Genomic DNA, 129,074 nt, shown 5'->3' with positions numbered 1-129,074 from the left:
GCGAGGCTGACTCTCACTTGGCTGGTTTTGTTAGATCTACTTTTAATCCGTAATAATATTTTCATAACACAGTTTCTATGATTATTACCGGCTTAACCTAAAATAACAAGTATCTTCCTTGTTTGATAATTTGTTTTCACCTGACTGCCCAGTGAGGGTAATGTTTTTATGCACATCTGTATATATCTGTACCTATATTTTTTATTTCTTCCTAAAACGACTTCCGAAATGTAAGCGTTCTTAGAATTAACGTGGTTGTTACCGTAATAATAATTAAAAAAAAAAAATATATATATATATATATTTTTTTATCGAGTTTAAAATATTGTTACTAATGTATTGACATTTCTAAGCAGACTTGTATTATATGATACGAAATAACAAGTAAATCTTATTAAAAATGGAATAAGCAATTGTCGTTATATTTTTTTAACAGGAGATTACATCCTTAAAAAAATAATTTTAAATATAATTCATTAATTGACATATATTCGATTGTAATAAATTTCCTTTAATACTTATATCATACTACTTGACTCACTGTACACACGAAGCAAGCACGCCACGGTGAATGCTTTTAAAGTTTTAATATTCGAGCGGCGCTCACGTCGATGTCGATGTTATTTCATTCACGATAGTGTTGTAACGTAGTGTTGTTTAATTGTTTTAGTAATGCCTCTAAACTTAACGTTTCATTTCGCTCATGTTTTTTTTACATATTCATGTCTTATGAAGTTATTGTCATACTTATTGTATACGTCGGCTCTTATCCTAAAAAACGGATTATTAACTTTGTCTACCTTCCTAAGATTCAGACTATATGTATATGTTGTATGTTAAATATATTTATTATTTATAATTCACCGTATTATGAAAAATATTTTTACATCTTATAAAATTTGTAAATCGTATAATTCCAAATTTCTCTCATCTTTTACATTTGTCATAAAATAAAAATTCTTTCAATAATATTATTCTAAGTTTTATGCGTTCTTTAGTTGTGGTATTAAACTTGCATATATGATTTTATACCATTATTTTTGCCGTCTATCTTACTCAATCCATCCTTTTTTGCATTAACCAGTGACAAATTTTTCGTTTTGTAATAGAGTAATTATAAGCTAACAGTGTTTGAAATAGTATTGAATAACATATAAATGATTAAACAACGTGATTCGAATGTCGCCTCACTAATCAAGGCAGCGGGAGCGCAAGCGCATTCTGTCACGATCTGCGCCGACTAACGCTACCATTAAAAACTATATCTACGAAATTTCATTGACAACGATGTACATTGTTCATTTTGTATCAAACATACTTATTCTAAAGTTGTTAAAAGTAGCGATGGTTGTGTATTTTTAATAAAATATCACAAGAGATGTATAGAGGTACGTGGTGAATTAATGTAAAATAGAGAATAAAAATGGAATAGTTTATTGTGGTCTTTGTTTGACAAAATTACTTATTGCAAAAGTATATAATGGGGGACAAAACGACTTCTTTGTAATGTAATGACTTTTTCGAGTCAAGTATTTTGAAATTCACATGACCTAGTGAGCATTGTTGTACATAATTGGTTACATGTATTACAATGAAATTGATATCATTAACAAAAGAATCATTTATATGAAATACGCATGTGTATTACATATGTTCGTGCCTGTTTTTGTATTTTTTATATATTTTTTTTATTCTGATGCACACTTACAATTGCCTTTTCTTGTACATGTATATTTTTGTTTACATGTCATTTGGCACAAATTATTAAGAAAAAAAACAAAAATCATATCAAAAATAAAATATTTAAAGAAAAAAAAAAAGAATAATTAATTTAAAATTTATATTTACTGTTGGTATTAATATTGTATTATACTAATACTATGTGCAAATGCCACTATTTAGGTAATTTTACAACTGAGGTAGGGCACAGGTGGGAAATATCCTGCTGAAAATCTGGAGCAGCCCGACTGGGGACGTACCTCGACCATACAGAAGATCACAGCTAAATAATACTGTTTTTAAGCAGCGTTGTGTTCCTGTGCCGAGTAAGGTCGCAAGAGCTTCTAAGGGAAATTGGGGGTAGGGCCAGCAACGCGTTGCTATCTAAGATCTGTAATAATTAAATCAATAATAAAAAAATAAAATGATTTTTTGTTTAATATTGGAATACTACACTTTTTCAGAGGTAACATCAACTACTAAGCGTTACACTAAGACAACTATTCACGTAATTTATATTGTTATAATAGAAGGTTGTACAGTGACATTGAGGGAAGAGCAGAGCAAAGTACAGTAATAATACTCCGTTGTTTGTCGATGAATTAGCGTTCTCCTGAAGTGGAGCAATCAGCAAGGCGTGGGTTTGAACTACTGAGGGCACGAATGAATCTTAATGAGTGAATGACTGACCGAGTCCTTGTTTGTTTAGTTCAATAACTTTTTATTCAAATATATCTCAATTATGTATGTATGTTAAGTTAACAAATGAAACATGAAATAAATGTGTCAGCTCATACTCGTATAAATTTTACAGTAATTAAAACTATACAATCTGACACAATGACTGGTCAGATTTATGAGAATTTATTTATGTTAGGTTATATATTTCGTTGGATATTTAAATAATAATTAATGTTTTATACAATTCGACCGTATTTTTTTACTTTTTCTTTACTTTATTTTGTACACATAACAATAGAGAAAAAGTTAAAAGGTGCGAATTTTTTGCGTACGTGTTACAGATATAAATTAAATACTTAGATTTAATGATAAAAAAATACACTAATATATAACTCAAAACAAGTACATATATACATAATGCAATATACATACTTGCGAGTATTATGGAATATTTCTATACCTTTGATTACTAATAAACCTAAACGGCTTGTTATTAAACGTATCTGCCATTTAAAATTGAGTATTGGGGTCGAGTAATTTGCGTGTAGTGCTCTCGGTCTAACAGGTTTGAAAGTTTATATCAGTGTTCAGCTTAAAGCTTCGTAGAGCTTTTAAGCGCAACTTTACGGTACTTATAGCTAGTTTGTGTTAACAGCTTTAATAGAGATTGCACTGACAGAGATTACAGAGTGGAGTTTGTTATTAGTTTGGTATTGAAAGCGCTTTCAGATGTAACAGCTGCAATTACTGAGAGCACGTTTTTACTTGTAAAAATAATAATAAAGCTACTCCATTCTAATCTCTCTTCGCCCACCCTACTCCACGTTATGCCTGCAACTTGTATGTCATTTTTATTCCATATATTTTTTTTATACCTCTCTTCCTTTTACTTTCTCTTGTGTACCCTTGTAAAAACTATTTTGCCCCATTTGTTGTTTCCTCTGATTACGTGTCACGACCACTTTGATTTTGAGTCTTTTTATTTTTAGGACTATGACCTGTATCTTATTTTTTTCTAATGTCGATGTTTCTATTTCTTTCTGTCCTTCTTACATATCACACTTCTTATATCATACTTCTCTCCTTTGCGTTGACAAATGGCAATTCTATTCGTTGTGTTTTTTTTATGATCCATGTTTGGCTATACATTAAAATTGGTAATATAAGACATTGAATACCTTGCTTTTTGTTGTTTTGTGAAGATTTTTATTATTACTTCTTTTAGACCCCAGTACCTTTTCCAACTCTTTGCTATCCTTCTTTCGATTTCTTTGTTTATATTATCCTTAGGTGATATTAGCTTAGCTTTTTATTTGTAAAGATCATTAATATATGGTTACATGTATCACGAAGATAAATTAAAACTCGGAGGTATATCCAGTTTAGAAATAGAGCATTCAAAATATGTTAATAGGTACAGTAGTGACAGCAAATTAATAGAGGTTCATTCTCGCTTACGACAAATATTTGTATAGCCCTCACAAAAGTTTGATCTGGGAGTACGTAATTGATCTTGTTTTTTTTTTCCACACAATATAGATATTATTAGCTTAAGCTTATTATTTGTTGCAGAACTACATAGATAATAAAGATGTGTTGACTTAGTGACGCTGTATTTTATGCAAAATATTCGCTTCAGCCTGTAATATCCCACTACTGGGCATAGGCCTCTTTCCCCATGTAGGAGAAGGATCAGAGCTTAATCCACCACGCTGCTCCAATGCCGGTTGGCGGATATATTCCCTACTATGAGTAACGATCGCTATCAGGTGTATATGATAACAACCGGGACCGACGGCTTAACGTGCTCTCCGAGGCACGGTGGGGAGACCCACAAGGACTGCACAAACACCCAGACCACGGCAAACACCTGTATGGCCAAAACAAATGTTTGTCGCAACAGGTACAGTCCATGGCTGTGACCGTTGCGCCAACGCGGCGTCAATATTACTAATTTGTATTAAAACATAGTTTATATACATTTTTTAAAAGAGTAACTGTGGAGATTCTTGCCGATTCTTCTCTGCAGTATCTACATTCCGAATCGAAGGTAGCTTCACTTTTAAAAATAGTTAAAATTAAAATTGTAAAATAACGATTCGAAAGTGCTTTTGAAGCCTATTTGAATAAAGCTATTTTTATTTTTGATTTTAGTTGCGTGTGATGATTCTCATTTGTAATTTTAGTATTTTTTTTTGACATTTCAATATAATGTATTTAAATATTAGTTATAGGAGATTAAAATAAAAAGAAAAATTAAAATTTATTTTAAAAATTTAATTATATTTTTTTAACGTATCAAAGATTTTATTGACTCATTTTCTCAGTCGATTCGTGATAAAATTCACTAAAAAGCGTTCAAAACGGAAGCAATAACAACTACCGGGTTTTAAAATACTTTAAATACGGAAATTGACCCGTTACACATATTTTATGACATCGAATATTTATATACATTTTTTTGTTTGTTATATTTTTGACATTATTAAAGTTTAAAGTTTTAGAATTTATATTTCTTTTTTACGATGCGCGCGCACACCATCACAAAAAACCAACAGCCCGAAGTTAGCTGGTCAACGAAGAAGAAGTTAGCAACGTGAAGTTAGCTAAGCAATGAAGTATAACTTCTTACGTGCGTACATAAGTACACACACACCTTTTTTTAATCTCTTACGATTATTTTCTTTTACTTATATATATACGAGTACTTGTACATAACTTGCCACAATTATCATTATGAAACTTCCTGTATTTCGGCGACATTGCAGATGATTTCGAACAACTAACAATATCGCGAGATATCGGAAGTTTCAAAATGGCAATCGTGGTAAATTCCATATAAATAAAAGTGTTGACTTAATTTATAAACCTAAAGATGACCTCGATCGTCCCAGTGACCTCAAGTTCGGAAGTTATTAGAACGAAACTATAACTCGTCAGGTGGTAATGATGACAGTCATTACCCGCGTCAGCATTATGGTGGTCACACTTCTGATTACGATAATAATCATTCGTATAAAACTTGGACACTTAGGAACAAATATTAAGGGCTATTTTGCGATTAGGTATATAGTACACAGTAATTTTAAATGTATTAAGCATAGATCTATATTCACGATATTTCAAGTTATGACCTCTAATTTTTTATTTATTACAAATCCTACTAATACTATGAATGATAAAGTTATTGAGGATAGATTTTCGATGGTTAGAATTGATTGTAATAAATCTTGGTACCTACGCCGGTACTTGGTACCTATAGCTGGAGATCTAAAATAACATATAATCTAATTTTTAGCGTGACATTAGCATTGGATCGAAAATTCTGAGGGAAACCGTGATACGCAACAAGTTATATAATACAAACAGGTCGAGGTAAATTTAAAGAATATATCCAATTGGTTAAAGACTATCTAATATATAAAATTCTCGTGTCGCGGTGTTTGAAGTTAAACTCCTCCCAAACGGCTTGAGCGATTCTCATGAAATTTTGTGTGCATATTGGGTAGGGCTGAGAATCGAACAAAATCTATTTTTCATCCCCCTAAATGTTAAGGGTAGTCGACCACAAAATTTTTATTTAATTTATAGATAAATTATTTATTTTTTATTTTATTATGATTTGGAGTTGAAAAATACACACAACCCTAAATTTTCGACCGTCTACCTCCAACCCCTATTTTTAAATAGCGTTTAGCGGCAAGACAACGTTTGCCGAGTCAGCTAGTATTTATATAATAATAAACAAATATATATGCGTGTGCGTCAAATACATGTCAGTGTGTGTGTAATGTTTTTTTTATTGATTTAATGTATTTTTATGCATAAAATTAATCGTTATTCACAAGTGTTTTACTTACTTTTATCAAAAGTGCCTCTCGTGTTTTTAATATGAGGATTGTGTTTTAAATGATGAAATTTATATTATTGTCAAATTCGAACCTGATAGGAAAGTCATTAAAAGTAACATTAATATATACTCAAAAATTCGATAACATTAAGGTTTAGATTATCATATCAGCCCTTAGTATCCTCTGGCCTATTTCTATACTAAGTTTTAGGCCTGTAGTTTTAGAATAAATACATCATAAACATACTCGTAGAATGTTCAAGAGCTCTAAGAACTATAAGATGAACTTGTAGATCATCAATTTCAAATTAATATTTTACAATATAATCTTTTATAATATATGCTGGGCGGCTACCTAGGATAGGTATATTTATACAAATAGGTCGGCAAACAAGCGTACGACTCACCTGAGAAACGATTACCATAGTTTATAGACGCTTGCAACACCAGAAGCATAGCATTGCCGACCCTACCCTCAATCCTCCCCAGGAGCTCTGCTCACCTCACTTACTAACAGGAACATAACACTGTTTGAAAGCAGTATTGTTTAGTTGTGATTTTCTGTAAGGTCGAGGTTATTCATTTTAAAAATTCAGTAAGCCACGACTCATGTTGTACCTTAGATATTCTAATTAAATATTCCATTTGATACATAATAATCAATGGGTCAATATAAATAGGTCAATAACAAACACCTGTGTATATATAACTTATTAACGTTTTCTAGTCACTATTAACACTTTTATTTAAAAGAAACTTACCGCGATTAGTCAGGTTAAAATGTTTCTAAGAGTGATATTATGTAAATAAATCTTTTCCATATAATTTCCCTATTCATATTTATGTTGATTAATAACGATAAAGCTATTTTTTTTTCTATCTGAATATTTTTAGGGTTTCGTATCAAATATCAATCAATTTCGTATAATATTAGTATGTGACCTATTTTTTTTCTTTTTCGTGGGGTAATCGTGGTAGATACCCTCTACATCGTGGAAGATGGAGAGTTATGTAGAACTCTTACCGGTTAAAACCTTACAGTTTTCCGATTTTCCGCTTTTAGCGAAGTATAGTTTTGTAATTCTGCTAAACAGCTTGTTTCACTAATTGTTTACAAGGCACTCTTTTTAGTATCTAAAAAAACTTGAACATTAAGAATAAGTAATGCTTATTATGCATTATTTGTAACGTAATTTATTTTTCTATTTCAGAGTGATCTACAATCGTAAAATGGGTGGATGTTAAGAACACAGCTACAAGGCAAAATGCTATAATTATGGAATCACCAGTCAGAATATGTATAGGTTTGTATACGCTTCAGCCTGTAATATCCCACTACTGGGCATAGGCCTCTTTCCCCATGTAGGAGAAGGATCAGAGCTTAATCCACCACGCTGCTCCAATGCGGGTTGGCGGATATATTCCCTACTATGAGTAATGATCGCTATCAGGTGTACATGATAACAACCGGGACCGACGGCTTAACGTGCCTTCCGAGGCACGGTGGGGAGACCCACAAGGACTGCACAAACACCAAAACCACGGCAAACACCTGTATGGCCAATACAAATATTTTTCATGTGCGGGGATCGAACCCGCAACCGCCAGCGCAAAGGTACAACCTATGACTGTAGCCGTTGCGCCAACGCGGCGTCATAGCTTTGTATATGTACAATCTAATAATTAATTATATAATTAAAATTGCAATACATATAATATGGTATATATTTTCATTGCATAATGTTCATGTGCTGCTCAAAATAGTAATGTGTTTAAATAATGTTTTTTTGCACTTCCTTATGATAGTCTGTTAAGTTCCAAGTATATTAAAATATACAAATATTGTTAGAAATTTTGTTTCGTACCAAATCTGGTGAATTAATTAAAATTGTCGTAATACTGTTCATAGCTCAGAAAATATATTACGTTATGGTGTCAGATAGTCAATAATATACGTTTTTCAATTGCAGGTGCAACATTGGTAGTAAACTTACTACTGATAACGAGCACGCTAGTAACAGCAAATACTTTGCCGATCGAATCGAATTCTAGTTTAATTAAGAGCGACAGAAATCCCAGATATGGTAGAGTTAATATCACTGGATGGGTGGGAAGAAACAAATCCAAATCACTTGACATAGCATTAAATGAATTGAATCCTAAAGATTCGACAAGTGAGGAACACACAGAGAAGAATGCTAAATATAAGGATAGGGGAAGAGTTAAATTTAATTTACAATCAAAATCTACGACACAGGGCCCTATAAAAAGAACTGTGACTGCCTCGCAAGCACCTGATGTTATTATTGTTACACCGACCCCTGAAGTAAAGAAACCAGCACAGATTATAAGTAGTATGCAAACTTACAAGAAAACGAAGATGCCGGCCGTTACAGTTGTAAAAAATAGCGAGCCAGGTTCAGCTAAGTTAGAGACACAAAGCGAGGAAAGATTTAACGAAGAAGACGAGGATGAAGATAAAGAATCTTTTGAAAAATATACATCAACTAAGTTTGATGATAATAGCTACTTTACTATACCAAGTTTTGATGATGAAGATGGTGACGATTTTAGTACTAAGAAATATAAACATGCATCTAGTAAAAAGTCAAATCATAACTACAATACGCCTACATTCGATTCCTACTTTCCTAAGAATGTATATACAACTAACGAGGAATCATATAAATCATCAGATTCATTCTATAATTTTGATTCTGATCTCACTACTCCTAAGAATGATTTCTTCGACAAAAAGTATCAAGAAATATCATCCAGTATTTTAAATACTTTAGACACTATTAAAGCTAAATCCCCGCCGCCGAATATGACAAACGTTCATAAAATAGTTAAAGAAAATGTAGGTTTTGAGAAGTTAAGTAATAATACTCCTACTAATAAATCTACAGTATTTATAAAAAATACCAAAGAAATTCGATTCCTAGATAATGATGAAGCAGATACTAACAATAAAGGTTTATCAGATGTACAAGGTACGAGTATCTATTATGAAATGACCGTATTATCCACTGAGACTTATAATATAAAGGAAATTAATGATGACGACTGTGACGGTGATAATCAATCTCCTTCACCAACATTAAGTACACCAATTAAAGATGAGTTAGCGTCTATTAAAGCAAAATATCCTGATTTTGTGGAGACTTCGACAAGGCGAAGTTTCTCAGATTCTGATCCAAGTGCTGTATCATTATCTCCGGTTACAATGAGTCCAATGCCTAGTAGCACATATCATTCAATTTTCAGTTCATTAGGACCCGTTCCGGTTTCAACACAAAATGTTGTATTTTCCACTGACACGTCTAGACTATTTTCGAGTAATTATAATAGAAACAGAAATTATTCGAAACGACTCAATTTGTCTGGCACTAAAGATTCTCCAAACAGTGTGTTATCTACTTTACAAACCGAACAAGCGTCTTCGAACCAAGCTTATAAACCGCAGACAAGAAGATTTCATTACACAACACCAAAAACAAAACCAATATGGATGGCTCCAAGAAAGAATGTTACTAAATCAAATTATCCCAGACTTCCTACTACTATATATTCTGAACATTTCGATATTAAAGATAAGATATCGAGTACACATAAACCAAAATTATCGACAAGAACAATTTTAACAACTCAGTCTTCAGACATAGATCCAGTGTTACAAACTGAGGTTAGTGGTGTTAAAAAAATCGTTCAAACTCAGTCTATATCCGATAATACCATTCCATCCTTGTGGAAGAGGGGTTCAACAAAGTTTTCATCTTCGACTTCAACATCTGCACACGAGACACGCGGTGGGATAAATGATATGGAGATACCGCCTACTTTAACTGCGTGGGCCTTGGCTAGCATGCGAAGTCCTCCGTCGTTGTCCAGTAACGTGGTGAATGTTACTGGATCGACACAAAAGAGTGTTGACGAAAATGAACTGCAGAAAGTCGGCGAAATTATAGGTGAGAAAAAAAAAAAAAAAACACATGTTTACAATTATTTCAAATTATCAATTTATTTTTATATTAAGTAGATTTTTAGGTTCACTGTCAAAAAGGAACTCTTATAATATCACTCTATCTCTATTTATATCTTGCACTCTCTATCTATAATTGTACGATGAAATAAATTTTTATGATTATTTTTTCGCTTAATGCTTTGTATCGATCGACCGATCGATTCAGCCTGCTACATTCCACTGCTGGACATAGGTCTCTTTCTCCACATAGGAGAAGAAAGGAGAATACTTTCTATACGTTAGTCTTTTTGCCTTGTCTGATCATCACACCGAAGACGCAGCTGCCTGTCTTCGGCCTGTGTATTTCAAAGCCAGCAGTTAGATGTTTATCCCGCCATCGGTCGGCTTTTTAAATTTCAAGGTGGTAGTGGAACTGTGTTATCCCTTAGTCGCCTCTTACGATACCCGTGGAAAGAGAGGGGGTGGCTATATGCTGCCTTGTCTAAATATTTCTTTTTTGTATAATATTTTTATTACAAACTATATACTAAACTATTATCGAAAATTAATATCATAATATTTTGACAATTCCAGACAAGAAAGAGACAACCACGAGCTCGACAACGACGAGCACTCCTACGACGACTAGCAATGAATTCTTATCAAAAAATATAACAGAAATCTATCAAAATAAGTTACCCTTGAAACCAGTACTACCTACAAAGGTAAATTCTATAGATGACACGAGTGGGAATGCAGCTGAATCAATATCAGAAAGGGTACCAGCTGAAAGTAATATATCCGTTCAAAGTAGTCCAGAGCCTTCTAGTACAGAAACGGTTAAAAAAGACATTTCCAAAACAAATTCAGTAGTAACCACTAACAGTTTTAGGAACAAAGATCCTGAAACTTCGTGGATCCCAATTACTAGTGGTGATCAGACGATAAATGACGAAACGAATTTAGAAGAATTGTCAAAAACAGAAAAAATTCCACCAGTTGACGCAACTAAGTCAACTGGTTTTGAATCTATTACAAAATTACCTGCAGGTGTAACGACCCCTAAAGACGAAACAGCGGCTTCTTCAGAAGTGAAGAACAAAACGCAAGAGTCAAATAACATACCTGTTAGAACGGATTACGAAATAACTACAATAAGGTTTTCTTATGTTCCTACAGAGGAACTGACTGAAACTACTGAATCTGCTGATAACACAGATTGGATACCTGCCTTCCCAACTAGAACGCAAGTTACACCTAAAGAGGAAAGTCCTATAACAACTTACAGACCAAAGTATGTTACAATGATTGACCATCTTGATGAAACAACTACTATTACTATTGATAGTACCCCTATGATAGAAATATCATCACAAATTCTTGAAAGCTCCACCAAAGAGGAAACACCGACTACAACGGAGGTTATTGAAGATGTAACACAAATAACTACTCAGCCAACTCCTGCTGTAGTAACGACAACTGGAAGTACTATGCAGAATTATGAACAAACTACAATAGAAAACGAAACTACTTCACCAGTAGAAACTACTACGATCGTAGTTAGTGTCGCAACAGAGATAAATTCTGAAAGAGTTCCCGTTACTGTTTACTCGCCCTCTGATAAAACTGAAACTGTTTCTGTAATGGAGACTGATAGCACAACACAAGAAAATATTAAACGCAATGAAGTTGTTACAACAGAAAACCAACCAAAAACGGTGACCTTACCGGTAACAACTACTGAAGCAGTTACAACTACCACTGAACCAACACCGATCACAACTGAGGCAGTAACAACAAAGATAATAACAACCACAGAAATAAAAAAAACAACGCAACACGATGCTCATCTTGTTGAAACTACGCCAGCAACAACAGAGCAATACACAACAGATGCAACAACTAAGTCGGTGAATGATTTAGAAGATTTGACGAGTTATTCTGGTGATGTGACAACTGAGTCGTCTTCAAGAGTTCTGGAAGAGGAGGCGGGGTCGGGTGCCGCGATAGCTATAGCAGTCAGCACGATTGGTGTCATTGCTCTGGTGCTGTTAGTTGGATTGCTGGTAAGTTTTTTCGAAGTAAACCTTCTTTACGCGCGCTTGACTTGGGGAGTAAGCTGGTGAATACGCGAAGAGAGCGTTATAAAAAGTGTGATCCCGCGAGGCGAACGTAGCATGAGAGCACACATTTTCTTTTTCGCTTTCCCTTAAGCTAGTTACGTTTTGTATATCTAAGACACAGTGCAAGTCTTATTGCTAACTAAGTATTACTTCAGTAGTATGGTCTAAAGCCCACTCGTTTTAGGATTTCGTACTTCAAAAGGAAGAAACGGAGCTCTTATAGGATCACTTTGTTGTCCGTCTATCTGTCAACATCCTTTTTCTTAGGAACGCGTAGAGGTATCAATCTGAAATTTATAGCAAATACTCAAGTCTACTGTCCCTTAGAGTTGTGAAAAAATCAAACTTCTAAGCCAACGCAAAAAAAGATACAGCCGTTTATGCTACAAATTTGCGACACTCGCAAAAAGAATAAATTTCTAATTACATCATATAGTAAAAATATTCTTAATAATTTTGTTATTACGGAAGCCTAGGTGCGCGAGTCCGACAATCACGCGGCCGTTTTTTTTTTCAAAACTGTCTTACTAAATATTAATAAATATTTTTTTTTAAATATACATATATTATTATTTATTATTTTATAATTTTAACACGGTATATGTTTATACGAATATATATTCGGTTCAATAATTATTTTTAAAAATTAGTTTCATACTGAACACGTTTATTCAATTAAAATTCAGACAAATTTAAATATCGCGTTTAAATTACCTATGATAAATATATGTAATATTTTCTACATACATAAAACATGCATCAAAAACACGATTACACATCGGTCGTGCATACATAAATATATTAATTAACCCAGTTTTATTTTGGTGATTCTTTGATTATTTGCAGTTTTTTCGATCTTTTAATTCTTGTCTTATATATATGTAGTCTTCCTTGTTGCGTTATCAGTCAACATATCCAAAGTAATGAGCATAATATCAGTTGACTCTCACGATAAATTACGTTCACTACTTTGGTGAATGAAGCTGATTTCATTCTTTTCACATCTTATGAAGCTCTGGAATGACACACACATAGAAGTTAAACAATCAATTAGGTATTTGTTCAAATGAAAATTATCCATTGAGTGACATAAAAACCTCAAACGTTTTGATATCCCTATCGTCTAAGTATCTATAAAAAGAAAAATATTCTTTGAGTTTAGAATTAAAAGTATTCGACAATCATTTATATACAATTAATTAAATATAATTTAAAAAAAAACATCACAACACTTACATCGGTCCTTTTATTGTTCTGTTGTTCGACGGCATGCTTGGTCACCTTTGATACTTCTGAAAAAAATACCAAAATGTGTATTATAATATTGATAACGAAAAATAGTTGTATTTATGTACACCACAAAAGTCAAAGAAAAAAGTTTTTAAATTAATATTTCAAGAACAAAAAGTTTTAATTCGGTCTACATTAAATTTATCATAAGTTACACACATAATCTATCTTTAACCAAGCGATACTAACGTAAAACTTTTACAAACACAAGATACAAATATACTTTATTAAACAACCTGAAACAATACATATTACTTAGAAACACGACCACAATTAAAGTTGTTTCGAAACTCGTAGACCAAGAGTTACTTCGAAAAAAAAATAGAAAATAAACACAAAATAGTAGATTACATAAATCGAGCGCATGCAATATTATGTACATACTAGCTTTCACCCTCGGCTTCGCTCGCATTAATTTTTTTAAAATAAAAGTATCCTATGTTACTTCTAATCTCTTCGAGAATATGTGTACAAAGTTTCATGATGATCGACTAAGTAGTATTCGCGTGAAAGCGTAACAAACAAACTTACATTAACATTTATAATATTAGTAGGGACATATTCACAAAAATACTGATTGTTTTGATATCAATCGTAATCGCAGTATAAACACGAGAAGGAATAACAAAATAATTGTAACTCCAAGTTTCCGACTGTGCAAAGTAAACGTTTCCTTTCTGGGTAATAAAATTAAATAAATTAAGTAATACAATTCGACAAACGATTTTATAATTGTTTTTAAATAAATTTAAACTTTGTAATAAAAATATATTAATAACTAAGCTTATTATTCGGTGCAAGATTACACGAGTGATAGAGAGGAATGGACTAAGTGGCGTTGTATTTTATGCAAGATGATGCCGAAAAAAAGAGTAACTTCGGATTTTTTGCCGATTTTTCTCTGCAGAATCTGCACTCTGAATCAGTAGCTTCACTTTTAAAAATAGTGGAAATTTTAAATTGGATTTAATTCGATGGTGCTTTTGAAGCCTTTTTGAATAAAATTACATAATTAGATTTTGATTGTAACAATCACGAGCATTAAAAGGTTCCTTAGACTATTAATAGCTTTTTCGACTTTCCAATTGTTTTTCTTCTAATCATCGAGTCTTCCTTGTTGCGTCATCAGTCAACATATCCAGAGTAATGAGCATAATATCAGTTGACTCTCACGATAAATTACGTTCACTACTTTGGAGTATGTAGCTGATTTCATTCTTTTGATATCTGTTGAAGTCTGGAATGACACACATTTAAATTCAAAATAAAACTGTAGAACAAACAATTGAAAGTTTGATTTAGTTATCTTGTAATTATAAAAAATTGTCACATCTCAATATTAGGTGTAATAATAAAAAAATATTTTTTTACAATATTGGCATCTTAATTTTGTAAGTAAAATACATTAAAATAAATTTTATTTTATTAAAATAGATTTAGAGATTGGATTTTTTGTTCACTCAGATAACAAAACAATTCTGAATTCCGATTTCAAAAATCATTAATTTTTGTCAATTTTTTTTTAATTAAAAGAAATATTGTACATATTATTAAATTAATGATATGATTTTCAAAATACTTACTTGAGTACTTTTGATCGGATTTGAGTGTTCTGTTGATCAACAGTTTACCTGGTAAAGCTTTGGTCCTGAAAAATTAACAAAAATATATCTAATATTGATAGTGAATAATGATCGATGAACATCGTAAAACTAAATTAAAAGTAACAAAATTGAAGCTTTAAAAACGAAAGTCTTTAGATTAAGTCTACAATAATCGACATTACAAAATACTTAATAATAATCCTACTAAAGAACGACCGTACAAGTGTAGTGATGTGTGTGCCGTGTCGCATAAACACCGTAGGGAATATATCTGCCAACCCGCATTGAAGCTGCGTGGTGGTTGATCCTTCTCCTACATGGGGAAAGAGGCCTATGCCCAGCAGTGGTATATTACAGGCTCAAGCGTATCCCACGAAAAATAAATTTATATAAAATGTTGCTAAGATGAGAACATAAGGCTTGTAATGTCAAAAAGATATCAGCTTCCAACTCTACACGACTTATACCCCTACGCTATATTCACAAAAACCGTTTTGCTACCGTCACATGGGCGTGAGGTAAAGAATTAATTCACTGATCTAAAAAACGGTAATAATATTCTGACTTAAGTTTAAATTACATAAGTAATCATATAATAAAAAAAAAGAAAGATTTGAGAAATAAGTAAGTTAGTATTTATTTCTTGAGTTGTGAATTATAAATCTGTATATTGTATAATTTCAAAATAAATTTATTATTCATTCTACAAATATAAAAAGACACGATAGTAATCAATAAAATTTTGAAACGCGTAGATAAGTAGAAACGCGTGGAAAGTCTACACTGAAATTATAAGGCTGAAGAGTTTGTTTGTTTGTTTGTTTGTTTGAACGCGCTAATTTCAGGATCTGGTCCGAATTAAAAAAATATTTTCCCATTGGATGGTCCACGCACCGCGGAAGGCTATAGTCTAAATAATATACGTACGTTCTTTTCTCAAATTAACGAGTTCGAACCCGCAAGGCACAGATAATTTCTAGAACAAACCATCGAAACTCCAAAATATACAAATGAAAAGTCGGTTAAATAATCGAGCGGATGTTTACAATAATAATCGCGCTTAAGGGTCCGTGGCCCATTAATTGTGACCGAGTATGAATTCCCGCAAACACGATAAGAGGTGTCAGGTGACGGTGACTTCGTGTTACTAGTGAGGAATTTTTATGACCGATATGAAAACTGGTGTCCAGCTTTAACTCTTAAAATTGAATACGAAACTCCAATTTGATTTATGACTTAATTAAACGAACTTTGCATCGCGTTGAGCATCGCGTCGATATGTGTTTAAACGCTGAAATTACGGATTGGTTGAAAATTGAAATCGTAAATTATTATATTCTCAATATTTTTTTTTTCATTTGTTGGTATTAGTTTTTTTTTCACAACCACCTTGGAACTTAAGAAGCCGACCGATGGCGGTATAGCCATCCAACTGCTGGCTTTGAAATACACAGGCCGAAGACGGGCAGCAGCGTCTTCGGTGCGACAAAGCCAGTACTGCGGTCACCAACCCGCCTGCCCAGCGTGGTGACTATGGGCAAAACACATGAGTTCACGTTATTTTTGGCGTAAACTTGTGGAGGCCTATGTCCAGCAGTGGACTGTATAGGCTGTAATGATGAGTTTTTTTTTGGGTCATTTGGATTGTTTGATAGTGATATTTGTTATATGATTGCCGATAGTTTTCTTTTTTGAGAAACTGCCAATCTAATTTTTTTAGCGTCGATTCATACAATTTAAAATGTAGGAAATTGTCATCTTTAAAATGTCTAATTTGGTAATTTTTATGAAAGACACGTTTAGTTTTGTTTATTACACTCCCAGCATCCTCGGTACATTATTTTGATTTGAGAATAATTCATTTATCATTACTTTAGTTTCAATCTTTACTATATGGTACATAAAACAAGCGTTGCATACAGGTGGTCTGAACCTAATCAAAATGATTCAGCGTACAAAATGATTGTTTACTAATTCCTATAACAATTGTGTATGAAATGGAGTTTCTTATACATTAACTAGCTGACCCCGCAAACGTTGTTTTGTCACATATGCTATTAACCCTTAATCCCCCCCCCCGCATAACTTAGCGGTATGAAAAATAGATTTGGCCGATTCTCAGACCTACCCGATATGCAAACAAAATTTCATAAAAATCGATCCAGCCGTTTTGGAGGAGTATGCTAACATTGTGACACGAGAATTGTATATATAATATAAACACAATTTTGTACTAAATCATAATTAACTTTATCCTACGTACGGCATTTAGCTAACTCAGTCAGTCAATTCAACCTATTGCAGTCCTCTGCTGGACATAGGCCTCCCCAAGTTCCCGCCAGACATCTCTGTTTTCCGCAACCCTCATCCAGCCTACACCGGTAATCTTACGGAGATCAACTTATCTTTAGTTTACTATCAACGTTGAAATCTAGATGAAAATAAGTTGCTGAGAAAATTTGTTCTGTTCGTAAATTACTTACAATATTAATACGAGTAATTTATTAAAACACTGCATACATAAATGGTAGGTAGGTTCCCAAAGAGTTAAATATTTATTTTTAAATAATAACTGTTATAAAGTAATTAAAATATGAAAAATTAACAAAAACCTAGAAATAGTATATTCAATGACGGATTACTATTTAACTTTTGTTAATCTGTTAATTTTATTTTAAACTAACTATGCCTTGCGCGCGTCGCTAAGCTTTTTTTATTTTTTATTTTTTGGGCGTACCAACTCTGAAACCTTGGCTCATGCACAACACTTTGATGAAGATCATGATATGATCAAACGCATAGCTTACGATTCTATAAAGGACATACAGATAAATATTCACTTATGTATATATAGATATTAAAATTCTCAAACTATTTAAGGAAATACATAGAAACGTTCTTAATAAAAATATTTGTTAAGTAAAATGAAATTAAAACAAATATATTATAACAAAAAAAAAAAAAACTCACCTATCGAGTCAAAATCATTTCACAAAAAAAAAACTTAAAATATCAAATGACGTTTCGAATTCGAATAATTTTTATTCACATAAATAAGTGCAAATAATTTATAATGAATGAAAATATAGTGTGGTCACCCCGGTGAGGTGCGCGTGAGCAACCCACACGCCGTTCACGGGATTTGTGATCGAGATTGTTTTCCGCAGGGCGCTCGACGCGGTTTAGGGCAGCATTTTGTTTTCATTCCGGTGAAGCTAGTCGAAAGTTTTTAAGATTAAATAAAACAATTTATTTTTTCCTATACAAGTACCTATTACATGGCTTAGATATGTTACTTGGATATTTTAATTATTTTACATTATTTAAGAATATACAGAAGACAAATTTAGAAAAAAATTAAAGCAGAAGATAAGTCCGTATACCGTCAGTGTTTACATTTCCGAAAATAAGGCATATTTTTGTTTTCACTGTTTTTATTTTTGACTATTTAATCAAACAGTGTATAATTTTTTCGCTAAAATACTAATGAAATGGGAATAATGTGCGTTGATTTATTTTTAATATATAAATTTACAATATCAGTTTTAGAAGAGTTATTATAAATGATGGCGGTAGCTTAATTTAAAGTAAATACTTTGTAAATTATTTTTTAAAAAAGGCTCAGACAAAGCTCGCTGAAATTTAGTGTAGAAATTCTACTGGAAAGAATTGAAAACGCAATACATCATTTAGTAGTATCATTAATAAAATCCAGCATAGCTACTAACTACCCCAACATTGGCCAGAACTTATGGGGAGAGTTAAGGTTTAGGATAGGTATTCCAGGAGTCCATAAGCCAGACCTTAAGTTTATTCTTAACCATCTTTGTAGTGTTAAAAATATAAAATATTTTTTAGAACGAAAAATGAATGACAATTGTATAATATTTTTTAAGCGACTTCAAAAAATGAGAAGGTTACTCAATACGACCGTATACTCGTATATATTTTTAAATGTATGTTCGGGGATAACTTCGTCATTTATGAACCGATTTTGAAAATTCTTTTTTTGGATATCATGATAAAGAAACCAGGATCTGATGATGAAATCCTAAAGAAATCGAGAGGAATCCTCGAAAGTCGTAGTGAAGACCAGTGCGTTTGTTATTTTCTATTATTCGTCTACTTACGTTGTATTACTTGTCGATATAATTGAATTGGGTTTTTTTCGTTTGCTACCAAACACAATTATTGGTTATAATTTTTTTTTAACAATGATACGTAATTACAATGAGAAAACTTTCTAGTAGTTTCGCAATTACTCACAAATGCCCTTACTAAGCGAACCTGTATCACGAAGGATGTTATTACAATTCAAAATGCTAACGCTTGTTGATGACAGACCTCAGGATACGTGTCCATTGCATTGTAAGATTATTTAAATATCTTTGATTTTAACCAACTTTAAGAAAGGAATTTGTTTTGCTTTGCTTTTAATATATTTTTTATTAAGTGGCTCTAATTTATATTATCTAATAGTAGATACAGTCATAAAAAAAACGAACGATTTTTAAGGATTAAAAACAATACCGTAAAATGGGGTGAATAGAAATCGCGGGGTGAATAGAAACAAAACTGGAAGTTTCATTATTTTATCTCTAGATTATATATAGCTTATTATTGAAGGTTTATTTCTTCTATTAATTACACAGCAATATTTTTCCTTTATGCTGACAACACACAAATTTACGTAAAGTTTAATGGTTTAAAGAAAAAAGGAGTTAAAGTGAACGTGTGTGAATAGTGATTTTAGACCTTGCGAGAAGTTTTGCTCAATATTGAGTTCTTTGAAGATTTCACCTAGCGAATTGATTTATTTGGAAAGATACATTTCTAATCTTTTAGGAATACAAAGGTAAGTTGTTAATATTCAATTATTTCTTTCTTATTTCTTGTGAAATCAGGATGCAGGCATTTTTCTGCAATTTCGAGGTGAATAGATACGAGAAAGGGGTAAATAGAAACGCCTTTAGGGTCAATAGACACGAAGAAAGAGGTGAATAGATACGAGTGAGAGGTTAATAGAAACGAGAAAGGGGTTAATAGAAACACGTTTTTTAGGGTTGTCTATCGTAGACTAGTTCATTATACTTAGCTACCTACGTGCTTTAAAAATATTATAAGTATCAATTAATTATTAGAAAACCATTTTAAGTAGTTATCTGTTTTTTTTTTAATAAAAATTCAAACATTAAAATAAATTAAATAATTATCTGTATTTGCTGTTCAGTAAATAATAATGATATCAGTCTAAATAATTGATATTTATTTCAAACAGGTACACTACATCGTATTGCGTTCGCCATGTCAAGGATTTATAAACCAGATCCTCGTGGCGAGAAGTATAAAAGGTATTCTAAAGAATTGTTCTTCTGAGCGATGCAGAATTAAAGAAAACATTGTCAAATACACTTGTTGAGACAGCATCAACGAAAACCAATTCTAGGCGGCCCACTTATTATAGGTGTGATGATGATATATTAAATGCTCTGATGGATTCAGATTAAATAGGTAGTATAACAAGTTACCAATTTAATTTCCAAAACTAAACCCCAAAAGTGAATTATATTGCTACTATAATCACAATGTTCCCAATTTTATTTTCAATTGTGATTTTTGATCTCATTTTATAGAAAACCTTAGATTATTTACCAAATATAGTTTTTTTTAGAATTTTATAGTTTATGTTAGAATTAAACATTGTTATATTTTTGTTATTTTTTTAAGCTTGTTTGCTTGTAAAATATACTGCCCATTTTTATATTCCTAAATTATTTAATTGAATGTTCCTGAAAATACTTAATACTTATATATATACTGATTTATAAAATATATACATACATTTATGTTGTCTTTGTTCTTACTTATTATTTCAATAAATAAATTAAAGTTGAATTTGACAGCCCTAGTGTTTTTTCTCTATTCACCCCTTCCCTCGTGTCTTTTGACCCCAGTTGCCGGGTAAATAGAAACCACCTACTTTTTTTCAATTTACAAATAATAGACATGATTTCGCTAATTTTTGGGATTCATATTTGGTATATTACAACACGACTCACGATTTCACAATGTTTTATTAATCAGCTTCTATACAAAATATGTAAGAAAATCAGTTTTGAAGTTGAAAGTTGTGTCTATTCACCCCATTTTACGGTACTCAATCTCACCAGGTAGTTACCAACTTTCATCGTTTTGTTCATTAAAATTATTTTTAAATATTTAATTAAATTGGTAAATATAATACATATAACAATAGTTTGTTTATATCTTTATACTTACATGTTAAAAATATGGAGCAAAAGTGATTTATAATACAACTTAAAAGAAAAAAAGTTACAGAAAAATATATTTAAATCATATTTTTGATTAAAAAAGAGTTCTGTTAAGTACATAGCTCAAAGTCGAGTCGAAAGTTGATAGTCGTCAGTTCGTCATACAATGGACAAGCGCATTTATTACATCGTTAATATTAATCTTGAGTAGTTCTGTCCGCCTAAAATCATCGTCACCTTCTTACCTAGAAGTGCTTTCAGCAAAGTGCTAATTTGACACACTAATTTTTTGTCAGTTAAATATTTTAGTAATTTAAATGTATGACAGCGGTTTTAAATGTAGCGGTCGCTAGAATATAATCAGTATTAAACAACAATAATAATCCAAAAGTGATTGTTATGCTTAAAATTAGTTTTTTTAAATTTATTTTCTTGTTTAAAATGTTACAGTTTTTTGAATCTAATTCTAAACGAGTTTTTCTTAATTAGTTTTTTATAATTTGTTACTGTAACAATTGGACCAATGGACCGACGATCTACGTAAGATTTAGGCTTAGGCTGGACGAGGATTGCGGAAAACCTGATCCTGGCGAACTTGGGGAGGTCTATGTCCACTATAATGCGATAGGCTGAACTGACTGGCTGTCTGAAGTGTAACGGATCTGGTTGAAATTTGCCACAAATATGCCACCTTCTTGAAGTGGTTTCAGTGAAGTGCTAATTTGACACACGAATTTTTTGTCAGTTAAATGTTTTAGTAACTTAAATATATGACTTAAAATAAATAAATGAAGCGTAACACAACTAGTAGAAATTTGATACAAATATTGCTCAGCGTGTGGAATAGCATAGGGATACTTTAATAAGATTGAAAAAAAAATTAAATTACCACGCTTCCAAGGTCACGGCCAGTATATAATTATTTTTATGAAAATTACTCATTAGTCTATTAGCATGTTAAAAAAATAATCTTAAATATTTGCAGACCGTTGTAAACGATATTTGATAGTCCCTTATTCGAGTTTTACAATTCCCACGTTACGATCGCTAAATTGAATTTGTTTATGTGTACTATTTAAATACTTCATGACTCATAGATTCGTTTGTTAAGTATGTTTTGAAATTAAACAACAACAAAAAAAACTAATTTTATAACTAACTTGTTAGTATTATTCTTATTTGTTTTAGATATAAAAATAAGTCCTCTTACACATATTATGTACATGTCACAGTTATTTTTCACACCAAGTCAGTAAGTACTTCACGCTTAACGGTCTTCACCAGGATTTGAATCCCGAGTCCGTGCCCGGAAATAATATACAACAAGGAATCAGTCAGAATACGAAAATTATTTTATATTTTGGTAGTGATTAGAGTTTGGACAAGTTTTAATTAAAAAAAAAAAAAAAAAACAGTTTGTGTGTTTTCCAATGACTAAAAGCTGAGTTTTCTTCTTTTTCAACATGGAATTAAAAGTTTTCTTTAATTACTACTTGTACAAAAAATATACAATTATTAATTGCTCCTCCGTGTTAATTATACCTCTAGGCCACAGAGAGGTATTAGGCATTTATTTGAAATTTGGTAATAAAAATTATGACATATTCTGGCTTTTAAAGTATATGTATCTAACCAATTTTATTTTAAATTCTTTAGTAGTTATAAATTTAAAATATGTCGCTGTGCCCTAGTGGTGCCTGTACGCTGTAGGCGCCTAAATATTGGCGGTTACGGGTTCGATTCCCGCTTGGGATGGATATTTGTATTACTACAATTATTTGTTTAACGTCTGGATGTGTGTCCTTGAGTTTCTTCCCACGCTGCCTTGGTGAGCACGTGAAGTTGTCAGTCTCAGTAGTTGTCACTGTTGTTGTTGTTGACAACTGGTATCATACTCATGTTATGTTCGTTACTCGTAGTAAATGATATATCGCCAAACCGCAGTGGGGCTTTTCGTTGCATTAAGCCCCGAACATTCTCCAACATTGACAAAGAAGTCTATGACTATCTAAGTCTATGGCAGTGGGCTAATAAAGGTTCAATCAAAATAAAATGGTATTATATTTTTCAGTTGATAGTACGTCGCCGAGGTCGCCGTGGCGTGTACGCTCAGCGCTGCACCCCAGTATCTTTGGACGCATATAGTCTTGATAGCGTCAGCGTGGGACACAGGAAGGGCAACCACCGACTACGCGCCAGCAAGCGGAGCTATGGGAACCCTGCTTATGATGACGAGGTATGGACATTATTTGTAATAAAGTAATCCATGCTGTTTTATAAGTGGTCATGGCTCCCGATATTTATCGAGTGGTGTTTTTGAACATATAATTTGTCGGGTTAAAAAAATTTTGCTAAAATAATTTTGAATTGAAACTTCTTTAGGCGCATAAGGGTAAACTTTTTAGGGGTGAAACGCAATAATAATAATATTAACGTCACGAAGATATGCTATTTTTTTTCGAACAACAGAGCCACCTAGCGTGTACTATAGAAACTACAAAGGTTACATTAATATCGATTAATATTACATTGTAAACTAACTAGATGGCGCTTGAACGGAAATCTAAAGCTTAATATAAACGAGACTTAAAAATTAGTTTGCCCAAGAAGTTTAACTTCTGACATGTGTACTTTGCACCGACGCACTTTTGTATACCAGAGATTGAGATAAGTACATTAAAAAATTAACTAAATTTTACATAACATTTGCCTTTTAATTATAATAAAATAGATAGAAAATAGACAACGTGACGACGCGTTGGCGCAATGGTCACAGCACTGGTGTGTGGCTGTTGCGCTGGCGGTTGCGGGTTCGATCCCCGCACATGGCAAACATTTGTATTGGCCATACAGATGTTTGTCGTGGTCTGGATGTTTGTGCAGTCCTTGTGGGTCTCCCCACCGTGCCTCGGAGAGCAAGTTAAACCGTCGGTCCTGATTGTTATCATGTACGCCTGATAGCGACCGTTACTTATAGTAGGGATCGTTACTCATATATCCGCCAACTCCTTCTCCTACATGGAGAAAGAGGGCTATACCCAGAAGTGGGATATTAAAGACTGAAGCGAAAGATGTCGAATTCTCGTGAAATGAAAACTGATAGTTTTTATGCAATTTTTTTTTTATTGAATTTTATGCAGACTTACCTTAAAAATCACCTAATCGACGTGAGAAATATCTCATAGCATTAAAATTTATTAGGATCAATTAAATGAATTCCCAAATTGAACACTGCATAAGTTTATAAAATCTCCGATTTGATAATACGTTCTATTTTGTTGGAGGCTGATATTTTAATTGTTAAAAAAATTCGTCAAGGTATCATTGAACAAATTTTCTATTAATGGATTGTTTCCTTTATTTATGTACAAGGACTGTTTCTTATAGCTTTTTTGTAATTTATTTCATTGTATTATAATCTAAACGTGTCATTATAGGTGACGTCACACCCTATGCAGTACGCAGCACTTGCCAATTTCGCGATGGATATAGACTCTATTATAGCCGAGTTTACAGAAATCCCATCAGTAACTGTTCGGCCAGATGAAGTACCGCCAGGGTGTGAAGACAAAAATCGGTACTCCAATGTACTGCCACTGCCAGAGACTAGAGTACCGTTGAAGAGGATCGGTAATGATCCGACTACAGAGTACATCAACGCTAACTACATAATGGTGAGTGAGATAATTTTCATATTTCGAAAAATTAAGAAGATAATTTTTGTTCATAATAACTTTCTTGGTTGCTAACTTTATGATTAATTTGGTAATATGGGCCACCATGCACATCTGACTGTGATGCCTGCAATAGTAATGAAATATCGCGAACTTACAATAAAACAGCGAAACAATAAAAATGGTACAAATCCCGTTTTACTTATAAATATCAATGTATATAAAAATAAAATAAAGATATAATATAATAAAGTACATGAATATAAATAAAAACGAATCGCTGAAATGTATGAACGATGGCTCGGAACGACTGCACAAAATAGGATAAATCTTTTTTTGTGTTTGTTATTATGAAGACAATCTTAAAATCTATATATTCACTAAAAAAAGCGGTCTTCGAACCCAGGCTAGCTAATTTTAGTTATTTACCAACTTCTTAAAAAAAAAGAAGTAAATTCAAGGGGTTTTCGTCCCTAGCTATACTAACTGTAGACTTCTTCTTTTGGAGTTGGATAGAATTAACACTTTTTGCTGTTCGGATCGGAATGTGTTTATTTCAAAAACTTACGACTATAGATACAAAAATCTTAAAACCACATTAACCAATAAATAACTAATAAAACATCTTACCTTAATATATCACAATATTTAAAATTTAACTGTCTAATGAGATTGCTTACTTTTCCACCAATGATGCACATAGCAAAATCGGCTGATTTTGCAAGAGCGAGACGGGGGAGCGACATATACGCTTGCCCGCTCGCACACTATAAATATGCAGCACAGAATTTTAAATCTTTTAGTTAGCGCACGTCTTCAGGCATCGCCAGTCGTATGTTATTATATTATGTAGTATGTGTAATGTAGGTAATCCCCACAAATATAATTTTTTGAGTTTGAATTTATTTTTTTATTTTTAGGGTCCTGGAAATATACGTAACTACTATATCGCGTGTCAGGCTCCACTAGCCAACACTGTGATAGATTTCTGGAGGATGATATGGGAACAGAACTCTCGTCTCATCGTGATGCTTACCGAGTACATGGAAAATGGAGTTGTGAGTTGCTTTCCATTTATTTATTCTGACTTTGATATTTTAAATCGATTTTTTAAAATAATATCTTTACAATACTTTATCGTTACCTAAGATTTACTTGAGTATTCAAAAAAATGTTGATTGTTTAATCGATAACAGCATTGATTAGGAGTGTTTAAGAATTTCGATTTCTTACAAATAAATAAATATTTTATAACATACACACACGGTTGTCTGTTCCTATAGTAAGGAACTTGATGCTTCTAATTTTATAAATATAATATAATATTGTACTTGTATATGTATAATTTATTACAGGAAAAATGCTATGAATATTTACCACCATCAGAAATATCAGACAACAAGAGGACTTTTGGGGATTTCCAAATTATCCTCAAAAAGAGAGAGCAAAGGGACAAATACGCCATATCCAGTGTTCAGCTTATAAACATGGCGACCAGGACTTGGAGGGAGGTCACTCATTTGTGGTACTTCTGGCCAGCTAAGGGCGTCCCCGATGATTACGACTCCGTGATAGACTTCTTATCGGAAATGCGAAGTTATATGAAAATTACGCAAACTGCTAAGGAGTATGATGAAGATGGTAAAGTCACAAAATGTTGATCATTGATAGCTCTTAACAATTAATATGATATTTATGTGTTAGTTTAAGATAGTTCTATGAAGATAGGCTGTAGAGGGTTGCGGAAAACCGGCATATCTATATCTCTAACTTGGGGAGGCCTATGTCTAACAGTGGACATCAATAGCCTGGACTGACTGACTGACTGACTGACTGACTGAGACTGACTGACTGACTGAGACTGACTGACTGACTGACTGACTGACTGACTGACTGACTGACTGACTGACTGACTGACTGACTGACTGACTGACTGACTGACTGACTGACTGACTGAGCGACTCTAAATGCTTGACGTGAAAACGCGACAATATGGGAAAGTTTAGAAAGATAGCGACTAGTAAATAGTATCACGTCGTTTGTCTTCAGCATAGAATTAACTGGTTACAGAAAGCTGGTAAGAATTATAGTCGTACGACTTGAAAGTCTGGTTCAATGACTAGATTTCTGCAGCTCTAGAGCCTGACTCTTTTATTTTATCATTTTGATAAAATATTGCTATCCCTAAATTCCCAAAATAGCGTGTCAAACATTTTGCACAAAAAGTACTATTATTCCAAATACCAAAAACCATCTGGTTATGGTACACGCGTGAGAATATTTTGTTTTCAAACTCTTGTTTTCAAATATTAATATCTAAAACTATAATCAGGTGTCGAAGTAATTTATCAAGACCAAAGCAGATCGTCATATCACAATCTTTCGAAACTCCGTGAGGAAAATGGCTCCAGCAATGGAGTCAACGTGTACTCTCCCGCTAAGGCCGAGGAGATGATGATGAGAAGAGGAAATGCCACTAATGGTACTTTGGGCAAAATGAAAGCTGCTTCGGAGGTTGAAAGTGAGTAAAGTTTTAGTACTCAAATTTATTTCTTTTGTCCGTTTGTTGATGTCAATAATTGTTTATCGTCGTTGTTTTTCTCTTTCTCTTCCTCCCTCTCTCTTGTTTCTCTTTTTCTTTCTTTTGATATTTGTACACACGGATGATCATGTTGTTACACTTAGCTTAAAGGCTGCTTGCCTTTACCGGCTAAGCTTTAGACTAGGAAAAACCGAATTATGGGGTTTTTGGGGGTGGAGGGTGTAGGGGAAGCTACACAAGGTAACACTGCCACACTTCGAAACCCCATGGTTATGGAGATATCCATGGTTAAAGTTTGGAGATTAGAGAAAGAATTTAAAGCTATAACAATACCTTTGAGCTCCACGTCTGACTTCACCTTAGCTCCGGCGCTGCGGGCAGTGCAATCCATGCGCCGTTTCGCAACTTTATAAGTTATTTTTGAACAGAAGTACGTAAAAACGATCTCGACTCCAAGATCAACAAACGATACAACTTGCAGTAACCATGCTTAGTTCCGTAGCTTTCACATGTTATATTCACATTTCAGACGTTAAGTTATTGTTTTCACACGGTTTTTTAACAAACCATACAACTGATGTTTAATAATAAATAATAATAATAATAATAAGCGTTTATTTCAGACGTGAACATCCATAGTGTATTAGTGTGTTAGTAACAATTTTTACTTATAATCTATGTTAGTTATTGTTAGTAAGATGATGAATTAAAAATAAATAAATAATAATAATCATTTTAGTTGGCCCGTCATTGTTTCTATCCAGTACTTTTGAATAGAACAATCAGGGCGAGCCGTGATTGTCCTCAGAATGCTGTTGTTGCTGGCCCTCATGCGGCGCAGCAGAGACGATGCTTTTTTACGCATAATCGCGTGAAATCCATCGACCCGAGCATCCGCGAACATTCCTGAGGCGCTGCAAAACCGCGGTAGCCGCAACAGCACTCTGAAGGCATTATTATATTGAATACGTAGTGCGCTGTAGGCTCGACGCGTGTAGCTCACCCACAGACCACCCGAGTAAAAGGATTGACAAAAAGCCCGGAATAGAGTAATTTTGACAGCCGCAGTACCACGTGCGAACCTGCGTGCGAGCATATTGCTTCTCACCGCCAGCGCCCTACGCTCTCTCTCAATATCGTCATCATCATTCAAATCAGCATTGATTATATGGCCTAAATATTTAAATTGGTTGACTCTGCTTAATGCTGCCCCGTTTAAGGTAATTGTCGGTACATGACCTGGCAACCGCTTACCAGCCTTAAACACGAGAATCTTACTTTTCCTAGCGTTGTACACTAAGCCATGGGCCCTCGCATACGACTCGCAAATCTCTAATAATTTTCTTAACCCTCCGATTGATGGACTCAGCAGCACCATGTCGTCAGCGTAGCTTAAATTATTGACGCATTGTCCGTCGATATAACATCCTACATGAGCGCTGCTGAGACCCTCAATCAGCTGATTAATGTAGAGATTAAAAAGGGTGGGGGAACTAAGTCCACCCTGTCTCACACCACACGTAAGGGTATACTCATCCGACACGGCACCCGCCCACCTAACCTGATTTTTTTGGTGCTTATACCAAAAATTTAAGAGCTCGGTACATTCCGCCGGCATACCCGTGCCTCTCAGCTTCTCCCACAGGAGCTCATAATTTACCAGATCGAAAGCTTTGGATAGGTCTAAAAAGCAAGCATACACAGGCGTTTTCCTCTGAGTATAATACTTGACAGTATGCTTAAGACTGAAAATAGCACTTTCTGTAGAAACACCTGGCCTGAACCCGAATTGAGCATCGTCAAGTTCCACATACCTACCGAGGTAGCCGTTAAGCAGACTGTCAAGTATTTTTGCAGCTGTAGTTGCAAGAGATATAGGCCGGTAGTTGCTCGTGTCAGACGTGTCACCCGTCTTATTTTTAACAACAGGTACTACAATTGTACGCATTAACGCTTCTGGTAAATAGGTATGTCCCAGACTACAGTTAAAAAGCATCGCAAGTATACGAGGCAGATGCTCGCCGGCATATTTAAAATGTTCTATACTTAGGCCATCGTGCCCAGGAGACCTTCCTCTCGTCATTTTAGTAATAATTTTAAACACATCTTTTGCTAAAAACTGAACAGTTATTCCAGACACAGTGTCTCTATTGCTACCCGGTACAGAGTCCAAGAGTGATGTCACCGTGAAATGTTCTTTAAAAATATTCGCAATATCTTTCAAATTATGTTTACCCCCTACGCTTACGGGGATACTGGGCCTAATATTTAATTTATTTGTATCCCTCCAAAATTTTCCAAAATTCTTTGCCGATAGATCTGATGCTAAGACATCCATTTTTATTTGTTCTTGTTTGCCTTGACACCACTTTAATTTGCTTTTAAAATGTTTCCTACTTTCTAACATTTCTTCATAAATTTTTCCGACGCGCGGTTTTCCCTGATCCACCCAAATTCTAAATTTAAGCCGTGCCACTCTGTGTGAGTCTGCGACATACCTATTCCACCCGGCTATATAACCATTCCTTCTGGGACACCTGCTGCGATACGTCGCTGCGGCAGCATCAGACAGAATGTTGATTACAGTGTCATATATTTTGTCAATAATAGCCCTATGCTCAGAATTATTACAGTATCTATCATAACATTTAGTCATTTCTTCCGGAAAGTTAATTTCTCTAAGTTTAGAGTTACAAATCTGACTATACTTTTGTATTTGAGAAATATTCCTTTCCCCCCACAATACTTTAGCCCTGTCGCCATTAGGCCGACAATTAGGTAACATTATTTTAGGTTTTACACAAAATAAATCACAGTCTAGCACAAGTGGAAAGTGGTCCGACCAGTAGACATCATATTTAACATATATATTATTTATTGTCTTACTAGCTGATTCTGTGACTATACAATGATCCAACCACCTTACACTGCCATGCACATCGCTTATAAAGGTATAAGAATTCGAGTCTATTCCTAGATTTTTAACATCCGCACATAACCACTTTTGCTCAGCACAGAAATTAATCATCTCATTAAAAAACAACTCGTTAGGGTGAGCATTAAAGTCTCCTAAAATATAAAAAGATTCAACACCCGAGTTCTCCTCTGTTTCCATTATAGATCTTATTGCACTTAAACACTCCGTAAAAATCGGTAAATTTTCCTGAGAACAGGTCGGCATATAGACACTAAAAACAACTATAGATCGAGTACTTACAGTTAATTTAACGGCGGCAATCCTAACGTTATCACAATCCAATACAGATACCTTTTCAAACGCACTTTTACGCCACAAGATCGCCACACCGCCGTGAGGACGGCCGCTGAGCAGTCCGGTCGATGCGTCCACCGCCGACGTTCCGGTGCACCCAAAGTTCACGTCCACCGTATTGAGTAAGGGCAGGTCATGGGGCAACAACCACGTCTCTTGCAGGGTTATGATGTCACACGACTGGCAAAGCGATCTTATGCCTTCAATAGACCTCTTAAAACATTTGCAATTAAAACTAATTATTTCATGTACCGGTTTACTTTGTATTATCTTTTGGTTGTTTTCCGTCATTATTTGATTTATTTAATACCCGTTTTATATGCCCGAAGTTGATGAATTGCCGATACGATACTCCAATCGGCCAAAATTCATCACTCAAAAACAAATCTAATTTGTGTTTAGGTACAAAAATTTTGTAGGAATCATATTCCTTTCTCGTTTTCATATTCATTTTTTCTATAGTAACATGAACATTCGATTTCTTTTCAATGTACTCTTTGATGTGACACACGGCCACCTCCTTTGAAACATTGTAAATATAAATTGGTACACTAATTTCTGCCGCTTTGAATTTTTCATTTATTTCGGTTTCAGCTTTTCCAGTTTTCCCTATAAATCGATTCCGCAATTTCTTTTTTTGAACCACTTTCCATTCTTCACTATGAGAACACTCCTTCCATTCACCGCTACGGACAATATCGGCCATTGATTTACGACCGGCCGCGAGTGCCGTGTGTCCGCTCACTTGTACCTCACTAGGCGGGTGACTCACCGCATCGGGTAAGCGATCGTTGATCGCCTCTTCAAATGTGCGGGTAGGTTTTAGCTTACTCGCACCCGACATACCCTCAACGATATTATTTATAGGTGGCTGCGAGGAGATTCTTGGCGATGAGCTCTCACCCTGTGAAAAGTCTGTAGAAACGTTTTGTGGTGATGTATTTAGTGGCATGGGCGGTAATCCCATGGGTCCACTATCATAAACGTAACTATTCATTAAGCAGGCTCCACGTTTCATGGTGACATTTTTATGATGATCATTCACTATTGGCGCATTTTTTAGAGCATCTATTTGCGATTTTAGCAATGTTATTTCTTCACTTGATGCATAACATTCTTTAATCTGTGCGATATCAGACTTAATTTTTACGATATCTTTCAACAGACTTGTAACATCTACATGATCGAAAGAAACCGGGGGTAGTTTTTGCAAGTCCCTGGCCACGAAGATAGGAATACTCTCTGGGTCTGTATCCTTTAACAAGCATATGATGTCCTCAATCTCTCTTTGCGTTTTACCTTCTTTCTTACGGATTTTCTTTTTTGACTTTGGAACAACAGAATCAAACAACAGATCTTTCGCTGTCGTAATTTCATTGGGTGAAAAAGCACTCACACATATTCTACAAATACTGTCCTCGTCCATAACATCTATTTTATTGCACACAAAAGAAAGCAATTCGTTTATAACAATATTACATTTCGTACATTTCACTAAGCTAGACATCTTGCTTTCGCAAACGACGACGCGCGATTAATGACTGAGATATAGATGCTTTAAAAAAAATGCCGTGCCACTTATCGTTTCGCTCCAAAGCAATGCAAGCATAAATTCATTGTTTTTGTTGAAATAACTGTAAAGGCAAAAGTCTAATACCATACAGCATTGTTTCATGCTATGTTTTTTAATTAAATATATTTTATTTTTATTTATTTACTGTTATATACGAAAAATATTTAATATTTCAGTTCATTTTATATGATAATAAATAAATAAAAATAAAAATATATTGAATACAGGTGAAACAAGTCACAGAGAACTAGAGTAAATTGTCTTTGAGATTTTTTATTATTTAAATATTTGAAAACGTCTCTCTTTTAGATGTCTTGTAGTCGGTATCAATGTAATTTTTAAATTAGATAGGTTAGGATATTTTTTTTGTAACAAAACTATGTCGATAAACGGTGTAATTTTTAAATTAGATAGGTTAGGGTTATTTTTTTTTTGTAACAAAACTATGTCGATAAATGGTGTAATTTTTAAATTAGATAGGTTAGGGTTATTTTTTTTGTAACATAACTATGTCGATAAACGGTGTAATTTTTAAATTAGATAGTTTAGGGTTATTTTTTTGTAACGGAATTATGCCTATAAACGACCCCTTTCTGAAGTCAAATAGATTAGGGTATTTTTTTATTCATGTCATGTTTTTCACTTCACTATATATTTTTTATTTATTTATTTATTGTCATATAAAATGAAGTGAAATATTGAGTATATAACAGTAAATAAATAAAAAAAAAATATATTTAAGTAAAAAACATAACATGAAACAAGGCTGTATGGTCTTAGACCTGTGCCTGTATAGTTATTTAAACAAAAACAATGAATTTATGCTTACATTGCTTTGGAGCGAAACGGTAAGCGGCTTGTCATTTTTGATTAAATCCTCTAGCTCTCAATTGTTAAACATCAATTGTATCGTTTGTTAAAAAACCGTGTGAAAACGTTAAATTAACGTTTGAAATATTAAAATCATGTGCGGAATGTGAAAATAACATGTGAAAACTACGGAACGGAGCATGAGTAACGTAAGTTGTATCGTTTGTTGATCTTGTAGTCGAGATCGTTTTTACGTACTCCTGTTCGAAAATAACTTATGAAACGTGAAAATAACGTATGAAATGTGAAAGTAGCGTGTGAAATGTGAAAAAAAGCTTGTGAAATGTGAAAATAACGTGTGAAAGCTGCGAAATTCTTCTTCTAATCTCAAAACTTTAACCATGAATATCTCCATAACCATGGGGTTTCGAAGTGTGACAGTGGTAACAGGGGTAGCGATCCTCCCTCCCCCCCTTACCCCTACGATCCCGAAATTCGGTTTTTCCTAATCTAAATTTATTTACTCCTTTACCAATTAAAACATAATAATTGTTTACGTTGTGCTCGGAAGTGTTTGAGGGGAAAAAGAAACAAAAATGAACGTATATGTAACGTTGCGGTTGTCGCAGGTGTGCGGCCGTGCGTGGTGGTGTGCGCGTCGGGCGCGGGCCGCTCGTGCGCGCTCATCGCTGGCGAGCTGTGCGCGCGCGCGCTGGCGGCGGGGCGGGCCGACGTGCCGCGCGCCGTGCGCCGCCTGCGCGACCAGCGCCCGCACGCGCTCTCCAACCGACACCACTACGTCTTCTTGTACAAGGTCAGTGACCGGCACACACTCACACACTCGCGCTGGCGGCTGGAGCTTTGCTCGGTGCGATCCGGCGTTGGAGGTCGGGCGGACCTGACCCCCAACGTCGTACAGGCGGGCGTTGGAGGTCAGGTCTGCCTGGCTTGGAGGGGACGCTCCTGGACATGTATCCCCATTCTGCAGATGGTAGACTGATTCGGTTGAGCGTTTCTTACGTGGGGTGGCCAGATGGAGGGTCGGGGGACCTTCGGCTGGCTTGAGACCCCACGAGTCGTAGGGAGGGGTGGTCTTGTGGGTGCCGCCCCTCTCTGGGTGCCGGGGCGAGGTGGTGCAGCTAACGCGGCCCCACTTAGGCGGAGGTCTGCTCATACGTGGATGGTTTTTATTCAGTAAGAGTCTGACTCCACTCCGGTGCTCCCTCGCCGGAGGGTGTCCATGAAGGATTTTCCCCTCGTAAAAAAAGGCTGCTACGTTGTAAGAAAGTTCAATTTTATAAATGTATATATCTGAAAATTTTTTTTGGTGATATTATTATAATTCCTTAATTATTGAATGATTGCTTGATTGTGTTGGTAAATCTTTTTGTCGAATGTAATGTAAGCTGTAAAGTAAAACCATAAACAACTCATAGAAAAACTTGCGATGAAAAAATAGTCAGTTTGTTTCTCAGTGTACAACAAAAATTATTATACATGTCTATAATATTCGAGAGCATAATCGTGTCTACATATTATACATACCTAAAATTAATGAATATGTAAGTATATCGTTAAATAAATATCATCGCTATATAAAACATTTTTCTTTCCAACAGTTACTAAGTGAATACGGCAACAGACTGATGGGTGGAGGTATGGACACAATTTGAAGATCTTCTCAGGGTAAGGCTTTAGATTAAGAACCGTCGAATTATCTAAGCTCAAAATTTGACCGTTTATCGGCATAATTTCGTTAAAAAAAAATAACCCTAACCTATCTAATTTCCAAATTAGATCGTCTATCGACATAATTTCGTTACAAAAAAAAAATAACCCTAACCTATCTAACTTTAAAATGACGGTTCTTAATCTAAAGCCTAGCCTCTTCTCTGTGAAAACGAATTAATTTTACTAATATAGTAAGTTCTCTGGCCAACACATGACACATTTTTTATACTGGAAGTTAGATGACATAATATATTTAAGAAAAATAGTATATAAGCACGGAGTATTTATGAATATAGATTATTATTGCCTTTTAACTTTACCATGCAACTATATAAAGTAAAATGTTATTGATAAGGTAAGTAGTTTTTTAGTAATTGCTTCATTGTATTAGAATGCATAATAAATATTTTGAGTACATATCAATGGTAAGATTAATCATTAAATTTTAGTGTATTAAAAGTGTTTTAGTATGATTTGTATTACCAGATAAAAAATAGGAATTTCTTTTATCGTAAGTATGTAATGTACACCGGTGCTTTCTATAAGTTATATTATTTACCTGGTGCATAATATTGATCTGATTTTAACGTAAAAAAATATATTTTAATTTTACTTTTTAAATAATTAAGACTAATTAATTTTTATTACGGGCAATGTAGTTTCACTTGCACAGGTAATTAACAATGTGACAGAAAACAATTTCACTTTTGTCTTCAAGTTCATTTGTTTTCTAATTAAAAAAAATATAGATAAATGAAAGTAGCATATGTTTGGCCTTGATATTGGATTATACCAAAGTATGTTTGAAGAGATCTCTGGAATTTTCGGTCGCTCAAGGTTCTATATATATTTAAGATTTTTAGATTAAGCTTTTATTAATAATTATGTAATAGTAAATTTTAATATAACGTTTAAAGTTATTTTATTATATTTTTTTTTTGTATAAAGAAATTAATTATTAGGTTACTTTTATTGTAAATGACGAACAATAAATATTATTTATTAATAGCAACTCCGCTAGTCTATTTAGTGTTTTTTTAAGATTTTACCAAAAAAATTGACAGCTCTGCTATTGTTACCTCCCTCGGAAACATATTCTTTTAAATACGATTTTAATAATTATATTAATTGTTTTTAGTATTTATCGAGATAAACTGTGATTTCTACTGATATATTTCTTAGTTAAATCTATAATAGGTCTATATTAAATAAAACGGTTAATACATAATTGTCACTTTAATAAATCCGATTTATTCGATGAAAAAATCTTAGGTACGATTTTACGTAAAACTTGTAGTAATAACATTTCTTAGCGTAATTTTGTATGATATTAAACTAAATACAACCAAGTGAATACTCGACTTTTGTAATATTTATGTAAAATCACGTCTAAATATTTTATTTTACTAAACACTTGTTGATTTTCACATTATTTTCTTTAGTTTGTAACTATGTTGGTGTAAAAATGTTGATTATATTTTAAATTGAAGGTATTAAACTACTAAATTTGTAAAATGCTTTATTGTAGAAATTATTTTTAAACATTGTTTACCAAAAAAAAAAAATATATATATAAATATATATTTAGCAAATTCGTCTATCTGTCCTACGATTAGTCGATAAGACACAGTAAATTTTAAATAAAAACCTAAAACAATTGTTTTTCCTTTTATTTACAAGTCTTCATCGATACTATCATCACTGGTTGTTAAAGATTCATTAATTAAAGAAAAGATTGATTCATTTTCTGATTCATCATCAATAACTTGTTCTATGATATTTTCAATTTCCGAAACACAGGGATCACCCTTATGTGATAAGTGATTAATTTCATCATTACCATACACATCACCATCTTTATTATAATCATCATTAGAAATATATTTTTCTGTATTTCGTAAATCATTTATTTCCAAATTTAAATCTTCATCATTAATATTTTCAGACTCGTTTTCAATGCTGGTGTTAAGTGAAGCTCTTAGACATTGATCGGTCTTTGGTTCAAAATCATCAGCTTCAAACTTCGGCGTTGCATCATATGTTTTAGTAGAAGAACTTGAGGATATATTAAGGCCTAAAAATATTTTATATTTGAGTGTATCTGTACAATCCAGTTCAGTTTATATACATAAAGAAGTGCAAAATGGCGTGAACTCATGTGTTTTGCCCATAGTCACCACGCTGGGCAGGCGGGTTGGTGACCGCAGGGCTGGCTTTGTCGCACCAAAGACGCTGCTGCCCGTCTTCGGTCTATGTATTTCAAAGCCAGTAGTTGGATGGTTATCCCGCCATCGGTCGGCTTTGTAAGTTCCAAGGTGTTAGTGGAACTGTGTTATATGATAAATTATTTTTATCACGGCTTAATCTAATACCGTTTCAATTTCCAAATTTTGTTAATTCAGAAAGTCAACCTATAATAATATATATATATATAATAAGTAAGGCTATAATAACCTAATAAATTAAATTAAAATCTTCTAAGATTATTTGTGCTTATCTGTTTTGTTATTTGTTATTTGTCTAGGTCTTTTCTTAGTTTAAATAAGGCACAAAATAAAACTGAGACTGTTATTTCGTTTATTTTTGATATTGCTGCCGTATCAACGTAAAATTATAGTAATAATAAGACGTGATGCAGAACTATTGGAAAAAATACAGTAATATTGCCGTCTTTATCATAATTAGCGGTATGTATTGAAATAGCTAATAGTGCTTACATGGTTTTAGATGCGTCAAAATATTTAATTCCGCTGTCTGAAAAATAAAATAAAATTTGTAACGTAACGCTAATGTAATATACATTTAAAGTGACAGCATTTGTCCTTTCACTTTGATTTCAATTTAGAATTTAAAAAATAATTTGAAATAGAATTAAAAAATATAAACGTAATAAACTATAATATAAAAATGAGTCGCTGAATGTGTTGCTAAGCGCAAAACTCGAGAACGGTTGGACCGATTTCGCTAATTCTTTTTTTAAAATATTCCTTGAAGTACGAGGATGGTTCTTACGGAGAGAAAAATTCTAAAAAAAAATTTAATAAAATTAAAGAATCGACTGTTAGGCGATACGAAGTTCGCCGGGTCAGCTAGTTAAAAATAAAAAACAAAACTTGCACAATGACTAAAATTTGGTTGCCGATTCGTATGACCCGATCACTGCAATAATAATTTTATAAGGAAAAGTTACGAATAAATCACGGGTTTACCTCAGGTTTGCTTTTATATATTTGCATAGTATGTTGAACCGCTGTTTTTGCTTCAACATAGTGATCATTTTGTAAGTACTGAAAATAATTTTATGTTATTATTTCAAAGATTATACGTAAAGTAGAAGGTTAACGAATAAAATCGTATTTTGCAAAAGTCATCCATTTCTCACACGTTCCCATTTTAACACACTAAGAGCTATATTTGTTGATAATGATCAGTTTTAATCACTCATCACCATCATCATCATTTCAGCCTATCGCAGTACGCTGCTTGTCATAGACCTCCACATGTTCGCGCCAAAAATGGCGTGAGCTCGTGTGTTTTGCCCATAGTCGCCACGCTGGGCAGGCAGGTTGGTGACCGCAGGGCTGGCTTCCGAAGACGCTGTTGCCCGTTTTCGGCCTGTGTATTTCAAAGCCAGTAGTTGGATGGTTATCCCGCCATCGGTCAGCTTTGTAAGTTCCAAGGTGTTAGTGGAACTGTGTTATCCCTTAATCGCCTCTGACGATACTCACGGGAAGAGAGGTGGTGGCTATATTCTTTACTGCCCTAGCCACACAGCGTATAATTTGTAAAGGAAATTTGAAATTTGTAAAGAAAAGAGAAAAAAATTAACAAAAGACCATATGAGTACGCAAACTAATGCAATAGAATTTTATCAATGCGCATGTGTTTTCGAAATAAATTAATATTTTGAAACAAATTTTACACAACATGTTGATAAATAAAAAAAATTATGTAAAAAAGCACGTTTTGTCATTTAGTTGATTGCATCAGTATTTTTATACCACTACTAGCTGACTCGGCAAACGTCGTCTTACCGCTAAATGCTATTTAAGCATAGGGGTTGAATGTAGAGGGTTGAAAATTTAGGGTTGTATGTATTTTTTAATGTTGTATCATAAAAAAATAAAAAATAAATAATTTATCTAAAAATTAAAAAAAAAAAATAATTTAGGGGTGGACTACCCTTAACATTTAGGGGGATGAAAAATAGATGTTGTTCGATTGATTGATCGATGAGTTCTCAGACCTACCCAATATGCACACAAAATTTCATGAGAATCGATTAAGCCGTTTTGGAGGAGTTTAACTACAAACACCGCGACACGAAAATTTTATATATTAGGTTATAGCAAATAAGAGTATAGTCAACTTCATTGTAATTTACTTACGTTACTTTTGATATTTTGTAGATTCTGTCGCTTAAAAGCCCTCTGGATAGCTTCTTGAATTGATGGTATATAAAATTCGTCAATATTGACTTTCTCCATCAATTTTATAAAGATACTTGGTTCATTCACTGTATCATATGAAATGTGCATTATAAATATTGACTTCTAAATAAATAGTCGTGCTATGTGGCTACGGCACTAAAGAATTTAGCCATCCCCTCTCTTCCCGTGGGTGTTGTAAGAGGCGACTAAGGGATAACAAGGTTCCACAACCACCTTGGAACTTAAGAAGCCGACCGATGGCGGGATAACCATCTAGCCGCTGGCTTTGAAACACACAGGCCGAAGACGGGCAGCAGCGTCTTCGGTGCGACAAAGCCAGCCCTGCGGTCACCAACCCGCCTGCCCAGCGTGGTGACTATGGGCAAAACACATGAGTTCACGTTATTTTTGGCGTAAACTTGTGGAGGCCTATGTCCAGCAGTGGACTGTATAGGCTGGAATGATGAAATAAATAGTTTTAACTTAAGGTTTATTTATTAAATTTTGTATACTTTCTTCCCGATTTTTTTATTTATTTGTAATGGTTGGTTGGTTTTTATGTTTTTGTAAGGATTCTTCAATAAATAGATAAACATAATCATATCATCTTTCTGGAGTGTTGAGAGTTTGATGTTTTATTAATATTAGGTCTTTACCTATAAAATTGCCGTTTCGTCGTACTGGCTATTTCAAAACTAAAACAAAAATTCGCTAAGAACTCGAATGTCAAATTATTTTTATTTTAAAAATATAGAATTCTTTTTTTATAATTAGTCATTTGGTTAATGGTTAGCGTTCTGTTTACATCGCATTTGTACGTTTTTCGTCATCATGGATATGTTAAAAATTCGAGTGATTATGGAGTATGAGTTCCGTCGTGGTAGCAAAGCGGCAAAAGCGGTAAGCAACATCAACGACGCCGACGTTTACGGTGCGAACACTACTAGCGATCGTACCATCCGTTATTGGTTTGCTCGCTTTCGTTCCGGAAATTTTGACCTAAGAAATGAACCACGTGGTCGGCCGAAAATGTTGGTCAACAATGACGAATTAAAGGCGATTGTGGAGGCTGATGATTCTCAAACTACAGCTGAATTAGCAGCAGCTTTCGAAGTTAACACTAAAATAATATTGGTCAATTTGCGTCAATTTGGCAAGGTAAAGAAGCTCGACAAACGGGTGCCTCATGATTTGAATGAACGTCAGTGCGAAATACGCGTCGAGACGTGCCTTGCACTGCTCAACAGACACACAAACGAAGGCATATTGAATCGCATTGTTGCTTGTGACGAAAAATGGATTCTATTCGACAACTGCATGCGCTCAGCTAGTTGGTCAGATCCTGGTTCAGTACCTAAACAATGCCCTAAACGAAAAATGACCCCTAAGAAAGTAATGGTAACTGTTTGGTGATCTAGCGTCGGTGTATTTCATCACAGCTTCTTACCAAACGGTATGAGCATTACTGTGTATTGTGAAGAACTAAATGCAATAATGGGGAAACTCGCACTTCTCCAACCAGCTTTGGACAATCGCTTGGCCCCGCGGCTCCTGCACGACAACGCGCGACCTCATACTGCACAGCAGATGGTCTCCAAGTTACAAGAGCTGGGGCTGGAAGTTCTCCGTCATCCACCGTACTCACCGGATCTTGCTCCTACAGACTTCCACTTTTTCCAGAATTTGGATAACTTTTTGGCGGGAAAAAATTCAAAACCCGAGACGCAGAACAAAATGTCTTTGAAGAGTTTGTTGCCTCCCGTCCAGCAGAGTTTTTTAAGAAAGGCATCAATAAGTTACCACTAAGTTGGCAAATATGCATTGATTCCATGAGTAATTATTTTGAATAATAAAAATAAAAAATATAGAAAAAAGTTCATCAAAAACGGTAATTCCATATAGGTAAAGACCTATTACAAGTAACTGTACTACTATATCGACTTACACATTCTACGGCATAGCTTACCTGAGCAATTTCTTAAATGGTTCTGTATGATTTTAACAGCTTTGTCTAGATCTTCTTCATCCAGCCCTACAGCCATTAATTCCCTTCTCAGCCCTGACTCACAAGAACATTCACACGTTTCATTACAAATGCGACACGCGATCGCCAATGCTTCTCTAACTTCTAGCAGAGATTCGAGATAATTTGCAATAAATTGGTTCAGGTTCTGCGGTTGAGCTCGTAAAACCTGGGCCGTTAAATATTATTAGCCAGTTTCTTATAATATATATATGATTTCATGCAGAAAACAACAAAGTTTTAGTGACTTTCTTTCAAATTTGATAAAATATGTAGGCACATATAAAACTTTGTTTTTGAAACACGAAATAGTTTGAATTTGGATTCTACCTGGTAACAATCCGGCCCGGTACGGCTGTGGCCCGTAGCAAGTAAAAATTTTTAAGACACACAGACACGTTTTCGTACATAATTTATTTGAATTAGTTATCATTGAGAAGGTTGAAAATTAATGTTATTTTCAACCTTCCTTTGTAAATAAAAACCTGGGTAAAACAAGTTTAGCAACAAATTAAAAAAAGACGCAAAAACCTTAAGAACCTTTATGAACATATAAAGTAAATACGTATACACTTTGGTCATAAGATAACTTTACTATCTGCGACTATACAGTAAATATATAGCTATTATATATTTTCAGTTAACACTGAAATCCTGTGAGCTCAGCAAAATGAAAATAAAAAACATGGTAATTGCCCGGTTTATGAATAGTTTTAGTAATAGAAGTAACAATGTTATCTAAAATACTATAAACTGAAAATATTTCGTTGCTGGATAAAGGTTTTGTGAATTTTCTTCTTCAAAACTGTAATGGTCATTAAGTCCGCACCTCTCTAGAAATATCACTCATCAAATCCTTAAGGCCTTCAGGTAATGCTAATTTGCAACTCTCGTGAATTTGAGATTGAAGCAAATCGTTCATTTTGAACAAATTTTATATTTACAATATGTCAGGGATTCTTATTTTACGATCAGTTGCAATCTAGTGAGCAACGTCTTATTATAGTGTAAAAATAACATGCAGTTTGTAAATTATTTTCTTTAAAAATTTTCTTGCTTTATAAAATATTACTTAAAAATAATAATTAAAAAACTATTATCTTTAATTTGGTAGTTTTTATTTAACAATTAATTGTAGTAAGGATACGTACAATATAACATTTATAACATACTAAACAACGAAACATTACAAGCATATAGCATATACATACATATATATATTATATACATTACATTATATGATTTTACTTTAGCCGGAACAATCAGACAGACAGACAGACACAAAAATTGTAAAAATGTTATTTTGGTATATTTACCGTGTATAAATTAGTAAAAAGCGGTTATTTTATTACAAACAGACACTTCAATTTTATTTATTTGTACGTATATCCAATTCAGCATAGTAAGCATAAACGAAAATTTATTTAATAAAATGAATCTAAATCATTTTATTACTAATAAATAAATTTTCTTCATCATCGTCTTCAAAACGAGTTTAAGCTTCTTCTTCATCGGTGATGTTAAGTTCATCAGCCATTTCGTCCTCAACGTCAGTAGTATCAGCTGTTTCTGGGGCTGATGATGGAATAGTCTCTGCAGGTGCACTTTCCTCATCTTCCGTATCTTCAGTGCGATCATCTAAGAATTAAAAAAAAAAAAATTATTGCTTATAATGATACTTCAGCATGACTTAATATGTAATCGACTTTTTTTCTGTGTAATATGTCTCGTATTGGTTCTGATATTTAAATTTTGATCAATTTGTCAGTAATTTCAAGTGTTCTATTGTTATTATGCGAGTTTTTACCTAAAGAATTTCCTTGTTTAAATTTATAAGTTGAACTAAGCATGGCGCGGATGTAATTTACTACGATTTAATTGGTCATGTGGCGTGGCTAAAATAAGTGACAGCGATGAGACACTTTTTTTAACGGAAATGGATTATAAGTAGTAATTTTGACATCCGTTCTGTACATTGTTCCATTAAAGGTTTTTTTTAAAAGATCAAATTGTGAAGTTTTTTTGTTGATTCCTCGCTGCAGTACATTTTGAACATTTACATTCTGAATCAGTGGTAGCTTCACAGTAACTTTCATTTATAATAAAAACAAATATAATTCTAGTTTGTAAAATTATTCAAGAATGCGTTGAAGCCTATTTGAATAAATTAAGTTTTGATTTTGATTTTAACACTGATGAAGATAGTGGATACATTTTGTGATAGACAAGTGGTACCTGATGTAGAGTGTGTAGGTTGTGCGAGTCATATGTATACACATAAGTGAAATTTAAACGATTATAAAATGATTAAATCGAGATACAGATCAAGCAGAATAGACAAATGGGGCACTTTTCTAATTTTAATTTCTTTGCGATTCTAATTTTAATTCCATCGCGTATTTCAAACATCATGCATTACGCTTATCCTATCGATTTATTTGCTAAGATTGTAGATCCTGTTATTACCTAGTAAAGCTACGTGATCCGACTCTAATGGTATCATATAAACGATGTTATAAAACTACACCGTAAAATAATAGTTTACCTGGTATATCTTCTATAACATCCTCAGTTTCTAATGCCTCGGTTCCAAGACTCTCACCAACATTTTCAGACTCTGTTGACAATGCTTCTTGGATTTCTAAATTATCTTCTACAGCCTCTGGTCTTTCATCAGTAAAGATTTCAGGTCTCTGTAATAAGAATAAATAAGTAATTGTGTTTGCTCGCAAACAAAAAAAAACCAGCTTCAATTACATCGACGAGTAATACAACGTAAATCGACGAAAAAATAGTCAAGTAACTACGCGTTATCAAAGATTACTCAAAAAGTAGTTATCAGATCTCAATAAAATTTATATGGGACCACATGACAAACATCAGCTTTCGATTAAATTAAAAATTATTAAAATCGGTACACCCAGTAAAAAGTTATTGCGGATTTTCGAGAGTTTCCCTCGATTTCTCTAGGATCCCATCATCAGATCCTGGTTTCCTTATCATGGTACTAAACTAGGGATATTTTCTTTCCAACAAAAAAAGAATTATCAAAATCGGTACACCCAGTAAAAAGTTATTGCTGATTTTCAAGAGTTTCCCTCGATTTCTCTGGGATCCCATCATCAGATCCTGGTTTCCTTATCACGGAACTAAACTAGAGATATCTCCTTTCCAACAAAAAAAGAATTATCCAAATCGGTACATCCAGTAGAAAGTTATGCGGTATAATACAACGTAGGTCGACGAAAAAAGCGTCAAGTAAAAACGCATTATTAGATATAACTCGAAAAGTAGTTGTTAGATCTCAAATAAATTTAAATGGGACCAATTGACACACACCACCTTTCGATTAAAAAAAAAAATTGTCGAAAACGGTCCACACGGTCAAAAGTTCTGATGTAACATACATTTAAAAAAAAATACAGTCGAATTGAGAACCTCCTCCTTTTTTGGAAGTCGGTTAATAAACAAAAGCAACATAAATGTCGAATTGTTGTTATTTTTATATTTTTATCACACTTTTTATGTGTTTTGATAAAATTACTTAAACTAAAATAATGTTATAAATAATTTTAAATACTTGGTTAATTAGAGGAAAACCCTAATACTAAATTAATTAAAAAATACAAAGAAAATAAAAAAGAAACTAAATTGAATTCAAAACATCTAACAGGAAATGTTACTAAAACATTGTGAAATAATGATGACATCATCTTTAAAAAGTACAAGGTTTTGAAATTATTTTCTTTTGTATTAAGACCATAAGGCTCCTGTTAGGATATCACAAAAGTATTGGGTTCTATTTGATCCTATTTAGTAGCTAGGATCGTTTCTATTACGAATATCAGTTACGTATCAGGTCGTCTGTTCCTACGGTATGCAACTTAATGCATGTGTTATAGGCAACAGCACACAGTTATAGCTATTTTTTGATAAATGTACATTTAAATGATACATTAATAAATAAATACAAATATTACACCAGACTCAGGCGGGAATCGAACCCGCAACCCGCGGAGCAGAAAGCAGGGCCACTACAAACTGCGCCAATGGGCTAAATCATTAAATAATAACTAAATTATTTTTTTTTTGTTTTAGTTTTATTATTAATATGTCCCTTGTTGGTCTCCCCACCGTGCCTCGGAGAACACGTAAAGCTGTTGATTCCGATTGTTATTATAGACACTTGATAACTATCATTATTAACAGTGAGAAATGTTTAAGCTCCGATTTTTATCCGACATGGAAAAGGCCTATATCCAGCAGTGGATCATTACGGGCTGAAAGAATTAAATAACTTATCATAATGAAACAACTTTTTCGAAATTCGTGTAAATATTAGAAAAAATTAAATAAACTTGTTCAAAATTAGATGGTTTTAAAAGTTACATCTGAGAAGGAAATTTTTTGGCTCGTCTCGACAGCATCAACTTGACTTGCGATCCGACTGTGGCGAGCGTCTTGACTTATTTGACTGGCCAAGCGACTTTGACGTTTTCCTTGTATAAAAATATATTTTTTTTTATAATTTAGCAATAAGTTTTGCATAAAATAAAATAATTTTTATTATGTTTTTATGTTTATTTGTCCGAGGATTCCGTAAGTCACTTTCTATTTACTGGCTCAGACATAAATTTCAATTACATTCTTGAAAATTGTTTTTCAGATGTCAGATTTTTTTTTTGAACTTTAGTAGAATCTAAATGATAATAGCAGTCAAACAACCTGTAAGATTTTCTTCGGCAAAACACTGATTTTAACAGATCTTTTTCAACTTAGCTCAAATCCTCTTGAATGATGATCAATCGACTTATCAACCGATAGTACAATTTAAAAATCAAGACATCGATAATTATATATTTATAATATATACCTAATTAATGAAAACTCTGGAGTCAAGATAAAGCTTAATTTAATGTTTTTTATTGCACGTGAAACCAATACCTGCCGACAGCTGACTAGCGCTTGGTGCCAAACTTCGTCGAGGTTCCAACACACTCGACGCTATCGGAAGTTGGGACGTTGTTCCCAAAACTCTAGAAGACCTATCTTTAGCCACGTGTAAGTCTGTTTCTTCTATGTATTCCTCATCCGGTACATGAGTGATAGCCCTCAGTGGGTCGTAAGGTAGACCAAGTTTATTGGTTACGTGTTCATCAAACAAAGCATTAATATCGTCTTCACGTACTTCAATATCCTGTTTTGAAATTAGAGAAAACTGATAAAAAAAATATTTTATACGAATTTAAAATTTAACAAATGGTACCTATATGAAGCTTCTTTTTAACCTCATTATGATTGTACTAGGAGTATACGCTCTTATAATTAATGATAATGACAGAAAAAAAAAATCACATTAAAAAAATAACATTCAAAAAATTCAAAATTAGTTTATTTACTGTCAACAACATCACTAAAAGATAAAAAACCAAGACCGATATATTACTTTATAATATCAGTAAGTAGTAGTAATTTTTAAATATTCATCTTACTAGCAATGGTCCCAAGTCAATCTCTCTTGAAGCCGCGATGTCAAGCGGTGGCCCCGGCATGTCAACCTTTGGACCCTTCTTTTTAGACTTAGGTTTTAAATGACGAAGAAGATTTCTGCGAACGTAGTATCCTTTGTAAGCAGCCTAAGTTAGAAAACAAAAGTTTTTTAAAATAAAAATGGTATTTTTAATAAAATCATTGTATCAATATAAATAAAATATAAAAAAGTAGATGGTATTTTGATTAGGATTTATAAAATTATTAGAAAATTAAGGCAATCTAAAATGTACAACACTCTTTAACCCATCATCGTTTACCATCGTTATAATATTTTTCTTGGACAAAAATAGCATTAATCGTAGTTAACTAAATAAACAACTTTTTACATTACTTAAATTTGAATGCTTGGTTATGTAATAGTAATATCAATATCATGTTGAAGATTTAAAATGTCTTTGATTAGTGCATTACATATAACCGATAATTTAGTTTTAAGATGTTCTATGATAAATATGTACAACAGATTTACTAGAACATTTAACAATATATTAAAAGTTATTGAAAAGGTCTCATTCATTATATTGTCATTACTTTAATATTTTGACCTGAATTTTTTCAGCGGCTCTCGCCAATTCATTCATGGATGGTTTCGTTCTTTTATACAGTTCTAAAGTTCGTTGGGCAGCGACTTCCCAAGGTTCAGTCGGCTTGACATTTAGCTATAAATAAAGAAAATCATAAATTTATTACGTGTAAGAAAACCTATGGCAGATGGTAATATGTATTCTTTTTTAGATACTGTTATTTCATTACTAGATCTTATAAACCAAAATAAAAACCACATGGCTTAGCATAAAAACAGCATAGCATAGGTAAGTATCTATTAATCTCTGTAAAACTGTTCCAAAGTTTAGTAGATCTATTATCTCTAATTGACTCTTTCTTATTTACTCTTTTTAACGGAAATGGATGGATTGGATTCTAAAATATAAAGATTTGTTTTTTGTACCACTACTATATATCGGTTGGCGCGCTAATTATAAGTTCGGTTTGTTTTTTAGCTTAAAAACCCATAATAAAATTTATATGATTTTTAAAAATTTATAATTCTACGATGAGTGTAATGTGTATATATACTACGAGTATTATAGTTATTAAAATTAAGAAAAACAGCTTTTCATAACTGATGAATTTACAACATGTAATAATAACATTTTCTTGATTTTTAATTCTCTCTTCTCTCAAAGATAAGATTAAAAATGAGACTATCCGCGAGAGAACGAAAGTAACCGACATAGCCCACAGAATTAGCAAGTTGAAGTGGGAGTGGGCTGGCCATCTGTGCCGCAGGACCGATGGTCGTTGGAGCAGACAGGTCCTGGAGTGGAGACCGCGTCTTGGTAAACGCAGTGTGGGACGTCCTTCGACCCGTTGGACTGACGATCTACGTAAGATTGCTGATGTAGGCTGGATGAGGATTGCGGAAAACCGGGATGCTTGGCGCGAACTCGGGGAGGCCAAGCATCCAGCAGTGGACTGCAATAGGCTGAGCTGACTGATTTTTAATTACCTTCTCTAGAGTCCTCTTCCTGTACCAGTACTCGCGGAACGCATTTCTAGCGACTTGGCAGACTTTGGCCGACATTACTTCATCTAATGGAATTCTAACGAGAATTTTTTTCATTATTTCATATTCTTTTATTGTTTCTGTAATAAATAGAATATCAATGACTAGTTACACGCGGCAATTTGAAGAAATAAATAGCCTATACCCTTCCACGATAAATGGATTGGCTATCTAACACAAAAATTATTTTTCAATTCGAATCAGTAATTTCTGAGATAAGCGCGCTTACACAACAAACAAACTAATTTTCAGATTTATAGTATTTGTACAGAGACTACTTATAGCTTTCTATATTAGATCAGTCCATTTTGGACTTTTAATTTAAATGACAAGTTACGGAAGATTCAAGACCAAGTCGGTTATGTTATTTTATTTTATTTTACCTTTTCCTTCGCTAGGCTGAAATCCTTCGATTTCCTTTTTAATGATTTCGGATAGGATTTGCGCTTCTCCCGTTTGTAATCCCAACTGTATCAAGTGTTCTGAAACTGAGGGTCTGCAGTCACAGAGGTCGTCCAGGATCTTAACAGCCATGATCCCATGCTCCCGAGTCAGTAGCAGCACGGACAAATAGTTGGAAATATAATCAGGAATATTCGGCGGTTGATCGCGTAAAACCTACAAGTTTTTTTTTCAATTTGCTAATAGTACTATTCTAGGCGTGTTTGTTGATAAACTTTTATCTTCAACCAATTGAACCGAAAAACTTCGTACAGCCATTTTTTTGTGAATGTCTATGTTTTGAAGTAAAACTTCTTTACGCACGCTTGACTTGGGGAGTAAGCTGGTGAATGCATGACTAGAGCGTTACGAAAAGTGTGATCGGGCGAGGCGAACGGAGGAAGAGATAGAGGTATGAAAACACATTTTCTATCTCTCTTTCTTTCATAACCAGTTACGTTTTGTATATCTAAGACACGGTGCAGGCCTATTGTGCAGAAGTCTTACTTCAGTCGTGTGGTCTAAAGCTCACTTGTTTTTTTACAAACCTTGTCTTGACAATAATTAATACTTATAAAGAAAGAATAATGCTATGTGGTCCATTTTATATTTATGTCGATTGTAGATAATTATGTTAATAGTAGGTACTTAGGTGATAGAGTCTGCTTGGGTGGAAATGGAGAAAATAAATTTTATCAGATTTAAGAACTATCTAGAACTGATCTTTTGACCTCGTTAACCTCCTATGTTGTGAATATAAGCAAATCATTATTATTGGACCTGTTTTCCGAAACGTAATAAAAATACTATTATATACTACGTTTTTCATTGGAACATATAGGATATTTTTTATATAGCACCTGAAGCAAAAACTTTGTACACCTTTTTAAAAAAAGTGTGCGGACGGAGGTGTATAAAATTTCGCTCACTTATAGTTTATATAGAGAAGGAGCGCAGAATACTATTTTTTTTAAATTATGCATACAAAATACATTAAATCAATAAAAAAACATTACATAGACTATCATGTATTTGACAGACACGCGAATATATACTCTTTTGTTTATTATTATAGAAGTAGTACAAGTCTTTGAAAACAGAACATTAAAAGAGTTTAAACTTATAATTTACATTAATTATGGTCGAATTTTGACCTCTGGGCGACCACTTGTAATATTAAATAAGTCACTATTTTTAATGGCAAACACGAGTCTAAGTGTATTGATAATAATAAAATAAATGAACAGTTCATTTATTTTATAGAGTTGCTGGTTTATTGAATTGGTAATACAATATGCATGTTAGTCATCTCAGGGTTCGCACACGTTGACATTTATAACTTGTTCCGCTACAATGAGTCTTACAATAAGCTATAACTAGTTTACACGTCTAATAATAGCAAAGTAAATAAGGGAAACGGATTGACCTATTGTACATTTATTACATCGCTTCAGCCTATAATATCCCATTACTGGGCATAGCCCTCTTTCCCCATGTAGGAGAAGTATCAGAGCTTAATCCACCACGCTGCTCCAATGCGGGTTGGGGGATATTCCCTACTATGAGTAACGATCGCTATAAATTACGTAAAGAAATAAATGTATTACATTGTACACACAATAACTCATATGGGGCATTTAACATTACACGACTTACTTCTCTCGCTATATCGGACATAAGTTCCTTCAGTCCTTCGGGAACAGAAAACACGTTTGAACATCCATGTTTTTGTAGTAGGTCATTCATGTTGATTTTATGAATAAAGTCGAATATCTGTTTAAATGACAAATGCGGGAAAAACTAATGACAACATTTTTAATGTTTTTTTTTTCAGTTTTTATTTGTGGCCAGTTATTAACACTGGGTACGCCTTGTTAATAGAAAAATGGCGTTTATGTCTGTTTACCGAATTAAAATAATCCTCAGTTTTTATCTTTTGTTAACCGACTTCCAAAAAAGGAGGAGGTTCTCAATTCGACTGTATTTTTTTTTTTTTTTTTTTTTTTTTTATGTATGTTACATCAGAACTTTTGCCCGTGTGGACCGATTTCGACAAATTTTCTTTTAATCGAAAGGTGGTGTGTGCCAATTGGTCCCATTTAAATTTATTTGAGATCTAACAACTACTTTTCGAGTTATATCTAATAATGCGTTTTTACTTGACGCTTTTTTCGTCGACCTACGTTATATTATACCGCATAACTTTCTACTGGATATACCGATTTTGATAATTCTTTTTTTGTTAGAAAGAAGATATCCCTAGTTTAGTACCATGATAAGAAAACCAGGATCTGATGATGGAATCCCAGAGAAATCGAGGGAAACTCTTGAAAATCCGCAATAACTTTTTACTGGGTGTACCGATTTTGATGTTTCTTTTTTTGTTGGAAAGAAGATATCCCTAGTTTAGTAACGTGATAAGGAAACCAGGACCTGATGATGGGATCCCAGAGAAATCGAGGGAAAATCTTGAAAATCCGCAATAACTTTTTACTGGGTGTACCGATTTTAATAATTTTTAATTTAATCGAAAGCTGATGTTTGTCATGTGGTCACATATAAAATTTATTGAGATCTGATAAGTACTTTTTGAGTAATCTTTGATAACGCGTAGTTACTTGACTATTTTTTCGTCGATCTATGTTGTATTACTTGTCGATGTAATTGAAGTCGGTTTTTTTTTCGTTTGCGAGCAAACACAATTATAAAAAGTTGCATTGGGAAATTCGTGCAAATTACAAAACAAAACAAAAAGCTTATTTAATCTTTATTTAATTTAGAATAAATACTTATTTTAGAATAAATACACGGAGTAGTGTGACGGATTATCTGGTGATTACACTGTTGCCCAGCTGTGCTTATAGATTGTTTTAGTACAGTGCGAACTTGTCCTTAACATGAATATGCGTAACATTATAAGTAGAATGTTATAACACAAGTTTAGTACTGATTTAAAATCTATAATATTAAAAAATTCAATCGTTTCGAGTTTTCAATAATCACAACTAATATACATGTCTTAAGGACGCGAATGTAGTTTTTTAACTAATTCATTTTATATCAGTTCACATTCATTATGATAATTTAAGAGAAAAATCCAAATAAATCGTAATAATAATAATCGATTTACTAAATATATTACGATGCTTATTGTTTTAATAAATTCTTTTTTTTCTTTAAATCCACATTATATAAATAGTATTTCGTAAATATTAGATAAGCGTGCAGCTTATCGCCTCTTTTTTCAGATCGTTTAAAATATGAAATACTTTTTTATTATTCATTGTCCAGCTGACCGTAATACAGCGATGGTTCACATTTAAAATTTGGTCTCATATTTTAGACAATTTTAGGTCTTATTGCGACTACTTACGGCTTAAAGTCGACTAAATAAGTAAATATTTTGTAGTAGACGACACATAATATACAACAAAGAACTACTATATCCTTGGAGGTAAGCCGGCATTACGAATCAGTGATTTAAATGACGCGGACGTATTTTGAATGCGATTTAATATATAATGTTAAGGGAAATCATTTAAAGATAACGCGCGTGTAGTATTATGTGATAACGTGTGTAAATACGAGATAAACTGAACAGAGTGTAACGACTGCCCGTTTAAAGTTAAAACTGTTAATTCGCAGCGTGAACGATGTTATGATTTCAATAAAAACATATGAATCACTTTCTATAAAATTAATGTGAATGAAGAAGTGTACGAAAAAATTAAAATGAATTCAATAACAGCAAAGGCGATTTCCATGACAGTTTTAGGACTGGGGAGTTTCGTAGTGGGTATGATACCCGCTTGTATACCCCAGAGTGCGAGGCAAAGGCATCCCTTGTTGATCTCTTGCTTACTCTGCTTCGGCGGTGGCGTTCTTCTATCGACTTCTCTGTTACACATGCTGCCAGAAGCGAGAGTGAACTTACCGAATTATACAGAACTTTTGTTGTGTGCGGGCTTCTTCATAGTTTACGCTGTTGACGAGATTGTACATTTCTTTTATGGGACAAATGAAAGTACAAGTGGTCATAGAAGGAATTATGGGGCTGGGGAGCAGTCGAGTCTTCTACGAAGGAATTCAGAGGATGCGGAGATGAGGGAGAGATGCTGTGGGGACGCGGGCAACTCGAGGATGTGTCATGTGAGCCACACGGAACCTTGCAATAAAAGTTCCTCTGGAATTATCGGTCTGCTGTGCGCATTGTTCGTGCACAGTTTACTGGAAGGGCTGGCGATCGGTTTGCAGGAAACTGCTGCACAGGTCAGTCAATGATATTCAACTTTTTTGATTCTGGCTTTCTATGGTGCCAAAATTAGAGAATGTAACGGGGTCAAGGTTAAATATTCCTTCGCTAAATGAAGAAATAAAGTTATACAAATAGAATTAGCTACTTCAGTTATAAGCACTTATTGAACTTCATTCATCAAGGAAGTTAAATTTCGTTGTGTATATTTATCAATAATTAATTATGACTAATTTCGATCGAGGAAATACCACGTGTCTTTGTTGATTAGAAGTACGAGTGCAGCAATTAGATCAAGGTTAGTTTGGTGTATAAAACCTGAGTTAAGAACTTTATGTTTTGTAGACCTATAGATATATTTTATATTACCTATTAAATAGATCAGATATGTAACTAGAAACTGCAGGTAAATAACGGTTTTAATGATTGTCTTATCAGCAATTAGTGATCCATTTTAAGTGCAACTCCAAATGCTTTATCTGATTGTTATCATTTTGATAAATACGCAAATCGTATCTGATGAGATGTATTTGGTTTAGCATTGCTAAGTTTTCGATTTTTATCTATATATTAATATGTGAAATTGGAGCGGCGTGGTGGATTATGCTCTGATCCTTCTCCTACATGGGAAAGAGGCCTATGCCCAATAGTGGGATATTACAGGCTGAAGCGTAATATGTGAAGCAAAAACTTTGTAGGTACCCCTTTTTACGAAAATTGCGCGGACGGAGGAGTATGAAATTTCGCACACACATAGTTTATACAGAAGTGCACAATGCTAATATTTTTTTAATTATGTAAAAAAATACATTAAATCAATAAAAAATATTACACACACTACCATGTAATTTACACACACATGCATGTACATTCTTTTGTTTAGGTAATGCTCAAACTTAAAATTTAAATTAATTATTGTCAATTTTCGACCACTGGGCGACCGCTGGTTATTATAATTTGTTATATATGCTGGTTATTATAGTTCATAAACTACACTCAACGGCTCTCAGTAGAATGAGAACCCTATGCCTGTGTCACACATAACAATCACAATCGCCCAGGCCAGTTCAAACACCTGAGTATGACCGATAAAAGATTTATCATGTGCGGGGATCAAACCAACTATAAATTGTAAATCCTTCTCTTGGCTTGGTTCTGTAGATAAAAAAACAAAAACAATAAAAATAATAAAAATAAATCAGTTGTTTTGCAGTAGTCTTACAATAAAATCAAATATTTATGTAAAAAGAAAACAAGTAAAGCCAGTAAAATAATATATAAACTTATTACGAGTTTCATCGAATGTTTTTATTTCATTTTTATGCACTTTAATTAGTGGATCGAGTTCGTCAACATTTAATTTGTCACAAAGAAGAACAATATTTACATTTTGAATTAAAGTTTTGATGTCGACCAATATATTTAATTCTATCAAAAAACTTAATTAGTGTAGCCTTGTAGGATGAATAAGTCATAATGGCTTAAAAATAGTATTACATTGAACGAATACGTCTCTATTTACATCGATTTTATAATGAAACGTTACTGGACAAAAAAATAATGATTCATTTGTAAGTCAAACAGTAGGCACCTCTGTTATGGACTGACCCGTAATATACGTTCATTTTACTATCAAAACACATTTTATATTCACACTAGCTGACCCCGCAAACTTTGTTTTGCTTTATATGTTATTAACCCCCTTAACCCCCCCCCCCTTATAACTTAGGGGTATGAAAAATTGATGTAGGCCGATTCTCAGACCTACCCGATATGCACACAAAATTTCATAAAAATCGGTCCAGCCGTTTCAGAGGAGTATTGTGACACGAGAATTTTATATATAAGACTAGCTGATACAGCCACGCGTTTCTTCGGCTCAGTAATTATAATTCATTTAAACATATGTAAATTTTATATTCAAACGCGCCATCTATAATCTAGAAATAGAAATACGGCGCCATCTACTGGATATCTGTGCAACGTAGATGTCAAACCGCTATCTGTTAGGGTTTTATAGAACTAACCGATAAACACACACTAAAGTCGTCTATGTTAAAGTACTAAGTTATAAGGGGGGCTGGGTTAAGGGGTTAATAGTATATATGGCAGAACAACGTTTGCGAGGTCAGCTAGTATGTATATATATCTATGGTTGCTAAAATTTTGGTTTATCCATATTATAATTTTATTTTTCAAATTTTTAATACAAACCTTACCATGACATTAACGAACACAAAAAAAGGATTGTCCAATTTCGTACAGTCGATCGAAGGTTATTATTTTTTATACAACTAGGACGGCAAATAAGTATCACATCAGTAATATTTTATAAAATTTTATATTTCAACTAGCTGACTCGGCAAACGTTGTCTTGCCGCTAAACGCTATTTAAACATAGGGGTTGGTAGTAGAAGGGTGAAAATTTAGGGTTGTATGTATTTTTCAACGCCAAATCATAATAAAATAAAAAATAAATAATTTATCTAAAAATTAAAGAAAAAATGTAGGGGTGGACTACCCTTAAATAAAATTCACACAAAATTTTATGAGAATCGGTCAAGCCGTTTCTGAGGAGTTTAACTACAAACACCGCGACACGAGAATTTTATATATTAGATTATATTTTTATGTGTCCCAATTCGTGAGTTAAATCAATTCAAGGTTGTTTTGATTGACACGTACATTCGATAGAGCTATTTGTATAGCACATATAAATATACAAGCAAAAATATAACTTGATAACGATGTGCAAATTTTGATTTTAATATTGAATGTTTAATGGTCTAAAGGTGTGTAGGGTTATCTTATGTGTGCATTGTCGGTTGTAGTTTTTAAGGTCCATAGTCATTTGAGTTAGTAGTTTAAGAAAGTGACTTCATTGTCTTAAATCGCGTTTATCTATACTAATATTAGGGGGTAACAACCCGCAGCTTCACTCGCATTGATTTTTTTAAATAAAAAGTATCCAATGTTACTTGTAATAGCTCCAAAAATATGTGTACAAAGTTTCACGATGTTCGGTTAAACAGTTTTCACGTGAAAGCGTAACAAACAAACTTACATTCACATTTATAATATTATTATATATTATAGTATATACATATATAGTATAGATAGTCGTATGAAATGACTTAAATAAGTCTAATCAATCCAGGTTATGCTACTACTAGCTGCTGTCGCCAGTCACAAGTTCGTAGTGGGCTTCTGTCTGGGCGCAGAGCTGTGTGCGAGCGCCGCCAGTAATCTGTGCACACATATTTTGTGCGTCGCGTTATTTAGCGGCGGGTCAGCTGCCGGCATCGCTATAGGCGCTGCCTTAGACAGCGTTGAGGCTTTTAATAATTCTCCAGCTGTGCCTATTATGCAGGTAACTTTATTGATGGCTATGGCTATTTATTTATATGTCTATATTTATATATTAAAATTGACAATGTTCAAGAGAATGAATATGTTACAATTATAAATGTGTTTTTTAGTAATGAATTAGACACTAACTTAGTTCATATATCTATAAAAAACAAATTGAAATCAATTAACTGTATTAAAATAAGTTATATCGATGTGTTATTTCAGTCGCTTGCAGCGGGGACTTTGCTCTATGTGACTGTGAGCGAAGTATTACCGCGCGAGCGAGCGCGTTGGCACGAGCGGAAGCGGGGAGCGGGGCTCGCGCAGTTCTTATCCGTCGCTGTAGGCTTTGCGCTCATGTACTTATCGACAAAGTATCTCGGTGAGTAAGGTTATTGTAAAATACGACAAGTATTATAGTATCGAACTACTTTATATATTATGAAGCCTGTAAGCCTTTCTAGTCTTTATTTTATATTTTCGTTACGTGATTAATTTTTTTTTTGAAATGTTGTCTATAATGTAATGTGTGTAATTACTCGTTCAGTAGTATTATAGGTAAACATTTGGGTCTATGAGACTTCAGATTGTTTCAGTTTCAGTTTGAATGGGTGACTCAGGCGCGTGGCCATATTTAATATAATTATGAATGTTTAATCATTTCAAGGGAAACAATTTATAATTTAACACAAGTTGTTTGAGATAGCTATGAAAAAGTAGTTTGTCTTTAAAACATGAACTAGTGAAACAGAGGGTCATCTTATTAACTAATAGTGTATTTTCCCCTTAAGTATTTTTAGGCCTTTCCTGATTTGAAGACAGTAAAAATTGTAGAACTAAAAAAAAAAAATGTAATAAATCAACGCATTCTTTTATCGACGACTCTTTTATTTTTAGATAAATATTTTTTTTTATCACTCAATTTGACAGTGTCTGCATAATGTTTTTTTTTTTTTTAACTTTGTGTAATGCCTCTTGACAGAGTAATTTAGTAGCAAAGGTGTTTACGAATGTATTAAAAAAAAAAAAAATTGTTTTCCTTTTTTCAGATCACGATGCTGCCTAATTTTACAAAAGCGTAAAATATTGAGGTGATTTTATACTTTTTTTTATCATAGGATAAGTAGACCTTAGGAATTCGAATAAAAAAATATGAATGAATGAATGTTATTAATGGAAGAATTGACAAATAAACAATTTGTTTTTTAATTTAGTTTTTTATTCTATTAATTTGTATTTTTGAATTCAACAAATATTTTACATCAGCTGTGATTTTAAGTCATCTGTGTACAAATTTTACTCATTCATCGATTTGTTTTGGAATAAATTGTTTTAGTACCTTTCGAAAATAAGAACTAAACATAATCTTAATTTGGTATGAGTAAAACTTGAGATTGCATACATAAGTACTCCCAATTAGTCCTTGTAAAGCTATTCCTATTACAAAAATCTTTAACGTCCACATTTTATTGTCGTTATATTACATTTCACTAAAATATTACTCATGGCACTGTTGTGTAAGTTGCTAGCGTAAAAAATTAAAAAGCAATTTCTAGCGCCATCTGTGCGACCTATACGTAAGCTTAGAGTTGTCTACTCGGCGATAGATGGCGCTGATGGAAAATAAAATTTAATTTTCTACAATGTAAAATTTAAATAATCGTGCGTTACAAATCCAATACCACATTTAAATGCACAAAATAATCTCAGTCCATAATACTATTGTTATTATATACATGAATATAATTATGGAAGCGACTTCTACATACACAATATTAATACAAATTTAATATCGGAATACCTCGTATTACACAGTATAAATAAACGAATAAAACCTTACCGGCTAATATTTAAATACAATAAAAGTATTACAAAATAGAAAATAATACAGATCTTTGACTCGAATCTTAAATCTATGAAGGAAATACATTTAAAGACGATAACAAAAAAGATTATAAAAAAAATCTTGAATAAATATTCTTAATTTTTAAATAGTAAGAGAGCATTAATGAAACGACAACGGTCACTGCGCGCTTAATTATAAAAATTATGACATTTAAAAAACCAATGATTTAAAGGAAGCATATACAAAAGAAAAATTTAAAGTTATACCTAATTAAAAATAAATCAAATCGACGAATAATTATAAAATATTTGATACAGTTTTTATTATATTCTATATAGTAATAATACACAATTAATATATACAAAATTATATGCGCAGTGATTTAAAAGTATTATACTTTGTGCCTACTCGCTAACAGGCTATACGTATAAATAACATTTTTACAGTATATTAGTACATACTAATCATTACAAAATTTAATAGCGATTTGCAAATTGAATTGTTGAAATTCAAGTATTTTATAACATACAATAAGTATATATAATTTTCAACAAATATGTATTTTACTATTATATATTTATTATTGTCAAGTATCAATGGTGAAGTAAACATAAATACAAAGTTCTCAAGTCACATATAAGTTAGGTACATCGTAATGTACGTATATAACCGTGAGGTTCCACAAATTAAATTGCAAAGTTACAACAATACATATTATTTATAAGTAAATAAGGCACAAAGTTAAGGCACTGTTTCATAAGATCGAAGTTAATTTCACAAGACAAGAAGCGTTTTAAATAGACGAGAATAAACTAATAAATACAGTGAAGTACCGATAGTTGATGTACAAGCGTACGCCTTACTTGATGACATCGGTAACGATAATGAGGCTTGCGTCGTAACATCTGATGTTAATCCAAATTATAACTTAAAAATTAATATCAATTTTACACTAGGCAATGATTCAAAAGAAAAATCTACAGTTGAGGAAGAAACTACGTAAATTTTAGAAACAATCGATTGTAATGCAATAATTTACAAATGTGTCTATTAAAAATACGCAAAAATAACAAACATACCAGATGCTACGACTCACCTCCTATATACTAAGTCGGGAATTCCGCAATTTGTTCAAAGTCCATTGTCACGACACTCACAGATCAAGTATCGTCGTCCTCGTCTAACCGTCTGTTCCTTTTTCTTTGCCGGTGTCTTTCGAAGCGCTTCCGATGGCCAGTCTTACGCTTCGGAGGCGTTATTTGACACTCACAACCCGCGCGCACTATAACATAGTCCATAGACCAGCCTCCAGAGCCAGGCACTGAGAAATGTCCTTCGGGCCGTTGCCGCTGTGGCATCTCCGTGGCTGTTGAATACCTGACGAGAGCGTAGGAATAGGAATATTTCTGGACGCACCTCGATTGGTTGTAGAGACGGGCGTCGACGAAACGACACGGTTTGTCGACAACCTCCGGGGCGCAGGAGAGCTCGTAGAGCCTCTGCTTATTCTCACCGTCCTCGTATAGTTCTACGTAGAGTCCGGTGGGTGTTCGGCCGCCTTTCTTGGCGACCATCTCGAGCACTGAGGGACAGCACTCGACTACGTCCCGCTGGGAGCCCTCCTTCCTCAGTATCGTCTGCATCTCGCGCCAGTGTGACCGCTTCCACGTCCCCATCGAGTCTAACTCTTCGTCCGCCCTGCAATGTTATATAAATTGATATAGCAATTACTGACTTTGTAACTAATTAAATTTTGATATAATATAGTCCATGTGACATAACCAACGCAGTGAGACTATTAACGTAGAAATACATTTATTGCACGCCGATGGTCCACTATTAAAATATTTGATTTAAAAATAATATTCAAATGCTGTCGTCAAACGCCTAGTCACGCTGTGATGAGAATAATTTCAAATGAGTCATAACATATTTTGTAATTTAAGATAAGAGATACGGGAATGCAAATGAGGTCTTCTGATAGAAAATTTAAATGATATCTAGTAGACGCTTCATTAAAACAGCTCGGTGTCTCGGATTGATAATAATGAATGAATTTTTAATGAGCGGACATCCGTGAACGATGGAAATAAATACTAATATAAATACTATAAGATAATATTTATATCATGTTCGTTGGCCGTTGTGTATTCTACGTATGTGTATGTATAATATGTTTAACTTATTAATGAACTAGCTGTTACCAGAAACTTCGGTTGGAATTAATAATTTAAAAAAAAAAATTTTAGTTTTTTTTCCGCTCTCGAGGAGGGAGGCAACCTTAGTGTACGAGGGAGCCTCTCGAAGATCGCTTTTGGTGAAGGGCCCTAATTGGGCAACACCGGCGGGATCGCGGAAGTGTAGCGTCTCCGTGATCCCACCCCAGGCGAGCGAAGGAACACCCCAGAGGTTTTAGTCCGTGCGAATCAAACATACCCTCCAGCTCCCCCGGGCTGGAGGCAACCGTTAGGGATTTCCTCTGGGTCACCAAAAAAAAAATTTTTTTTGTCCGCTAAGACCTACACCTACTTTTTACTAAAAGTCTCTTATGAGCCCACAGGTTACAAATGCTTTGTTAGTGCCAGTATGATTTTCAGTGTCCGTGGATTATTTATTGCAATAACAGGATACTGCAACTATAATGAGTAGTTCGAGCTACGCCGAGTCTATTCTACCGGCAAGTCAATAGCAAATCGTAAAACTTACCGTTTTTAATGATTTCTTGTTATTTAAATGTTTCTACATTCGTTTTGATTAACTTATTTTACTGTAGTCGTATATCATTGCGGATAATTTTATGCTTAAAAGTAACGTTAGAATTTATTGCAAAGAAAAATATTTAGCGATTTTTACCAGAGGAAGGACGAATCTTGCCGAAATACTCAGTAAAAAAATTTGTGTATTGTCTGAGTTTCAAAGTAATAATAATAATAATATTTATTGAACACCATCAAAAGATACAAACAAAAGTAGTACTTAGAGGAATACGTAGAAAGGCGGTCTTATCGCTAAGAGAGCGATTTCTCCAGACAATCTTTGGGTATAGGACAGGGGATAGAAAAAGTTGATATATTGACGTTTCTCGGTATGTTATTATGACCTTTATTTACGGAGACGCTTTAAGTTCTACGCCAGATACATTTCTTGTAATGTATCATGAAAAACTCGAACAATCTGACATTAAACCGTGTTGACGTAGTAAGTGCACATTCGAATTGATACAGCTCGTATATTTCTATGGTGTCAATTGATAGTCATTTAATAGGACACTGTCATTCGATCATATGGAATCGAAATGCGTTATTCATACTAGTAAGCTCGATTTCCCTTCTAAAATAATGATAACGCTATACAATTGTCAAGTTATACACATAAAGGATATGTTTGTACCTAATTACGGCAGCTTACAATAATTTGAATTTTAATTAATTAATTATTTAAATCTTTGAATTTGTTTATTAGAGACTAGCTGTGTCTGCGACTTTGTCCGAGTGGAATTTAATAAAAAAGTTATTGTTCAGTTATATATATATATATATATATATATATATATATATATATAGAGTTATAAAATAAATTTTTAAAATAAAAGAAGCCTAAGTCTTCCTTATTACATCAGCTATCTGCCAGTGAAAGTCCCGTCAAAATCGTTTCAGAGATTAGCCAGAACAAACAGACAGACAGACAGACGGACAAAAATTGTAAAAAAAATATTTTGGTATATATACCGTGTATCCATATGCATTTAGTAAAAGCGGTTATTTTAATATTACAAACAGGCTTCAATTTTTTTTATTTGTATAGACAGAATGACGCAAGCTTCATACAGATTGTATCAAACATCCATCGCTAGTAGGCAATACCAGAGATAAATAAATTATTGTAAACGGTAGTTAGGGAACTCGATTACGTGAAAACAAATAGTTCTTACTTATGCGTACTTATACCAATTAACTTATAAGAGTTCATTCATTCCGAATCTGTTCTGATCGTGTCAACACTCCACGTGGTATCACTCGCGGGCTCTGCGTTTTGTTTGTTTACCGAGGAACTACACACCACAGGGCGCTGGTGTGAGCTGGTGAGTGGTGATACTTACGCATACCAAAAAAAGCATACTAATGTAGAATTTAATAAATCAGCTGTTATGCGTTCGTGCAATGGTCAGAGAAATCAATTGTCTGACATGCAACATTTGTCACCTTACAAACGTGTTGACGGATTTTTGACAAATTCTGTTAACTTGTTTTACTAGGAGATTATAAGTAGCCTATAGATGCTTGCAACACCAGAATCATCACAATCGCCTTGCCGAACCCCCCCCCCCCCCAAGCTCTGGTCACCTTAGTCACCACAGGAACACAGCACTGCTTGAAAGCAATGTTATTTAGCTGTGATCTTCCCAGCTCCAGCTCCAGGTTGCTCCAGTTTTGTGCAGGATATTACTGTTGTGCCCTACCTCAATCTATATATATTTTTATAATATTACTATATAATTGTACTGTGATACGTACATCAAGCGGTGAGCGTGGTGCGGCTGCGGTGTCCGGCGCACGCGGCTCACATTTCCTAAAATTTCGGTTGCGCCCGCCATTGCCCCACTCAGCACCTGGAGTATATAAAAAGTCTAATATCACTCGCAAAACCCTTTGTTAAATCATTAAGTATATTGAACTTTACTAACTATATGGAAACATTAACAAAAATCATATAAAATCAAGAATGATATTGTAATTTTTTTTTATAAAAGTTATGTTGAGAGATAACTACAGAGGCTTATCTAAGATGGTTAGTTGTGTTTTGTGTTTTTGAATCCCTGACACAGGACATCACCATACTGGAGCGTTGAGTGGTAGGTGTCCTTACTATATATTTCAATTAACTATTATAATAGTTTTACTACTTTTATGTATTAATCGAGAGAGTGGTATCATTGCGTACCCGGACAAAATAACAAAGATTGTAAATAAGGCAATAACTATTATCTCCGTATAGAAAATTATTGTAATAATATGGTGATGGATAAAGAATTAAATTAATATATCCAAGGGCTTCTAACGCTCATTATACGTGCATTTTTATTTATTACACCAGATCTATGTCTGCCTAGTAAAGCTAGAATGTGGTCTCACGCTGGCCATTTTCAGCTGTTTGATTTTACGAATTTCTGCTACATCTTGCTCATTTACTTGCTTCAGCCAATCGCAGTCATAGTTGAATTAATGACGCGGATTTGTATACTTCGTTTTCAATCTGTTTTTTATAGGTAGCTTGATGTTGATGAAACACGGGCTGTTTTCCGCAACTCGACGTCTTAATGCGCCTTTTTTGCGTGTTATAGGTTGCTTACTTGCTTATTTGCTTATCGCCGTCATCTTGATGGGATATTAAGTTTAAAATTGGTAAAGCCTATGTCCAGTAAAGAATTGTTTTTATTACGAAAAATAAAACAAAAGAACGTACAAATATTTAAGAAAAGAGAAAACTAGGCTCTCCTTTTTTATCATATGTTGTTTGTTCAGACTATAGTTCGTTGTGAAGACATTGCGGTGCAAGGTTTAATTGTATTTAATTGTTTTTTTTTGCTCAGTTTAGCGTGTGTTTGTTGATAAAATATATGTTTGTTTAGTTTTAAAGTTGATAAAAAATAAAAATCTTGTCATTGTATGTGAACATATGAGAATCCTTTTCATATCACTTTCTGTACTGTTTATTTATACCATTATTTGTCTGGAAGTTATAAAAAAGGTATTTTATCGGTAACAAATAAAGGTACAATTCACACTTTTACAATTAAGGTGATATAAAGAAATGTATTCACAATTAAAGTGCACCTGCTATCTGAACTAGTAAGATAACTGTATCTCAGAATAACAGGGTTCTCCCCTCTAGGAATATATGTATAAATAATAAATAATAAATATCTTTATTTTTTGTTATGGATGGGCGTTGGTGTAACTGAACTAAATTACTAAGTGAATTTTTTCGCTTTAAATTTCTTACTCATAACTAAAGACAAATAACAATTAGATTTAAACTTTTAAATCAATTTAGATAATTTGATATTTTTATATATATATATATATATATATATATATATATATATATATATATATATATATATATATATACATTTACATGTATTGTGTATTATTCTTCTTAGTGTAGATTAAAGAAAGATTTACACAAATATCTTACGGCGCTATTTCTATTATAATTATTCACAGATATCCATTTCAAGGAATTTTATCAGTATTATCATATTTATGTTAAGTAATTTGTTTCGCATTTGATTTGCATAGAATTTAAATTTTTATTGTAATTTGTCTCATTTGCTAATGAGTCCATCTCCAATTAGTTAAGTAATTCGATATTATAAGATGAGATACCGCTTTGATGGTATTGTTATGTAAATATAATTCACAAAGCTTGTTTTATTTTTAGTGTCTTTTTGTATATTAATAATAAAAAACCCCAAAAAAAAAATTCAAGATACATCTTTATTGGAAGTTTCAAATTAACTATAATCATATTATTTTACAGTTACGATTTTAAACTTATTTTTTTTATATACAATAAAAGGTCTATCAAATAAATGTTTTGACGACGCGTTGGCGCAACGGTCACAGCACTGGTTTGTGGCTGTTGCGCTGGCGGTTGCGGGTTCGATCCCCGCACATGACAAACATTTGTATTGGCCATACAGATGTTTGCATCTTGTATCGAGTAATAACTAAAATCTACATATTATGCTTGCAGGCTTCCAGCGAATAAAACGTAGGGCATTTTTTTGCGTCACCAGGCTGGCCTGAATACCTATTAAAGACACAAACGCGCCAGAAAAATGAAAGCGCTTAAGGAGGACTCAGGGTGTACTTCCGTCCTAAGACGATAAGGATTAGAACATCGTCGTTGTAGTAAAGACTAAACTATTTTGTATGTAATATTGTATATAAAGGCGGGAGAAACCACAGAGAAAGCGTAATGAATAATATGGTCTGTATCAAAACTGTCTTTGAGATATATCTTACATTACAGATAGATTGCAGTATCACATCATATATAAAGCAACAAAGGGAACTTACTGACGCAACGACTTTCGTACTGTATCAATGTTTTGAAATACTGTACGTCAAAACGCATATATAAATGTCATGTTATACACATATCTAATTGTATGGGATTAAGGTCTATTTTAATTACGTGCTAAGCTCGGATTACGGTTTGCGATATGTCTGTGTGGTTCAGTAGCTTCAACAAGACAAAACAATTAGTTAGCTTACATCGAAATATCGTATTACCGTTGGTTTTCGATTGTAACTCGATGGAGTATGACGAATAAAATAATGTAGCGTCAATAATTTTAAAATTAATTTAAATATCATTCGGAATTGCTACAGTATCATAAAATAAGGAAGTTTTTCATTTATTAATTTTTATAAAATATAAAAGAAGCTTGACATTGTCCACAAAAACATATAACACATTAACAATAAAGTTTCCAATACAGAACATAATCAAATATTGTTACATTTTTGTGTTTAAAATTCTAATTATTAAATAACAAACAAAAACGAAGCATTAATTTTTGATTAATGTTAACTAACGATAAGTGTATTTTTTTTTTAAATTTTATAATTGTTAAGCGTGAAACATCTTCGACTTTCCAAAGTAAGGGCTGCGACGTGTTACTCATGTCAAATTTGTTGTGACAGTGCGAGTAAACCTCGGTTGCGTTCGAACCGACCTATATCTTTCAATCTCTGGATTTATTGGAATTCTGTCGGCAACACTATCGGAATTATTTGTAAGTGCAATATAGACAATGAAGGTAAATAACTTGTAAGTCACACAAATAATGTCATTAATATTAGATTCCTGACTGGAAGTTTGTTTTATTGATTTTGAATATGGCTACGTTAAGATTTAAATTATTCTGTATTTATAATGTTTGAATTTTATTATTATATAACACATGTATAGCTGTTTTATATTTTTAATACACCAATAAAGAATATAAAATAATATCTCAGCAACAAGATACAAATTATTGTGATATTATTACATACGATTAAGCATTTATTAATAATTGACGAAATAGACCCAAAAATCGCTTAATAATAAGCTAAATTTACTTTAGAATTACATTCATCCTGTATGTAATTATAGCAGAAGTTTACAGTGCGATTTATGATCATTCCTTTACAGGCACAAATGAAAACGGAAGCTTCCACATCAACCTATAAATGGACGAACAAACATAACTTAGATTTTAACTACCATTTAATAATATTATCACAGCTTAGGATTTTATTAGTCTAGCGTCTACGTAAGCAGATGTTGCATTTCATCGGAATTAGCGGGCTATGCTATAAAACGTTTAAAAAATATCGGTTTCCTCATACGCTACTGAAATAGTTGTAGCGATCCTTTGAATAAGATTTACGGCTTGTCAAAAAACGCGTATTTTTGGTACTTTACGAACTTTTATCAGAGTGCCTAGTGCGAGTTTTATTCACACAGAGAGAAACGTTTTTATACGTGAAGATTATTTTGCATGGGAATTTAAACACTGCAGCCTAGACGATAAAGAATAATATACGATAGAATCGATACAGAGTCATCTAGCGGCAAACGCGAGAACTAGGTTGAAATGCCGATTTTCCCATAAAAAATGAAGTTAAAATTTACGCTCGTTATTGCGAGACGGATTAAACAAAACTCGCACTAGGCACTCTGGTTCATCTGAATATTACTTCTGACGATTCGTAAACTGCTTTATCCAACAGAACGAGTGAGTTGTCTGTAGTCAGTGTTAGGTTCATCGAGGATTCTCTGTAACGACGCAGTGACGCCTTGATATTTCTTAAGTGCATCTGGTCAGTAGGTAAGACTTCGGTAGATAAAAGCTACACTAATATCAACATTAACATCATAAAAAATATTTAGCGCCTTGACGTGTCTATCCCTGAAATAGACTTCGCGGATCTTAGGAAAGCAATGGCTAGACATTGTATGTAATGCGCGACGTGTAAAACGCAATTATGGCTTGTTTATTATGAAAAAAGACATGATAAACGTATTTGTAGACACAGAATTCAGGAAGCTATAAAGTATTAATTTTTCTTTGTATACTTATGATAAAGAAATATCTATAAAATATAAAAACTTTATGACGATAGTTTATTTAATTTCAATACATTGACACTTAATACAACGCATCTTTTCATAAATTATAACGTTTCTTATGCTAATAATGTATAAATATTTGAATATGTTAACAGAATCGGTATTCCGTAAATAATACAGTGAAAATCTTAATAAATTATTTATTATTGTGAATATTATTTAATTGGATTGGATAGACCTGCTGTGAAAATGTCATATAAATGTCATCTATTCAGATTAAAACATTAAAATATATAAAAACATACACATGTCAAAGTTTTTCGGTAAATTATTTTTGTACGCGAATAGTTGCTATCCTAGATTCAATGATAACTTACTTAATGAGTTTAACTATATTTTTTTTAAAATATATTATGACAAATATTATCACAAAGTAATCACAAAAATAAACCTTATTTCTCCTTATTGGTTTTTACACAGGTTTTTATGGGAATGTTTTATTACCCTTAATAAAGTAAATATTAACAACCCTGGAACAATTGATGTTATAATAATGCGTTTAGTTGTTTGAATATAATTGAGTAATAATAGTAAGGATAACTCTTTTATCTTTTATGATTACTAATAATACTTTCACTTGCACAGGGGACTGATTCCCGTGACCATTCTCATTATTACTAGATTCTCGAAGAATCGCAAAATAATAATTGAAATTACAAACCTAATGAATGAATTTTCGAGTCTTGATTTTAAATTACATAAGTAATTATTCCATTTCTTATTTTTTTATATAATAAGTTTAATGTGAAGCTACCATCGATTTCCGAACGTAAATTCTGCGACGATGGATCGAAAAAAAAACTTCGCAGTAATAAAAAAAAAAAACGAAAGTATTACGATAGCCCCCTTAACTGTATTATGTAATTATAACTCTAATAATATGGATTAGCCAATACAAGTAAAGCCACAAACAGGCCGCTAGTGGTAAACGGTATTTATTTTTTTAATATGCTCACCGGAATGGTGTTTCGACGTTGGACGTCATAAAAATGTAGATTTTTTTCTAGATGCATTCGAATTGTATACTTTTGATTTGAACGTATCAGTACAATTAAGGTTGCTTGTTTATTGAGAAGAGATATTTGAAGCTATATTATCGCTATGGCTTCTCAAAGGATATTTAGAAAAATGACGAAGAATTCAACTTCCTTCTCAAATAATCTTCTCCAAAGTTGAGATAGATGTAAACGAATGAGGACGATATCTCCTACATGGGGAAAGAGGCCTATGCCCAGTAGTGGGATATTACAGGCTGAAGCGTCGAGGACGATATTTCGTCTATTTCTAAAACATAAAAAAAATATCTTTTAGTTAACTTTGCAATATTTTCAAATTCTATTATTTTAAAACTTTTCTCATAGTATATTTGACTGTATATTTTATCAATGCATTATCTATCAGTTTTGTTATTAAAGTAACAAATACTATGTTATTCAGAACGGGGATAAAGTTGACAACTACACGGAAATGTCAAGTGAGTGATGTAAGATAATATCTCGTTAACAGCCTCATAAATAGACAATAAACATATTATAATTGCAACAAAAAACGTTACGCATTATTATGCTTAATGCATACAAAATAATAAGAAATAACTCATTTATAACTACGACAGCTAGAAAACAAGAAAATAAATATTTTGCAAAACAATCGTTTATTTATGAAAATAAAGAAACAGCAATTAAATTGTAACATTATAATGTTATCATTCAAATTTGTAATTCTAACAATTATGAAAATATTGGATTTTATATTGATATTATTCTTATTGTTAATTCGCTTAGTTTCGGAACAGTACAAATTAATCGACACCATCTTCCGAATGGGTGATATTAATTTACGATTAGTCAGTCGTCATCTTTGTTATCTGTTTTGTAGGGTAGTTGCCCAATAAATACTGTTATCGTTCAAATTTATGCTTATATTTAAAAGATTGTATTGATTGTAATTTCATTAGATTGTAGTTTTCTTAATGTGGTTATTATTTGTTGAAGTACCGGAAGAGCATAAAGATGGAGACACCATCTTACGAATAGTTAATACTAATTTTGTGATTGGTCGGTCGCCATCTTTCTCATGTATTGGCGGGATTGTTGTCCTATAAATATGATAATTTGTAAGTGAAGAAGCAGTTATTGTTTAATTATTGTGCGAGTAGCGTTGAGTGTTTTCAGTTGTGTTTTACAATAAGTCTTAATTTTTATCATCATACTCAGTTTTTTATTGACAAAAAAATAAAATATAATAAAAACAAAAGTACGGTCCTACTGCTCTCCATAGCTTATACATAGCTTAAGATGACATTAAAAAACCGTCCTTATCGACATTTAAAACAGAAACTAATGAAAAAGGTGAGAATTCATTTAGAATTCATCGCGATACATATCTCACGCCGTGAATATTAATATAAACTATGAAATGTTATAATTCTAGTCTATCATTTAAATTCTTTGTATATAAATAATGTTAAATGACGTAGACACGAAAATGTCAATGACATAACTGATTCTTATTTTATTAATTATCTGTGAATATTTGTTTTTATATTTCGAAGTTTTTTGTTATTAAAATATAACTACGTTACATATTTACTACGTTGACATACACATAAATATTAAACGTAAGATATTATAATCAAAAATAATCATTAATAAAATGACAGGTTTCATACATTTAAATAAAACACCAGATTTTTTTTTTTACAAAAACAAGAAAACGCGCAAAAGGCGGTCTCGATGCATTAAGAAATTTCTTTCAGGCCACCTTTGAAGAATTTTATCGCGTGCATTCGAACATTAGGACATTCAAATCGTTTTTATTATAATATCAAATATGATTTTTCTATATTTGTGTGTGACATCCTCAATGTTTATTCTACGCTAGCTGAACGAACAAAGCTTAATTCGTAGACTTGTTATTCCAGATATAAATTGAGAGATTTTGTTACTATTCAATAATAATTTAAAACCACATGCGTTTATTACGTAGCTTATTATTAAACGAAAATAAAAACATTATACTCCTTTTATTAATAAGGTTCGATACTATAGAACTAGTTTCTCTACCAAAGCAATAATATACCATATGTGTAACAAAATAAAGTTTATATTTACGTGGGACTTTGAAAAGGTATCAAAAGCCTAAGTCGAGATGTTAGGCATCGTAAATCAGTGAAATCCACTCCCTCGTAAACTCGGACTTTATCTCAACTATTAAAGGGGAAGATATAAAATTTTAATACGAGTAAACGGTGGTTTTATAACTTGTTTTGACTGGTTAAAGATTTACTTGAACTCAATATTGGCTCAGACCAAAGGTTGTGGGTGTTTAACCCTGTCTGTGTATAATGGTATATTGAGTTGTGACGCATGCTTCATCTATTATATTTATATTACATTTAACTTTTGTGTTTAATTTTTTTTTCTTTACTTTTTTTTTAAATTAATATAATGAGGGTAAGGTTTTATTGTTTGGACGAAGTTATCCCAAGGTATTATTTTAATTTGTAAAATGACGATTCGAAAGTGCTCTTGAAGCCTATTTGAATAAAGCTGTTTTTGATTTTGAATTTGCCAACGTGAGCCTGCTTATTTAAAATGTTACACACTGGAGTACCCTGACTAGGGAAGTATATCGACGTCACAGAAGATCACAGCTAACTACTACTGTTTTCAAGCAGTGTTGTGTTCTTGTTGTGAGTAAGGTCAGAGCTCTTGGGGAGGCTTGGGGTTTGTGTCGGTAAAATTGCGATGGTACTTTCTTCATCATCATCATCATCATTCCAGCCTATTGCAGTCCACTGCTGAACATAGGCCTCCACAAGTTCGCGCCGAAAATGCGTGAACTCATGTGTGTTGCCCAAAGTCACCACGCTGGGCAGGCGGGTTGGTGACCGCAGGACTGGCTTTTTCGACCTAACCTAAGACCCTGCTGCCCATCTTCGGCCTGTTGTTTCAAAGCCAGCGGTTAGATGGTTATCCCGCCATCGGTCGGCTTCTTAAGTTCCAAGGTGGTAGTTGAACTTTGTTATCCTTTAGTCGCCTCTTACGACACCCACGGGAAGAAAGGGGGTGGCTAATATTCTTTTTTTCGCGCCGTAGCCACACAGCAATTTACAGGTACTTTCTTACCATTGGGTAAACCATATGCTTATTGCCGACCTAATTGTAAATGAAAAAGTGGAACACTTGAAAAGAACGCAGACAGTCGTCTGATTCGTTGGCAGACTGAACTACGTGGTAAACCTGAAGAGGGTGAATACGATACGTAGGCGCATTAACTCATGTCCAATTCCCGTAAACAACAAATCATTGTTCAGGTCATTCGGATGTTTGTTTGGTCTTTTGTGATTATTTTGTAAGCATGCTTGACTTGGGGAGTAAGCTGATGAATGCGTGAGAGCGTTACGAAAAGTGTGATAGGGCGAGGCGAACGGAAGTTGAGAGGGAAATGTAAATTTGATAGAGCTAACGCGGTTTTACTTCGTCTATCGTCGTGTAGTCATGTGATCTAAAGCACACTCCTTTTTTATTTACTATTACAGAGTTCTAATCTTATATCCTATTTGATAATCAAGTCACAAAGCGTGTATTATTCCTTATTTAACTCTGTAAGGAGAGGTTTGTAACAGACACGCCTTGTGTTGTCCTCATGATCTATTGTCATTGCTAATGAACTTGTCAAATGGAATGATTTACTGTGTTCATTTCGTAATACTTGACTTGTATATGTTTATGATCGGCGCAAATAGCTAGTTGCTTACGCTTTACCGACTATCCAGTATAATATTGTTTTATTCTTATATTCTGATATATATATTTAAAGTTTCACAGTTTTTTTATTGAAAGGATAGTGATGTATCTATTTGTTCATAATAAACTTTTAGATTATTTAGTAAGATAATATATGATTTTATTATTAGCTTTGCCCAGAGATAATAGTATCTTAATTCAGTACCTGTGCGACCATTTAACTGCCGATAGATAGTTCAGAGATGGCACTGAAAAAAAAAACATACAGCCTTTCATCAATCAGCGATCCCTTGTGTATATCAAAATTGTTTTTAATGGAAATAATATAAACATTCACAAGTACCTAAACATTATAAAATTCAAATGTAGAAAATCTTCTCGTGCAAGTTCATGAAGTACCCACTTATTATTTACTTAGTATATTGGTTTTACGACGTATTCGAATTTTTGAATTACACGCAACATTGGTTACCTAATTTTTAAGCTCGGGTATGAGTTATAAACTAAATAAAAAAAAAAAAAAACAATTTAGTCTATTGGCAACGGCAACTTACTTTTATTTAATGGAACCTTAATATGACACCCTGCATTAAAGCCTATTGGCAGATTTACATTTCAAAATTTCTGTCAAAACATGTAGGTTATTTCTCGGCGATTTCCTGTTTCTTGCGCGGTTCTTTTGGGATCACACCATATCTTATGAATAAATAATAAATAAAACGCTTTACACGCAACGGCTCACAGTGGGATTTTCTTTTTTTTTTTAATAACTAGGTCGGTTCACCGACTGTAAGCGATTACCGTAGCTCATAGAGGTCTGCAACACCAGAAGCATTGCAAGCGCGTTGCCGACCCTATCACCCATTCTTCCTAGGAGGATTCTTCTATCTGAGGTCCGAAAACACACAACTTACCACAAAAAATTACCACAAATGCCCAGACACACTATAATCACAAACACCTATATCGATCGATAAATTCAGCCTGTAACATCCCACTAGTGGGCATAGGCCTTTACCTCCATATAGGAGAAGGATCAGAGATTAATCTACCACGCTGCTCCAATTTGCCATGTGCCTAGATATAGTGTAAAGATTCCGCGATCGCAAGCACAACACGAAGATAAGTCTTTCAGATATTTCAAATAGAAATTAAAAAGATAACTCGTTGAAAGGATATCCGAACCAGAAGCTGCCACTTATAATGGAGTGCGAAAAGCATATTGCAACATTCACTTTAGATAAAGATGAAAGTGGCAGCCGACAGCAAGGTCAGTGAGCCGACTCTTATTAGACGCGCTAAATTTGGGATTCTCAACTAGGTATAAAAAATTTTAATCACTCAATAAGGCCAGACTTGTACGATAAGACGTATTATTTTCACTTGACAATATTGTTTTCTTCTATTTTATAATTTCCAAAACCACTAACTTATTATGTGTATTTATTGTTTTGTGGGATTCAGCCTGTAACATATGACTGTTGGAAATAAACCGCTTTTTCTGAAAAGAAGAATGGTTGGAACTTAATCCACTACGCCGCTCTACTGCAGTTTGGCGGATATAATTAATAGTGTGTTCCTTAAATACCTTAGTCAGTCAGTCAGTAAGTCAGGATAAGTTTGTCTATAAACAACTTATAAGTTAAGATAGCGAATGAAACATAACTAGAAGTAAATAGAGAAACGACTAGGGACGGTCGCATTAAATCAACCAGCTGTCAGTACTAGACACAATTAAAACAAGCATTTATAGTCTTGTAATAGTTTTAAGAATGTCGTGGAAGTGATATAAGACTATTTCTTGGCTAAAGTTCACAGTGGTGCAAAATTTATCGGTTTTGATAGAAATGTTATATACCAATATTTAAAAAAAAAAATGTTAGATGTTTTATAATCAAGTAAGTATAAAGGGGTGGAAGGTATTTATGCAGTTAGAACTCAGTAATAAAAATACTATTACACTATTCTAATATAAGCAATAAGTGAATAAGGACATTCATTTCGATAATGTATATAAATATATCCCCAAGACGGCAGCAGCGTCTTCGGCGCGACAAAGCCTGCGCTACGGTTACCAACCCGCCCACCCAGCGTGGTGACTATGGTCGAAACACATGAGTTTGCCCATTTTGGCGCGAACTTGTGGAAGCCTATGTCCAGCAGCGGACTGCGATAGGCTGAAGAAGATGATGATAATGATGAGTGATGAGCACTACTACTTAGGACATTAAATACCTACTTTTTATGAGTGAGAGAATTAAATACGAAAAGTGTTCTTAATTTGTAATACATTAACAAGTCCTGCTATTTTTAAACTCAGAATATGCAAAAAATAACGATATCATTTCCAAGGAATTTTCTTGTCTTATTTTATTGGCAATTGTCATTGTGACTTGATGGTCACTTTATCATATTATAATTTTATAAATGTAATATAAACGTTTGTAGATGAATTGTAAATGTTTTCGGTGAAGTGGGAGTGATTTATTTTACTGTTGATTCGATTTAACGAGCATTATTTCTGACTTATATTCTTGTATGGTATTTCAACTATTTAGGTATATTGTTTGTTAATGCTTTGAATTGTTGTTTGGTTTTTGTAAGGTTATTATTATCAATAAATAGTTTGGATAACTACATTTATAACAAAAATCTTTTTATTAACTTATAAACTTGAACTGTGGTTTGTGTGGACATCGAAATGTATAACAAATCCTGAATATTTTTTCAAAAGTGTGTATAAGTATAATATAATTGCGTTTGCTCGCAAGCGAAAAAAACCGACTTCAATTACATCGACAAGTAATGCAACGTAAGTAGACGCAAAAAATTAACAAACCCACTAGTCTTGCCTATGATTTTTGAGGGTTTCCCTCGATTTCTCTGAGATTCCATCATCAGATCCTGGTTTCCTTATTATGGTACTACATTTGGGATATCTTCTTTCCAACAAAAAAAGAATTATTAAAATTATAATCGGTTCATAAACGACGAAGTTATCCCCGAACATACATAAAAAAATATATACATAAGTTCGAATTGAGTAACCTCCACCTTTTTTGAAGTCAGTTAAAAATACAATGATAGTATTTTTAATCTAAAACTGTATTTTTTAAATTTAATTACAAAAAATAGAATTTCTATTTTTAACAAACTTAAAAATATCTCAATTCGATTGTATTTATTATGTGTTATTTCGTAACCTTTAAATAGGCGCGTATTTAAAACATTAAAATTTGATCGAGATAATTGCGACGAGTACTTATTGATTTATTTCTGATAATGCGTATTATTTTGACTAATTTTTTTTCTACCTATGTTGTATTACGTTCAATATAATTGAAGTTAGTTTTTTTCTTCGTTTAAAAGCAAATACAATTATTTATAGTCGTGCATATTAAAATAAAATTTGTTCCTTAATATCTGTCCTAAAATAATTTACCATATAAATAGTGGAAGATCTTCAAGCAGATGTTTATACTCCTTGACATATAAATTCACAAATTTTCCCGCTTTCTCTTATTAATTTGTGTAATTCAATTTATGTTATTTTCACATTCGGATTGAACATCAGATTAAGCAATCGAGAGGCAAGTAATTTTAATCGGTGACCGAAATTGAACGTCACTCTTTCAGCCCTTATTAATAGGGTTGCCACACTTTTAGAGATACTCAGGAAATTCAATAACTTCATATATGATAATGCAATCATTAAAACCAAAATGCATAAAGTTTCATAAATATTATAAATTATTTTTCAATAATAAATATCTATAATATTAAATCCGAAAATATATTATTAATTTTAGTGTAGACTCAATAACGTGTTAGGATACGAATTAAAAATATATAAATACAAAATGAAGTAGTAATTGTGAAGGTTGATTGAAAGATATCGCTGTGCTAACGATAAGGCTACTTCTTACAACTGATGACACTTGGAATTTTTTATATATATTTAATTCTGTTTTGTTACTTTTGTGCATAAAATACTACATTGCCGTATAAAAAATGTAAAGAAGTAAAAAAAAAAATGAAAAATAATAACACTAGAAAAATATAGGAAATATGAAATAATAATTCAATGTTATCAAAAAATATTACGAAGCAAATTTCTGTGCAAGAAAAGGTTTTTTTTTTCTTTAATATTTAAAGAGGAAGATAATGGTTACGCGAGAACAGCTAGGGCTTTAATGAACTAATTTTCAAAACTGTTTTATAAAAACTGAGCTAAAATATCCAATAAAGAATATCTGGTCTCGATTTTAATTCCAAAGATGGCAACCCTCCTCGCGAAGTTAATAACTTAAATATCCTGATAGACGGATCCTTGCGGCGTGAATAATTGAACGTCAAACACGCGCGCGCAATAATCCGTGCTTAAGAGCTGAGCTGCGCGTTGGAATCGTATTTTTTGCGATTAATACAATGATGTGATCGATTCTGACACGTGTACAGTTACTGGAGTTGAGATGACAGTTAATTTCCTTATAGAAAGTTAATATATTTTAAAGCTTTTTTGTGCATAAGTATATATATGTTGTATGTGTACTCCAGGCACGTGTATTTAATCTCGATATTATCATTATTGTTTCTTATTTTAATGTCTCTTTTGGTTTTTTACACAAATTCGCTTCACTTCCGATTATCAAGCGATATCTTGGTGGGGAAATTATCCGCCAGCCGCCAGCGGATAAGCATGGTGTCACGATCTAGCCTGTAACATCCTATTTCTGACGTCTTTTTCTATATGGGAGAAGGATCAGAACCTTATTCGCTTAATAAGTATGGTGTATTAAGCTCTGATTCTTTTTTTATATGGAACAGAGGCTGTTACTCAATGATAGGACATTTGGAGTCTGATACGGTAGTTTCAAATTTAGATTTAATAAACCGTATATTTATAATATTCTTAGTACTACTAATAATAGTAGTACATATAATTTTAAATATTACAATACAAATATACTTTATTGTACAACCAAAAACAATACAAATAACATAAAAGAAAAAGAAAAAGAAACAAGCGAGAAATAATAATAATAATAACAAAAAAGGAATGTACAAAAAAATATTTAATACGAGATCCAGATATGTGACTCATTTGTTAAATATTCAAACACAGGCCGGCGACATTGAAATATTTGTATCGGGTTTAATCGAGTAATATATGCCCTTTATTTCATTTCCTTACCGCCCTCGCCAGGGCTATCATCTAGTTAAATCTATTAAATATATTTGTATTCCTATAATACAAAAGAGTAATCTCGTGGCCTTTTGTTTGTTGGTTCTTCGGTATTATAGAGATTTGTTTTTGAATCGATTAAAATGTCACAACGTAGAATATTAATAATTTCGTTTCTGATACACTAACTCTTTATAATCGTACCTACGACAGAATTATAAACACACATACACACAATATTATCACAAGCATCAGCTTTCAATTAAAAAAGGATCATCGGAATCGGTATCGCCGGAAAAAGTCTGAATCAGTACTGAGTCAAATAAATTATCAATTTACGGTTAATGGTTTATATCCTTATTAAAATACTTATTTATATAATTACTTAGTGAAAAATAGACAGATTTTTTTAATCTAAGAATATGAAGAGAAGAAAACTTCATCGCCAACCCTAATCGGCACGCCGACAATGAATCAATAAACGTACATCACAGCTTTAAGTAAACTTTGAATAATGGACCCGATTGTACGCTCCTCTTATCTCCGTTATAATTTATTTTCATTTGTATCGACTCAGCCAGTGATGAGTGAAAGCGTTGCTTATACATGTGTTACATGTTTGAGAGGATTCTGACTTAATATTGAAGTGAAGTTGAGAATAGAATGGATATAGAATAATAAAAAATAAAAAAAATGATAATCTATAGAAATAAATAAAATTGGAGTGTCAGTTTGTAACATTAAAATAACCGATTTTTACTAAATGCATATGGATGTGTACACGGTACGGATATATGTATATCAAAATAACATTTTTTATAATTTGTCTGTATGTTCCGGCTAATCTCTAAACGGATGTACCAATTTTGACAGGACTATTACTAGCAGATAGCAGAAGTAATAGGCAGTAACTTAGGCTACTTTTATTTCAGAAATTTATTTATTTTAAAACTCTGCGAACTGAAAAATAACTTTTTAGTTTAATTCCACGCGGACGAAGTCGCGAGCACAGCTACGAGTACTATAATAAATTATGTAAGTAAATGTAGTTTTTGCTGCTTTTTTGTAGTAGATTTTTAATTTAACTGTAACTAATTAATTTGTAAAGGTCTACTTTGTAAATTGATGATACAAAAGTCTTTTCAATGCCTATTTTAATTAAAATAAAAGTGTGCTTTAGACTAAAGTAAAACTTACGAAACGTAACTTTCAGAAATTCACCAGCTTACTCCACAAGTCAAGCGTGCGTAAAAAAGTTCTACTTCAAACCGCTTCACATCCTTATATGAAAATTCCGTTTTTAAGAATGGACCAATGTGATGAATAGTAAAGAAACAAAATAATATAAATAAGTAACGTGAAGGCGAAATAACAGTATTTATCGTTTCAGAATTGAAATTGATTTATGCGACATTGCGAACTAACCAGACGTTATGCGGTGTCTTTGTAAGGATTACGCTGAGAGCTTAAGGATCTTTTATTTTTTTAAGTGCAATGAAAGGGTCGACTGAGATAATTTAAATGTCGTTTTTAATAAACATAAAACTAGATGAGACAAACGTATGCGAACAGATGTTATGATTAAATAATTGTAAGCCATTTTTGTTCCATTTTCTTTCAATTTTTCATTCTATAAAAAATTTCTACAAAGTATTATAACATAAAAAATACAATATGTAAAGTTACTTTTTATACTATGTCTTGATGTATGGATGGGATTTGATGTTTTGCTTGTTTGTCATGGATAAACTTAATTACTGAAGCGGTTTTGAAAATTCTTTCACCAATATTACGTTTTTACATGACATGTGACAACATGTAACCATAGGCTATGTTTTAGTAAACGATACAACTATAATTGTGTAATCCACGCAAACAAAGCCATGTGCGTAAAGTCAGTATGCAGTTATATGCATTGCTTTAAGACAAGTCTTCGAGCAATGCGATTTGCTTGTGTTTGCTAGTTTAAGTACTTAGACTTTTTCAGGTCTGTAGCGCACTTTGAGATTTATAAATACACTTTAGGGATGTGGATTTTTTTAAATACCTATTTGATAATGTAAGACTGAATATTATTCCTTTCCTGAAATTAAATTTAAAATTTTACAAAGAGGGAATGACCGCAGAAGTACGAATTTAACAACATTAGTACCTAGACATCCCTTCAGCCTAATACAGACCACTGCTGAACATAGGTCTCCACAAGTTTGCGCCAAAAATGGAGCGAACTCCTTTGTTTTGCCCATAGTCACCACGCTGGGCAGGCGGGTTGGTGACCGCAGGGCTAGCTTTGTCGCACCGAAGACGCTGCTGCCCGTCTTCGGCCTGTGTATTTCGAAGCCAGCAGTTGGATGGTTATCCCGCCATCGGTCGGCTTTTTAAGTTCCAAGGTGGTAGCGGAACTGTGTTATCCCTTAGTCGCCTCTTACAACACCCAACACTTAGACAACTTCTGAAAATTATGTGCCATATAAAAATCATGTGTGTTATTTCTAATGGTGATATTGTGGAATTATATAAAATATATTTATATTTATATTTGTATGTTTTAAATATTAATAATTAAAATAAAGTGCTTTTTTTTAATAAAATTTGAATATAATTTAGGAATCACAATAGCTTTGTCACCAAAAAATGAGATTCGTAAAAAATACCTTTAGAGTCGTCGTTACCCTTAAATAACCTTTGGAATACATGAATGGGTTATGTTTACCCCAAATTTTCCCAATAACAGACTATTGACAGAGACGCTTCCCGTAATCCAAAGGGGCCGTGTCATCCCAATATTTGGTAAAACGTTTGACAAACACGCCAACTCAATGGCGTACGTAAAACATTTGTCTAGACACCTTGCGGGCGGTTTGAGATCGATTTCCTGTTTGCATTCGATAAGGGCTTTAACAAACATTGTATGGAATGTTAACATGTTGGCGGACACCCGCATTATTACTTTCTTCGTATTGTGTACTGTTTAGAGGTTGTGGTTGATTTTTATGAATTGTTTTTAGTGTGCTGCCATTATGATTCATTCATCGCTTTACAGCTACAGTTACGATATTAGCTTTTAATAACATATATAATCCCTAGTCTAGAATCTTATATATAAAATTCTCGTATCACAATTTTAGTTAGAATAGGCCTCCGAAACGGCTGGACCGATTTTTTATGAAATTTTGTGTGCATATCGGGTAGGTTTGAGATTCGGCCAACATCTATTTTTCATACCACTTAGTTATAAGTGGGATTAAGGGGGTTAATAACATATATGGCAAAACAACGTTTGCGGGGTCAGCTAGTATAATATTATAAATGTGAATGTAAGTTTGTTTGTTATGCTTTCACGCGAAAACTACTTAATCGATCCTAATGAAACTTTGTACACATATTTTTGGTGGTATTAGAAGTAACAAAGGATAATTTTTATAAAAAAAATACTATGCGACAGAAGCCGCGGGTAAAAGCTAGTACAATATATGTATATGTATAAAAAGCTTATTTATTTATTTATTCTTGGGTTATTTATTAGCTCTATAATATTTATATAATTCATCTTTGTGTAGCTTATAACTTTAAAAAGTCCGCAACAACATATCCCACGTAGTATTAATGTACATTTTGTATCTGTCGTTTCTTTTGTAATGTGTAAAGATCTCAACTACTTAAAAATAAATTATAAATTTATTAGATAGCCATCTTGTAATTACAATGTTATTATCATTATATTTTATTATTAACTAGCCGTGCCCCGCAGTTTCATCCACGTTAAATTGAGGAAAAAACCTCGATAAATGATTCAACACAAAATGAATTTTTCTAATCGAATCAGTAGTTACTGAAATTAGTTCTTTCGAACAAACAAACAGAGTTTCCAGCTGTCTCAGTGTCTATAGATATGCCAGTGTCTTGAGATGATTAGATTGGAGAGTGATGAATGTAACTTACTCTTTCGCTCTGCAACTTCTATACCTTGGGATAATATCTGTTCCAGAAATCTAATTATTTATATACCACAATATTTATATAAATATTCTAACACTGATATATATTTGAATAGGAAATTCCCATGGGTTCAGTTACGTAATCAACCGTGTTGAATTTTTTAATAAATTCAAAATGAGAATATTATTATTTTAAGCTCGTTCTATGTGACTCGACTACCGGTTCGGAATTGTGTTTCCTTTGAGAAAAATCCGGTAAGAAACTTAATAGCAACACTCTTGAAGTAAATTCCGTTACATTGTGTTAATTAATTACGTTTTGATGAGAAATCCTGCTATAAGAAGAAAGAGCATTATTCCCACGACGGTTATGTCTACATTATCATAAATATATAATATTTTATACTAAAGTAAGTTTTATTTATTAATATTGTTTAATTTAGAAAGCGAATTCAAGACTTTGTGTGGGATTTTATTGTATTAAATATGATATATTAACTATACGCGGGTAGAATAAGGCATTAGGAAAATGTTTATAATCTTTGTATCGAGGGAATGATGGCTGTTTCAGCAAAGTTATTGCCATTTTCATTTAATACTTATTATACGTATTTTTTTGTCTTCTAACACAAATTGAATTAAGTTTTTAGCTTCAAAGTTGTAAATAATCCACACAGTTCTAGTATAAATAGCGCTGTGATAAGCAGCCAGACTTCGTAACTTAGAAGCCATGTTGTAGAGTTCTCAGGAGCTTATGACCTTTCTGCCATAGGGCTGGCAACAAGCTTGTGATATCCATAGGCTATATTAACCGCTTACCATCAAGCCGATTGTATGGAGAGTTTGTTGAGTAGAGTGGCTTTCAGCTCCAAGAATCATTGTTATCGTGTACGATACGCGAGATTCTTTAATCAGAAAATTGTTTCAATTCACGTCGATTTTATTTGCGTGTGGCACTATAACCCGGTTAAAGAAATCCAATAAAAGTTGTAGTCTACTGTATAAAGAGTACAGATTACAATCTTACAGATGCGTTCTACTATAATCTTTTATACAAACATAGACAATAATAATAATAATGAAAGTTATAATTAAGATAAGGCGCAATATAATAAAAAAGAAAATAAAAAATAAATAAATAATATTACTAAAAAAGTCTTTTTGCATGTAAGATAGAGCATAAATTCGGTCGGTTGACTCAGGTCTGCATTAGGGATACTAAGATAGAATTATTGGTTTTCTTAATGTAAGCTGCAGTAGTGTACCAAGTAAACGATCACTAACAAAAATAAAAATCGGAATAGCAAAAGCATGGGCATTATAAGCCTGTGGTCATAACTTTATATTAAAAAAAAAAAAAAAAACTTTTATACAAGTAAAAATGAATCTCCAAGTGTGCTGCTAAGAGCAATCGAATCGAATTGAGAATGGCTCAAAGATTAAAGATCGTAGAGAATGAAAAATTAAGAAATGTGGAAAACTTTAGGAAACATAACTATCATTTCAATTTTTTTTATTTGTCAGTTTGGAAAACATCCCCTCTTGATTTAGAACAGGTTTACAACAGTGAGTATATTATTAAAATAGTTTTCAGTTATTTCAAATATGTTCATATTAATATTAATAATTTTAATTTTTTGCAACGAAATCAGAAAAAAACGTATAATGATTATGTCGGAATGCAGACAACATTATTGCACTAGACGCCGTCAATAATAAATTTTAATGTTTGGCTTCTCGTATTTTTCCGTAATAAAGCATTGTAAATATTTCTATAATAAATATTACCAAATTCTGCGATAAATTAGTGATAAAATAAAATTTATTTAAAACCACTTATTTATCGTACAATAAATATAAAACAATGATTATGGACATCAATAGTTGCTACAAGGTTATATGTATTGTTTTACAATATTATAAATATTCTGTGAATCATTAAACTTATTATTACAAAAACTGTATAAAATTGAATCTTAGAAGTACTAGATTTAATAGTATTTTAATAATCTAATGTAAATTATAAAACAGAAATATTGACTGTTGCAACTCAATTGAGATTAAACTAAAAATATATTTTTTATGATTCGTTTTAAAAGATTATATGATTGTGATCAAAATCCACGAAGAGTTTAGAGCAACTTAAATTCCTTATGTATTCATGTTTCATTTTTTTTCGTGATCATTTTGCTTATAAAGAGAGTTAGTTCGCAGTTTTTTACTTGTGATTAAAAAAAATGAAAGTCTAGAATATACTTAATAAAATTAATTTTCTTTTATAATATGAAATCGTGACACATCTGTTTATACGTTTACTTTAATAAATGTACCAAATGTGAACTGTGGCTTTATATTTTAGCAGTTTCATGAAAGTAGCCAGTCACTATAAGCATTTGTCACGCACTAATCTAAAGAAATAAATAAAATTGGAGTGTCTGTTTATAATATTGAAATAACCGCTTTTTACTAAATTCATATGTATGCAAGTATACACTGTACATATATCAGAATAACATTTTTTTTATAATTTTAGTTTGTTCCGACTAAGCTTAAACAAGCAACAGCAGGGCCGATTTTGACGAGACTTTCACTGGCAGACAGTTGATGAAGACAGTTGATGTAATAAGGAGTAACTTTTACTTTAGATTTTTTTATTTTATAACTCTGCGAATTGAAATTTCACGCGGACGACGTCGCGGTCACAGCGAGTATAAAATAATTACTCGAGGCGTGTCAAATTCTTTGAAATAAATGATTATACCTGTAGTGTAATTATCGTAAATACAAGTGACATAACAAATCAAATAAGGGGTATTAAATTAATCCCTTTATTGCATTATTTAGTTATCTTACAATTGAGACTGATATGCGTATTGTTTCAATAAGGGGTATTAAATTAATCCCTTTATTGCTTTATTTAGTTATCTTACAATTGAGACTGATATGCGTATTATTTTAACAAAAAAAAAAGTTAATATAAAAGTATAATTAAAGACATTATATTTGTGGACAGTACGCTGTTAATCTTTAATCTGTTTTTCTTCTGACTGGCAGCAGTTACCAGGGTGTAACTTCCTATTAAATCTCCTCTGCTTAGCGCGGTCATTTGCATCGTCCACGGTCAGAACATTGGTTGTCATGTTCAGTTGCATGACGTCCAGCCATCGTTTCTTTAGATGCCCAAATGGTTTAAATTATGAATATCTGTGTTATCTATACATTATTACTATTATTACTATTACAATAATTTATAATTATAACGATAATCTGATAAGTGGTGTTGGTTATGGTAACGTTGCAAGGCTCAAACTTAAAAGCTTTATCTTGGTAACCTCTTCTGATAAAAAGAAAGATAACTAACCCATCACGGCACTCACATACGATATATTTAAAACTTTTACGATTTACAAGCAAAATCTAAAGTATGAAAAAAAAAACTGTTCAATTTTGTGACACTATCATTGTTTAAGTAAAAAGTGAGAAAAAATTGATAGAAAATAATAGTGTTTGCAGGCAAACGAAGAAAAACCGATTTCAATTATATCAATCAGATTACTCAAAAAGTTGTAATCAGATCTCGATGAAATTTAAATGTGACCACATGATAAACATCGGCTTTCGACTAAATTAAAAAACATTAAAATCGGTAGACCCAGTAAAAAGTTATGCGGATTTTCGTCGAGAGTTTCCTTCGATTTCTCTAGGATCCCATCATCAGATCCCGGTTTCCTTATCACGGTACCAAACTAGGGATATCTCCTTTTGAACAAAAAAGACTTATCAAAATCGGTTCATAAACGACGGAGTTATCCCCGAACATATATAAAAAAAGATATATATATACGGTCGAATTGAGTAACCTCCTCCTTTTTTTGAAGTCGGTTAATAATGGACGGCCGATATCTACGACTCACAGAGATCACCGCTGCCTTTACGTACTTCAAGAACTAGAATGTCGTAGCTGTGTTGTAGTTAATATAGATGGAATGGAGTGTATGAAGAAGGTTTCTTCAAGAAACTAAAGATTTTATTATGACGCTGTATCAAAACTTATTTTCTATTATTTATTTACAGCTTGTTGATGCAATGTACTGTGTGGCTATGGCACTAAAGAATACAGCCACCCCCTCTTTTCCCGTGGGTGTCGTAAGAGGCGACTAAGGGATAACACAGTTCCGCTACCACCTTGGAACTTAAAAAGCCGACCGCTGGCGGGATAACCATCCAACTGCTGGCTTTGAAATACATAGGCCGATGACGGGCAGCAGCGTCTTCGGTTCAGTGGACTGTATAGGCTATAATGATGATGATGATGATGATGTTATACTATTGAAATTTCGAAATAAAGTAAAAGTTTTATAATCTAACAAAAACGAGGTTAGGCAGGTAAGGAAATGATTAGAAAGTGACTATTTCATATTTTGGGTTATCGACACCATAGATGTTATCGACACATTTATCGATAACCGAATTTCGAAATCCATTATCGACTTTTAGTCTATTAAGACTCCCATATCTTTAATAGTTACACAAATAAACGTACACTGACTTCCTATGAAGTTGTATGTCTACCAGTTGGTGCCTAAACCCCTGATATGAAGCCTGGTGACAAACGACTATGAGTGTGTTTTACATATTATTATTATACAGCCCAATTCATTTATTAAGGTTAATACGATAATTTTCTTCCTGTTTTTTAAGTTATTATATAATCATATGATACATTAGGATGAGCCCTAGGTTTAAATTGATCGTTTTGTCGCTTGAGGAATGTCATCATAAGTCATTATAATGACATTGGAGGTCAGGAATCATTGAGTTATCGTGATTGCATTTAGTTCGTACTGGTACGAGCTAGCTGTAATCATCCGATGTTTTAAGCTTCCTGATATTTACCTAATAAAAACTTAATATTGACTGACAGGTGAAGTTAAGTGGCGGGTCATGAACTCTTGAAGTAAATTTGACTGATGTAACTTAATTTTGGTTTCTATGCATTATAGCGTTGACTTTACTTAGTAGTAGTAGATTATAATCTTATACGAGGAATTATTTTTTCTTAAAATATAGTTTTTAGTCTGTTATGTAGATTTTGAGATTGATATTTACAATGAATTCAAAGAGCTTTCCTATGCACGGGAAAAGTTGAAGATTAACTACAATACTTGTACCACTGTAGTTCGGCGGATAATTTGCATACAAAGAGTAGGTATTTATTTATTTATTTATTTATTTATTTATTTAATCTTAATGTACACCGAAATACAGACACATATAAAGAAAGATACAATAGAAGATATACAAAAGCGATCTTATCGCTAAATAGCGATTTCTTCCAGATAACCTTTGGGTACTGGACACGATACAGTAGCAGCGGTTATCTATCCTAATTAGTTTTTTCGTAAAGACACAAATATATAAAAAATACTGATTCATATAAGAGTTACAAGCAAATCACAACTGTTCCTGGATGATGTCCTGTGTTACTGAGTACCAAACACAATCACACACAGTGTTCGTGTGTGTGTGTAAGAGTGCATGTGTATGAAGCCCTGCAGTTAGACTAAAAGATAGTAAAAGAAAACAATTCATAAATAGGGAATTAGAAAGTTAATTATAAGGGTAGTATACTCACAAACACCCAAACCAGAAGGTAATACAAATATCTTCTCCGCGCGGGAATCGCGACGATGTCAGCTACTGAAAATTTCCATTTTAAATAAATTTTGATCAGAAATCATTACACCAGATCGACACATTTTCGAATATATAATATACAAGTATACCAATAGAAACACTGTTCGTTTTGTCGCGGTTCGATTCCCTTTTGTTAAATGGGAAGGTTATGCTCTGTTTCTCACAAACGTATGTGTGTTTCGGATACAAAATTACCTAATTGTTTGTTTGTGAGTTTATATGAATATAAAAGAACAATATATGAGAAAAAAATGGTACAATATGGTGGTTCTTAGCGGTTAGCCAGAACCTGTATGATACTGATTTTTGCATATTAATTTATAATTATATAATGACATATCTATGATTATACTTATACAATAAAGAAGAATGTGATTTTCTGTTCTTTTTTTGGGACTTATAAACCCAAAATGTACTGCACCGATTTTGATAATTCTTTCACAAGGAGAAATTCTATTTAATATCTGAATGATACACTACATTTTAATGGAAGAAAACGGAATACTCAAAATCGTGTAGTTTACACAATAGGGGGTCGTCTATTAATCACGTGAAACTGGAAAGGGGTGGATAACATCACAAGGAGGGGGTTATATTGAGATATCACGTGTACTTATTTTTCGTTGAACGCGCGAATTCTAAACCAAAAAAAAAATCAACCAAAAACACCTGCAACATTGATGACTGTCTCGAAATTTGTAACACACTCTTTAATTTTTGAAAAATTTTGTCAGATTACACCTGTATTTGAAAATAATATTCTAAAAATTTTATTATTTTAAAATTATTAAATATATTATATTATTAATGAAATTTAAATTATTGTAATATTATAACTTTATATATATTAAGAATTTCATTATTAATATTATAATAATTTAAATTTAAATATTTTGTACAAAAAATACACGTGATTTTTGAGTATGGCGGAGGGAAGTCAAGTAACTCGCCAAATATCACCAAGGGATTGAAGGGAAGGTGACTAATGGACGACCCCTAGTATAATTATAAATTAGTATGTTAAATAGAATTTGTTTTTATATAAATACGATAACAGGGAAATGATTGTGTGGTTGTAATTTGTACGTTATCAAATAAATATTTGAAGTAATAACTCCTAGACCGTTTTACTTAAAATTTTAGCTTCAGACTGAAAGTTGAGATAATTAACACGATCCTGGACAAGAACACACACTACATTATCAATGTTTTGTAGTAACTACGATACATTACTATGGGGACATACATTAATTACGTGAGCTCAGAATGGGGGGAGGAGGGGTTCAATGAAATCTCACCAAATCTCATTTAAACCGAGGAGGGTAATCGAAAATCTCACATCGACTTCAAAAAATATAATATATTACAGATATAAAAAAAATGTGTGTTCGTTTTGTCTTGTGTATGAATTTTATTTAATTTAAATAAATTAACTATAGTATACTTGAACGAAGTGGGTGTCGTATGAGGCGACTAAGGGATAACACAATTCCACAACCACCTTGGAATTTAAAAAGCCGACCGATGGCAGGATAACCATCCAACTGCTGGCATTTAAATACACACCCCGAAGACGGGCGGCAGCGTCTTCGGTGCGACAAAGCCAGTGCAGTTACCAACCCGCCTGCCCAGCGTAGTGACTATGGCAAGCCACATGAGTTCACGCCATTTTTGGCGCGAACTTGTGCAGGCCTATGTCCAGCAGTGGACTGTATTAGGCTGAAGTGATGATACTTGAACAGTTTATTATTTCCTGTCAATCTCTATTACAGACAAATCTATTCTGGATCTATTCTAGACAAATCTTACTAAATCTCATCTAAGAGGGGGTGGAGGGGTCTAAACTGATCGAAAAATAGCTCACGTAATTAATGGATGTCCCCTAATAAGGATAATCTTAATACTTATTAACATTAGTAACATTATCACAGAAATATTATAAAATTTCGATTATATGCGTCGATAAATTTTTCAAATACACAATAAGGAAGCGACGTTAAGTTCCCTTGATATACACTTCATAAACCGCGAGCCATAAAGCTGGACTTTCATTTGACGCGTGGGTCGTTATGGTGTCTTGTGGCAATTAATGCCATGGTAAGGCTATGTAAAATTATCCGCACATATGGTAAATAAACTTGATGGGATTGACTTGAAAATGCTCCTTTAAAATTTGTGAGCATGAAATTTTCGTTTAGGATTTAGTGTTCGGTGCGCTTAAACTTAAATTTGAAGAAGTCAAATAAAAACGTACGTACTTTTAAGTACTTTGTTTAATTGAAACAAATATTTTTTTGTAACTAGTTGATCATGTATCTTTCGAACCATATAGAGATAGTAAAAATTCCAGAACTCACAAAACAGTACCTGCGAAATCGTTAACATTTAATGATTTAAATAAGCCTAAAAGGCTTTAAATAACAAAAGAAAATCAAAATACAATTCCGATACTGCAAAAACTTTGACCGGCAATGCAAACTTAGCAGTGATTCTGCTCTAGGGTTGTTAGCTCACGTCCCGAGTCAGATTGCGAACGCGTAACATTTAGTAAAAAATAAAAATTAAAAAGTCAGTCTTCTATTATTAAAAACGTTGACATCACCATCACCTGTCTTAGGAACAAGGACCGCGTGTGTATTTAAAATAAAAAAAATAAACATAAAAATACTTCAATATTTCATTTTTAAATATAAGATATAATCAGGTATCAATAAATATTAAAGTGTGAAAATGACATTACGATAATATTTATCTATCGCGCTAAGGAATTTTAAATGTTTGTTATTATACTAATCGTCGTCGATGTATCGATGTACTTCATCTATATTTAGTTGTTATAGTCCGGGAGCCAGTACAAATTTGGTCAATTATTTTCACATGTTACTACGAATGAAAATTAATGTCAGCTGGCTGTATCTCGGTGGAAAGTTTGTCACCTTAAAAGAGGCTGCGACTGCCAGCCCCACCCACGGAGTCGAAGCTGACGGTCGCGAATATTCATAATATAAATCCTTAATGCATTTTACAAAGTTTCGATTGGGGGGAAATTGGCCATGAAAATCTGTAACTGGCTCCCGGACCAATTACACAGTCAATGGTGATTATTTTACGGAAAAAATAGTCACTTGAATATAAATAATTTTATAAATATTAAGTTAATAATAATTATAGTCAAACTATATTATTTTTTATTAATAAAAAAAATGTTATTTAAAGATAAGTTTGAAAGTAATTTGAAGGAAGTGATAGTATGTTGTCTATCAAATATACGGAAGCCGATTTAGATTACGTACAAATGAATAAACGCATCATTCTTGATGATTTTTATCCTGCGCCAGGGGTGCGGAAATACACATAAAATAGGCAAAATGTTTCCCATGTGTAATGGCCAGTAACAGTATAAAATAGATGGGCGTGAATGCTTCTAAAGCTATGGGGTTCTTGAAACTTTTATAGTAAACATAACTCGAGACATACTTTTTAAGTTCTTATCCTTCGCAATGTAACATTCGTTCCCAAACAATTAACCCATTTGACGTGTGACTTTTATCACGAGTTAGCAATTATCAACATATGTCCGCAATAGTCATTTAGTTTGGACGTCTAGCGTTCTTTTTGAAGTACGTTAAATAGACCCAGAATTAATGATATTAGAAGAAAAGTATCGTTAGCATGTGTGGTTATTATTTGTTGCTATGGGATTAATATTACGCCATAGTTTTGTACTTTAAAACTTGATTAATATACACGAAGCCTATCTACCCGCTTGATTCCTACAAACTTATGTTGCCATACGACTTAGCCATACAATTTCAGCCACACGACTGCATCTTGTACTTCAAAAATCGAGACTTACTCCCATATGTTTTTGTCGTTTTAGTAAATTATGGCGTGAAGTTAAGCGCAAATATAAAATTAGTTAATGCTCCATTGAACTAACATTTCGTCCATTTATATAATGTCATTGTTATCTTCTGATAAAATACGCAATGACTTGTTGAGTTATTATCTTAATTTACAATTTTGCGATCAGCAATTATCCTCTATAATTAGGAATAAATCTGTACCTTATTCTGATAAATCAAAATCGTGATCGGTCAGCGACAATCTTAAACGATTTTCGAGTGCACAGTGAAATATTAGATAGTTTAAAACTTTATTGGCCTAACTTTGATCATTTGTTTGCACTATTTCTTGAATATGTATTAAGATTATATGATAATAGTGCTAAAATATATCTTAAAGTGGGAGGTAAATGTTATTCAATATACCATAAGTTCATTGAGTTAGTAATTAATTAAACTTCCTTCTGTTTATATAGTTTAGATGTTTTACTTTGCTACTGTATTCTTATCTATTATATCAGCTTGCAAAACAATGTAACTCTGTAATAAACAGTACATTTTTATACGACATTGTTTCAATTGTTTACCGCATCTGCTTTTTTTGTTGGTAGTGGTAATATAAAATATAATGATAATAGAAAACCATAACATAAAGTATACATAGGTATATTATACCATAATAATATATACAGAGACCTTATACGCACATAGATAGTACTATACTCTTCTCACATAAAGATAGTCTAGGCACACTTATAATTATGATGTACTAGCTGCGCTACGCGACTTTACCCATGTAATTTTCAATTCCGCGGGAATGTCGGGATAAAAAGTAGCCTATCTTTTATTCTAGATCTCCAACTATCTACATACCAAGTTTCATTAAAATCCGTACAGTAGTTTTTGCGTGAAAGAATAACGAACATACATACAGACATACATCCATCCTCACAACCTTTCGCACTTATAATATAAGTAGGATAGTCGGAGAGTAGCACAAATGCTTACTGGCCGTTTGCTGGTTATGACTTAGCTATGTAAAAAAAAACTACGCTTCAATTTACAGGTAACAGAGCAGCAACAAAAATTCAAACCTTGAATCAAAACAACGCGTGTGAAGCTGTTCAGTAAGTGCAGTTACTAACAATAAATCATAGTATTGGTCAAGTTTAACGATGCTAGAAGTTCTAGAACATTAACTCGCTACCATAAATGCAGTTTATAAACAGTTTAATGACTCGAATATAAAACCTTCCAGGTTTAGTTGGTTAACGAGCGGCACCAGGATATTTTGTTAAGAGAATTATGCATTAATATTTACATATCGTAAATTTACTTTAACGTCAAAACTGTTATTTGACATTAAACATTATATCTGCACATAGGTGTGGATGAGACGGAGACGCATACTTAGATATATGTAAAAAAATAATAATGTGTGATTATGTGAGTACCCAAATGATTATAGATATAGATGAGACGCAGTCACTATTTATATAAAAAGTTGGGTGTCAAATAAGCTTTCGGCCCTCCTGATAGTAAGGCGCTACCGTAGTATTATCTGCAAAAGATGAACCATTGCAAGCATGTTGCCAACCCTACTACCCCTGACCCTCCCCAGGAGCTCAGACCAACTTACTCACGACAGGAACACAACACTAGTCGAGGTACTTCCCCTGACTTGCTTATCCGAATTTTGAGCAGGGTATTTCCGGCTGTGCTCTACCTACCCATATAAAATAATAACTAGTAATAATTGTGTTTGCAGGCAAACGAAAAAAGAACCGATTTCAATTATATCCACAAGTAATACAACGTAGGTAGACGAAAAATTAGTCAAGGAAATACGCATTATCAAAGATAACTCCAAAAGTTGTAATCAGATCTTGACGAAATTTAAATCTGACCAAATGATAAACAATTATATCGGCTTTGAATTAAAATAAAAATTATCAAAATCGGTACACCCAGTAAAAAGTTATGCGGGTTTTTGAGTTTCCCTCCATTTCTCTGGGATCCCATCATCAGATCCTAGTTTCCTTATCATGGTAGTACCAGGGATATCTCCTTTCCAACGAAAAAAGAATTATCAAAATCGGTCCATAAACGACGAAGTTGTCCCCCAACATACATAAAAATATATATATAAATATAATTGAGTAACCTCATCCTTTTTTGAAGTCGGTTAAAACACAGAACAACATTTTTATCACGTAAGTGACATAAAAATATTTAATATGTAGAAGCTCATGTCATGTAGAACCAGATTATATGTATGGCGTGATCTTCAGATTGTGGAGATTGCTAATTGAATTATGTATAAATTTAATTAGATATTTATTCAAATGAGTAATAAACGTCAGAGAGTTAAATTATCCGTGAGAACTGTTAGACGCATGTTTATCTATAAAAATAGTAAAACATTTAATTAACATTTTAATTGGTAAGCTTTAAGAGATAGGGATTTTTCATTTTTGATGAATGAAAGATTCGTAGTAGAACTACCATATCGAAATAGTAACATAGGAAGTTACATTTAATAGTGTTGGAAATATTAATATTATAGTTTAAGAAGTTACAATCTCTATTATCTAATCTAATCTAATAATTTTATAAATGTGAATGTAAGTTTGTTTGTTATGCTTTTACGCGAAAACTACTCAACCGATAATCATGAACTTTGTAAGCATATTTTTGGGGGTATTAGAAGTAGCATAGGAGATACTTTTTATTTAGAAAAAACATCAATGCGAATGACGCTGCGGTTAAAAGCTAATTAGACAATAAATAAAACTTCTACGAGTACATTCTAACATCAAATTTCTCATTATTATAGTTGGAATCATTATTTTAATTGTAAAGTATACTTATGTCAAAAGGATTTGCTTTTCATCAAAATGCTTGTGAACTTATGGAGATGCGTAGATACATGTGTTAGAGTTTTAGCCTATTTAACTTTATTCAAATAGGATTCAAAAGCATTTTCCATTAGTCATTTTATAAATGAAAATTTAAAAGTGATTTACGCTTCAGCCTGTTATATCCCACTACTGGGCATAGGCCTTTTTCTCCATGTAAGAGAAGGATCAGAGTTTAATCCACCACGCTGCTCCAATGCGGGTTGGCGGATATATTCCCTACTATGAGTAACGATCGCTCTCAGGTGTACATGATAACAACCGGTACCGACGGCGAAACGTGCTCTCCGAGACACGGTGGGGAAACCCAAAAGAAGTGTTGTGCTCCTGAGCTGAGTAAGGTGACCAGAGCTCCTGGGGGGGATTGGGGGTACGGTCTACAACGCGCTTTCGATGCTTCTGGTGTTGCAGACTACGGTAATCGGTTACTATCAGGTGAGCTGTTCGCTTGTTTGCCGACCCAGTTATATCAAAAAAAAAAATATTTGTAGTAAAGTCAAGTGTCTCGTAAAACGATCCAATCGGAAGCTAAGTAATTCCAAAGCGCGAAACACTCGCAGGGTCAATGAATTGGCCCATTGTAGACGTACATTGGCGGTTAAAGGTCAGCTCTTTAACGACATTTAATAGATTTATTTTCGAATGTCATTGAATTAACATTATCATTGTATTTGTCATTGTTTTATTAATTACTGTATAAAATAATGTGGAAGTAAATCACATGTCTAAGCTAAGTGTAAGTATATACTATATAATTAAAACTATCCGATTTAGTGCGATCGGAAGAAAGTTTTACATTTACATTTGCATTGATTCAACGAGGTGGGCACAGTAGGATATATCCTGCTCAAAATCTGGAGCAGCCGGTCTGAGGATTTTTTTATTTTTATCATTACAGCCATCATACAGTCCACTGCTGGACACAGGCCTCCACAAGTTTACGCCAAAAATAACGTGAACTCATTGTTTTGCCCACAGTCACCACGCTGGGCAGGCGGGTTGGTGACCGCAGTACTGGCTTTGTCGCATCGAAGACGCTGCTGCCCGTCTTCGGCCTGTGTATTTCAAAGCCAGCAGTTGGATGGTTATCCCGCCACCGGTCGGCTTTTTAAGTTCCAAGGTGGTAGCGGAACTGTGTTATCCCTTAGTCGCCTCTTACGACAACCACGGGAAGAGAGGGGGTGGCTATATTCTTTAGTACCGTAGCCACACAGTACAGTTTTTTTATTTTACGTGGGGAAAATCCATCACGGGGCATCCAGCGCGGGGGCGCCAGACGGTTATGTCACACTCCTACTAACTAAAAACCACCACGTGTGAGCAGTCGTCCGCCTGGGTGGGGCGAGATGGGGTCGCGCTAGCATTCGCCACCTCCTCCACTATTCCTCACCTTAATTAACACAGATCTCATGTTGTGTTGTGTTCCTGTGGTGGGGAAGGTGGCCAGAGCTCCTGGGGAGGGTCGGGGTAAGGTTGGAAACACGCTTGCGATGGATCTGGTGTTGTAGGCGTTTATAGGCTACGGTAGCCGCTTACCATCAGGTGATCCGTACGCTTGTTTGCCCAATTAGTTATAGGTATAAAAATAAAAAAAAACAATCCACAAAAAACTACTATTGTTTTGCCAAGTTAAGGTACAAATAATAATTGAAGAGCACATTGGTTCATTGTGGCTCAGGCATTATTATCATATAAACCATTTAGGTTTTCATGAATGAAGCATATTCGCCTTCGGTGCGACAAAGCCAGCTCTGCGGTCACCAACCCTCCTGCCCAGCGTGGTGACTATGGGCCGTAAGTTTGTTTGCTGACATAGTTTAACAAAAAAAAAAAAATCCGCCCGACTTTTTTACATGACTAGGACTAGGTTTTTATAAAAGAAAATTTACAAAGAAAATTTATATATTTAAAAAAAAAAACTTGACGGTAAGTTCGTCAGGTCAGTCAGTAAATAAGAGGTAACAAGAGGTATAGAACTTGCAACTTAGTAGCAAACCACCGCTGAGCTATTGTGGCTACTTGTTTATGGCTCATTAATTGTCGAAGTGTTGTGCTGTATGATTTATTAAATTATTTAATATGTATGAAATATCGCATGCTATAATAGTTTTATATATAAAATAGTTTAGTATGCGTGTGTGTGTTAATATATGTGTGTACTTTCATGTGATTTCTATCCTTCTTCTAAGTAGGTTTGTATAGTATAAATAATATTCCTATATTGTTATTAATATTTCCTTTTTTTTAAAGTTGTCGATCAAGCAAACATTTTCTAATATCTAAACAATATTTGTTTTATATGGAAATATGAATTTTAAAACACAACATAAAATTTTGGCTGGAAGTTGAAATTTACTTTCAATTTGTTCAATATGAAATTTTCCGTTTTTATTATTAAACTATAAGGAAAATAATTCATAATGTATTTGATAAAACTAAACTTTTTCGATTACATTTTATCAAAAAAAAAAAAAAAAATTAATAATACGTTGAACTCAAACTATACATACTTAATCAACACAGTACATACTTTATTCAAAGATAAATAGAACACTGAAAATAATTAGCTTACAAATTATTTAATTACAATATTATTATACTGTCAAGTATTTTGGTTAATTCCCTGTATAGACACCGGAAATGAATCGTGTGTTTTATTAACCGACTTCCAAAAAAGGAGGAGGTTCTCAATTCGACTGTATTTTTTTTTTTTTTTTTTTTTATGTATGTTACATCAGAACTTTTGCCCGTGTGGACCAATTTCGACAAATTTTGTTTTAATCGAAAGATGGTGTGTGCCAATTGGTCCCATTTAAATTTATTTGAGATCTAACAACTACTTTTCGAGTTATATCTAATAATGTGTTTTTACTTGATGCTTTTTTCGTCGACCTACGTTGTATTATACCGCATAACTTTCTACTGGATGTACCGATTTTGATAATTCTTTTTTTGTTGGAAAGGGGATATCCCTAGTTTGGTACCGTGATAAGGAAACCAGGATCTGATGATGGGATCCTAGACAAAACGAGGGAAACTTTCGAAAATTCGCAATAACTTTTTACTGGGTGTACCGATTTTGATAATTTTTAATTTAATGAAAAGCTGATGTTCATCATGTGGTCACATTTAAATTTTATCGAGATCTGATAACTACTTTTTGAGTAATCTTTGATAACGCGTAGTTACTTGACTATTTTTTCGTCGATCTACGTTGTATTACTTGTCGATGTAATTGAAGTCGGTTTTTTTTTCGTTTGCGAGCAAACACAATTATGTAGGTTCATCAAATTAACTTGTATCTACGTCGGTGTCGTTTACTAGTTTGATTAGTTTTTAATTAATATTATCAGAATGAAATTTTAGTATTTTTTTCTTTAATAAAAATGGCAATACCAATTGAAAAACTGAGCCTCTTTCTATATTAAAAAAATATATGTATATATACCTGTATAGTGTATATGTACCTATATATACTACGAAATTATAATAAACTACGAAATTTGTTCGATTTTTAAAAAAATAATAATTGTAAAGCTATGGCCAGCTTGTCTATGACAAATTTTAGATAGACATTTGAATATAAACTAAAACTATTGCGTTATTTTAGCTTGTAGTCTTATTTTTTTTAATATAAATAATTTATTTACGTGATACAAAACTGGTTCGATTTTTAATTAATAAATAACAATTTTAATAGCTATTGTGCCTTAGTTTGCCTTTTCTTATATACAAAATTTTGATTGCATATTTTTAATTGAAATTTTCGCATGTTTTTTTAATCTGTCATTTTTAATGTAATAATGGAAAATAAGCCTTACTGTTTTAGATAAAATTTTGACTGTAAAAATTAATAACTTAATCTTTTCTTAATTTTTTTCATTGGATTTTTATTTGTACAGTTAAAAGAAAAGTACTGTATGTGCAAAGTACCTACATTATCTGCTAGATTTTTAAATTTCTGATTATAAGAGCTATAGTTTGCCTGAAAAATTTCACTGTTAAAATTATTAAATTTTATTACAACAGTTTTTTTAATGAAATGTTAAAAAAAAATTTGTAACGAATTTATCTATCTTAGTTGAACTTTAATATAAAATTTTAAATTCTAATATTATTAATTAAATTTTAAACATTTATTTACTGTACAAATAAAATTATTAATCCGGTATATTTTACGCTTGCAGCAGGATGTTGTAAATGTTAATTATAAAATAAATTAAGACGTCACGCTTTGAACCAAACTCACAAATCGGTAAACACTTACCATTTTAATTGCCGTCAGCAAAAGTAATTTTATCCAAGTTCTTGAATAAATCATACATAAAATTTAAAACTAACACTTCTTCATTTGACTACACTTTCGACGCACTTCTAACGAAATCTATCATTTTAACACTAATATCATTATAATAAAAATTATATAAAAATTTATAAAATTATATGAATTACTTTTAGAGCTTTGAAATCATTTTATAGTGTTTAATTAATAAAAAGCGCGCGTTTTTAAACCGACGCGTCTTAGACGGTTCAAATTTTTCATAGACAAGTTGAGTTGGTAACGGTTGGCGCTGTACTGAGGCGGGAATCACGCTGTACCGTCTAACATAGGTGTTTCACTCGCTTTTTGGAATGTCTGCGAGTTTAGATAAAAACTTCAAAACGGTATGCACGCTTTATTTAGCACGAGTATCGTTTCAGGGGTTACGAATTTTAAAAGATTTAAAAATTTTATAAAATAGCTATAAATATTTAATTTGCGTCTGACGTTTAAGTCGTATAACTTTATAAATAGTGATAAATGCTGTAATTTACGCAGTCATTATAAAACTATTATATGTAATTGGAGCAGACGATACTGTTTCGACTTCGAAACGAAATAAAAAAATTTAATAATTAAATGTTTCTTGATTTTATAGCGTTGAGTATAAATTAGTAACATTCATTTATTCCTAATATACATAATAAAAATTTACGCTCATTTGTATATTTAAAATTATACAGATCATAAATTGTATAATTTATCGATAGCTTTTGTATAAATTATTTTATTGTTACGATTGTTCTCGAAATGTTAATTAAATAAAACCAATTGACATACTTAAGATCATTTGATTAGTAGAGACGAATAATTTCTGCTTGTCATTAAAATAATTATAAAATTATATAAATAAGCCCATATTAAATTATAGATTAAGTCTAATAAATGTGAATGGTTATATTAAAATACACATACGAAACTTTAAAATGTGTATTGTCTCATACGGGTAAACTTAATAAACAAACATGATCACACAACATTATGAATTGAACGGGATTAATCACGGCATGGGCGTACACAGAACTTTTAAAGGCCTCACTTTTACAAATGTAAAATTCGATAAGTAGTAAAAAAAAAAAACTCTTTTTGTTTACTGCAACTTTTCATTTAATTTCACTATCATAGCTTGCGAAAGTTTTGGCTAAATCTACCTAAAATTTTCTTATTAAAATGTAAAATATCAAGTATTAGATTCAAGTCAAGGTGGCGCAGCCAGATCTTGCTTGTTATTATTTTGAGATTCCCGATAATTCGACGACGTCGTAGATCAGTAAAAAAAAAAGTAAAGTAAAGAAAGATCTGTAATGTCATTTCTTATAATATATATAAAAATACGCGATAAAATAGTTTTACAGTTATCGTATTAACAAATTAACTGACACAAAATGCTATACTTCTTCTATAGGACACTCGCCACAAGTACAATGTTCCTGTCGAACTAAACTTGCGTGGCGATAAGAAACGTCCATTAGTGTTGTGTGAGAAATAAAGTCGTGTTCTCTTACAGCTTTGGGTACTCTATACCAGAACGTTTGAAAGAATCTTAATTGAAAGAGCCATATGAAATTAAATAAAAAAAAAATAAAAAAATTAAATTAGAAATGTGTTTAGAGATTAAATGTATTTTGTTTAGTTATAGTATTCATTGATATTACAAGATACATCAAAATTATTTAAAAAAGTGACTATATGAGATTTTAAAGTAACATGGTGATTTTTATTAATAAAATTATTCCAAAACAGGATTATTACTATGTTTTTATTTATTTTGCGGATCTCGATATTCGATCGATCGTTTTGTTCACGAGACTCCGACATTCGTAGACAATGTCGAAATATCGAGCTCCGCAAAATGAATATAAAAAATATGGTAAATATACTGTTTTTGGATAATTTTAGTAACTATATAGTAGTTACCTAAAAACAATAAAATATGCTTTTTTCTTCATGATTTTGCATGTACTCATTTAAGAAAATATCAATATATAAATTTAAATATAAAACAATTCGAACAGAAATTTTGAATTTTCAGTTCCTATCGTCGGTCACTTGAGTTCCCAGATATCAGAGAAACAAAGAATGACTAATAAGACAATGTCATTACATCTCAATTATAGTTACTAGCATGGTTTCTATCATTGGAGAAATCAATTCTAGGTTAGGTACTTACCACAAGCAAAGTGGGAAACACGGGTGGCATGAGCATCGCGCGTATGGCTCCGCGGGGCAGGCGGGCGGAGGGACGCGCGCGAGTCCCTTCCGGCCGCCCTCCGGCGCTCTACCACCGTTGCACCTGCATTGCGCACCTAGAACATCACAGAAATATGTAAATACGCTAATCCATCTAATCAACTGAGGCAGGAAATTTCCTATCCAAAATATGGAGCAGCCCAATTGCGGAAGTACCTTGACTTTACAGAAGATCACAGCTAGATAGCAGTTGATGAGTAAGGTGACCAGAGCTCCTGAGAGGATTGGGGGTAGAGTCTGCAACGCGCTTACGATGCTTTTGGTGTTGCAAGCGTCTATAACCTACGGTAATCGCTTACCATCAGGTGATCCGTACGCTTGTTTGCCGACCTAGTTATATAAAAAAATCAATCTACATAAAACTACTACTGTTTTGCCAAGTATAACTTACTTTAAGGTACAAATAATTGAAGAGCTCGGTTCGTCGTAGCCCAGGCATTTGCTAATCATATAAATCAGATAACTTATTTAGGTTTTCATGAATGAAGCATATTCGCCTTCGGTGCGACAAAGCCAGCACTGCGGTCACCAACCCGCCTGCCCAGCGTGGTGATATGTCCAGGAGCGGACTGTATTAGGCTGAAGTGATGATATTGCAACTAATATTTTAAAAAATGAAAATCCGATAAAGTATTTAACAAAGTAATTGATCATCGATTCCTTGGAAAAATCCTAAATCCAAAAAAGATAGCATATGCTAATCCTCTTCTCAACATTTTGCTGATATTTTTCATCGCTTGTCTATTTATTTTACGACCGCAATAGGTTTTATTATTCAGTCATTAAAAAACAATTCTAATAATAATATCATTAATGATGTCACAGTAAAGGAACTCGCAAAATTATAGTTACGTTTTGTAATTCAAATATTTCTGATGTCACCAATTTACACACCTCCGATGCGATAAGCTAACCAACAGATATCAATAATTTTAACAGTTCAACTGATTTTCACGCTAAATTACAGGACATTGAGACCTAATTTACTTTGAAAAAGAATTAATAATTTCGATGCAACGATGTTTAATTCTTCATGTGGTTACCAGAATTCGTTATCAGGTGTGGCGCCGGCGTTTATCGAAAAAATTAATAAAAATGTTTGTGTAATGAATCATGTTATATGTTAATGAAATTCGAATTTCATGTTATATGTTAATGAATTTCAGGAATATTGGCGGAAATTAAGGTTCAAAACGACGTGAGCAGACTGTAAGAGTAATTTTAATACAAAATTCAATATTTTAATAATTGTTAGAATTACAAATTAAAATTGCTAACAGTAGTGTATATAATTTTATTTACATTTTTTTTTGAGTAAGCGTAAATAATGCTTTGAATCTTCACGTTACACATAGGTAATGTTAAGTTAACATCGGTCCCTCAATAGCGATCTTTACTCATAGTAGGGATATATCCGCCAACTCGCATTGGAGCAGCGTGGTGGATTAAGCTCTGATCTTTCTCCTACACGAGGAAAGAGGCCTATCTATGCTCAGCAGCGGGATATTACAGACTGAAGCCTGGTAGGAGATTAATTATTATATATATTAATAGGCATATCTCTATCGACGCCACGTTGGCGCGACGGTTACAGCTATGGATTGTACCTGTTGCATTGGCGGTTGCGGGTTCGATCCCCGCACATGACAAACATTTGTATTGGCCATACAGGTGTTTGCCGTGGTCTGGGTGTTTGTATAGTCCTTGTAGGTCTCCTCACCGTACCTCGGACAGCACGTTAAGCCGTCGGTCCCGGTTGTTATCATGTACACCTGATAGCGATCGTTACTCGTAGTAGGGAATATATCCGCCAACCCGCATTGGAGCAGCGTGGTGGATTAAGCTCTGATCCTTCTCCTACATGGCGAAAGAGGCCTATGCCCAGTAGTGGGATATTACAGGCTGAAGCGATATCTCTATCATTTATATATATAATTTTATACCGAATAATACTATAACTATTTAAATATTACAGTCAACATAGATGACCCACCAGCAAATAATTACCTATCAAGTTTTCACCTATCAATGTCCTAAGCGCCAGATAACACCGATATATCGGATTGATAACACGAGGAATGCAGCGTCGATCAGATAGCAGCTAATAAAATGTTAATTACCTTTTTATATATAAATACGTATATAATATAATGTAGAGGAAAAAATTGTTGATATTTGAACTTTTTTCGATATATATCTTGAAATAATTTGATTATTATCTTTTAAAGAATTCGCGTTTATATCATTTAGTTTATCAAAACATTGTGCAGGTGTATTTATTAAATTATAAGAGTATTATTAATGCATTTTATTTTTATTGAATTTTGCTATATGGATAGCACAGGAAAATAAAAAAGTGTAAATATACATGTGTCTGTTTCGACATGCGACTGGAGTTGACGCCTTAAGATGATTACCATGATTTTTTTTTGTATAAGTAGGTCGGCAAACAAGCGTACTGCTCACCTGGTGGTTGGCGATTACCGTAGCTTATAGACACCTGCAACACCAGAAGCATCGCAAGCGCGTTGTCGACCCTATCCCCAATTCCCCCCAGGAGTATTTAAAAATGTTCTTATTAAATGAATCAAATTATAATGAATTTAAACAATAAAGCACATGATTATTAAAACATAAAAGACCCTTACTATTTGGGTTTGGTACAGTAAATACTGGTATACTATTATACCTATATCATCACTCATCAATATCAATACATATCATAAAAATGTAAATGTAACAAGTTTGTGCACACTAACCTCAGAAATGGCTTATCCGATTTAGATGCGGCTTTCACTAATATATTGTGGTAAGCTTCATTTAACATTAAGTGTTTGTTTTACGTCAATCGGTTCATAAATGAAAAAGTTATGCCAATTTAAAGAATCACGTTGAACATGTAAATAAGCAAACGACGGTGTTTATAATCCAAAATAAACCAAGAGATATATCCAAAAAATGCTGTCCAAAATCATTCCACGCGGACATATTCGTGGGCACAGTTCGTCTTACATAAACAGCTTGTTTAACAAGATTTCACTCTTTATAATTTTGAAGGAAAATTTTCTTACGCACGCTTAACTTGGGAGTAAGCTGGTGAACGAGAGCGTTACGAAAAGTGTGATCGGGCGAGGCGAACGAAAGTTGAGAGGGATAATTTAGTAAAGATAGAATGAGAGAGAGTTACGTTTCGTAAGTTTTATTTCAGTCGAGTAGTCTAACGCACACTCGTTTTCAGATCACAGGGTGTATATTATTATTAAAGTTGTTTTCTTTTTGTTCGCGAACAAACACAATAATTATATTCCAAAACTAAATGTAAAATACTTGACTAGCGAACTGTTATTTATTTATCAATCGTTTAAGCGAACTACAAGCAGGTGAACAAATTAAATCTGGGATCGAATCAATTTTCTTGTTAACTGTAATCATTCCTTTCATTACACTACGACCTAATTGGTCAAACATTATACTCAGAACAGAGAATGTTTTAGAGGTAGCACAGGCAGCTACAGAATATTATGATGACTACTCTGGTATAGTGTTGCTTGAAAGCTCCTAACGTCGGGGTCGAGAGTTCGATAGCGTCAATCAGCGGATGGGTGTTGTAGAGTCTGTTCTTGTGGGTCTCCTCATCGTGCCTCAGAGAGGACGTAAAGTTTTCGATGATGTTTTCATCTGATTAATAACTAAACGTTTAGAAACCGAATCGATTGGAATGCTATTCCTCCCGTCTTGTACCGGAGCACACCTATTCCTTATTGTGTCAAAGTTAGGAAATTGGGCTTGGTTATAGATAATTACTTATCTTGGATAGCTTATATCAGCGAGGTCAGCAGAAAAATGCACCACACCTTTCACTCTCTGAAGCGTCTCCAAATTCTTTTTACCATTTAAAACCATAATTTTGCTCGCGCAATCCCTTCAGTTACCTATTTTCGACTATGCAGATGTGTGCTATTTAGATGTGACACAGGAGCGACCAAGTAAATTGGAGCATCTACAAAATCTTGCTATACGCTTTATTTTTGGTTTACGCAAAAATATAACCGCATCTCCCACTTTCGTACTAAACTCAAGTGGCACCCTATCCATCTTCGCCGTGATATGCACATCCTTTCTTTCCTTTATAAAATATTCTACGATCAAAAGTCTCCTCCTTACCTTCTATCCCGCTTTAAAATGCTTCCTACCCTCACATGTTCTAGGCGTTCATGCATAACAACTATGCTTGAAGTTCCTAGTCATAACACCAATTTCCGATTAAATTCCTTTTCTGTACGCGCTGCTAACCTTTGGAATAATCTCCCTAAATTCATTCAAGAAAGCTCATTGCTTTCCACTTTTAAAACCAACTTAAGGACTTTTTGCTTTCCAAAATCAGTACAGATGTATGATTGAATATATAATTATGTAGTGTATGTATGTTTATGTATCGAAATAGGTATATATATATATTTATATATTTATCTATATAGTGTTAGTACTCTATGTGTATATAGTGTATGTATTTTATGTTTTTATTTTATTTTATTCTGCTTCTATTCCTGCACTACTTTGCCCTGCGTTCACATAATTTGTCACTACCATGGGTTGATTGTAAAAATTCTCTTGTAGATAAGTTCGCCTTTGCCAACTTCCTATATTATAATGACTATTGTAAAATTACTTAGTGCAATAAAGAATATATAACTAATATCTGATAGCGATCGTCACTCACAATATGATAGGTATAACTGACTAATCTGTTATCTCATAGTGGATTAATCTTTTTACTTTCTACTACATGGAGATACCTATGCTCATGATATTAAAACCTGCATCAATCAATCCAGTATCATAAAACAAAATTTATATAGAGTTACACTCGATGCCATTTCTAGTCATTTCGTTCATAATCACTATCATTTATCAGCGAGAAAATCATTAGGTTCATGTCGAAGATTATAGATTACGTTACAGCACAGTATTGAACCCTAGAAACTGTTAAAACTCAATGATAATAATTACTATTAATCATTGCAGCCGCTGTTTCGTTGCTTATTGGACTGCAATCGGAATATTAGGTATTATTTTTACTGAACTTTAAATATAAATATGGCAAAGGCATTCAAAGATTTGTATTTTAAGAATCATATCTTACTCTCTTAACTGCTATGTGGTTACGACAGTAAAGAATATAGCCTCTCCTTCTCTTCCCGTGGGTGTCGTAAGAGGTGACTAAGGGATAACACAGTTACACTACGACCTTGGAACTTATAAAGCCGACCACTAGCGGGATAACCATCCAACTACTGGCTTTCAAATACACAGGCCGAAGATGGGCAGTAGCCCCTTCGGTGCGACAAAGCCAGTTCTGCGTGCCAGTTTCTGCCTGCCTAACGTGGTGACTATGGGTAAAACACATGAGTTTACGCCATAACGCCTGGAGTGAACTTGGGGAGTGATAAACCTTTTTGATAGAAAAACGCATATAAACGCATCTAACAAAGAAATTTCAAAATCTAAAAAAAAATCGATATCAGAGATAATGAAAACAAATGCTCTTTTTGAAAATTTATAATATTAATGCTAGTTCGATCAGCAAAATCTAGCTAAGTTTTTTTATACTACTAGGTCAGTTAACAAGCGTACGACTCACATTATGGTAAGCGATTAACCGTAGCTTATAGAAATCTGCAACACCAGAAGTATTTGCAAGCGCTTTGCCGCCCCTACTCCCAATTCCTCGGGAGCTCTGGTCACCTTACTCAACACAGGAACACGACAATTCTTGAAAGCAGAATTATTTAGCTGTGATCTTCTTATTTATTTTTTTTTTTTTTTTATGTCACTAGGTCGGCAAACAAGCGTACGGCTCACCTGATGGTAAGCGATTACCGTAGCTTATAGACACCTGCAACACCAGAAGCATCGCAAGCGCGTTGCCGACCAATCCCCAATCCCCCCAGGAGCTCTGGTCACCTTACTCACCAACAGGAACACAATACTGCTTGAAAACAGTATTATTATGCTGTGATCTTCTGTAAGGTCGAGGTACTACCCCAGTCGGGCTGCTCCATATTTTGAGCAGGAAATTCCTGCTGTGCCCTACCTCAGAGAAAGCCTCTTCTGTAAGGTCCAGGTACTTCCCCAGTTCGGCTGCTACAGATTTTGACCAGGATAGTTCCTGCTGTGCCTTACTTCAAGTACTGTGGTCATAGCAATTGGCTATTGCTCTAGTGGACGCAAATTAGACAAATATCTAATTGTAATAATACCAAATGGTAATGACAATTATTTGTTATTACCATACTAATCTGATATTATTGTCACTGTCTAGAAGGCGGTTTTTGTATTGTGTAATTATCATTGTAATGGATGTTTTTAAATGGGAAACGTTTATTTATTTGCATTTTGATGTATATTATGCAAAATTGTAATGCGTAATGTTAATAATATAAACATATGATATGAAAATCGATCTCGGATTAATGATTATGGATAAAGATGGGCCATAAGCATATCTGCTAGATTTGATTTGATTAGTAATAATCTTTATGTATTAATCGTTACGTATTTAGTTCTTATGGTTGAGGTAATTGATGGTAACATATGTTTACAAATTATGTATGGTTGGATAGATGAGGGCTGCGATAACTCAATCAAATCCCATTACATAGTGTACTTATTCCGTGGACTTTGGAGTAGCCGTGCAAATAATAATTCTAAGGAATGAACTCTATGTTTCATACCTTACAGTATGAAGGACTGTTGCATTTTTGGTCTAGAGAATCGTTATTGAGATCCAACGGAAAACTGCCGTCAACATTCTTGGCATCATTTTACGTGAATATGATTTATAACTACTCTTAATAAATAATAATACAGAACGTGTTGTAAATATGTATAATATTGCAAAATTTATAATATAATTATTACGGCTAAACAGAATTTTATATTTTTTTTTTTTGAGAAATGAGGTATTAGCAAGACAGAACAAAGAAACACGTTTACTATATCACACAAACCGCATATATTTTTTTACACAAAAAGATAAAAATAATAAAAAAAAAATAAGTAAAAAAATGGTAATAAGTAATCAGTACAACAAAACAAAAATCAATATAATTGAAAACACAAAACAAAGTCATAATAAATCAAATTTTGAGGTTTCCTAAATAGTAACAAAAAAAAAACAATATATTATGAGATACTACTTAAAAATTAATTTCTAATATAACATCTAGGTAGGCCTTCATCTTTCTTTCTTAGTCACTCCAAGTTCTTATAAATTGGAGACAATATATGAAACTACTTTATATATAACGTTTTGGAAATTGATAGTACTTGTAATAAAGAGCATAAAGAAGTAAGACCAGTTGCAATACATGTACAATAGAGGTACTCAGAAACAAACACTGCATGTAGGAAGGCCTACACGGACCGAAATAAAAGATAAGATACTGAGCTGTGACAATACTAGGAACAATGGAGGAAATAAAATGAGTATAAACTATCTAGTTACTATCTTCCGCACTCGTAAATACTGGTGCTGGAGTCAGGGACAAGGAAATGTAGTAACATTTGCATATGACAATATGTTGGACCAACGTCCATAACCGCATTTGTGTAATGTTGTGGAGGATACAATAATTTTTTTTATACAATTAGGTCGGCAAGCAAACGTACGTGTCACTTGATGTTAAGCGATTACCGTAGCTTATAGTCGCCTGCAACATCAGAGGCATCCCAAGCGCGTTCCCGACCCTGCCCCCGATCCACCCCAGGAGCTCTGGTCACCTTAATCACCACAGAAACGCAACGCTGCTTGAAAGCTATATTATTAAGCTTTGATGTAGTTACTTTTACATACCTTACAGCAATTTTAGTAAACAGAAATTATTATTTTTTGTTTAGTTTCTTTCTATTTTATTGTTTTACAAAAAAATTTGGCAGGGCATCTTTTATTTCATATTTTTGTTTATATTATACAGAGGCATATAATTGTACGCTGCAAACAAATAAATATATGTATAAGTACAAATATATATTTAAAGTGGAGTGTGGGAATCAAATTGGTGTTAATGTGTCACCTTTAAATATTGGAGCAGTCGCTTTTCTCCTTTGACAAGCAAATTAATGGTCTAGTAACATATATACAATAACTCCAGTCCATAACTTCGAATTAAGATTTACGTTTTACTATTCGGTCCAGTCAGACATATTTGTTATTTGAAATAAATTAAATTGATTGTTAATTTACTTATCAGCGTGGACAACAACGATGATTCATTGGCGCGGCGCTCAAAGCTCTGGCTGTCTGCCTGTCTCGCTGGTTGCGGGTCCCTATCATAGCAAATATTTGTGTAGATCATACAGATGTTTGATGTACTCTGGGTCGTTTATGCTGTATGTGTTTTTCGGTTTTGTGTTGGTAATTGACTTCAATGATTCTGATTGAAGCTTGTCATGTGATCTCATTAAATTTGATTGAGATCCGATTAGTAATATTTGACTTATCTCTAATAATGAGTATATATTTATACGACTATTTTTTCATCTAACTACGTTGTATTATTGGTCCATGTAACGTCCATGTAAAGCAGTGTTTTTTTTCGTTTGCAAACAACCACTATTATCTTATACAGAATGTGTTTTCGGAGTTCCGAAACGAGAGTAAATCCTATATCTGTTGAATGTGAGACATTTCTTTATTTCATAGCTGCTTTCACCTGCATAATTTTCAATTCCCTGGAATTGTCACATAAAAAGTGAATAAGATTTTAATCTAGATCTACATCTATTTTTGCACCACGTTTCATTACAACTATTTGATCTATTACGATGATCCAGGAAAACGAGTTAGGGCAACGGTTACAGCACTAGCTTTTGGCTGTTACGCTAACGGTTGCGTGTTCGATACCCGCACATGACATACATTTCTATTGGTCATATAGATGTTTGGTCTGGATGTTTGCGCTTGTATATAGTGTGTGTTGCCGGACACAGGAGTAATCGTATTAATTTATTTGCTTATAATCCATCTACCATCAAAAACTTTCTAATTTTTAATACTAGTAGGATTTAAAAGAACCTCAAACACAATATATATAAAATGTTAAAATGTAAGCAAACATAATAATCGTTTGCAAATCTAAAACAACAGATTACAATTACGGTAAGTCCGTGTGCCGTGAAAATAGTTTATCAATGTCAAATCAACATAGTAGCGACAGCGTCAGATTTGTTTCCGTTCTACGCTAGTTTGTGAAAATTGACGTATAAGCAAATAAATTTAAATAAAATAAATTTATTAATTTGGTTTCATTATTTAACTTCAAGTAGTTACTTAAGGTTGTATGTGTTGTGATGTAAGAGTATTTAGCATGCTCTAGTCACACACACACACTTCAGCCTATCGCAGTCCACTGCTGGACATAGGCCTCCCCAAGTTCGCGCCACACATCCCGGTCTTCCGCAATCCTCATCCAGCCTACACCGGCAATCTTACGTAGATCGTCGGTCCAACGGGCCGGAGGACGTCCCACACTGCGTTTGCCAAGACGCGGTCTCCACTCTAGGACCCGTCTACTCCAACGGCCATCGGTCCTGCGACACAGATGACCAGCCCACTGCCACTTCAACTTGCTAATTCTGTGGGCTATTTTCTAGTCATTGGGAGTGTATTTAAACAGCGCGTGTAATACTAATGGATGTTAATAAATTTGTCGATCGATTCAACCTGTAACATCCCACCGTTGGACAAAGACCTCTTTCTTCATATAGGACAAGGTTTGGAGCTAAATCAACCCTACTATGAGTAACGATCGCTATCAGGTATTTATGATAACAGCCGGGACCGACAGCTTAACATGCTCTCCGAGACACTTCGAAGAGACCCACAAGGATATCGCTAGGATTACGTTTTTTATGACATAGAAAATCACACCTGAGCATCGATATGATGCTTGTGATACTATATCCAGTTGCTTTCATCACTGCAAACGTCAACTCGGTATAAATTCTAATACATTAGAATTATTATAGTATCGGATATAACAACGGGAACAATTCCATTCGCAGTCGCCAATCGGCGCCGCGCTTGTCACCTCATGTATTAACTCTGATCGGTTACGATATTACATATATTGGTTTATATTAATATGTTAATAACTTTACCTCATTTAATTTTATTACACTATGTGGAATTAAGTAAAGTTATGGATAAGTGTTATGGCTAAATACTACAGGACGATTTATTGTTTGTTACGAATATAAGGTCGATAGTAATAAATATTTATAGTTTGAGATTTTCGTTGCTACTAAAATGGTTAAAGTACAAAAAGTAAGTCTTTGACTACTTAATGAGTGAAATGAAAATATTATTCAGGAGTAGCGAAAAATATACTGAAGTAGGCACGTCAGATATATCCTCGCTACCATCAGGTGAGCCGTACGCTTGTTTGCCGACCTTGTTGTATGAAAAAAATGTATGTCTTATGAAATAATTAATGAACGAACATCACGAATGAAACTAGCAGGTACCAATGACAAATTATATTCCTAATGGCCTGTTTCACAGGTTGGCGTTGACACTATTTGACAGATGACGGTATCGAACGGATAAAAGTTTAAGGATATATTATTTTTACCGTCGAATAACACTCATTTAATTAATTCTGATTCTTAACGCTGTAGTTTTTTAATTCAGGAGAAACAGATCCTAAGGACCTATTCTATCTCCTGCTGTTAAAGTCTATTCGCAACTTATGTGCAGGATAAAATTTATCGCCGGAGAAACAGGCCCTAAACATATTTTTAATTGATTCAGCCTATCACGTCCTACTGCTATGTAAAGACCTCTTCCTCCATTTAGAAGGACATCTATTTTTTTTCAATAATAATATTGATGACAAGTATGCTATACAAAGTAATTTACATGTAATTATTCTAAAACGTAAATGGCCAAGGACTGCGGGGTCGTAAATAAAATAACGATATCTATAAATATCTATATGTAATGAGATAATGAATTTTATTTGTTATAATTGTTATATTAATAATTGCAACATTAATAAGAGCTGTCAAGATGGCGCCACTTCAAATTGATTTTATTCGCCGATAAAGCATTAAAGTTTTCCTCCACTGGAACTGAATATTGGATTGATATATATTTGCTAGGTTAATTTGCTTATAAAATATTTATATTCGTTTCGTAGAAGAATTGTGGAAAACAAACTTTATAATAGCTTAATATGCTTAGTATTCAATTAAAAAAAGCATTAATTAAAACATAAAAATATTGTAGCGACATCTATCGCGCAACATACTAACTACGTAATTAGAGAAAACTGACGTATGCTACATCGCGCTATAAAAGTTTTCAGAGCGATTAAGTATATATGCAAGAACCCGAAAACAACCGTTGGGGGCGGTAGCCCGCCAGACACAATAACCGTCTGGTCGGAGGATTCTCCCTTTTCGATGGTGGATGAGGAACTAAACACCATGTTCGTCTGCATCCCCAAACTGGTGACCCCGACGTGACTCTTCACACTTCCCCCAAAATATAGAATAACCGTGGTAGCATCATTTCTCACCACCATAGGTGATTGTTAGAGATCTCTACCAGGGAGTTAAGTTTGCCCTTGTCTGTTCTATGTCCTATTCTATGTTGATATAGCACCCATGAAAATGTAAAAAATTATAATATAATAAATCAATGATAACAAATTGTTAGTAACAAAGGTCATACACCTTTACTACATTTATTTATAATTATTGCCTTGTGTTTATGATTTCTTGTGTATACCTTTTGCTAATGTCAGTCATGACAAGGACAGATGTGGGTATGACGGTACAAGTTTCAGCCTATCGTAGTCCGTTACTGAACATACATCATCATCATATATCTACCCCTCCAAGTTCGAGCCTAATATCTCCACCGGCTTTAAAAATGCTTTTGAAGCCGAATAATAGAAATTTATTATTATTTAATAATGTTTACCTGATGTATAAATACAAATATATAATTATTCAAATTTTATTAAAAATTAAAATAAATAAAGTGTATAATATAATAATTGCCTGGGCAGCAGCGTCTTCGGTGCGACAATGCCAGCTCTGCGGTCACCAACCCGCCTGCCTAGCGTGATGATTATGGGCAAAAAACATGATCTCACGCCATTATTGGCCTGAACTTGTGGAGGCCTATGTCCAGCAGTGGACTGTGATAGGCTGAAATGATGATGATGATGATGATGATAATTGCCTCGGGGAACATGTTAAGCTATCGGCCTCGGTTGTTATCATGTACACCTGATAGCGATCGTTACTCATAGTAGGGAATATATCCACCATCCCGCATTGGAGCAGCGTGGCGTATTAAGCTCTGATCCCCCTCCTACACAGTGTAAGAAGCCTACATGCCCAGCAGTGGTATATTACAGGTTTAAGCGAATAATATAACTGCTGACCCAATCGTGCCAGATGGCACATTGAGCGTAACTATTTGAATTGTAAGTTTAGATACCAATGTTATTGACAATTCTAACGCCCGATAGATTAAACAAGAATTAGCAAATGTCAAATAATGAATAAATGATCATAGAAGTGACGATAGTGTTTGAACATTGACAAATTTAGTTACTATATTTTACGTATAGCGTAAGTGCTAATATCAAGATTACAACTTTGTAACGTAAGTTAAGTAAAAGTTATCCATCAATAATATGATATAATCATCAAATATTTTAATATAATTTTAATAGATACAGTTCAGTATAATAAAATTCAGCCTATAACATCCCACAGCTGGGCATACTCCTCCATCTTCATGTAGGAGAAGGATTGGAGCTTCAGTACAATGATATATTTTAAAAGTTGCCTGGAAGAGATCGCTATAAGCGATAAGGCTGTCTTTGCATACACTATTTGTTTTTGTATTACATTGTTCTAAAATGTATCATTTTTTATGTGCAATAAAGTTTAATAAATAAAAATAAAATAAAAAATATTTTGATAAAAAAAATCAAGTCGTTTCTATGTATAATATTAGTAAAGATAAAGAGAAAAAAGAGAAATGATCAGTATAAATGTTTTTTTCAAGCAATGCGAAAATTCAGCAATGCGAGCGAAAAGTTTCTATTTCCTATTACAGTAAAAGCAGCCATCAGACAAAATGCATACTTCGATAGTAAATTGCTATTGTAAATCGTGTTATGATTATTATTTAATATTCGTTTAATATACATGCATCGCCATAATCGATTAATCGTAATCGATTGTGCGAAATCGAGTCAATCGGCATGAAGTGCGTTTGTGTTGAATTATACAAGTAGCTATTTGTCATAACTCATAAGCGACGATGGCGCGGGCGCCGTGCTTGCATGCCAGATTGTCGTGCGCGCGTATACTGTGAACTTGACACTTAAGGCCGATTTCAACGGTTGGGGGTAACGTTTATCCTGCAAATAAGTTACGAATAGACTTCAAAAGTAGAAGGTAACGTAGGCAATTAGGACATATATAAATTAGTAAACTACGGATATTAGATTCATATACGCGAATAGAAATGCTCCATAAATAAATGACATATGACATCTTATGACATACACACACGGTCGTCTGTTCCTATGGTAAGCAACTTAATGCTTGTGTTACAGGTAACAGCCGACTGTTATAATTATATTTTTTTAAATATACATAGAAATAATACACATATAAATATATAAATACAAATATTACACCCAGAGTCCGGCGGGAATCGAACCCGCAACCCACGGAACAAAAAGCACTACAAACTGTATATTACTGATAAATAGAGGAATAATAAATATTGATGTATTCGATGGTAAAAAATAATAATATATCAAAAACTTATTTTTGCTGGATAACGTCATCCGTCAAATAGCGTTATCTAACCGGTATCTAAACGTGAAATAGGCCCTTAGCAAGTTATCACTAGGTACATCATATTGATTGAGTCAGCCTGATTGATTCAATATTCCACTGCTGGAATTCTCTGTAGGAAAAGTACAAATTATGTTATTCGGAGCAAATTAGTTTCAAAATATGTTCTTATTTATTTTCTGCTTCATTGATATATAATTTACAAACGAAAATAGGCGTACACGGCGAGTAATATTGGGATTGATTTCTATTTCGACAATTTGTAAAGATTTTGTTGTTAAACATTATCATTTTGTAACATAAATAAAAAATTTCATTACGCACTCCGATGTCGATAAATATTAAAATAATTTTAGGTTTAAACTTTGGTCTAGGTATATTCTATTTTTTTTTGTTTTAATACACATATATTAGAATCGTCAAAGTAAATTTTCAATCAATCGTAAATTTTTTTAACGCACGTTTGACTTGGGAAGTAAGCTGGTGAATTCGTGACGAGAGCGTTACGAAAAGCGTGATCAGGTGAGGCGAACGGAGCAAGAGAGAGAGGTGCAAGTACACAGTTTCTTACTCTCATTCTCTCATAGCCAGTTACGTTTCATATATCTAAGACAGACACAGTGCAGGCCTATTTCTAAAGAAGTTTTACTTCAGTCGTGTGGTCTAAAGCACACTCGTTTTTTTTCGTTTGAGAAAGCTCTATTAATTTGATTTACTAGGCTATAAGGTCAATCTACTGGTGGCTGCGAAATAATTGGCAAATGGCGTTGTTCATTGTTCAATAAAGGGACTAGTCAGTAAATTGAAAAGCATATGTAGCAAGTAGTAGCAAATGTAGACCTGTTCGCTTCAAAGCAATGTCGTGGGTAGCTCATTTTAGATATGAGTTAGCTGATATTTTTTCATTATAAGATCTTTTGCTTGGTTAATACACGACTTACGACCTCTTTCTATATTTAAAAAACGATGCGTTACATTCACAAATCTTTAAATTTCGAATCTTTCGTTTATGTAAAATGAACATTAATTATTTAATCAATTTGTGTTAGTCTTAAGAATTTTTTAATGTTTTATAGGTTCATGTTGTATGTAGTCAAATGTCTCTTTGTATGCGTGATTAAATGTATTTATGATAAGATTGTGAGTGAACGTTTATATTGCATAAATATACATACATATTGTTCGTTATATTTGCCGACGCGTCGCCCGCGATAATGATCTTTATCCTGTTTGAGACAGTTTTATTGTTGCATATTTAAAACTAATTATTTACTCGTAAATGAATAAAAAATCGACTTCAATTACATCGACAAGTCGTACGATGTAAATAGTCAATAAAACAGTCAATGAAATCATTATTTGGGGTAACTCAAAAAGTAAATACTTGTCGTCGTCGTTGTCATTTCGTAAAGAATTATTATCATCAAAATTGGTACACCTAGTAAAAAGTTATGAGGTTTTACATTTAAAAAAATACAGTCGAATTGAAAACTGAGAAGGACCTTTTTTAAAGTCAGTTTAAATACTACCTATGTCAATAAAAGTGTCACGTTATGTCCGAAAACATACAATATGACAAGTGTCGAAAATAAAAAATATTAATAGCTATAAGGGTTATATAAAAAATGTGTATTAAGTAGGTTCTAACGTTCCGTTCACCTACTTGTGCCATGTTTAGAATATTTCCTCTGTAGATGACATTTGCAATTTTTTAAAATTATCATATATATAGATATATATTATGTACATAAGTAAAAAAGCTTGATAAACTCCCGTATTGGGGGCACTGTTTTCGGAAAGACACACAGCTCACACACACACAAAATAAAATAAAATATGAAGATAAAAAATTCATTCAAATTGAGTAAAGCAAGAACTCCTCAAAATCTCCAGTTGACTGCGCTTACATCGTACCTATTATGCGTCATTTTCTATTAACGACCATTCCATTAATGCTGGATCAACTTTTATTAACTACACCCATATTTGTGTGATAATCACTCAATTTTATCTTATGCAATTCAGTAATTAATTTGCTTAATGCTGCTAGATACTTTAAACACAAATGGTCTTAGGAATGATTATTGGATAGACAGATGTCTTACACTTAATTAATTAAAAACATACTGCCGAAATGTATCACTTCACTTCAGCCTATCGCAGTCCACTGCTGGACATAGGCTTCCCCAAGTTCACGCTGAAAATGGCGAGAAATCATGCGTTTTGCCCATAGTCATTAGCTGAGTTGGTTTCGGTGACGTGGAAGTTTACATGTATGTGGAAATGAAATTAAAGAAAATGTGTCAAAATTTCGTCATTCGTGCTATGATATATTAAAACTTGCATTCGTGTGATATTACGGTACCCCGTGTTTTCTACTGTTGAATATCATTTATAGTACGTACGTAAGTAGGTATACTTTACTTTGACCTGGCCCTTGGCGTTGTAGACAGTGAACCTCGTCGGACGAGAACTCTAGCATTGCGAGTTCAGTTCCTACCCTAAATTTGAGGGTATACAAGTATTTTATGTATGATTTTGTATGTATGTGTATCTGTACCGGTAGGTCCGGCCTGTCCTTGTGGGTCTCCCCACCGTGCCTCGGAGAGCACGTTAAGATTTTTCTCCTACCTGGAAAAAGAGGCCAATGCCAGCAGTGGATGTTACAGATTGAATTGTATTCGTAATATCTATGTCAGTTGACTTTTACTTAAACAGAGCTTAGGTTATCTTACTTAAGAACAAAAGATCAAGAAGAAGAAAATATAAGTAAAAATACATTGTAAAAATATGTTTGTAACCTTATCATTTTAGTGAATGTGTAATCCGTCATTGGAGGCCGATTGAAAAAAAAAAACTCTTAAATCGCCTATTAATATACAATGTTTTGTATGACCACATTTTATTTCCTTTATATGGTTTTAACTCCAGGGCAATCAATGGCACGTACCAATAATTGTTATTAGTTCTGGCTTATGGCTCGTGGACGCATTTGCACATATCATACATTTTTTCAAGAAAATATATCATTTATTAAAAACAATTCTTGTTGTCTTGTTTATCGAGAATTAAATTTACACTTTAAAATTGTTTTTAACTACCAGTTTATTGTAAAAATTTAAAATGTACTTACTTATATTACGAATAGTATTTTGAACGGTTTAAGTGTGTTAAATTGATTCTTAATTCGATTTTGATATTACACTATCCTTAAAACTAATTTGTATAAGTTCGAAAAACTTAAAAATTTTGTAAAGCATTTTACAAATATTTTTTAACTTATTAAAGTTCAGATCAAGGGTCAAATGTTTGATTAAAGGCAACTAGTTTATGACGAACTTCTTCAAAAAGCGGTTGTAGACGAAATGGGCTTGTATGAGATCAAACTTCTTCCCGAGGAGTGAGGTTGACATCACCAGGTCGCACAAACGACACTTATCAGGTTTCAAATATTTGGGGTGTCGACAGTAGGTGAACAGACGACCTTAAATGGGTTGCAGGAATACGCTAGTTTCTAGCGACGCGAAATTGAGAATTTTAGAAATGCCTACATAGAATTGACAGTCACCGCAGAGAATATTTCAAAAAATGAATAAAATAACGTTTAAATATTTAAAACATGCTTTATATATAATGAAATACAATGACAGCGAACAAGATAACGTGATTACCATTTAACACTTGCAATAGTAGAATTGAATTGAGATAAATTAATAAATTATAAAATCAATATTAGAATGCAATTTTATTTTTTACTGAATTTTATTAGCTTTATAGTTCTTAGAAAACCATATTTTATATTCCCTCATATACAATTTTATGTACTTCGATTAATTAGAATTACGTTCACTGAAAGGAGTTTTTCTTTATATCTAAAAGAAGTTTAGGGTATCAATTCTGCAATCATATAAAAACTCTCAGGGATCGGTATTTTATATAAATATTACTCTTTATTATCTTTAGGGATATTTTCTAATGTTGTCCTGGAAGGGTGTATCCTAACCTTATATTAGTTTCACACTGTTCGCAGCTGTTCCAAAATAAAAGTAGGATTCGCATGAAAGGTCTAATACTAATAATACTAATAATACTAATAAAAGAGTAACTTCGGATTTTTTTGCCGATTCTTCTCTGCAGAATCTACATTCCGAATCGCTGGTAGCTTTACTTCTACAAATATAATAATTGATTTTTAAGGTTTTAATTTGTAAAATGACGATTTGAAAGTGCTCTTGGAGCCTATTTGAATAAAGCTGTTTTTGATTTTGATTTTGACTAATCGCAATACTAAAAGTAACATTTATCATTACAAATATTTTAGTTGCGGATAACATAACACAGAGACTATTTCTCAAATTAGGAAAATAAAATAGTTGTCTGCACTAGTTTTCTAACAAGTCGCTACTGAGCTAGCTTTAAAAACGAAAGGAACAAGAGTACCCGCTTGCATCAGCTCAGTAGTTATAGATGTCTTAGAATTAGCCAGGAGTCAAGATAATTGATACACCGGTTATAGCCACACTTCACCACAAATGCGACAGGCCGTAATCAAACCGCGTAAAATACGCTCTTTATGATGAATAATGATCACGTTTAGAATTCACAAGGTGATGAATGTTAGGACATTACTTGAAAATGGCCGCTAGATAATTCGAGACATTAGCATTCTGGTAGCTGATCTATAAATAATAAGTGGCAGGATCCGTCCGTGTTTAAAGCTATGATTTACACAGCTCGTTTTCATATTTGTATGTGCTTGTTTACTTTGGACGGTGGATGTTTTGAATTTTCGTCATTTACTACATGTTCACTTTGAGTGTTGCTTTTAGTTTAAAATCTATCGGATCTGTTGATTTCAACAATTATTAATTCTCTACTATGAATCGGGTATAAATTTGACACTTTGTGGCCTATCTGTTAAATATAGCCCGTTTAAGTGATAAGCCTAATTTATGCAGTCATTTCTTATATCGAAGTAGTAACGCCCGAGTATAGCACGTTCGAACAAACTATTTAAAAAAGTCAATCCAATACAAAATAATTGTAGACAATATAACTATAATCTCAATGTAAATCATATTTTAAAATATTCATAGGCAAGTAACAGGCAATCAATCATATTCTAAAACGTACAATTATGACACATTCAATGTTACTTACCCGTGCAATTACGTCACTTACAATTAATCTTATCAACAAGACCGATGACAGCGCGGTTATTAGTAAAAATAATAGAAAATAGACGCGAAACGACCTTCCGAGGCTAAATACCAAAGTGGCAGAGTTATGATACAAATAATTGCTTAATAATATTTATGGGTAAGCAGGGCTGTAAAGTATTGTCACTTGTTGCACACAGTGTTATTCTAACTCACACTAACACATCGCAACAGATAATCTTACACTTAACAGAGTATAAATTTATAAAAAAAAAACAGAAAAAAAGTGTGTGAGCAATTCACACAACTGAAAAGTCGTAGGAAGTAGCATAGCGAGCGTGTAAGGGCGTTGCGATTTATTCTATCGACGATGATCACGGCCTCGTGAAAAAGATCGTAGGCGCCATGCAAAACGCGTCGCTTACGTTTACGTACGTTACGTTACGTTTTGAGCAGTAATGGACTTTATTTCATTCTCTCTTATACATTTGTGTTTCGTTTTTTATTGATTCTAAATAACTTTCACTTCAAAAGTAGCTGTATCAGTTGGCTTGTATTGTCTAGTTTAAAAACCGTGAACGACCGTGTGTGTATGTTAAGGATATATTTTTTTATGTATTCGAATTTTCGGTTGGAAGAATTTTCAATAAGCGGCTTAACATAACAAGCTTTTTACTTTCATAATAATAAATCTTATCAACAAGAAGTGATATCGGGTTCTTTTTGTAACTGTAATATCGGCTTCAGTTGAGTCTATTGACGGTTCTTTACCGACAATAATTACAATTATATCTGATTTATAATTACGTACATCAAAATGTAATTAATTTAATCTGTTGTTGTATTTGCCGCCTTTAATTCGACTTAGTCTTCAATATTTTATATAAGACTTTTTTGGGGATATACCAAACCGATAAATATTAATTTTAGAAGATTTTCTTGTGGAAGTTGAAGGTATGATAAAGTATGAATAATGATTATGAAAATTATGTTGGGTTTCCAGACATAAATACTCAGATAACGACATCATCCCGCACATGCTATTTTAGTGGACATTTGCTGTAAGCATTATAAATCCTTCAATTGTACCTACTATTAATGCTATGACGATAACAGCGTTAGGTAGGTACATTTAATTTTTCTCCTCTAGTTATTACCGAAAAACCATTTTCTCAGAAACTTCAATGACGTACTATTTATTTATCTATTTATTACTGTTATTAAATGTTGATAATAATTTATTAGTACTGTGTGGCTACGGTACTGTACTGTGTGGCTACGGTACTAAAGAATATAGCCACCCCCTCTCTTCCCGTGGGTGTCGTAAGAGGCGACTAAGGGATAACACAGTTCCGCTACCACCTTGGAACTTAAAAAGTCGACCGGTGGCGGGATAACCATCCAACTGCTGGCTTTGAAATACACAGGCCGAAGACGGGCAGCAGCGTCTTCGGTGCGACAAAGCCAGCCCTGCGGTCACCAACCCGCCTGCCCAGCGTGGTGGCTATGGGCAAAACACATGAGTTCACGTTATTTTTGGCGTAAACTTGTGAAGGCCTATGTCCAGCAGTGGACTGTATAAGCTGTAATGATGATGAATGATGATTTATTTATTTATTTATTTAATATTTGGGAAATAAACAGACATACTTATTAAAAAATATTAGCACAAATTAATTTTACAAAATCCAGCAAAGTTTCTACCAATTATTATTTTATAAAAGCACTCCAAAGTAATAATAAGCTATAATAAATTAATCAACAACAAAAACTCAAAAAAAGCACAAATCATCAATATAAAATTCATTCCACATTAAATAGTTTTAATGAAATTCGATAACTGCTTTTTATATTCAGCTAAATATAAATGAAATAAATCAAAATTCTCAAAATGCTCATTGTATTCACGACAAGCTCTGATCAAAAACGAATTAGCGTTATAGGATGTACGACAAGTTAGGTGGCGAATGCTAGCGCGACCCCAACTCGCCTCACCCAGGCGGATGACACGTGGTGGTTTTTAGTCAGTAGGAGTCTGACATTACCCTCTGGCGCCCCCGCGCTGGAGGGTATCCATGATGGATTTTCCAGACGTAAAAAAAATGTACGACAAGTTAAAGTATTCATACTTTCACTCGGATGACGTGATCCAGACCGTGGACAGTTCAAAAGTAGATTGCTAAGTAAAAATGAAGATTTATTCTTCTTATACGTGCAATAGTAATGTACGGATTACTGCACACTCAGCAATGTAACTAACTGTCTTTGCGATCTAACAACCTTCTTTGATTTAGTTTAATTCTTTTGAAATTGCTGTTTTGATACGATTTCTGTACTGTACATATGACGTCTGTACTTCGGCCTATATATACTTATAATTATCTTAGTAAATTCAGTGTGAGATCAACTTTCATTGGGTTTAGCCTCATGACCTTCCCCTGTATGTCATCTCTCACTCACATACAAATTGTACACCATACAAGTACTATTGCTAATTTCACAAACAAGGTTATTTAACAAATTCTTCAACTTGCCAAGTTCACTACTCTGATTACTCTAAAAGTATTTCATCATACGTTTAGTCTTATTAACCGACTTCCGAAAAAAGGAGGAGGATCTCTATTCGATTGTATTTTTTTAAAACGTATGTTACGTTAGAACTTTTGACTGGGTCGACCGATTTCGATGAATTCTATTTTAATTGAAAAGTGTTGCATGTCATTAAGTTCCGTTTAAATTTAATTGAGATCTGACAAGTACTTTTAGAGTTATATCTAATAATGCGTATTTATTTGACTATTTTATCGTCAACCTAGGTTGTATGAAACCGCATAACTTTTCAATGAGCTTATCGATCGATTATCGACTACTTTTTGAGTAATCTTTGATAGCGCGTATTTACTTGAGTATTTTTTTTTGTCTACTTATGTTGCTTGTCGTTGTAATTGAAGTCGGTTTATTTTTCGTTTGCAAGCAAACATAATTATTTATAGTTTGTGATAAAATGTTAGCTGTTAAGGAACAGCATTTCACCAAACGTTCAACGTAAAGATGTTAGTCGATGAAAAGTGTTGATGACAATAGTTTTAATATACGCACAAAGCTATGAATTGCACGTAAAAGCCATTTGCTGCTAAACAAAATTTAAACACAAACAGTCACACAACATGCCAAACTTAATACCCGTGTTAAAACCATTCCGATGTTTTAAAGTTGTTTAAGATTAATTTTTTACGGGACCCAAAGCTATGTTTATGGTCAACATGATTTGTTTATTTATATACGTGTATTAGGAGTGAACTCATTGGGATTTTATGTCTGTAGTCACTATTTTGTGCAAACGTAGGTGATCGTAGGCCTGACTCCATCTCTAAAGCTACTGTTTGTTTCCGGTCTGTGAATTTAAGCCAGCCAATTTTAAAGGATATTCCGTCATCCGTCAGTTTTTACAGTTTTATAGTTGGTAATGGGACTTTCTTAACCGCTTTTTATGACAATCACGGGAAGATATACATTTCATAACCTAATGAAGGCACAAGGCATCGGGCAAGCCGTATATTTAATTGCCTGTGATTGGTAAGGATTGTGGACGTTCGAGATAATATTAGAGGCGGGTTTCAGCAGTGAAATGTTTGCAGTAAGCAAAGATACGTTTGTTCTTAAACTTATTAGACTAGATTTCGCAACTTTATTAAATTAGCACATACCAATTGAGACACTACAAAAGATTCAATACAAATTAAAATACTATATCGAATTTATGACACTTAGGTATTCAACAATAGATCGTACTACTTTGCGAACAATGGTCGCTGGGGTCAATGTCCCGACTTCACGGTAAAGGTCGAACACAAGTGATCTTGTGACCCAGTCTCGTCACATCGCTGTTGACAGCACGTCACATCTTTAACAGGACACTTCCTTGTTCATGAAAAATATAGAGTGAGTGACAAATAGAATGGACAGAGTGTACAAGAGTTTTTCCACAATTTCTCTCTTTTCAATAGCATACATAACATTTACATTAGTCACTTAGTTTGATATTAGTCTCTCTTTCTCACTCTAAAATGTTAACAATGATAAATATTTTCCTATATATTTTTTAATAGGTTCATTCTAATAGATTTTTCACTCTATCAATTTATATAATGAAGGAATTGTCACCTTAGTACTGATCGTTGGGCCAATAGCTCCGGCCCGCACTGGATCTATCAGGTTATGAATCCACGTTCTGCCTGGTCTCCGCTTACGGACAATCTTTTCTGATTTCGCTAATGATAATTTTCTGACACAATTCGTTTGGAGGTTTTGTCGAAATTCTATCTTTAGTGAGCAAAATAGATGGTGTTATATGAGAGCAGTTTCATGCAGAGAACGAAACACAAGGGCATGAAAACAGCGCATAAACTGTTTCAAAATTAAATTTTAAGTAGGGCAAGGAGGATTGCACTATTGACAAATACCTAATTAATAAATCATTAAAAGATTCTCTTTAATACTTTTTGCTGTTGTCTCGGACATTCATTGTGTTAATGTAATCTATGTTTTACTTTCATTCTGATAACTAATTATTTGTATATACGTTTATGGTGCAGTAATCTTCATTTCATACTTTCATCCACATTTAAGAAAGACACGACCCAAATCATTAAATTTCTTTGACCATCTAAAACTTTTCCTCAAACCAACACAAAAGACCTCATATACAGAAAACGCAAATTAAAATACTTCCATAAGCGAGTGCAAATTGAATACTCCTCACTATCATTATGGACCAGTTTTAAATCTTTAATAAACGTTCCATCAGCCACACAGAGCGGTTACATGATGTCAGACCTATAAAAGGCATGAAAGTTATTTGATGTCAGCCAATCGGTTCTGTTATCAACTTTTATTTATGACGTGAGTAAAAATTATTCATGCATCATCTCAGTACTCTCGCTTCTGAATGTTTATAATGCAAATTGTCTCCTTCATTTTATTTAATGACTGTTATTATCTTACAACTGTTGATATTGTTGCTGATTCTTCTCAGTAGATTCTGCATTTCAGATCATGCTAGCCTCATATGATACATCAGTTTACAATGACAGATGACTTAAATTAAAAGCGCTTTAAGGTACCTTTACTTTAATGAAGTAAATGTTGATTTTATTTTTTTATGAATCTTAAATTTGAAAAAATTAAAAGTGTGACGAAAAATTATTTGGTAGATTGCGATGTAATGTTACATTTGGTAAAAGTTTATTAGATTTAATAAAACAATGTCACGTGTAAAAAGTGTTCTAATGAGAGTTTTGCTCATATTGTACATGTAAATATGTTTCGAATTATTGTGAAAGTCTGACTCGAGTCAACCTTTTTATAGTACATATTACATTTATACACAGCTACATATTAGTTCTACTATTTATTCAAAGATGCATCATATTTTTAATACACACGAGTTAGGCACATACACTAGTATCAAATAACAGCTTTCATTGACTCCCAGAGGGTATTACGTACGAGTATGATCTACCAATTATTTCTATGAACTGGACATAGTACCGGTTTAAGGTATGCCCATAACGGATATGATTCAGCAGTCTATACTTAACACTGCATAAAAATTATATTTTATTGGATAATCGTCACTGGGTGACAGATTTTCATGTATGGTAATTGTGTCGTTTATGGCTCAAGGGTTTCGTAGCGCATGGTTCTCTTTAGGACCGGTATTTTATATATTCTACACATCTGGTTGGTGTCAGTACGTGAAAGATATCTTTGAAGATTTAATTTTATCAATGTTTATGAGATCAATACAATGATTTTAGAAATTAGTTTGCTAATGTGTCGCTGTTGCTCGAAATTGGAATTTATTGTAGTTGTGATTCTAAACTCTAGTTGCGGTCTAGTTTGAAGAGAGCTCTGGAGAGCATAAAAATAAAAAGTTTTTATATCAGGAGTATGTAATTTTTATGTCTATTTGCTTAATATGTTTTGCTCAGAACCAGTTGAGCCGTTGTACGGAACTCTTTGCATGGGTAACTGAATCAAGCTTTGTTGGATAATTTTATTCATAAGACACAGATGAGCAGTTACGTAGAAGTAGTGTAATTTATTATTTGTGAAAGTATACAGACTAATATTTTACTTTAATAAATATTTACTACGTCAGTCAATCTGTTAGTTTATTGACAAATACGTTCTGATGACGTATATATTTAATTTTGTGATTATTCGAAAAATATCTAACCGGTCTGTTATTGAATATAATTAACCAATATAATTAATTTTTGCATAAATACTAGGCTTCTATATATCTTGCTAGGCTTCATTTCAAATAATTTCCGCAAAAAATGTTGTATAATTCAAAATTTATGTGCAGACATATACAAGCTCGTTGAGGTCTGGCTAAGCGGGAAGTCTCCTGCTTAAAATCTGGAGCAACTCAACTGGGGTACCTCGACCTTACAGAAGATCACAGCTAAATATTACTACTTTCAAGCAGTGCTGTGTTCCTGTTGGTGGGTAAGGTGACCAGAGCTCCTGGGGAGAATTGGAGATAGGGTCAGCAACGCGTTTACGATGCTTTTGGTGTCGCAGACGTCTATAAGCTCCATTAATCGCTTACTATCAAGTGAGCCGTGCCCTTGTTTGCCGTCCTAGTTATATAAAAAAAAAGACAACCATCAGTACGATTTCACTTCACTACAGATTCTTTAGTCCAGAGTATATTTAGACATCTGAAAAGTGACATTATTTTTATTGTATCTTATATTGTATTAGATACTTATATATAATATACTTTTAAAGATGTTACTGAATAAGTTGGTTCATTATAATAAGTGAAATTCGCGTAAAGATTAGAAAACAATAATGCACTCTAATTTTTTTTACATTATGATGATTATTATTAATATTCATTAACAACTATGATTTGAAATTTTCTTTGATATATGTATATCACGACTCATACAATATCTACAACGTAATATAAAGGTAAATGCTTAAATAATTGCTATGATGATTCCGACATCTTTATTTATTATCTCGAATAAGGAAACAAATTATCAAAGGTAATATTTTTTTCGTGTCAACAAGTCCGTAACTAATACAGCAGTTTAGATTAATATTTATTGGTGTTTAACATGTTAATAGTATCCTCAATTAATTACATTCTTGTGTTTTTTATATATGAATAAACTATTTAGTATGCAGTATTGAATATACATAGTCCAGGTACTTGTAACTTTATAACATAGTCTAGGTAAGATGAATAAGTACCATTTTTATCGTAAAAAGTAGCGAAAAAGTACGGTCGGCCTGATAATAAGCGAACACCGTATATGAACTTCAGCCACGCCAAAAGCATTGCCAGTGCATTTCTATTTGCGACCCTCCACAGGAGTTCTGGTCAGCTTACGTACTACAGGAACACAACACTGCTTGAAAGCAGTATTATTTAGCTGTGATTCTGTAAAGTCGAGATACTTCATCAGTCGGGCTACTTCAGATTTTGAATGGGATATTACCTACTATAGTTACTACTTCCCTACTTCAGTTAAAAGTGTTTTTAGAAATAAAAGAAGTGTTAAAGAAAATAGCCTTTATATCCATGCAATATAAACAAAAATTGTAAGCTCTTTATGTGTTCTATTTATTGAATGTATCTACTTCTATCTGACGTTTATTTGAAATCGTTGAGTGGCAGTGAACATAGAAAAATATTGACTATCGCAGCATCAATTACTTTTATTTTTATATTTGGGAAACGAACTTCAAATGAAGTATCTAAATTTGAATACTCGTTCGTGTAAAAAGTTACGTAAATACATTTTTAACATTACAATATCTAGAATCTAGACGTCGCGTTGGCGCAACGGTCACGGCCATGGATTGTACCTGTTGCGCTGGCTGTTGCGGGTTCGATCCCCGCACATGACAAACATTTGCATTGGGCATACAGGTGTTTGCCGTGGTCTGGGTGTTTGTGCAGTCCTTGTGGGTCTCCCCACCGTGCCTCGGAGAACACGTTAAGCCGTCGGTCCCGGTTGTTATCATGTACACCTGATAGCGATCGTCACTCGTTACTTACGTTAGGTAATATATCCACCAACCCGAATTGGAGCAGCGTAGTGGATTAAGCTCTGATCCTTCTCCTACATGGGGAAAGAGGCCTATGCCCAGTAGTGGGATATTACAGGCTGAAGCGAATATCTAGAAAAACCGTTTGATATAAAAGTTATGTTTGTACATCTTTCCTTTTTACATGTGTGAATCTCATATAGGTAATCACCTGATAGCGAACAAACTCATTTAATTTGTACATAATATCTGTGAGTCAGTCACTTAACTTTACACGTAGAGAATAATACTATTTTTTTTTCAGTAATATGAGTGTATACATATATAATTTGTACATAGGCTGATAAGTATTATTCGATGCTTATGTATCTGTTTCCGCCTTTCAAGTAACAGGTTGATGTTTATAAAAAAAAACATTCATTGCTAGACAAAGCTTATAAAATAATATTTTTCAAACCGGCCGCATACATTCTGTGATTACTTCATTTAAACGAAAAAACTTTTGAATTTGATTAGAACCAATACTGGTAACACGATAAGAGTATATATTATTGTAATACAATGAAGTGATAAAGCCCTTAAACGAAATTACAACGCATTAATACTCGACAGCTCACAATAAAAATGCACAATTAAATACTTGGCGGCGCGGAGCAAATTAGCCGATAAAGTCTTAATTGAGACACTCAGTTGAGAATCAGCCTCAAGATCCGAATCTCGCTGGCATATCGATGCCAATACACTTGCGTACACAATCGACAGGCGTGCGCTGATAAAATTATTAATTATTATACCTCGCTTATTGATTACTTTGACACGTGTCGTAGTCTGAAAATAAATCGTGCGTAGACTCCCCAGAAGTGTTTAGTCATTCTTGAGTCACTAATCTCTGTGAACGTCAAAGTGTTAGCGGCGGTAACACTTCCTTTATCACAGTTCCACTATTAAAATAGGAACGTACCAAAAGAGTTAAATTAATTAACTTGGGAGATTTAATAAGAGTAGCGTCCATTCGCACCTAACACCTTAGTAAGGACATCGAAAATATAGTTCTTTCTGAGGTAAATCCCATGTGAGATTAAGCTGACCTTTTGTCTTCAAATCAGTACATGCTTTCTTTGAATTTTATTTTTATTTTTAGGCGACTTACAAAAAAATAGAGGGGTTCTCAATTTGACTGCATTTTTTATGTATGTTACCTTAGAACTTTTGACAGGGTGAAACAATTTCGTACATAATTTTTTTTTTTTGTCAAAAGCTGGTGTTTAATGTGGCCCTATTTAAATTT

At 33.2% G+C, this 129,074-nt stretch overlaps 4 protein-coding genes across 4 annotated transcripts; 2 read left to right on the top strand and 2 right to left on the bottom strand.

Annotated features, from left to right (window-relative positions):
• The first annotated feature begins 7,514 nt into the window (after window positions 1-7,514).
• Window positions 7,515-35,138, top strand: LOC123659214 (flocculation protein FLO11-like). The gene is made up of 10 exons (XM_045594465.1): window positions 7,515-7,554; window positions 8,221-10,218; window positions 10,809-12,280; window positions 23,575-23,739; window positions 24,941-25,177; window positions 26,098-26,235; window positions 26,533-26,818; window positions 27,510-27,698; window positions 34,003-34,187; window positions 34,993-35,138. Exons 1-10 carry the CDS (start codon window positions 7,527-7,529, stop codon window positions 35,044-35,046), a joined length of 4,752 nt encoding a protein of 1,583 aa, XP_045450421.1. The 5' UTR covers window positions 7,515-7,526; the 3' UTR covers window positions 35,047-35,138.
• Window positions 35,139-36,777: 1,639 nt separating this feature from the next.
• Window positions 36,778-42,479, bottom strand: LOC123659212. Its single transcript, XM_045594464.1, has 5 exons — window positions 42,387-42,479; window positions 41,538-41,726; window positions 39,493-39,657; window positions 38,314-38,391; window positions 36,778-36,912 (listed from the first exon to the last, which is right to left on the bottom strand). Exons 1-5 carry the CDS (start codon window positions 42,477-42,479, stop codon window positions 36,778-36,780), a joined length of 660 nt encoding a protein of 219 aa, XP_045450420.1.
• A 10,371-nt stretch (window positions 42,480-52,850) lies between these two features.
• On the top strand, window positions 52,851-57,930 carry LOC123658842 (zinc transporter ZIP1). The gene is made up of 4 exons (XM_045594137.1): window positions 52,851-53,387; window positions 56,528-56,740; window positions 56,947-57,103; window positions 57,771-57,930. Exons 1-4 carry the CDS (start codon window positions 52,851-52,853, stop codon window positions 57,785-57,787), a joined length of 924 nt encoding a protein of 307 aa, XP_045450093.1. The 3' UTR covers window positions 57,788-57,930.
• A 1,797-nt stretch (window positions 57,931-59,727) lies between these two features.
• Window positions 59,728-63,708, bottom strand: LOC123659211. Its single transcript, XM_045594463.1, has 3 exons — window positions 63,700-63,708; window positions 63,082-63,176; window positions 59,728-60,265 (listed from the first exon to the last, which is right to left on the bottom strand). Exons 1-3 carry the CDS (start codon window positions 63,706-63,708, stop codon window positions 59,728-59,730), a joined length of 642 nt encoding a protein of 213 aa, XP_045450419.1.
• Between the last annotated feature and the right edge of the window lie 65,366 nt (window positions 63,709-129,074).

Source organism: Melitaea cinxia, chromosome 13, assembly GCF_905220565.1.
Source record: "Melitaea cinxia chromosome 13, ilMelCinx1.1, whole genome shotgun sequence".
NCBI classification, from domain to species: domain Eukaryota; kingdom Metazoa; phylum Arthropoda; class Insecta; order Lepidoptera; family Nymphalidae; genus Melitaea; species Melitaea cinxia.
Note: the sequence above shows the minus strand (reverse complement) of the source record. Positions and strands in the feature narration are given on the sequence as shown.

Excerpts from the sequence above, each read along its gene's own strand:
- LOC123659214 (XM_045594465.1), top strand. The coding sequence starts at position 7,527 with ATGGAATCACCAGTCAGAATATGTATAG. Across the intron at positions 23,740-24,940 it reads ACCCTGCTTATGATGACGAG|GTGACGTCACACCCTATGCA; the intron begins GTATGGACATTA and ends GTGTCATTATAG. Across the intron at positions 25,178-26,097 it reads TCAACGCTAACTACATAATG|GGTCCTGGAAATATACGTAA; the intron begins GTGAGTGAGATA and ends TTTTATTTTTAG.
- LOC123659212 (XM_045594464.1), bottom strand. The coding sequence starts at position 42,479 with ATGAACGATTTGCTTCAATCTCAAATTCACGAGAGTTGCAAATTAGCA. Across the intron at positions 39,658-41,537 it reads AAGAAGATCTAGACAAAGCT|AAGTCAATATTTATAATGCA; the intron begins GTTAAAATCATA and ends CTATTTATTTAG. Across the intron at positions 38,392-39,492 it reads TACAAAATATCAAAAGTAAC|TACTTACAAAATGATCACTA; the intron begins GTAAGTAAATTA and ends AATTATTTTCAG.
- LOC123658842 (XM_045594137.1), top strand. The coding sequence starts at position 52,851 with ATGAATTCAATAACAGCAAAGGCGATTTCCATGACAGTTTTAGGACTG. Across the intron at positions 53,388-56,527 it reads TGCAGGAAACTGCTGCACAG|GTTATGCTACTACTAGCTGC; the intron begins GTCAGTCAATGA and ends TAATCAATCCAG. Across the intron at positions 56,741-56,946 it reads CAGCTGTGCCTATTATGCAG|TCGCTTGCAGCGGGGACTTT; the intron begins GTAACTTTATTG and ends GTGTTATTTCAG.
- LOC123659211 (XM_045594463.1), bottom strand. Across the intron at positions 60,266-63,081 it reads CACCACGCTCACCGCTTGAT|GGCGGACGAAGAGTTAGACT; the intron begins GTACGTATCACA and ends ATAACATTGCAG.